Source organism: Heloderma suspectum, chromosome 9 (genome assembly GCF_057233095.1).
Source record: "Heloderma suspectum isolate Gila_16-S chromosome 9, 16-S_ref, whole genome shotgun sequence".
In the NCBI taxonomy this organism is placed as follows: domain Eukaryota; kingdom Metazoa; phylum Chordata; class Lepidosauria; order Squamata; family Helodermatidae; genus Heloderma; species Heloderma suspectum.
In genome coordinates, this window is record NC_139466.1 from 1033031 (window position 1) to 1171095 (window position 138065).

General features: G+C 54.9%; 6 protein-coding genes across 9 annotated transcripts; 5 read left to right on the forward strand and 1 right to left on the reverse strand.

Moving 5' to 3' along the window:
• The first annotated feature begins 8090 nt into the window (after window positions 1–8090).
• FRMPD3 (FERM and PDZ domain containing 3) lies at window positions 8091–57737 on the forward strand. 2 transcript variants are annotated; one of them, XM_084813294.1, is made up of 15 exons: window positions 8091–8238; window positions 8578–8680; window positions 9121–9166; window positions 11567–11671; window positions 13935–14042; window positions 14735–14866; window positions 16000–16119; window positions 16597–16733; window positions 17944–18070; window positions 19546–19635; window positions 21297–21476; window positions 50053–50191; window positions 52127–52957; window positions 54852–55611; window positions 55675–57737. In XM_084813294.1, the coding sequence occupies exons 1-15, from the start codon at window positions 8091–8093 to the stop codon at window positions 57659–57661; spliced, it is 5013 nt and encodes a 1670-aa protein (XP_084669420.1). In that variant the 3' UTR covers window positions 57662–57737. The 2 variants fall into 2 exon arrangements, with proteins under 2 accessions (XP_084669420.1, XP_084669419.1); XM_084813293.1 differs by having other exon boundaries at window positions 54852–57737.
• Window positions 57738–60638: 2901 nt separating this feature from the next.
• Window positions 60639–66759, forward strand: PRPS1 (phosphoribosyl pyrophosphate synthetase 1). Its single transcript, XM_084813384.1, has 7 exons — window positions 60639–61140; window positions 61280–61463; window positions 62596–62694; window positions 63399–63523; window positions 64517–64690; window positions 65071–65230; window positions 65350–66759. Exons 1-7 carry the CDS (start codon window positions 61019–61021, stop codon window positions 65440–65442), a joined length of 957 nt encoding a protein of 318 aa, XP_084669510.1. The 5' UTR covers window positions 60639–61018; the 3' UTR covers window positions 65443–66759.
• A 1745-nt stretch (window positions 66760–68504) lies between these two features.
• SLC25A53 (solute carrier family 25 member 53) lies at window positions 68505–71088 on the forward strand. The gene is made up of 2 exons (XM_084813385.1): window positions 68505–68575; window positions 69366–71088. Exon 2 carries the CDS (start codon window positions 69419–69421, stop codon window positions 70280–70282), a length of 864 nt encoding a protein of 287 aa, XP_084669511.1. The 5' UTR covers window positions 68505–68575; window positions 69366–69418; the 3' UTR covers window positions 70283–71088.
• Window positions 71089–72366: 1278 nt separating this feature from the next.
• On the forward strand, window positions 72367–74984 carry LOC146338289 (thymosin beta-15A homolog). Its single transcript, XM_084813386.1, has 3 exons — window positions 72367–72408; window positions 72900–73033; window positions 74471–74984. The coding sequence occupies exons 2-3, from the start codon at window positions 72934–72936 to the stop codon at window positions 74506–74508; spliced, it is 138 nt and encodes a 45-aa protein (XP_084669512.1). The 5' UTR covers window positions 72367–72408; window positions 72900–72933; the 3' UTR covers window positions 74509–74984.
• Window positions 74985–88984: 14000 nt separating this feature from the next.
• Window positions 88985–95447, forward strand: RAB9B (RAB9B, member RAS oncogene family). The gene is made up of 2 exons (XM_084813387.1): window positions 88985–89084; window positions 90435–95447. The coding sequence occupies exon 2, from the start codon at window positions 90455–90457 to the stop codon at window positions 91061–91063; it is 609 nt and encodes a 202-aa protein (XP_084669513.1). The 5' UTR covers window positions 88985–89084; window positions 90435–90454; the 3' UTR covers window positions 91064–95447.
• Window positions 95448–98786: 3339 nt separating this feature from the next.
• PLP1 (proteolipid protein 1) lies at window positions 98787–119478 on the reverse strand. Of its 3 annotated transcripts, XM_084813388.1 has the most exons (8): window positions 118890–119478; window positions 109662–109769; window positions 107211–107397; window positions 106565–106721; window positions 103574–103742; window positions 102554–102627; window positions 101476–101541; window positions 98787–100800 (listed from the first exon to the last, which is right to left on the reverse strand). In XM_084813388.1, exons 1-8 carry the CDS (start codon window positions 118981–118983, stop codon window positions 100729–100731), a joined length of 927 nt encoding a protein of 308 aa, XP_084669514.1. In that variant the 5' UTR covers window positions 118984–119478; the 3' UTR covers window positions 98787–100728. The 3 variants fall into 3 exon arrangements, with proteins under 3 accessions (XP_084669514.1, XP_084669517.1, XP_084669516.1); XM_084813391.1 differs by lacking the exons at window positions 109662–109769; window positions 118890–119478 and adding an exon at window positions 118418–118548; XM_084813390.1 differs by lacking the exons at window positions 109662–109769; window positions 118890–119478 and adding an exon at window positions 118418–118548 and having other exon boundaries at window positions 106460–106721.
• Between the last annotated feature and the right edge of the window lie 18587 nt (window positions 119479–138065).

The following is a 138065-nucleotide window of genomic DNA, read 5'->3' on the forward strand; positions in this document are numbered from 1 at the left end:
TCTGCACAGACGCCGCCACCATCGCCCATGCCGGGCAAAAGGAGCGGAGGGGACAGGGCCGGAGGGCATCTCTCCCACCAGCCGTGGGGCACAGACAGTGAGTATCTTGCTCCCCAAGGAGCTGCCCAGCACGTGACACCCCCTCTTTCTGTGGCCATGCGTTCATTGGGGGTGGGGTCCCGATCTCGGGCAGCTTGTCCCTTTGGGGGGGGATGGTGGCAGCTGCCTTGGAGGCCTCCCTGCTCCTGGACCCGAGCGGTGAGGGTTGGGTTGGCGCGCTGCACAGGTAGCGGGGGCACCCTTCAGCCCTGGGGATCACAGTCAGATTTGTTAGGAAGGGACAGAATATGGGATTCAACCAATGGATTTGTCAGCTACTTCATCCTGCAGCAAAAGCATTACACGGGGTGGGGTGGGCTGGGGGAGGAGATGAAATATTTTTCCCATGGCTTTTTCTTGCAGTGATGCTTTGGGAGGGTCAGGGAGGAAGAAGCGTTCTCTTCACTTTGACGTCTGGTTATTGGGCAATCTGTAAGTGTAATCAGTCGGCCACTCAGTTTCTGGAGCCCAGCACTTACACGTGCTGGCATTCCCAGATTCCCCTAAAGCAAAGGAAACCACCTTCCTGCATCTTGCAAGGAAGAAGATCCGGTTCACCGAGCCACCACATCTCCTGGTTTTTATCACACACCGCCTTGTGGTCTTGCAAGTGCTGATAATCTCTGGGGCGCTGTTTGGCGGAAACAAATCTGGATAATGAGGCCCCAGAATGACTCTCCTGCCTGCATCGCTCAGTCAGACAAAGGGAAGTCCCCGATACCAGTGCAGAGGTGCTTGTGATGTTTAAGGCAGCCATGTCCCTTGTTGCTTCGTGCTTGGTTTTTCCTGCTCTTTCCATACAGCACCCTCAAAACTGTTTTCATTGTCATCTTCAGCCACGTTCCGTCCTCTGGGATTGTCCCTCGTGAACATTCTAGGCTCTGGGGGCTTAACGTTGGGGTCGGTCTGACCTAGATGGACCCTTGGTCTGATCCCACAAGGCTCTTCTTATACGTTCTTATGAACGACTTTTGGGGTGTCCCAGTCATCGCAGTTTGCTGATCCAGGGATGATCTCTCCCTGCTTTGCATCCTCAACAAGAAGAGTTGAGGCTGGACCCTTCCAGGGGGAGGGTCATGTGGGCTTCAGGCACAGAGCTTGCAGTGGCTGCCACAGCTACCGAATGTCTGCCTATGGCACTTGTGGACCCAGCTTGGGAGTTGCAGTCTAGGGGAGGATTTCTGTGGGATTCTTGTGCACAGCTCCACATACCTCTGTTTCTCTCTTGTGGGTGTTACTTCTTGTGCCTCCGCTTTAGCACTAAGTCGTCCCATCAGCAATTGCAATTGGGTTTGAGAGGAGGTTCAAGCCTTTCAGGCAGAGCGGGATCTCTGAATGATTTCACTCCGATCCCTGAGCTCAGCACGAGCCTCGTGAACACCTAGGAGTAGAGCAGAGTGAACAAAAGTGTTAAGCAAGCCGCAATGACAGCTGAATCCAAGAAGCAATGCAGATGGCCTCAAGGGAAAAGAGGGCTTGCATTTATGGGAAAAGGCTTGGCTGGGAGGAAAGGCAAACACAGGCCAGTCAGCTAGACCCTGCTTCTTCCTGGGGAGGGAGGGATTTGTGCAGATGGCAACTGGATGTGCGCTGGTGTCCTGGCCCTGAGCAAGTCCTCATCCAAGGAGCCTGGAGCCCAGCCTGTGCACCTGTGGAGGGCCACGGTGTGCTGTTGGCACTGTCAGTACCGGCTACCTGGGCTTGGCTTCAGACCAGCCCTGGTCAGCCACAGTGGGTGTCTTTGCAACCAGCCTGCCAGGCTGCTGTGCTCTTGCTGCCCCGGCCCCTTCCCAGTAGGGCTGAGGCTGCCCCGGTGGCAGGGGGCGGCAGGCTGGAGCAGAGGGTTTACTACGGAGGCAGGAATCCCCACTGGACAGGCCTTCCCAGCACAGCAGAGGATGCTTGCAGCTGGCCAGTTGGCCACTGGTGCCAGCAGAGGGCAAGGAGCAGCTGCTGCCATGCAGAGTGAGCATCTTGGCAAGGCAGGCCTGGGACGGGGTCTGGGCTGTGGCCATCCCTGGGTGGTCGCCCAGCGCTGCTGGGGCTTACAGGGGGCACTGATGTGGGTGTGAGGCTAGGGCACCGCATGCAGCTTGCCGCTGGTGCTGGTGCAGGACAGGGGCTTGATCTGAGGCTCTCCAGCATCCAGGGGATGTGGCCTTCCGCCAGAGGCCTCTGGGCAGGACGAGACTGACGTGGCACATGCCTGTCCCGAGCTCCTGCAGGCAGCGAAGCATTGCAGGCTGGATGCTGCCGCAAGACGTAGTGGCGGGCACCAATCCGGATGGCGTTAGAAGGGGGTTGGACAAATCCCTGGAGAAGGAGGAGGAGCAGGAGGAGGCGGCTGCGAAGGGCTACTAGTCCTGATGGCTCCTTGCCAGCTCCAGCAACAGAGGCAGTGAGCCCACGTGTACCAGTTGCTGGGGAAAGTGGGCGGGCAGGTGCTGTCGAGCTCATGTTCCGCTTGTGGGTTTCCTGTGGGCAGCTAGTAGCCACTCTGTGAGCAGACTGCTGGACTGGATGGGCCCTGGGTCTGATCCAGCTTCAGGGCTCTTCTGATGCATGTCAGAGCCCATCTGGAATGGTGCTGATCTCCAGGGAAGCCCTCGTATAGCTGTGGTGCTGCCCACCTGGGTGCTTTGCTGCCTGGGAACTGGCCGGGTTGGGGGAGCTCAGTTTGTCTTCTCCTTCCTCTGGCCACTCCTGCCTTCTAGCCGGGTGCCACTTGGAACCTGGCTTGGCAGAGCACTTTGAGGCTGGTGGTAGCCATCCCCCACAGTCAGTGGCATTCAATTTCCTCCCGAGAAGGCACCCAGGGCAATGTCAAGGTGCAGTAGCTCGCCTAAGGCCTAGCACGATCAGCACATGCAGAGAGCCGCAGGGGAGGGCCCTGTAGGGCTTCCTTTTCCATTCCAGAGTGTTTCTGTGCCTTCCTTACCAGCGCCTGGACCCTCTCTTGACACCCAGGTCAGTAGAGCTATAGAGGAGCTGTGGGGCAGATCCAGCTTCAGGGCTCAGACACAGGCCCTCAATGGCCCTGGGACTGTCATGACCCCTTTGGCCTGAAAGAAACTGTCCCCACCGCAGCAGCAGTTTCATAGACGGCAAATAGAATGCCTGTCTCCCAGGATGCTGTCTCCAGGCAGATGTGCACGGCACAGGGATAAAGGAGGTGGATGGAGACATCTGCTAAAAAGCAACCTTTCAATTGTGAGGGTGCAACCAGTGGCCCCTGCCCATCCCTCACCAGGCCTAACAAGGACCAAGCCCTAGAAGGAAGAGGGCAGGGGTCACACTGACAGGCGGCCCACCACCCGCAAATGTTACCCACACCCTGGTCCTTAACAGGGTCAGGAAATCTGGCAGGAAGAATGGGAGGGCCTCAGACCTGGGGTCACCGACGTGCCCAGAGTCTTGGCTGGCTGTGGGGCTGTTGCTGCTCCAAGCGGCTGTTTCCAGGGCGCACCGGTGAGCTCTCTCCCACTATGAATGTGATATCCGTTGGGGGGTTGGGTTGGGGGGTTGTTCTTCGAAGCAAATGAGTACAGAGGTTGGAACTCACCTCTGCTTGTGTGCTGTGCTTGTCTGGCTGTTGCTGCAAAGGTAGTGGCAGGAAGTGCTGCCCATCGGAGCAGCCAGGCACTCTGCTGCTGCTGCTGCTGCTGGTCAGATGCCCCTTGCTTCCCCCAGCCCACCTCTCTGCTCAGCCTTTCCCCAGCAACAGCTCCCATCATTCCACTCACACAGCCCTTGGCCACGCTGACCAAGTTGTAGTCCAGTGCAGCTGCAGGTTGGGAAGGCTGATTTAGCTAGTTGGGTTTTAAATTTGTATTTATTTAAAACATTTCAATGCTGCCCTTCAGTGCAACATTCTCAGGTGTTTCACAATAGGTAACAAAAACACAACAAAAGGCAGGTGTTTCTTCTTCTGCCAGAGCAGCTGCAGAAAGTGCTTTTTGCCCCTGTTGAGGCCACAGTAGCAGCTGCCTCTTGGAGCTTTGGAGCAGCCTCTGTTTCCCACCCCTGCCCTTGAGGCGTGCTCTTGCGTTGCCATTCTACTCCGTTCTCACCTTGCCAGCGTGGCTTGTCCTTCGTTCTGCCTCAGCCCGTGTGTATAAATCAATACCCAGCATCTTCTCTGCCTCTGAAGAGGTAGGACTCTGCTTATCAGAGCTGGGGCCACTGAAAACAGATTTAGCTTTCTTGGTGCCTGGGGACCCTCTGGCTAGTTGCGTGAAGGGATGCTGTTCTCAGGGCCACTGCCAGCCGGGTCTGCTGCAGCCTTTGGGTGCGAGCCGTGGCTCCGTGGTGGAGCCCTGCTTTGCTTGCAGAAAGTGCCACGTTCCATCCCTAGCAGCATCTCCAGGCAGGGCTGAAGAAAGGCCCAGAGGGACAGCGTAGCTATAGCCCTGTGCTAGCAGGAGCAGTGCTGTGGCCCAGTATAAGGCAGCTTTGTACACATGCCCCTGTGGATGTCCAGGACTCCCCCCGCCCCCCTGGAAAGGGGATCTTGGCCTGCTTCCACATGGAAAGCCAAGGGGGTTGCCCTGGAAGGAGCTACACTGTGGCTCCTCCCAGTGAGGGGTGGCTTGAGCAAGGGAGGGGCGGGGAGGCATCTAGCCTCATTCCTCCTAACCCAGCAGGTACGGGAGAATGGCTTGCATCAGGCCACAGCTGTGCAAATCTTGGTGGTGCTGCCAAAGCAAAATAGGCAGCAGGATTTGCTCATCGTTTCTTGCCAGACATAGGGACGTAAACTGACTCCCCCTGCCCCCCGTTTAGCACCAATGGTTGCACATTTCCATGGGGTGAATGCCGAAATGCAGCGCTGGGCCTGGCATCAGAGTGCCATGATGTGGATTGGAAACTCTTGGGAGCCTCTCCTGCCGCTTTGCTCCCACTGATATTGTTCTCTGGTGCTTCTTGACTCTGATATTCTTCTAGTGTATTTAACATAATAACCCAGGGTGCTTCCAGATGAAGCTTTTATTGTGCAATTGCACTGCCTCATTCACAGAGTTTTATAGGGGGCCCAGACAGCGTCATCTTCCACTAGTTGCCGTGTTTTCCTGACAGTTCTTCCATCTTCTTTTCTTACCACACACAAAAAATCTGTCCAGGAAGAAAAGAGGGAATAGCTGCCCCAGGCCTTTTGACTGTTAGTGCCTGGGGCCTCTCTGTCTGGAAGCATCCAAAGACTCCATGAAGAGGAGGAAATCAAGGCCTTTGGCTGGCATTTGTTCCCCAGCTACGGAGACGTTTGATTTGCAGAGAACGCTAATGAGATGCACTAATTATGAAAGCCAAGCACAATAAACTCACCTGTGTCACTTGCATAGTTTATGTCTGGTGCTCTGTCCCCAGTAGGGAGAGGCAAAGGAAGGTTTCGCCTGCCTGGGTCTGCCTGCACGATTGGGGGTGCCCAGCCCAGCTGTCCCACACCGAGGGGTAGGCAGAGGGGTGAGCACAGCTTCCTCTGCCCAGTGAAAGGCCCAAACACTGCGCTTATCTCCCCACGCCAGCTTCTCCAGAAGGGGAACAGAGGGATGTGGAAGAAGGGCATGGGGTATTTTACAGTATTTATATCATACAGATAGGCACTGTAGGCTCGTGTGAAGATGAAGCAGACCTTTCAAGCCCTGAGGCAAAGGATCAGAAAGGAACATGCACTGCTCCAGGACATGGGGCCAAGCGGAATCTCCTGCGGCCGGTCCTCTTGTGGCAGAGAGACTGGGGCAGGGTGGGGGCAATGCCCTAATATTTAGTATGCTTGTCTCGCCCAGCATGATCTCCCCCCACCCACCCCCCTGGCTGCCGTGGCTCTCCAGACACCAAGGCAGAGCCATGACGACGAGCTTGAGACGGGTCTAGAAGAAGGTGGTAGCTTCCTCCCGCCCCAAAGCGTGGCTGTGATAAGGCGGCTGCAGCTCTTCTGTCGGTTGTGACGCCCTTCGGAGCGAGGGCCACCGCTCCCTCCTCCCTGCCCCTGCTTCCCGAACTGCCCCTTCCTTAAATGCTGGCATCTTAAAGGTTGTTGCCCAGGTAGCGGTGCACTCTGCCTCTACTTGAGCTGGTTGTTGTTTTTAAATTCCCGTTATTCTCCGGAAGCTGTCCGGGGTGGACATCTGTCTACATTATTAAAAAGGGAGAGCATGAGGAGGAGGAGTGGGGGGAGGGCCTAGGGTGCCCCCTCCCCCGCAGCAGGGGTGGGTGGGCCCTTTCCCCCCCCAGTTTCCCTTCCCCTCCACCTCTTACGTGGTGCTGCTGGGCCGTTGCATTGCTGGGGCTGGGGCAGGTCCTCCAGGAGCAATTGCTGTTCATCCCACAGAGACCTGAATGCATCCAGACTGAGGGTGTTTGTCATGTAGCTGTTAAAGTCACCGGAGCCCTACCAGGAAGAAAAATTGGCCACCCCGGTTTGTACATGTAATATTACTTTGGTTCTGGATGACATCCTTATCTAAAGGTGGTGTGCGGGGGTGGGTGATAAATGAGTGGGGCAGGCCTAGCGGGGCGAGCGGGCCTGTTCATGTGCAGCGGAGGCAGCAACGGAGCTTGCTGTGAGCCAGGACAAGGGGCCCAGGGCTGGCAGGTGGGCTCCCAGCATCCCGATCGGGCTGAGGGGCTCTGGATGGAAGCAGGCGGAGCTGGACACCTGGCTGCCCCCTGCCCCGTTGCACTCCAGTCTGCTGAGAGGGAGGGACATTAAATTGGGCAGTCCACAGAACCTGCTCAAGCAACATGGGGAGAGCAGGATGCAGCCGCCCCCAGGATGTCATCAGCCAGCTTGCCAGCGAAGATCTAATGGCAGAATATTAAATTGCTCTGGAGGTGCACGAGGCGGGCAGAGCGCAGACAACTGCGCAGCCCCCGCAACACAAAGCCTAGAAATACAGCATCTCCCTCGGGGAGGGTCAGCTCTGCAGAGGGGGGGCGATCTTCCAGTCTGAGCCCAGCCCCTCTCCTCAGGCCAAGGGCTCCTGTGCTGCCTCCCAGTCACTCAAAAGGAAGTTCAAGGGGACTTTCCCCCTATTTGGGCACATTCCTAGGAAGACCGATCCTCTGTGATCAGTGGGCATCGCTCCTAAGTGAAGATCTTTGGAGTGGGAACGTAAAGTTCCTTCTGGCAGGAGGTGGTTTCGCTGTCTGCGCAAAGAGGACCAAAAGCACAGGAAGTGTTTGCCCCCAGTGGTGTGAGGTACTGAGGATACATCACACTGCAGCTGCGGGCCATGGAAAATGCTCCTCTTTGGATCTCTTCCCCTGCGGCGTTGGGCCCCTCGTCCCCGCTCCCTTCCTTCCAGGCTCCGGCCTGTGCTTGCTGGCTGACAGCACTTGGGCAGTCAAGGCCCATTTGGGCCCGCTCCTGTCATCAGTGGAGCAGCCAGCCTGCGTCCTTGATCCTGCAGTGACTCGGAGCAGGGCTTGCCCTTACGCACACAAGAAGATGCATTTCTTCCTAATCCCATGACCCACTCTTTGCAGGGGCAAATTCCTGGGCACAAACAGCCTTGTTGCAAGTCCAGTGCCAAAATGTCTGTGGGAAACAGGCAGGCTTTTGCTTTGGAATCAAATGTCTCCCGTTACCCGTGGTTATTTTACATTTATTTGTTGGGGTGGGGTGGGGGACTGGATCAAGCTGCTGAGGCCAACCACTGCCACCCCAGCACCGGGACGAAACCCCCTCCCCCAGTCCATGCCACGAGGGAGAATGGGGGTGATGCTATGGCAGGAAGCATCCAGGCCTGGGAGGCCAGGGGTGGGATGGCCTGTTCCTCTCTGGGGTGCCATACACGGCAAAATGGGGAGCAGACGAGATGGTGCCAGAAGCCCGGTCTGGGGCGGGGGGGGCAGTGGCTGATCCACTCCCCAGCTCCAAGAAGGAAATGAATCTGATTCTGGGAGGGGCAGAGGAGATCGGGCAGCAGGGCCTTTGCTCCCAGAGCTGACCCAGGTCTGTTTTCTGCCTCTCCGGCTTGCCCAGACATGTGATGCAGGAGGGGCTCTGGGATGATATGGAATGTGGCCAGCTGCCTTCAGATGCCCTCCGACAGGTGAAGGTCCAGCGTGACCCCGTCTACGGATTTGGCTTTGTGGCTGGCAGTGAGAGGCCTGTGGTGGTTCGCTCCGTGACACCAGGTAGGCCGGGGGATGTGCTGGGCAGGGAGAGGCAGCCAGGTATCGCCGCAAGGCTGGACTGGGGGAGGTTGTATGTGGGGTCTTACCCAGGGGATACTGCTCGTGTCAGGATTAGGGCCCCACACAGGCACCAGAGAGGGCAGGAGCAAAGCTGTGGGTAGCATGAGGCAGGCAGTGCAAGTGCTCACGGAGCAGGCAGCCGGGCGGCATGCGCAGGGGAGGCGGGACCACCGGTGCCAGACACGTGAGGAACAGATCAAGAGCCACAAGCAAGGCTGTAGCCCCCCCCCCCCCCCGGCATCGGCAACGACTCACTGTCGACGGCCCTTTCTTCGACAGGTGGACCTTCTGAGGATAAGCTTTTGGCAGGAGACCAGATTTTGGCCATTAACGATGAAGATGTGAGTGACGCCCCCAGAGAGAGATTCATAGAGCTTGTGAGGTAAGGAAGGGGGGAGGTAAAATGAAAGGGAGAGGACTGCGTCACCCCACCACCCCTAGCTCAGGCCAGGTTCGTCCCTCTGCTGCCCCCAGATCCCTTCCAGTGTTGCAGAAAGTGCAATGCTACACTCATGCAAAGCCAAGCTCCAGGGGTTAGTCTCCAAGTGACTCTGGGGGGTCTCCTCACACCCCTGCAGGTAAGGGAGGTGCAAGGCCACCCCGAGAGAGAGGGGGAGGGCGGGAGAGAAGCTCTGAGCTGGTCTTCAGCAGGCACAGTAACAGGGGAATGGAAAGCCAGGCTTGGCAGAGACGGTTGGTGCTGTGTGGCCCCCAGACTTTGGGGCCCTTTGGGGGCTGAACCTGTTTCCCATGGTGCCGAGCTCCTTTAGCCATGATGGAGGCAGGAGCCGTGTAGATCGGTCTTGTCTCTTCCTCCTGCAGAGGTGCCAAGCAGGCTGTCATCCTGACTGTGCTGCAGACCCACCAGGTGAGAGCCAAGACTTTGTGGGGGATGCCGGGGGGGGGGGGTGGCTCCATGGCTGTCAAGCGCCATGCCAGTTTCAAGGTTCCAGACGCTAGGGTTGCAGCTACTCGTCTCTTTGTCCCTTATGCTGCCGTTTCTCTTCTCCCCCGATTCCCTTCTTGCTTATTTGCTTACGTCACTGACGGCCACCGCTTTTCCAGGCCTGGAACAGGCAAGCCACTTCCAAAAAGCCCAAGGAAGAGTACAAACAATAAACCAAATGTTTACAGCAGGGGTGGAGCCACTTCTTGCTGTCCAGGGCCATGTTCCGTTGGGGATATTCTGTTGGAGCCCTGATGCCAGTTGCTGCCCGGGCCAGCCCTCCCCCCCTCTCTTTCAGACACATTCACATTCCTTCTACTCCCCCCCCACACACACAGTTTCTCTCTCGCTCACCCTCCTTCTCCCTGCCCAGCATGTTCGTATGTTCTTTTGCTGCCAAGGGAGGGACAGATCACTCTTGCCAGAGGTTTGAACTGATTGCTTCCAGGGGGCTTTTGAAACGAGGCCAGAGTCCACAGGTCGCCCACCCGTTTTGCAGCGAGCCAAAGAATGGACTGGGCCCCAGCGTGGGCATTGCGCCTCTTGTCTCACTGAGGGGGCACAGGCACTGTCCAGCAGATGCCCATGAGGACATGGCACTGCCGAAAGGGCTAGGGGCTTGTGTTCTCCAGGGCCAGAGTGCCCCGAGGCTCTGTTCCATGCCGAGGGCACAGGGAGGGAGTAGCCTGCGCACGGAGGACTGGCTGCCCTTCAGCAGTCTGGACATGCTGCTTGTTCTCTGTTCTACCAATTAATTACCAATTAATTGCGGGGGGGGGGAGGTCCCCCCACCCTGCTGCAGTTAAGCCTTTACTTGATTGATCCACCCTTTAAACATTGCCACATTTGCAGAACTCATTCGAGCTGTTCCGGAGGTTGTGAGGAGCTCTCCCTGCCTCTTTGCCCTCACCTAGGAAATAAAGAGGTCCAAGGGATAATAAAAGGGACCCCAGGGTAAGAGGCTTGTTTATGGGGCCACCAGCAGAGCGGCTGGGAAGGTGCCTTAGTTTCTGGCCCTTAGGAGGAAATTGCAGCGTTGGCCAGAGCCCAGAGGATGGTGCTGGGGCCTTGGCCTGAGTCAGTGGGGAACACGCACAGGGGCATTGGGGAAAGACGAGGGGAGATGCTGCCTGCCTACTTGCAGGGCGGGGAGGCACCGTGCCCTGGAGGAGCGGGCCTGGGACCCACTTGCAGCATCTGCATTCCATGCCACACCAACACGGTGCCTTTGCCCGGCCTGGCGGATGCCGGAGGAGAGCAGGGCGGGCAGGTCAGTGCTCCAGAGCCCAGAGTGGTGGAACAGATTGGACACTCCCGCCACCGGCAACCAAGGCGGCTGTCATTTCTGCTTTGCTGAACTGATCCTGGTGAAAGGGATCTGCGTGAGAATCCCCTGGGCTCCCTCTACGTTTCTTCCTCTCTTGGAAGAGGAGGAGGAGTTGCTGCTGGATTCCCTTCCGTGAAGAAGAGTGAGTGGCTAGCTGGCCGGCCCAAGCAGGCAGATGGATCCCCTCTGCCCTGCTCCCATTGGAGGGCAGCAAGATGAGGCCCCTTGCAGGCATCTGCAGGAAGGGGGCCCATCAGCATGGGAGGAGCAGGGGCACTGGGGGCTGTGGCAGCTGCCCCCTCTCGCCCTTTAGCTCGTTAAAGCTCTAGTGGGGGGGAGCGCTCACTCCAAAACATTTTCTGCTGGACTATGCGCTGAGAAAGCCAGTTTGGGATCCAGAGTGGGTCTTGCAAGTGTTCCTACTTGTGGCTGAGGCTACATTGTGGAATTCTAGCCAGCTGTAGGAGTGACCCCCGCTGTTTGCCAAAGATCTCGCTTGCCCCCCCCCTCCCTCCCAAGAGCCGGGGTTTGAGCTGGTTTTTCCACATCTCCAGCCAGGGGCCAGGCTGGCTCTTCTTGATCCTGTGACCTTCCACGCACGGAGTGCCTGCTCTATCCTGAGCGGTGGCTTCTGCCCTTCTGCTGTCTTGGGCTGTTTCCCCAAAAGGTCTGTGTGGATGGGAGGAAGCTGGCGCTGCATGAGAGCAGGGGGAGCCCCTGCGATGGTGGGGGCTCCTCCAGCTGTTCTTTTCTGGCTGGGGGGCTCAAGGGGCAGGAGGCCCTTGCACTCTGGTGAGAGGCATAGGCAGCCCTTCAGAGCTCTCACCCACGCTTCTGCCTGGCCAGCTGGCCTCCCTCCCTGGCTGCCCACGCTGCTGCCAGATGCTGCCCCCTCAGCCCCCCCCCATGCCCCTTGGATGCTGCCCTTGGCCCTTTTGTGGCATTCAGCCTGGCTCAGGCGCTGCTCTGGACCTGACTCTGTGCTCTCTTTCCAGTCCCCGAAATCCGCCTTCATCAGTGCAGCCAAAAAGGCAAAGCTGCGGTCCAATCCTGTGAAGGTGCGCTTTTCTGAACAGGTCACCATTGGCGAGACCGATCCAGTGAGTTCCCCTTCTGGGGCTTCCTTGCTGTTCCCAAAGGCCCCTCATCCTCCAGCTGTCCTGCTCACCCTGCAGTAGCCCCTCCGTGCCCCCGCCTGCGCAAGACCTTCAGAAGGGAGGGCTGCCCTTTCAGGGTGGGTGGAGGCTGGGGACTGGGTTGGGCCCAGAAAGCACAGCCTAGACTGGTTGGTGGATTGGAGGCAGGGAATCAGTTTTGTTTCTTCTAGTGAGCTCAGAAGGAAGTTGGTGTATAGGAAGGGGAGAGGATCACAAGGTCTGGTCAACAGTTAGGGAGACACATAGTCAGTCCACATATGAGAGTGGAAGAAGAAGGCTTGATTGGGCTCGGCAGGGGATCCAGCCACAGCAACAGACCACCCCGGCAGAGTCAGCCTGGGCAGAGAAGGAGCAGGGCTCCCCGCCAACGGGAGCAGGGCTGGGGCACAGGCTGCCTGCTGTTGGATGCTGGAGGTGGGTCAGAAGGGCCCTGAGGAAACCGGGCGAGGAGCGATCACGCTGTGCCTAGGAGCGTCTTCAGAGGCACTGTGCATCGAGGGAGCTTTGGCTTGCGCCTGTCCCCTGGCTGGTCCGAGGTGTGGGGGGGGGAGGACGTCTCTGAGCAACCAGGTTCGCCGCAGGTCTGTATTCTTCTGGGGTGGCTCCACCACTGGGGGCTGAAGAGATGGAGGGTTCTGGGAGGGGCCCTTGCCTGCCTCATGGATTTGCACCCAGTGCCTGGCTTGTTGCTGTCCTGCGAGAGAGGCGGGCTTCCAGGCGGCATAGACATCAAGGTTTGCATGGCGCAGCTCAGGCTCTGTGACGAGAGGTGCGAATCCGGGGCCAAGACGCCCCACATGTGAGGCCCACAAGGCACTTGCTGCAGATTGCTAAGAGGCTGCCCTCGTTTACAGGCTGGGTTGGAGGTTTTGGCACAATGTGGCATTGTAGCAACCAGTGGGAGATGTGTGGGCAAGTGAAGAGCAGGAAGGGCAAACAGGACTGGCGCTGGGCAGGAAGAATGGGGGAGGCATGCAAGGCCCCATCTTTCCCTTTCTAGCTTTATTTCTGTGTTAGTCTTCTTCCAAAAGACACCAAAAGGAAAAGAAGACCAAGGACAGGTTAGCTGCCTGCCAGAGGTCAGCTGCCAAAGTTCATAGAGGTGTGGAGGCAGCTGCTTTCCTGCAGGGTCACATCCCTTGGAAAGGCAGGCTGTGGCCCGCTGTGGCCATTCACAAGAGAGCAGGCAGGGCAAGATGCCTGGCCAAGCCCCCCCACCCGCTGGAAGGCAGTTGCTCTGCAGGGTCTCCCTCCCCCTCTTGTAACAGCCGAGAGGGGGTGGGGTGGCCATCGGAAGCAGCCCCCCCCGCGTTCTTGCTGTGTCTGGGCAGCCAGTCTCCCTGCAAACCCCTCGCAGGGCTTGTGGCTCAGAGGCGCCCGCGGGCAGGGGGAGTCCTGACACAGCAGCTGCACAGGGTGCTTCTGCCCTCGAGAGGCTTTTGCGGGGAATGGCAGCTGTAATCGTGCAACAGCGCTGTCCCGGTAGCGTTACTTCTCATTGGCTGCGCAAAGCCCTTGTTAAGCAGCAGTGCCAAAGTGAGCCGCGTGGTGCTTTACGCAGGGCCTGTTTTTAAGCGACGTCAGTTGAAGTGATTCTGACTGAAAGCCTGCATGCTGCCTAGAGCATCTCCTTTTCAAAGCCGTCGCTCGCAGGCAGAGGGTCAGGAGATGAGCGAGGAACCGCGGGCGGAGGCTGGAACGGGGCTGGAGCAGCACGGTGGGATGTCCGGTTCCCAGCCCTGGGAGTGGGTGCCCAGAGGGGGGCTGCGCAGTTGTCCCCGTGCACCGCCAGCCTCTGCCAGGGCTGGGCGTGCTCTCTGGCCGATCGGTGTGGACCAGGAGCTCTGAGGCTGCCCTTGTGGGGCCACAGCGTGCTGGGCTGTGAGGAGGAAGGGGGCCGGCTAGGCCCTGTTCCCCCCGAATACGTGGCCAGGTACGCCTGCTGGCACACTGCTGGCCAGCCAGATCAGGGCCCCTCCCTCTGCTGCACAGCTGCTGGCGGTTGGCCGAAGCCTCGAACCCTCGCGGCCCTCTCCTGGGCATCCCGCTTCCAGGGGCAGAACCAGCACAAGGCGACTGACCGGCCCTCTCTCTTTCCCCTCTCCTGCCTCCCCCGCGCCCCCGACCACGCCCCTCTTGGCCGCGCTGGTGCTTCCACTGCCCCTGGACCGGCGGGGCGGCCGTCCCTGCGCGGCGCGTTTCCCAGGACATGCTGAAGAAGGAGGCGCTGCTCCTCATTCCGAACGTGCTGAAGGTTTTCCTCGAGAACGGGCAGATCAAGTCCTTCACCTTTGATGGCCGGACCACTGTCAAGGTAGGGGGCTGCTGAGGAGGGAGGGGCGCGTCCTGGTCTCCCCCTGACCAGCGAGTGCCCTCCCTGCCCCTCTCAGAGCCCTGGAGGTTCCAGCTGGGCAATCATGGGGCTCCCCCGGGGGGGCCCTTTCTTGGGCCAAGCCTGTGCCTGCTTCCCCCAGCGTTGAGAGCTGGCCATGTTTTTCTGACCACGTGGCTGTGCGGCCATTAAATTAAACAGGAGCAGGCTGTCCCCTCTGAGCGGTCCATTTCTGTTTCCACATTGCTTATTAAAACGCGTGGGCCGCCTCTCTCCCACGGGCGGCATGTGCAGTGGCGAACAGCAGATCTGTAAGGCAAAATGGGCACGCCAGCAAGGCAACTGCTTGCTCTCGCAGCACGCTGCGACGGTGCCATCCGCTCCAGCCCGGAGAGGTGCGGTGTGGTTCTCGAGCCTGCAGGTCTGAATAACCGTCCCAGGGAAATATTATTCCCAAGCCCCACCCCCCACCCCCGCTTTGAGTGTGCTCCCGAGGGCATGCCTCTCTCCTCAGTCCCCAGGCCCAGAAGGAGAGGGGGCTGTGATCCCCGGACCATCCTGCACCATGGGGCGTCCTGGGCTTTGGGCCCCAGCCAGCTTCTCGCCCCCCACGAGTGCCTCTGTCCACCTTCCCCCACTCTCTCTCTCTCTCGCTCTCTCTTCCCCCCTGCCAGGACGTGATGATGACACTGCAGGACCGGCTCTCCCTCAGGCACATTGAGCACTTTTCCCTGGTCTTGGAGTACTCGAGCCCTGAGCAGAGCCACAAGTTCCTCCTCCTGCAGGACAAGCAGCCCCTGGCCCACGTAAGCTGATGCCTGGGCGGCCATCCTCTCTCTCTTTGCAGCGGGACTAAGCCTGCAGCAGGTCTGCCGGATTGAACTGGTCTACAGCTGGCTCGGGACTGACTCGACACCGACGGCCCCCTCCTCCTGCCCGGGACTCCGAGAAGGGTTGTGCCGCTCCAGGGCTCCACCCCTCCAGAGGACAGCAGGGCCCCGGGGCCCTTGCGGAGCGGGAGCCAGGGCAGTGCACAGGCTCATAGCAGGCTGGGCAGACTGCGCCAGTCCTGGCTTTAGTTGCTGGGCGAGGTAGAAGGGCAGTGACTGAAGGCCATTTGGTGGCGCAACCCTCGGCCTTTTGCTCCTTGGCAGAAGTCCAGCCAGACACTAGCCCGAGAGTTAGGCAGCAACGTCGGCAGGCCAGGCCGACCCAGGAAGAGGCGGGTGGCTGGGCGGGAGGGGGCTGTTTACCATGAAGGATCTCCCTGTGGTAGACCCAGGGACACAGGGGAGCCTCGGGGTGCAGCCTGGGCATCCGTCTGAAGCTTCCAGGATGGCATGAGCCAGGCAGTTCATTCCCCATCCCACGCCCCAAAACGCACATTGAGTTTGGCCTTGATGATCCAGTGCAACGGGTGGATTCCACGCATGACAGGGGTCATGGTGCACGCTTGGGCGAGCATGGAAAGGCAGTGTGCCTGAAGAGCCCTGCCATGCGCTGGCTGCCTTCTGGTGGATGAGTCCCTCCTGGTTGCAAGAATCACAAGCCCAGTGGGGGTGGGGGGCTGGCTCTGCCCTTGGGGCCTTGAGCAGGGGGAGGGGGCAGAGCTGAGCCAAGCAAAGGAGCTGGAAAAGGCCCCTCCAGAGTGCATCAGGTGTGAAGAGCAGAGCGCGCCTCCTCCTAGGGAGCCCTGTACGGGAGGTCCCCACCCAGGCAGGCACCTTCCAGGTCCTGGGAGGAAGATAGGAATGTGAGGAGCAAGCGCAAACCCCGCCTTCTGAGCTGCTGGCGCTGTGACTGCCCAGCTCCCCAGCAGCCCCCACGTCGGCCCCATCAGAGGGGTGCCTGCCCCGATGGGCCTGACATGGCGCTGGAAAAAGCGGCTCCTGCACCTGCCTCACCCAGCCTCGCCTCACCCAGGCCTGCTTCTCCCCAGGTGGTGCAGAGGACCCACTACCAGGGCATGCGCTGCCTGTTCCGCGTCAGCTTCTTCCCCAAAGACCCTGTGGAGCTGTTGCGGCGGGACCCAGCAGCCTTTGAGTACCTGTACATCCAGGTGAGGGGTGCCGGGCTCCGCAGGAGGACGACAGGCCGGGCCGGCCCAGGCGCCCCGCTGGCGCTGCTCCTGCTGCTGGGCTGGCCCCGTTTCCGCTCGCCTCCCCTCGTGAGGGGAGGCGCTTTGTTGCCGTGGCCGAAGCTGGAGCAGAGCGGCAGCTGTGTCAGGCGGATCTCCGCCAGCGCACGCTTCCCTGCCGTGCAGCATCTGGCCGCGGCAGGGCTGGCCTCACTCAGCGCGCCTGCCCCCTCGGCCCACGACGGCCGAGGTGTCTGGGCTGCAGGGAAGGTGCCACGCAGAGGGCGGCTGGCGGCAGCTCCCACAGCAGCGGGGGCGGCAGCTGCCTGCAGAGCCTTGGCCTGGGCGGGTCTCCCCACAGCAACTCGGCCTGGAAGGGGGGCTCAGCTGAGGCGCTCCTGAGCACAGCCAGCCAGGGGGGTCCTGTCCTATCCTGAGCGCCTTCCCCCCTCCCCCCAGAGCCGCAACGACGTGATCAGAGAGCGATTCGGGATGGAGCCCAAGCCAGAGATGCTGCTGGGCCTGACGGCCCTCCACATTTACATCACTGTCTCTGCCACGCGGCCCAGCCAGAAGGTCTCCCTCAAAAACGTGGAGTGAGTCCCGCCTTTGCTGCCATCTCCAGCTGGGCCGCCCTTGCCTCTGGGCCCTGGGGAGCAGCGGGTGGGGGGGCGGCAGCGCTGCAGCGTTCTCCTTGCAGCGGTGTGCTGGCGGGGCGGATGGTCGGAGGCTCAGCTCCAGGCCCAAGGCTGGCTCAGGAGGGGCCCGGCGAGAGGCATGTGGGTCGCTTAGAGGCAGCCGCTCACCCAGGCAGCCACTGGAGAAGCCCAGTTCAGCTGTGCTGGAGGGCAAGCAGAGCGTGCCGGGCAAACGTTGCACTTGGAGAGGAATCGCTCCATTGGTTCCACTGCAGCAGAGGAGAGAGCTGAGGGGCAGAGACCCTTTGAAAGGCGGCCAAGGAGTCCTCCGGACTGGGAGTGCAAAGTGCATGGCCAGCTGAGCGAATCCGTGCCTTCCCAGTCCAGCCCTGGGGCTCCTTCGCCACAGAGGCAGAGGGTGGGTCTGAGGGCTGCAGCAGCTGCTTCACATCTCTGGGTATGTGTGAACCCCAGATCTGCCACATCCCACCTGCTGACAAGGCATTTCTGTGGACCCAAAGGTCACTCTTTCTCCTCGCTAAGCCCGCTCGCCTGGCTCCTCCTGGCTGTGTTTCTAGGGATATTTTGGCAATGCTTCTCGCTCCCTCTGGTAAGTGGATCTGGGCCGCACCCTGGCCAGGGCCCTGCCTGGAGAGCCCCTCCCTCTGCCTAACTCTCTCCCTTCCTCTCTCTCCCCTCCAACCTTCTGCTTGGGCTTCATCAGCCCATAAATCCTGCCCCACCCACCCCGTTCCTAACCCTCACCTTAACCGCACTTTTTTGGCATTTTTAAAAATAGCATTAGCGGCAAAGAAAATACTCTTAAAAATGAAAATATGCTATCCTGGCATGGATGGCAATGCAGGCCTGAGGGACTTCCCACAGGTGTGCATCACTTCCAGCCTCCCTTGACTGCTGGCTTTTGCTCCTGGAGCATTTCCCAGGTCCTCTTTTCCCCTCTCCAAGTGCTCCGTGCTGCCCTCCCCACTGTCCCAAAGCAGTGGTTCCCCTCTTGTGCCTGCTTTCCTCCTCTGGAGCCCCAGGTGTCCTCTCCATCCCTTGTCAGAGACCGTCTCACTCATCCAGGATGCACGCCGGGGGGGGGGCGGGGGGGCGGCGTTCCGCCTGCTCTACCTTCACTGGCTGTCTTGTCCCTTCTCACGCGCAGGAAGGAGTGGGGGCTGGAGCCCTTTCTGCCTCCCTCACTGCTGCAGGGCATCAAAGATAAGAGCCTGCGGAAGTCTCTCTCCCAGCAGCTGAAGGCCCACCAGAACCAACCTCCGTGCGGCACCAAGGCAAGGGGATGGGATGGGGCGGGGCGGCTGCAGGGCTCAGTCAGAGTGTGAGGCGCAGCAGTAGGCGTCCTCTGCTCAGGAACAGACGTTTAGCCACGAGAGGCATGAATCCCTGCCCAGGGGTGGCTGCCAGAGCAGGGGGATCTGGAGACGTGGGCATTTCAGGCACAGCTGCATGGGCTCAGGAGACCTTTGACCCCAGATTTTGCCAGGATGTCTCATCCAGCTGACCCAGGGGTTTGCCTCCCACAAATTGTGAGGAAATACTTCCCTCCTCTGGAATGCTCTCAAAGGAAGCTGTCCTGAATTGCACACTGGGGTGCTTCCCCCACCTGCCTGTCTGCGGCAGCAGCCTTGTCTGCTTACCTTCTTCTGTGGACAACTTAGTGTCCCTGGAAAGACTGAAGACAGAGGAAGGGATCCAAAGGCACCTGAAAGAGCCTGGGTTTAATCTGTCACAGCTTAAATTTAGAGGCACAACCTAAGATGTCTTGTAACCAGAATATGTTGTAAGAATAAATATTACAACATCAAAGAATGGGAGCTCATATTTTTTCCCTGAGTAGTTTTGTACAGGATATGTTGAGGTAATTTTAGAGTATATTGTGTGAATATTTTTCTTGCCATTTATTTAATGGTAAGCAGAATTTGGACCCCTATTCTGCCATCTCTACATCTAACATTTAGGGACCTTTGTGTATTGGTCATCGGGCCACTCTGGTGGCCTGGAAGTGTCTGTGCCTGCACAATCCACCTGGCTAGCACTTGGTGGAATGGGCCACTTCTTGATGAGAAGTGCCAGACCGCTGCCCCACTGCAGGCCACCTCCTAAAGGCAGCAGAAACCAGCAAAGAGGCTGGAGGTACATCAAAGACGAGTGGATTTATTATGGCAGAAGCTTTTCGGCACCGTGCACCTCATCGAATGTGTCGCGTGTTCCCCTCGTTTGGCAGCTGTAGATACATGTGGCAGAGAGCGGCTTCCCCTTGACCGCAACAGAAGCCGGTGATAACACCATCGTCCCCGCTGCCCCTAGTGGGACAGGAAAGCACGGTGTCCATTCCAGCCCAAATGAATGGAATCTAACTTTTTGAACTGTCCTAGTCCTGCGCTTCCACATGGAGCCTCCCTTTGCAATTCCTCGACTGGAAAAGGGTGACTTTGAGGTCAGCAGCAGAGGGCCCCGGGAGGCTGAAAGGCTGGGGCTGGCCTTCCACGGGCCACCCGTGGTCACAGCCCTCCGCCAGCCCAGCAGCTGCCGCCCCACGCGGGCGAGGGAGCCGGCCCCAGCTGCGCTTGCTGCACTGCAGAGCAGGGGCACCGCTCCTGTCGGGGCGCCTCTTGCCTTGGAACTCCCCAGAAAGCCGAAGGAGGAAGCATGCTGTTGAGGCCACCCCCCTCCTTGCCACACAGGGATGCTTCTGTGTGCCTTGGCACCTCGGGCTCCTGGTGAGAGGAGTGCTGTGTCTCCACAGGTCTCCACAACCCAAGCGAAGCTGCAGTACTTGCGCGTTCTGAACGAGCTGCCGACGTTCGCAGGCGTCCTCTTCAGCACCGTGGGACTGGTACGTGATTCCAGGGAAGGAGACAGGGAGGGGGCAGTATCCTGCTCCTCAGCACAGGGGTTCCAGGCACAAGGTCCCAGCAACCCACAGTAAACATTTCCTGGGGAGACGAGTTGGGCTGTCCCTAGAGGCTGGATTGGGCAGCGGGCAGCCCCCCGCCCCCCTCTCACTTTCACCACTCTGACATGGTTGTGTTCTCCTTCCTCCTCTCACACAGGGTGCCAGTGAGGCCTTCGAGCCCAGCCCTGCCCCCTCCTGCATTTCTGCAGCTGCTCCCTGGGTTCAACCCCCTCCCTCCCTCTCACAAACACACCTGGACATGCCGCGTCATCCCTGCTTCCTCCCCCTCCGCATCTCCAAGATGCTGCTGCTGTTGGCCCTGGGAGGCTCCTGGCCTCAGGGCCCATCCCCCCATCTCCCATCTCCGGCTCTGCCATTCCGCAGCTGTAAGGGTTGGCCACCTGGTTCCCCTCTTCTCACTCCCATCGCCGTCCATGTGAACTCCAGAGAGATTCTTCCTTTTATTGGATTCTTCAGGGTGCACGGCTGGACCGTCTTCAGGCACACTTTTGCAGAGCATATCCAGAGCTGGGCCTGACTAGCATAAGCAGCCCCCACCCCACCCCCTGTCCTGGATTCACAGGGGGGTTTCCGCTGGGCCCCCTCTTGCTTGCCCTCATCTCCATTTGCTCACCCATTCCTCTTCCAAAACCTCTTCCTGTCTGGTCTGGTCAGCAGAGTGCTCCAAACACGAGTGGCCTTGGCTCTTGAGCAGAGGTCTTCGGGCTAGTTTCCTGCTCTGCCCCTCATTTTGTGGCCCCTCCTGCCCTGCCCCGGATGCCAGCTCCGTTTCCCCTCCTCTGAGCGCCTGGGGTGGCATCGCATCCTTGCTTTGCCCACAGCCACTTGCCTGAGTGTTCTCCATGTGCTTTCCCAACAAGTCTTGGCATCTGAGGTGCCATGGCTCAGGGGTGGAGCCCCTGCTTAGCAAGCAGAAGGTCCCGGGTTCGATCCCCAGCAGCATCTCCAGGCTGGTAAAACCCCTGCCTGAAACTCTGGAGAGCCCTTGCTGCCAGTCTGTGTGAACAGTGCTGGCCTAGATGGGCCCGGGGTCTGGCTCGGCGTGCGGCAGCTTCCTGTGCTCCTGCTCTTTGGAACTCGCTGCACGGAGGCCAGGCAGCCTCCAGCACTGTGTTCCTTCTGGTGCCTCCTGAAAGCAGTTCTGTTCCAGGAATCACTCTTTAAATGACCAGCCATGGTTTTCAATGGCATTCTGTTGTTCATATTTTTAATATGGTGTCTTAATCCTTTATCATTTTTACTATTATACCTTTCACATATTCAATGTGAAAGGAGCCGCCGCAAATGCTACAGAGCCGGGATCAAAGCTGCTTGTGAGTGGAGTTTTCGACATGTTCTCCGAGCCACGCGCAAGCGACCTCTCTCCTGTGCAGAAGCATCTCTAGGGCAGCAGCCTTCTGCCCAGTGCATGCCCAGGGCGAAACCCAGCCCGTGGAGCAATGGCGCTGGGCTCCAGGCCAGGCTTAGTGGCAGAGCGGGGAGAGGGGCATGTGAGCCACTGGCCGGCTTCCAGACAGCTTCTGACAAGCCCTCCCCTCTCCATCCCGCCCTCTCTCTGGCTGGCATCCACCCCTGTGCAGGATGAGAAGCAGCCAGCCACCATGCTTCTGGTGGGGCCCCGCCACGGCATCAGCCATGTAATCGACCTGAAGACGAACCTCACCACCGTGCTGTCGGAGTTCAGCAAGGTCAGCAAGATCCAGCTCTTCAGGGAAAATCAGGGCGTGGCGCGGGTGGAAACAAGCATCTTGGATGCCAAGGTAAGTCTGGCTCCTTCCCCTTTTGCTTGCCTCAGGGCAGGGCTGGAGAAGGAGCCATGTGTGTGCTGGGGGAGGGAAAGTCCCTTGGACAGGGGGTGAAAATGTTTTCGATTGCCCAAATGTAGAAATAGGCCAGGAGTACATGGTAGAACATAGCCATCAAATGGGCCAACGTCCCACAGCTAAAGATGCACACACCAGAGGCATCTGGGGAGGGATACCAGGTACAGGTGCTTTTATGCAAATGCTGGAAGCCTCCACACCAAAATGGGAGAGTTGGAGTGCTTGATTTTAAAGGAAAACCTGGGTATAGTGGGCTCTAGAGAAACCTGGTGGAGTCGGGAGAACCAGGGGGATACGGTCATCTCTGGATATAAACTCTACAGGAAGGACAGGGAAGGGCGTACTGGGGGAGGTGTTGCCCTGCACGTCACAGAGGGCATAGTGTCGTGCGGACTAGAGCACCTCAAAGGGGCAGGCTCTTCCACAGAAGCGCTGTGGGTGAGAATACCAGGCTCAAGAACTAATTTAGTGCTACGAACATGCTATCGTCCCCCAGACCAGGATGCTCAGAGTGACCTTGAGATGGAAAACGAACTCAGGGAAGCCTCCAAACAAGGACGTGTTGTAATAATGGGCCACTTCAATCGCCCCCACATTGACTAGATCAATGCGTGTTCCAGCCAGGACAAAGAGGTTACACTTCTCAATGCCCTAAACGATTGTGCCCTAGAACAGCTGGTCATGGAACCGACCAGAGGGGAGGCGACCTTGGATTTACTCCTAAGTGGTGTCACCCAGGACCTAGGATGAGATGTAAATGTTGTTGAACCAACTGGAAACAGTGATCACAGTGCTATTGGATTTAATCATAGAATCATAGAATAGTGCGGTTGGAAGGGGCCTTCAAGGCCATCAAGTCCGCCCAGCTCAATGCAGGAATCCAAGTCAGAGCATCCCTGACAGATGGCTGTCCAGCCTCGCCTTGAATGCCTCCAGTGTGGGAGAGCCCACCACCTCCCCAGGGAATTGGTTCCATTGTCGTATTGCTCTAACAGTCAGGAAGTTTTTCCTGATGTTCAGCCAGAATCTGGCTTCCTGTCACTTGAGCCCATGATTCCGTGTCCTTTACTCTGGGATGGTCGAGAAGAGATCCTGGCCTTCCTGTCTGTGACAATCTTTCAAGTACTTGAAGAGCGCTATCATATCTCCCCTCAGTCTTCTCTTCTCAAGGCTAAACAGGCCCAGTTCTTTGAGTCTCTCTTCATAGGGCTTTGTTTCCAGTCCTCTGATCATCTTTGTTGCCCTCCTCTGAACCCTCTCCAGTTTGTCTGCCTCCTTCTTAAAGTGTGGTGCCCAGAACTGGACACAGTAGTCCAGATGAGGCCTAACCAGTGTTGAGTAGAGGGGAACTAGTACTTCCCGGGATTTGGAAGCGATGCTTCTATTAATGCAGCCCAAAAGAGCATTGGCCTTTTTTGCAGCCACATCACATGGTTGGCTTATATTCAGCTTGTGATTGACAAAAATTCCAAGATCCTTCTCGCTTGTAGTGTTGTTGAACAACGTATAGCCCATCTTGTAACTGTGCATTTGGTTTCTTTTTCCTAGGTGCAGAACTTGGCATTTATCCCTATGAAATGTCATTCTGTTGTTTTCTGCCCAGCGCTTAAATGTCATTCTGTTGTTTTCTGCCCTGCCCAGCTATCAAGATGACTTTGAATTTTGTTTCTGTCTTCCAAAGTATTAGCTATCCCACCCAATTTTGTGTCAACTGCAAATTTTGTCAGCATTCCCTGCACCTCCTCCTCCAAGTCATTAATACAAATGTTGAAGAGCACTGGGCCCAGGATTGAGCCCTGCGGTACCCCACTCATTACCTCTCCCCAGTTTGAGAAGGTCCCATTGATAAGCAGTCTTGGAGTCTCGTTCTGTAGCCAACTGTGGATGCACCGGATCATTGTTTCATCTAGCCCACTTTGAACTAGTTTGCTCATCAGGATATCATGGGGCACTTCGTCGAAAGCTTTGCTGAAGTCAAGGTATATGATGTCTACAGCATTTCCACAGTCCACAAGGGAGGTGACTTGATCAAAAAATGAGATCAGGTTCGTCTGGCAGGACTTGTTCCTGACAAATCCATGTTGGCTTCGAGTAATTACTGCATTGTTTTCAAGGTGCTTCCAGATTACTGCATTGTTTTCAAGGTGCTTTATCATCTGCTCCAGAATTTTCCCAGGGATTGATGTCAGACTGACTGGTCTGTAGTTCCCAGGTTCCTCCTTTTTACCCTTTTTGAAGATAGGGACAACGTTAGCCCTCCTCCAGTCATCTGGCACTTCCCCCGTCCTCCATGATTTCTCAAAGAGAATAGACAGCAGTTCTGAGAGTTCTTCTGCCAGCTCCTTTATTACTCTAGGATGCAGTTCATCTGGCCCTGGAGATTTGAACTCATTCAAAGTAATTAGGTGTTCCTTGACCATATGCCTGTCGATCTCAAGCTGCAATCGTGCCCCTTCAGCCTGTACTTCGCCTTTGCCAGGGGGCTCATAGACCCTCTTTTGGGAGAAGACTGAGCCAAAGTAGGAATTGAGCACCTCTGCCTTTTCTTTGTCCTCTGTTATCGTTTTGCCATCCTTATTTAATAGCTGAACAACCATTTCTTTCCTCTGCCTTTTACTATGCACGTAGCTGAAGAAAGCCTTTTTGTTGTTTTTAGCATCCCTTGCTAGCCTCAAGTCATTCTCAGCTTTAGCCTTCCTGACGCCATCCGTGCAATTCTGTGCTACCTGCCTGTACTCTTCCTTTGTTACTTGGCCTTCTTTCCACTTCCTATATGTATCTTTTGTTTTCAGGTCATCTCGTAGCTTTTTGTGAAGCCACATTGGCTTCTTCTATTGTCTTCCACCTTTTCTTCTTGTTGGAATTGCTTGTGATTGTGCCTTGAGAATGTCCTTTTTTAAAAGCTCCCACCCATCTTGGACTCCTTTTCTCGCTAGCATCGTTTGCCATGGGACCTTACTGTTCATTGTTCTGAGTTTATGAAAATCAGCTTTCCTAAAATCCAGGGTACGCGTTTGACTACACTCAGCTTTTGCTTTCCTTAGAACCAAGAACTCAAGTACAACATGGTCGCTTTCCCCCAGAGTTCCTGTAACTGCTACTTGATCCACTAAGTCATCTCTGTTGGTTAGGATCAAGTGAAGGATAGCCGATCTTCCAGTTCCTTCCTCTACTTTCTGTAGGACGAAGTTATCCACCACACAAGTCAGGAATTTCCTGGAGGGCCTTTTGCAGAATTTGTCTCCCAACAAATATCGGGGAAATTGAGGTCCCCCATTACTACTACATCATGCTTCCTTGAAACATTGGCTATTTGCTTTTCAAAATTTTCATCCTTGTCTTCTCCTGGATTAGGTGGCTGGTAGTAGACTCCAACCATCAGGTTCCTTCTATTCTTTGCTCCATTTATTTTGATCCAGATGCTCTTGATGGGGCTACCAAGCTCATCCTCCTGTAAATTTAATATATATTTAAGTGGAAAATTGCCCAGGAAGTCGAACACAGAGTCACATTTGACTTCAAAAGAGGGCACTTCTCCAAAATGAGGGAACTAGTGAAAAGGAAGTTAAGGGGGGGGGGGGCAAGAGGATTAAATCCCTTCAGAATGCTTGGAGATTACTCAAAACCACAATGATAGAAGCCCAGCTAAAGTGTATACCACAGATTAGGAAAGGTAGCACCAAGTCCAAGAGGTCACTGGCATGGTTAACGAGCAGCGTTAAGGGAGCTATTAGAGGAAAGAGAGCTTCCTTCAGAAAATGGAAGTCTTGCCCAAGTGAGGAAAGCAAGCTTGCACAAAGGTGATGCAAGCAGACAATAAAAAGGTAAAGGTGTCCCCAACCAGTCGTGTCCGACTCTAGGGTGTGGTGCTCATCTCCATTTCTAAGCCGAAGAGCCAGCATTGTCCGAAGACACTTCCGTGGTCATGTGGCTGGCATGACTGAACACCGAGGTGCACGGAGCGCTGTTACCTTTCCCGCCAAAGCAGTATCTATTTATCTACTTGCAATTTCTTGCTTTCGAACTGCTAGGTTGGCAGGAGCTGGGACTGAAGACGGGAGCTCACTCTGTCACGCGGCACTCAGGTCTCGAACTGCTGTCCTGCCGACCTTCCGGTCTGCAGTTCAGCATCTTAACCACTAAGCCACCGCGGCCCCTTAAGCAGACAAAAGGAGATGCAAAAAAGCATTTTGAAGAACAATATCGCTAACAATATTAAGGCCAACAATAAAGAATTCTTTAAATATATCAGAAGCAGAAAACCAGCTAGGGAGGCAGTTGGACCATTGGATGATAATGGAGTTAAAGGACTACTGAGGGAGGACAAGGAGACTGCAGAGAAGCTGAATGAATTTCTTTCATCTGTCTTCACTGCAGAAGATATAGGACAGATACCTGTGCCTGAACTGATGTTTTCAGGAAGGAGTCTGAGGAAGTGAGGCAAATAGTGGCAACAAAAGTTGAAGTTCTCAACCTTACTGATGAATTGAAAGCAAATAAATCACCGAGCCCAGATGGTATCCATCCTAGAGTTCTCAAAGGACTCAAACATGAAATTGCTGATCTAACCAAAATATGCAACATGTCCCAACGATCAATGTCTATACCAGAGGACTGGAAGATGGCCAATGTAAGACCAATTTTCAAAAAGGGATCCAGGGGACATCCAGGAAATTACAGGCCTGTTAGCTTAACGTCTGTTTCGGGTAAATTGGTTGAAGGCATTATTAAAGATAAAATTAGTAAGCATATAGAAGGGCAAGTCAGGCTGAAAAAGGATCAACACGGCTTCTGCCAAGATAAGTCCTGTCTCACTAACCTTTTAGAGTTCTTTGAGAGTGTCAATAAACATATAGACAGGAGTGATCCGGTAGACATTGTTTACTTGGACTTCCAAAAGGCTTTTGACAAAGTCCCTCACCAAAGGCTCCTGAGCAAACTTAGCAGTCATGGAATCAGAGGACAAGCCCTCTTATGACTCAATAACCTGTTAAAGAACAGAAAGCAGAGAGTAGGAATGAGTAGTAAATTCTCCCAATGGAGGGATGTAAATCGTGGGGTCCCACAAGGAACTGTATTGGCACAGGTGCTTTTCAACCTGTTCATAAATCGTCTGGAAATAGGAACAAGCAGCGAAGTGGCCAAGTTTGCAATTGACACCAAATTATTTAGGGAGGTTAAAACAAACAGGGCTTGTGAAGAGCTCCAAAAGGATCTCTCCAAACTGTGAGAATGGGCATCTAAATGGTGAATGAGGTTCAATGTAAGCAAGTGTGAAGTGATGCACATTGGGGCAAAAAATCCCAACTTCAAGTATAGCCCGATGGGATCTGAGCTAGCGGTGATCAACCAGGAAAGAGATCTTGGGGTTGTGGTGGACAGCTCAGTGAAGATGTCAACCCAGTGTGCGGCTGCTGTAAAAAAGGCAAACTCCATGTTAGGCATAGTTAGAAAAGGAATTGAGAATAAAACTTCCAAGATCATACTGCCCCTACACAAATCTATGGTGTAACCACGCTTGGAATTCAGTTCTGGTCACCACACCTAAAAAAAGACACTGTAGAGCTGGAAAAGGTGCAGAAAATTACAGGGGGACCTGCATGAGAGTGAGCAAGAGGCTGAAGGTCAGTCAAGCAGAGGCGATGAAACCCAGGCCTACAACAAGAAGAGAAGAGTAGTAGTAGTGGGAGACACCTTGCTGCATGGGACCGAAACCCAAGTATGTCGTGAAGACCCATGGACTCGCCAGGTATGTTGTCTCCTGGGAGGATGGATTAGAGACGTGACTGAAAGGTTGCCTGCACTCATAAAGCCCACTGACAGGTATCCCTTTCTTCTCATCCATGTGGGAACAAATGATACCATCAAGCAGAGCTACAAAGAGATCACGTCAGACTTTGAAGCTTTGGGAAGGAAAGTCCAGAACTTTGGGGCCCAGATAGTTTTCTCATCCATCCTTCTAGTGGTCAGAAGAGGGATAGAAAGGGAACGAAAAATATTCCGGGTGAATGACTGGCTACGAAGGTGGTGCCGGCACGAGAGATTTGGATTCTGGGACCATGGGCTATACTTCCTGGAAGATGGGCTGTTGGCTAGGGATGGGTTGCACCTCACAAAGGATGGGAAGAATGTGTTTGGCCACAGCATGAAGAACTTCATCAGGAGGGCTTTAAACTGAATCCTACGGGGAAGGGAGATGTAAAGTTGGGGGTAACAATGGACGAAGGCTCATGCACTGCAACGGAGAGAACAGCTCTGATAGCGCCCAATAATAGTCTTCAGACACATGTAGGAAGAAAGCCAGACTATGAAGCACATGGTCTTCGATGTCTCTGTACTAATGCCCAGAGTATGGGAAACAAACAGAACGAACTTGAACTCTTAATACAAGAGGGAAATTATGACTTGATAGGTGTAGCTGATACTTGGTGGGATGAATCTCATGACTGGAATACAGCAATGGAAGGATATAACTTGTTCCAAAAGAACAGGAGGAACAGAAAGGGAGGTGGGGTTGTACTATATGTGAAAAATACATATCTCAGCACAGAAATACAGGAGGATGAGCTCGGTAGCCCCATTGAGAGCATCTGGATCAAAATAAATGGGAGCAAAGAATAAAAGGAACCTGGTGGTTGGAGTCTACTACCGGCCACCCAACCAAGGAGAAGATGAGGATGAAACTTTTGAAAAGCAAATAGCCAATGTTTCAAGGAAGCATGATGTAGTAGTAATGGGGGACTTCAGTTTCCCCGATATTTGTTTGGAGACAAATTCTGCAAAACATGGACCCTCCAGAAAATTCCTGACTTGTGTGACGGATAACCTCCTCCTACAGAAAGTGGAGGAAGGAACTAGAGGATCAGCAATCCTTGACTTGATTTTAATAAACTCAGAACAATTATCAGTGAGGTCCCATGGCAAGTGACTCTAACGAGAAAATAAGTCCAAGATGGGTGGGAGCTTTTAAAAAAGGAAATTCTCAAGGCACAATGACAAACCATTCCAACAAGAAGAAAAGGTGGAAGACAGAAGAAGCCAATGTGGCTTCACAAAAAGCTTAGGGATGACCTGAAAACAAAAAAGGACACATATAGGAAGTGGAAAGAAGGCCAAGTAACAAAGGAAGAGTACAGGCAGGTAGCACAGAATTGCAGGGATGGTGTCAGGAAGGCTAAAGCTGAGAACGAGCTGAGGTTAGCGAGGGATGCTACAAACAACAAAAAGCCTTTCTTCAGCTATGTGCATAGTAAAAGGCAGAGGAAAGAAATGGTGGTTCAGCTATTAAATAAGGATGGCAAAACGATAACAGATGACAAAGAAAAGGCAGAGGTGCTCAATTCTTACTTTGCCTCAGTCTTCTCCCAAAAGAGGGTCTATGAGCCCCCTGGCAAAGGCCAAGTACAGGCTGAAGGGGCAGGATTGCAGCTTGAGATCGATAGGCATATGGTCAAGGAACACCTAATTTGAACTTTGAATGAGTTCAAATCTCCAGGGCCAGATTAACTGCATCCTAAAGTATTAAAGGAACTGGCAGAAGAACTCTCAGAACCGCTGTCTATTCTCTTTGAGAAATCATGGAGGACGGGGGAAGTGCCAGACGACTGGAGGAGGGCTAATGTTGTCCCCGTCTTCAAAAAGGATAAAAAAGAGGAACCTGGGAGCTACAGACCAGTCAGTCTGACATCAATCCCTGGGAAAATTCTGGAGCAGGTGATAAAGCAATCCATCTGTAAGCACTTTGAAAACAAGGCTAGGATCTCTTCTTGATCATCCCAGAGTGCAGGACACGGAATCATGGGCTCAAGTTACAGGAAGCCAGATTCCGGCTGAACATCAGGAGAAACTTCCTGACTGTTAGAGCAATACAACAATGGAACGAATTCAATAGGGAGGTGGTGGGCTCTCCCATACTGGAGGCATTCAAGACGAGGCTGGACAGCCATCTGTCAGGGATGCTCTGACTTGGATTCCTGCATTGAGCAGGGGGTTGGACTCAGTGGCCTTGTAGGCCCCTTCCAACCCTACTCTTCTCTGATTCTATGAAAAGGGCAACTAAACTGATCAAGGGGCTGGAGCATCTCCCCTATGAGAGAAGGTTACAGCAGGAAAAAAGGAGGATAAGGGGAGACATGACTATGAAATTTGCTATCACAGGAGGTAGTGATGGCCACCAATTTGGATGGCTTTAAAAGGGGGTTGGACAGATTGCTAGAGGAAAAGGCTATCGATGGCTACTAGCCTTGATGGCTATGTGCTACTTCCAGTACCAGAGGCAGTGAGCCTATGTACAGCAGTTGTTGTGGAACGGGCGGGAGGGTGCTGTTGCACACATGCCCTGTTTGAGTATTCCCAGCCGACATCTGGTCAGCCACTGTGTGAACAGAACGCTGGACCAGAAGGACCCTTGGTCTGATCCAGCAGGGCTCTTCTGATGTTCTTATGAATGTGGGCATATGTGTTGGTCCCAACCTGCCTCTTTCTTCCATAATGGTGGATGTTAGAGAAGGAGCAGCGGCCGGCCGCTGTCAAAATTGAGTTTGCTGGAAAGGGAAGCAGCTGCATGGGAGCCTTTGCATCTGGGATATGGCTGGAAGCCCAGAACCTCGGCCGAGCAGAGGGAGCAGTGGCCCTCACGGTCCTTGCGCCAAAGAGACAGCAGAGCTGGAATTGCAGGAGAAAGCTGGAACTGGGGGGGGGGGGTGTCAGGTTGCTGGGTTCGCACTCAGATGCTGAAGACAACTGCTGGAGCTCATAAATAGGCTCCAGCCCCGGGAGCACTGGAAGCTTCTCACTCAGGAGCCAGCAGCGAGATCTGGAGGAGCAAGAAGAAATGGGAGGCCAGAGGAAGCCAAGAAGCTCTGTGAACTCTGAGAACCACCCAGGCCTCTCCTGTTTGCAGGCAGCACAGATGCTGCCCCTGCAAGTAAGGGCACAATGTGGTGCCTTAGTCTGGTTGCAAGGCTTTTGGCTGGGAGGGAGGCCCAGGGAGACCGCCGGCCCTGGGGAGGGCCTGCGGACAGGACCATGGAGATGGCTCCCAGCCTCTCTGGTCAGCAGCCTTTAAACATCAACTGGTCCAGGTTCCCCTTCCTTCCCCCCCAGCCCACAAACCTGCCACATTGGCTCCTTTCATCCCCAGAGTGCAAATGAGAGCGAGAATGGAGGGAACAGTCGCTCCATACTTCCAGATTTTAATCTGTGTACTACAATTACTCCATTGTGCTGGGTGCTGCTGTGGCTCTGACTGAACCTGTGGGATGCAACTTCAGTGCTTTTCCTTTCTAAGTTTCAGCCCTTAGGGACTTGTCTTCTGCAACCATCTTTTTTGTTGTTCAGTCGTTCAGTCGTGTCCGACTCTTTGTGACCCCATGGACCATAGCAGGCCAGGCCTTCCTGTCCTGCGCTCTCTCCCGGAGCATGCTCAAGTCCATATTCATTGCATCGGTGATGCTATCTAGCCATCTCATTCTCTGCCATCCCCTTCTCCTTTTGCCTTTAATCTTTCCCAGCATCAGCGTCTTTTCCAGGGAGTTTTCGCATTAGGTGGCCAAAATATTTGAGCTTCAGCTTCAGTATCTGCCCTTCCAATGAGCACTCAGGGTTGATTTCCTTTGGAATTGACTGATTGGACCTCCTTGCAGTCCAGGGGACTCGTAAGAGTCTTCTCCAGCACCACAGTTTGAAAGCGTCCATTCTTCGGCACTCAGCCTTCCTTATAGTCCAGCTCTCACAGCCATACGTTACTACTAGGAAAACCATAGCTTTGATTATACGAACCTTTGTCAGCAAGGTGATGTCTCTGCTTCTTACTATGCTGTCTAGGTTTGCCATAGCTTTCCTCCCAAGGAGCAAGCATCTTTTAATTTCATGGCTACAGTCACCATCTGTGGTGATCTTGGAGCCCAAGAAAATAAAATCTGTCACTGCTTCCATTTCTTCCCCTTCTATATGCCAGGGAGTGATGGGGCCAGATGCCATGATCTTAGTTTTTTTTTATGTTGAGTTTCAAACGAGCTTTTGCACTCTCCTTTTTCACCCTCAACAAAAGGCTCTTGAGATCCTCTTCGCTTTCTGCCATTAGGGTGGTATCGTCTGCGTATCTGAGGTTGTTGATAATTCTCCCGGCAATCTTAATTCCGACCTGTGATTCATCCAACCCAGAGTTTCTCATGATGTACTCTGCATATAAATTAAATAAGCAGGGCGACAATATGCAGCCTTGTCATACTCCTTTCCCAATTTTGAACCAATTGGTTGTTCCATGTCCAGTTCTTACTGTTGCTTCTTGACCCTCGTACAGGTTTCTCAGGAGACAGGTAAGGTGGTCTGGTACTCCCATCTCTTTCAGAATTTCCCACAGTTTGTTGTGATCCACACAATCAAAGGCTTTAGCGTAGTCAATGAAGCAGAAATAGAGGCTTTTCTGGAATTCTCTTGCTTTCTCCGTGATCCAGCAAATGTTGGCGATTTGATCTCTAGTTCCTCTGCCTCTTCGAAACCCAGCTTGTACTTCCGGTAGTTCTCAGTTCACATATTGCTGAAGCCTAGCTTGTAGGATTTTGAGCATCACCTTGCTAGCATGTGAAATGAGCGTGATCGTATGGTAGTTTGAACACTCTTTGGCACTGCCCTTCTTTGGAATTGGAATGTAAACTGACCTTTTCCAGTCTTGTGACCACTGTTGAGTGTTCCAAATTTGTTGGCATATTGATTGCAGCACTTTAACAGCATCATCTTTCAGGATTTTAAATAGCTCAGCTGGAATACTGTCATCTCCGCTAGCTTTGTTGTTAGTAATGCTTCCTAAGGCCCACTTGACTTCACTCTCTAGGATGTCCGGCTCAAGTTCAGTGACCGCACTATCATGGCTATCAGGGACATTCAGATCTTTCCTGTATAGTTCTTCTGTGTATTCTTTCCACCTCTTCCTAATCTCATCTGCTTCTGTGAGGTCCCTGCCTTCTTTGTCCTTTATCATGCCCGTCTTTGCACAAAACGTTCCCTTGAGATCTCCGATTTTCTTGAAAAGATCTCTAGTCTTTCCCATTCTATTGTTTTCCTCGATTTCTTTGCATTGTTCATTTAAGAAGGCCTTCTTGTCTCTCCTTGCTATTCTCTGGAACTCTGCATTCAGTTGGGTATATCTTCCCCTTTCTCCCTTGCTTTTTGCTTCCCTTCTTTCCTCAGCTACTTGTAAAGCCTCATCAGACAGCCACTTTGCTTTCTTGCATTTCTTTTTCTTTGGGATGAATTGAGTTTCTGCCTCCTGAACAACGTTACAGACGTCCGTCCATAGTTCCTCAGGCACTCTGTCTGTCAGGTCTAATCCCTTAAATCTGTTAATCATCTCCACTGTATATTCATAAGGGATATGATTTAGGTCATACCTGAATGGTTTAGTGGTTTTCCCTACGTTCTTCAATTTCAGCTGAAATTTTGCAAGAAGCAGCTCATGATCTGAGCCACAGTCAGCTCCAGGTCTTGTTTTTACTGGCTGTATAGAGCTTCTCCATCTTTGGCTGCAAAGGACATAATCAATCTGATTTCGATATTGACCATCTGGTGATGTCCATGTGTAGAGTCGCCTCCTGTGCTGTTGTTTGCTATGATCAGCGTGTTCTCTTGGCAAAACTCGATTAGCCTTTGTCCTGCTTCATTTTGTACACCAAGGCCATGCTTGCCTGTTAATCCCAGTTATTTCTTGACTTCCTACTTTAGCATTCCAATCCCCTATGATGAAAAAGGACATCTTTTTTTGGTGTTAGTTCTAGAAGGTGTTGTAGGTCTTCATAGAACCGATCAGCCTCAGCTTCTTCGGCCTCAGTGGTTGGGGCATAGACTTGAATTATTGTGATGTTGAATGGTTTGCCTTGGATTCGTACTGAGATCATTGTATCGTTTTTGAGATTGTACCCCAGTACTGCTTTTCCCACCCTTCTATTGACTATGAGTGCTGCTCCATTTGTTCTAAGGGATTCTTGCCCATAGTAGTAGTTATAATGGTAACCTGAATTGAATTCGCCCATGCTTGTCCATTTTAGTTCGCTGATTCCCAAGATGTCGATGTTCAATCTTGCCATCTCATGTTTGACCACCTCCAGCTTACCTTGATTCAGTGATCTGACATTCCAGGTTCCTAAACAATATTGTTCTTTACAGCATCGGACTTCCTTTTCACCACCAGACACATCCACAGCTGAGTGTCCTTTCGGCTTTGGCCCAGCCGCTTCACTCTTTCTGGCGCTACTTGGAAATTCCAAGTCATTCCAAAATTCCCTCAGCTCTTCCATTCCATTCTGCTCATTCCATTCTTAAACCATTCTTTTAGCCCCTGGCTAAAATACCTGTCACCCTACAGGGCTGGCAGGAATTTGACAGATTAGGAACCATGGGGTGGGTGTGTCAAGACAAGAACATCAGAAGAGCTCTGAGGCTGGATCAGACCAAAGGCCTGTCCAGTCCAGCTTTCTGTGCACACAGTGGCCAGCCAGATGCCAACATGGGAAACCCACAGTTACAGCATCCTCCTGCTAAGGTTCCCCAGCAACTGATATATAGCCATCAGGACTAGGAGTGATTGATGGTCTTCTCCTCCATGAATTTGTCGAATTCCCGTTTAAAGCTGTCCAAGTTGGTGGCCATCACTACATCTTGTGGTAGTGAATTCCATAGTTTAACTATGTGCTGCATGAAGAAGGACTTCGTTTGGTCTTTCCTGAATCTCCAACTGAACAACAACCCACTTTCTCCACACCATGCATCATTTTATACACCTGTGTGATTCTGTTAAAGTGTTGCACTCAATATGCCAACAAATTTGGAACGCTCAACAGTGGCCACAAGACTGGAAAAGGTCAGTTTACATTCCAATTCCAAAGAAGGGCAATGCCAAAGAGTGTTCAAACTACCGTACAATTGCGCTCATTTCACATGCCAGCAAGGTGATGCTCAAAATCCTACAAGCTAGGCTTCAGCAGCATGTGAACTGAGAACTACCGGAAGTACAAGCTGGGTTTCGAAGAGGCAGAGGAACTAGAGATCAAATCGCCAACATTCACTGGATCATGGAGAAAGCAAGAGAATTCCAGAAAAGCCTCTATTTCTGCTTCATTGACTACGCTAAAGCCTTTGATTGTGTGGATCACAACAAACTGTGGGAAATTCTTAAAGAGATGGGAGTGCCAGACCACCTTACCTGTCTCCTGAGAAACCTGTACGAGGGTCAAGAAGCAACAGTAAGAACCGGACATGGAACAACCAATTGGTTCAAAATTGGGAAAGGAGTACAACAAGGCTGTATATTGTTGCCCTGTTTAACTTATATGCAGAATACATCATGAGAAACGCCAGGTTGGATGAATCACAGGTCGGAATTAAGATTGCCGGGAGAATTATCAACAACCTCAGATACGCAGATGATACCACCCTAATGGCAGAAAGCGAAGAGGATCTCAAGAGCCTCTTGTTGAGGGTGAAAGTGGAGAGTGCAAAAGCTGGTTTGAAACTCAGCATAAAAAAACTAAGATCATGGGGTCTGGCCCCATCACTTGCTGGCATATGGAAGGGGAAGAAATGGAAGCAGTGACGGATTTTACTTTCTTGGGCTCCAAGATCACCGCAGACGGTGACTGTAGCCATGAAATTGAAAGACGCTTGCTCCTTGGGAGGAAAGCTGTGGCAAACCTAGACAGCATAGTAAGAAGCAGAGACATCACCTTGCTGACAAAGGTCCGTCTAATCAAAGCTATGTTTTTCCCAGTAGTAATGTATGGCTGTGAGAGCTGGACTATAAGGAAGGCTGAGCGCCGAAGAATTGATGCTTTCGAACTGTGGTGCTGGAGAAGACTCTTACGAGTCCCCTGGACTGCAAGGAGGTCCAATCAGTCAATCCTATAGGAAATCAACCCTGAGTGCTCATTGGTAGGACAGATACTGAAGCTGAAGCTCAAATATTTTGGCCACCTGATGCGAAAAGAAAACTCCCTGGAAAAGACGCTGATGCTGGGAAAGATTGAAGGCAAAAGGAGAAGGGGACGGCAGAGGATGAGATGGCTAGATAGCATCACCGATGCAATGAATATGGACTTGAGCACGCTCCAGGAGAGAGCGGAGGACAGGAAGGCCTGGTGTACTATGGTCCAAGGGGCCACGAAGAGTCGGACACGACTGAATGACTGAACAACAAGAAGTGCTTCTATATGGCCTCAAACCAAAAGGCATCCAGATTCTCTGCCTTCTAGGAGCTCTCTGAGAATTGTCAGTTTATTGTCAGCAATTAGGGGAACATCTTGGTCTGTTCTCTGGAACATGGTGGTCCCCTTGCTTTTCTGCATTGCTCTGGAGGTCTGCTTCCTGCAGCAGTCATGCCGGCAACGGAGGAGCATTCCAGTTGCCGCCAGATGCACACAAAGACCCCAATGACTCCCATCAGCCAAAGCACCAGCATTGTTCACTGCAGGGCCACCTCAGAAGCCCCTCAAGCCCAGGCAGTGCTTCCTACGAGGATGAGCCCCTCTTGGCCAGTCCCCTCATGGGCACCTGTGCTCCACTGCACAGGAGATGTGGGGCAGCCTTGAATGGTTGGGCCAGGTGGGCTCTGGGATTTCTCCAGCCCAGGCAACACAACCCTGTGAATGGCTCCATGGGCAGTTTAGGGACCAAACACATTGATGCAGTGCAATCGGCTACTCTTGAGAGTTCGTGCTGCGAACTACAATTACCTTGCTGGAAGCGTCCCAGAGTCCAAACCTGGATGCATTGGGGGAATCATGGCCAGCTTTGCCATCAGGAGCTCTCGCGATGCTCAGTTGTGCTGGGCTGCATGGATCCTGGTGGCTCTCCAGGGCTTGCCTTTCCCAGCCCTGCTGCTGGAGACCCCTTGGACTAGGCAGTGCCTTGGAGATTCAACCTGGCAAAACAGCCACTTGGCTACTGAGCCACAAAGACAAGAGGCCCCCCTTGTGAGCCAGGAACCAAAGTGGCCAGGTGCCTGGCAAAGCAGCAAGTGCAAAGTCGTCCAGAACATCACGACTCTTGAGTCCCCCCAGCAGCCCCAGTATTTAGCCAGCTTTGAGACTTGGCAGAGGGGAAACACATTCCGAAGGCTGCTTCTGTGGAGAGAACGTAGCAGGCTGGGAGGCTGGATCGAGCAGGCATGCAGTGGCAATCTACCGGCTGAGGAGCTGGCAAAGGCCCCAGCTACCTCCTGCTTCGTCCCACCCTGTTCCACAGCTCATCAGGGGAAGGGGCTGTGGGTCAGTGGGGGAGCCCCCGCGTTGCAGGCAGAAGGCCCCCTGTTCAGTCCGTGACAGCATCTCCAGGTGGGGCTGGAAAAAACCCTGCCTGAAGCCCAAAGGGAGAGCCGCTGCTGCTAGTCAGTGTTGACAATACTGGGCTAGATGGACCCAGGGTCTGGCTCAATATGCGGCAGCTTCTCATGTTCCCAATGTTCTGGGCTGGGGGACCAGCCCAGTTTTGTAAGCTCCCCATGCCATGGGGCTTAAGCAGGACTGTTGGATCTGAGAGTCTGCAGCATTGCAGAGCATCTTGCCGCTCCCAGCCCAGCCCTCTTGGGTGACGGAATCGCTTTGGGCAGGCCAGTGTGGGCGGGAGAAAGGAGAGCTGCCCCTTGCAGCTGAAGGCACCAGCCCCGTCATGAACATCTCATTCATCCGCACGTGTGCCAGATGGTCTGGGCCAGCACATGGCTCCTCTGGTGGAGAGGCTCCTGCCGTCCACCTTCCCCACCCTGAGCGTGTGCCGTGAGCGATACGGCTTGCCAGGAGTTTCTGTTCAGTTGCCATGGTTTTACACTCCTTTTAATTACATAATTTACAGAGGGGCTCACAACACTAATAAAAGAAAGTACAGCTTGTTAAAGCAATCAAACCAATGGAATCTGAAACAGTTTCAGCAATCAACAGATCAACGGAGCAGCAGGATTAATCCTCTGTACCTCATTTTCAAGGATCTGGCAGAACAAAGAAGAGCAGAGCTGACACAGCAGGGCATCCACCCCTGCAGACCCACAGGCCCCGAGAGTGTGTTACATGGGTGGTGACAGCTGGGACTGTCTTGCTTAGAGAAAAGGCGAGCGAGGGGAAACATGAGAGACACTGCATGGTGTGGAAAGGAAGTTTTCTCCCTCTCCCATAATACTAGAACCCAAAGGGGTCCTCCCATGAAACTGATTGGTGGGAAATCTAGGACAGACGGAAGGAAGGATTTCTTCACTCAGTGCCCAGTTAAACTATGGAATTCACTTCCACAAGATGTAGTGATGGCCACCAGTTTGGATGGCTACTAGTCTTGATGGCTATATGCTTGAGAATGGCTACTAGTCTTGATGACTATATGCTGCTTCCAGTATCAGAGGCAGTATGCCTATGTACACCTGTTGCTGGGGAACATAGGTGGGAGGGCGCTGTTGCACTCGTGTCCTGCTTGTGGGTTTTCCACAGGCATCTGGTTGGCCAGTGTGTGAACTTAATGCTGGACTAAATGGACCTTGGTCTGATCCAGCATGGCTCTTTTTATTTTCTTGACTGTGCTAGGTGGCAATATGGCTGCTTCTCAGAGGTAAGACCCCACTGCAAACCCACCATACTGTTACTTACACACACACACACAGAATGTTCAGCATGAAAGACCCTGAAAGCTCTTCCTGCAGGGCAGCCTGGCTACCCTCCAGCACTAGAGGCAAATGGACAGGTGCAAATGTACATTCCTCTCAGTGCCTCGAGGACATGGTGTTCTTTCTGCAAGAGGCCAGAGGGGGGAAATGGGGGGAGGCAGGTGCTCATCAGTTATTCGCAAACTGACTGCAATATCAGCACCTCCCTTTGAACAGTGGCCACTTGATTTATGGAGATGAGGTCGTGTCAAGCAGACCAAGGCTGAAGTGTGGTTCAGTTCGTGTTTCTGGTGGTGACAGCTGGATCACCTTCTTTGGCTCTTAACTGCTGGAATCTCATTAGCCTGGTTTGCTCCCCGCCCCCGATACTCACTTCTGCAAAGAGATACTGATTGGGCCCTCTTTGGCTCGTGCTTTGAGCAAGGCTGCCTTTCTGGACTGATTAAAGCAGAGCCTGATCATCTTGCACAGCACAGGTCGTGTTGGAGGGCAGCATACGCCTGCCGCCTGCAGATCTCTGCCCGTACTGCTTGCTTCCCTGCAAGCTGACCTGACTGGGAAGGCAGGGACCATCCTGTAAAGATTCATGCAAACTCAGGCATGTAGGCTTTCCTGGGCAATGCAGAGGCCAGGTCTGAATGAGAAGAGCATGCCGCTCTCCCGACTGTGGCGTGAAGGGGCAGGAAGCAAAGGCTACAGAGACATGAGCTACTCTGGGAGAGACAAAGGACCAAGAGCTGTGTCTTTTAATGATGATGGTGAAGCAGAAAGTGGAGCTTCAGTTTTGACAGACACCAAGGATGCTGTGTGAGAAGCAAATAAAACAGTTCAGGAAGCCTTTGAAGTCAGGAGAGAGGCAGTAGGTGGATGGATCTGGAAGATGCAGGCGGAAATGTGGATAACCCATAATAGAGGAAATCTGTGTTCTGCAGTGTGGCATTCACCCTTTGTAGATTGGGGCATAATCACACTCTTCAATTAAACTTGTGTGTGTGGCCAGCTCTGTTCTCCTTCTAGAGGAGAATGAGCTACTTCTCCATTTTTCCCAGTCAAGGGTATGGTGTGACCATCTTGCAAACTCCCTCCCCCCCGCCCAGTGGGCTAAGGGTTTTTGCTTGAAGCAGTGACATTAGTTAGCATTACAATCTCCAGCTGTAATCACTATTCAGCCTTGTTCCCAAGACACAGGGTCTCTTGGCTAAAGTTGGCTAATTAATTGAGCCAGAACCTATTAGCTGTCCTCCCGCAGAGACACAGCAACACAACCAGTCGTAATCCATTTGGCCTTTCATTCCCAGTTAAAGGCAAAGTATGCCTAATTCCATTATTCCCTTATCATCCAATTGCATCTTGCCTCAAGTTGATCCTGTAGCTGTTTTGCTGTCCCTTCAGCTTTCTCTCCCTATTTTTTAAAAGGTTTTTAATGGTTGCACACATCTAGCAGAGTTGTGCACACCGCTGCGTGTGCGTGTACCTGAGACCATGAACAACCTGCAGTGCTAAGAGCAGGAAGTGATGGAGGGAACATGTGGAAAAGAAACCCCAGGACACTGAAGGATGAATTATACAACCAAGGACTGCGAGGCGGGGTGTGAGCGCAGTCCAAGCCTTGCAATGGCAACACGTTGGTCCCCAAGGATTCGGAACATGTTGGATTGTGCCTCCTTTTGAGCCAGTCCTTTTATCCTGCGATTGAGATGGCTCCTTCATGGAAGTTAGTGGGCTCTCTTTACATGATGCTGTGACGCCCCAGGGCATCTCCTGCACTAAATGCCCTTTGTTCCGTTTTTAAATAGATCGCAGATAACGAGCGATCAAATTACCGCGTTGTGTTCTGCTTGAGTTCCCTCCGTGAAAAGTGAAAAAGCGGCAAGAAGAGGAGCGAGATCAATGAAAGATAATGGAAGATTCAGCTACGGGGAGAAGCGGGGAGGGGGGAAAGGAAGCACATGAGAAAGGGAGTCGTCATGATCCTGCATTTAAAACGGAAGCAGAAAGCCCTGTTTTAAATGCAGGGCTTTCAGCTGGTGTAGAGATGCCCTCAGTGCACCAAAGGCAGCATTGCTGCCCCTCTGGGTTGTCAACGGCCACCATTCTGGCCACTCACCAAGCTAAAGTTGGGAGTGTGCGAAGTCTTGCTTGGCGTCCTGTCCAGAACTGCTTTTCTTCATTTAGGGCATCTCCACACCAGCCTAAAATCCTGCATTTAAAATGGGGCTCTCTGCTTCCGTTTTAAATACATGATCACAACGACTTCCATACCTTTCATTGATCTCGTTCCTCTTCTTGCCACTTTTCCTCTTTTCACAGAGGAAACTCAAGCAGAACACATGGGGGTAATTTGATAGCTTATCTGTGATCTATTTAAAAACGGAACAAAGGGTATTTAGTGCAGGAGATGCCTTGGGTCATCATGTAGAGAGTTCAAAAACATCTGAGAGAGAGAGCCATCTCATTCATAGGATAAAAGCTCCCTGTGAAGAAGCCCTTAATCTGCAAAACTCTGGCTCTCAGTTGCATTGTAGTTGCGTTTTTGTTTGGCCACTACTGCTCTTTTTTGCAGCTCAGTTTTTAATTGTGCGTCAGCTATGTTAGTCTAGGTTGGGTGGCCCTGCAAAGGCACTGGGCACTGCAATCAGTGTTGTGCGTGGGAGGCATAGACGTGGCGATGGAAGAGTGACTGACCGTTCCCGGGGAAGAGGGCCCAGGCAGCAGTGAGCATTGTTATTCCCAGTCGTAAACTCCTGAGGAGCCACATCTGCCAACCACTGGAAAGGAGCATTTGCTCCTTTCCATCTAACCCCAGTGTGATGGTTTCATCTGTGAATGATAGTCTGAGGCTGCTAAGAGAGTGTACAAGGCTCAGCAAGCTGAAGCGCAATCCAGACAAGACTGATGGCTCGTGGTGGCCAAGGCCTGTGCTGAGGATGCCGTGGAAATGCCAGTGGTGGATAGGAGCATGGTCCACTAGAAGGCACAAGCTGCCCTTTACGCTGCCCCTGCGTCTTCAGAGGGCAGCAGTGGTGAGGTGTGCGTGAACAATCACGCGTGATGTGCCAGCTGCGGCCCTTCCTGAGCCAGTCTGACTTGGCAACAGTTATCCATTCCTTGGTTACTTCACGTTTAGACTACCGTAATGTGTTCTACATGGGGTTACTCTTGGAGAGTGCCTGGAAGCTTCAGTTGATGCTAACCACGGTATCCTTCTGGATAGGTTGCCTGGGCTGGGAGTTGGAGGCGCTGTGCTGCAGTGGTTTTGCTGCTACTTGGATGGCCAATTCCAGAAGGTGGTGCTGGGGATTATTGTGCTGTGCCTTGGCAACTATGCCATGGGGTTCTGCAGGGCTCTATTTTATCCCCCATGCTATTTAGCATCTACATGAAACCACTGGGGGAGGTCATTCGGAGATATGGACTGAGGTGTCATCAATATGCAGATGATATTTCATCAAATCCAGGTGAGGCAGTGGCTGTTCTGGATCAGTGCCTGGGCACAGTAATGGACTGGATGTGGGCCAATAAACTGAGACTCAGTCCAGATAAGACAGGGGTAGTGTTAGTGGGTAGTTCGTCTGCCCGGCTAGGTGATGTTCAACCTGTGCCGGAGGGGGTTGCACTCCCCCTAAAGGATCTGCTGCATAGTTTAGGAGTGGTCTTGGACCCAGAACTGCCACTTGAGGCACAAGTGAACTCAGTGGCATGAAGCACTTTTTACCAGCTTAGGCTAATATATCAACTACACCCTTATCTGGACAGAGATAGCCTAGCTACAGTTATCCATGCTCTAATCTCTCATCTGGATTACTGCAATGCATTATACGTGGGGCTGCCTTTGAAAATGGTCCAGAAACTTCAGCTGCTCCAGAACAGGGCAGTGAGATTGTTAACAGGGACTGGCCAACATATTATGCCAGTACTTTCCCAGCCCGATTCAACATGCTGGTATTAACATTCAAAGCCCTAAACGGCTTGGGGCCAGGTTATCTGAAGGATCGCCTCCTCCCGCATGTACCTGCCCGGACCCTATGATCATCTTCAGGGGTCCTTGTCCAGGAGCTGCTGCCAAAAGAGCTAAAGCAGGTGGCTACCAGGAAAAGGGCACTTTCTGCTGTGACACCCCGATAGTGGAACGAGCTACCTAGAGAGGTTTGCCTCGCGCCTACATTGCACGGTTTCTGGCGCTAGGTGAAGACCTTTTTATTTTCCCAGGCATTTTTAGCATTTCAGCATTCCAGGTTTTTTTAGCTCTGCTGTCTTAAATCTGCTATTGCGTTTTAAATATCTGCACTGCTGCTAGGTTTTACTCTGGTTGTATTTTTATTCTGCAGCTTTAATCTATTATATTTTATATTTTATTTTCTGTTGTATTTTTGTAGTTTTAATTTTGTGAACCACCCAGAGAGCCTCAGCTATTGGGCAGTATACAAATGAAATAGATAATAACTGGCGCACCATATCAAAACCATACTACACCTGTCCCGAAAGGCCTGCACTGACTGCCAATTGCTTTCCAGGCCAAATTCAAGGTGTTGGTCTTAACCTTATAGAATCATAGAATAGTAGGGTTGGAAGGGGCCTACAAGGCCATCGACTCCAACCCCCTGCTCAATGCAGGAATCCAAGTCAGAGCATCCCTGACAGATGGCTGTCCAGCCTCGTCTTGAACGCCTCCAGTGTGGGAGAGCCCACCACCTCCCCAGGGAATTGGTTCCATTGTCGTATTGCTCTAACAGTCAGGACATTTTTCCTGATGTTCAGCCGGAATCTGGCTTCCTGTAACTTGAGCCCATGATTCCATGTACTGCACTCTGGGATGATAGAGAAGAGATCCTGGCCTTCTTCTCTGTGACAACCTTTCAACTACTTGAAGAGCACTACCCTATCTCCCCTCAGTCTTCTCTTCTCAAGGCTCAACATGCCCAGTTCTTTCAGTCTCTCTTCATAGGGCTTTGTTTCCAGTGGGTATCGTGGAGAATTCCACCACGGATTTCAGTGAGGCCGATGCACTGGCATTCGGCCCCCCGAAACCCGTGGCGGGACGCCCTCCCACCCCCCGCCATCCCGCAGAATCCCCCCCGGGACAGAGCTTACCTGGGGTGGATGTTCCAGCAGTGGCGGCAGCTGGTCTCTCAGCCAGCTGCTGCAGCCGCCATTTGCGTCCTGCCAGGCTGCCGCAGCCATCCATGGCCGGAACTCCGGCTGCGGATGGCCTTGGCTGGCGGCTCTGCAGAGCTGCTGTGGAGCACAGACAGCCAGGGAGGATTCCGAGGGGAGGGACGCTGCTAAAAAAAAGCTTTTTGCAGCTTTTTTTTAGCTGCAAAAAGGTAAGTGACTTTCGTACATCCCTAGTTTCTAGTCCCCTGATCATCTTTGTTGCCCTCCTCTGAACCCTCTCCAGTTTGTCTGCATCCTTCTTAAAGTGTGGTGCCCAGAACTGGACACAGTACTCCAGATGAGGCCTAAGCAGTGCTGAGTAGAGGGGAACTAGTACATCCCAGGATTTGGAAGCGATGCTTCTATGAATGCAGCCCAAAAGAGCATTGGCCTTTTTTGCAGCCACATCACATGGTTGGCTCATATTCAGCTTATGATAGACAACAATTCCAAGATCCTTCTCGCTTGTAGTGTTGTTGAGCCACACATCGCCCATCTTGTAACTGTGCATTTGGTTTCTTTTTCCTAGGTGCAGAACTTGGCATTTACCCCTATTAAATGTCATTCCGTTGTTTTCTGCCCAGCGCTCCAGTCTATCCAGATCACTTTGAATTTTGTTTCTGCCTTCCAAAGTATAGGCTATCCCACCCAATTTTGTGTCATCTGCAAATCTGATTGGCATTCCCTGCATCTCCTCCTCCAAGTCATTAATACAAATGTTGAAGAGCACTGGGCTCAGGGCTGAGCCCTGCAGTACCCCGCTTGTTACCTCTCCCCAGTTTGAGAAGGTCCCATTGATAAGCAGTCTTGGAGTCCGGTTCTGTAGCCAACTGTGGATCCACCAGATCCTTGTTTCATCTAGCCCACTTTGAACTAGTTTGCTCATCAGGATATCATGGGGCACTTCATCAAAAGCTTTGCTGAAGTTGAGGTATATGATGTGTACAGCATTCCCACGGTCCACAAGGGAGGTGACTTGATCAAAAAATGAGATCAGGTTCATCTGGCAGGACTTGTTCTTGACAAATCCATGTTGGCTTCGAGTCATGACTGCATTGTTTGCAAGGTGCTTACAGATGGATTGCTTTATCATCTGCTCCAGAATTTTCCCAGGGATTGATGTCAGACTGACTGGTCTGTCCTTCCCAGGTTCCTCCTTTTTACCCTTTTTGAAGATAGGGACAACATTAGCCCTCCTCCAATCATCTGGCACTTCCCCCGTCCTCCGTGATTTCTCAAATAGAATAGACAGCGGTTCTGAGAGTTCTTCTGCCAGTTCCTTTATTACTCTAGGATGCAGTTAATCTGGCCCTGGAGATTTGAACTCATTCAAAGTTCATATTAGGTGTTCTTTGACCATATGCCTATCAATCTCAAGCGGCAATCCTTCCCCTTCGGCCTGTACTTCGCCTTTGCGAAGGGGGCGGGTCATAGACCCTCTTTTGGGAGAAGACTGAGCCAAAGTAGGAATTGAGAACCTCTGCCTTTTCTTTGTCCTCTGTTATCATTTTGCCAACCTTATTTAAAAGTTGAACCACCATTTCTTTCCTCTGTCTTTTACTATGCACGTAGCTGAAGAAAGCCTTTTTGTTGTTTTTAGCATCCCTCGCTAGCCTCAACTCGTTCTCAGCTTTAGCCTTCCTGACACCATCCCTGCAATTCTGTGCTACCTGCCTGTACTCTTCCTTTGTTACTTGGCCTTCTTTCCACCTCCTATATGTATCCTTTTTTGTTTTCAGGTCATCTTGTAGCTTTTTGTGAAGCCACATTGGCTTGTTCTGTTGTCTTCCACCTTCTTGTTGGAATTGTTTGTGATTGTGCCTTGAGAATGTCCTTTTTTAAAAGCTCCCACCCATCTTGGACTCCTTTTCTCGTTAGAGTCGCTTGCCATGGGACCTTGCTGATCATTGTTCTGAGTTTATTAAAATCAGCTTTCCTAAAATCCAGGGTACGCGTTTGACTACATGCAGCTTTTCCTTCCCTTAGAACCAAGAACTCAAGTACAACATGGTCGCTTTCCTCCAGAGTTTCTGTAACTGCTACTTCATTCACTAAGTCATCTCTGTTGGTTGAGATCAAGTCAAGGATAGCCAATCCTCTAGTTCCTTCCTCTACTTTCTGCAGGAGGAAGTTATCCGCCACACAGGTCAGGACTTTCCTGGAGGGTCCATGTTTTGCAGAATTTGTCTCCCAACAAATATCAGGGAAATTGAGGTCCCCCATTACCACTACATCATGCTTCCTTGAAACATTGGCTATTTGCTTTTCAAAAGTTTCATCCTCATCTTCTCCTGGATTGGGTGGCCGGTAGTAGACTCCGACCACCAGGTTCCTTTTATTCTTTGCTCCATTTATTTTGATCCAGATGCTCTCGATGGGGCTACCAAGCTCCTCCTCCTGTATTTCTGTGCAGAGATATGTATTTTTCACATACAGTGCAACCCCACCTCCCTTTCTGTTCCTCCTGTTCTTTTGGAACAAGTTATATCCTTCCATTGCTGTATTCCAGTCATGAGAGTCATCCCACCAAGTCTCAGTTACACCTATCAAGTCATAATTTCCCTCTTGTATTAAGAGTTCAAGTTCGGTCTGTTTGTTTCTCATACTCTGGGCATTAGTATAGGGACATCGAAGACCATGTGCTTCATAGTCTGGCTTTCTTCTTACATGTCTGAAGACTATTATTGGGTGCTATCAGAGCTGTTCTCTCCGTTACAGAGCATGCGCCTACGTCCACTGTTACCCCCAACTTTACATCTCCCTTCCCTGTAGGATTCAGTTTAAAACCCTCCTGATGAAGTTCTTCATGGTGTGGCCAAACACATTCTTCCCATCTTTTGTGAGGTGCAACAAGGCGCTTGCCAACAGCCCATCTTCCAGGAAGTATAGCCCCTGGTCCCAGAATCCAAATCTCTAGTGCCACCACCACCTCCGTAGCCAGTCATTCACCCGGAGTGTTTTTTGTTCCCTTTCTATCCCTCTTCTGACTACCGGAAGGATGGATGAGAAAATATCTGGGCCCCAACGTTCTTGAGTTTCCTTCCCAAAGCTTCAAAGTCTGACGTGATTTCTTCATAGCTCCGCTTGGCTGTATCATTTGTTCCCACATGGATGAGAAGAAGGGGATACCTGTCAGTGGGCTTTATCACAGTCATGTCTCTAATCCGTCCTCCCGGGAGACAAGATACCTGGCGAGTCCACGGGTCTTCGTAACATACTTGGGTCTCGATCCCAGGCAGCAAGGAGCCTCCCACTACTACCACTCTTCTCTTCTTCTTGTAGGCCTGGGTTTCATCGCCTCTGTTTGACTGACCTTCAGCCTCTTGCTCACTCTCATGCAGGTTCCCCTGTGATTCTTCCTCTGCAGACTGTCCTCCAGTCTCATCTGCTAGTACCTGGAATCGGTTCCACTGCTTCCACTGGTGCAGAGTGGCATCTAGTTCTTCTCCTGTCATCCTTTTCCAAGGAATATCCTCTACTCCATTTTTCCTCACCTTCGCATTTCCCACTGCCTCATCTTGCTGTTGCTCTTCAAGCTTCTGGTCTTCACTTTGCTGCTGTAGTTCCACCATTATGTCCAAGAACTCTTCGTGTTCTCTTATTCCCCGGAGGGTGGACAGTCGCCACTGCAGTCCGCTTACTTTTTCTTCCAACAGCGTGATCAACTTGCACTTGTTGCAGGTGTAGGCCACGTTGTTCTCAGGCAAGAAAAAAAACATGGCACACACCTTGCAGGTCACCACAACTGGAGAATCTTGTCCTTCAATAGCCTCTTTTCCCTTTTTGTGTCTAGCTTTGTGATTGTTCTAGACTAGCCTGTGCCTGCTCCTCTACTCACTAGAGGTTAAAAGTAGAGTCCCACTGGGGTGGAAGTGTGTTACAAGACAAATAAATGAAAAAATAAAGTTTGTTAAAAAAAGGAAAAAAGGCGAAAAAATGTTAGGGGCCTCCCCCTTGACCTCCCCTGCTGAACTCCCCTGGCCAACTCCTGTTTGCTCCCCCCGTTTGCTCCCCCTGTTCGCTCGCTCTCTGGGAGCTTGCCTGCTTCTGTAGTCCCTGGACCAGCTGGAGCAGCTTGCTCTGCTCTGCTCTGCGCAGCTGGGAGGCGGGAAACAGACTGAAGCTTCCCGCCCAGTCAGCTGCTGGGAGTACTCAGGCCACACCCCTCCAATTCAGTTGGAGCTCTCAGAAGCACCTGGTGAGCTCACAGCCACTCCGAAGGATAAAGGGCAGCCCCCTGGGCTTCCTGCAGCCCACTTACCTCTTAGCCGCTGTCTCCTTTAAGGCCCTGAGCAGTTTAGGACCTCAGGCCCATCTGTCTCGCTATGAACCTGCCCAAGTACTCAGATCTGCAGGAGAGGCACTTCTGAGGGCACCATTACCTACAGAGGCCCATCTGTTGGGCCCGAGAGAAAGGGGTTTCTCCTATCTTGCCTCCAAACTATGGAATGTGCTCCCTCAAGGACTTTCCTTGAGTGGGGGCCAAAGGCACGTCTTTTCTATCTAGCCTTTTAAAATATGAAGCTTTTAATGTTTTCACTGTTTTGTTGTTGCAAGGTTTTATTGTTTAAAATTGTTGTACGCTGTCCTGGGCCCCATCTACACGAACCATTTACGCCGGGGCCACAGCAATTCGAGGTCCTTCACAGTTGCCACTTCGCAGCCTAACCGTGGTTTTCACCCGGAAAATGCAGATTTCAAAGACGTGTTTTGCTGCGATGTTTTCGGTTTGCTGCGGGTTTCCGGTGGTTGTGAGCTGTCTGTCTCTTCCCTGAAACGACTTTGCATTTTGTGGTGGGTGTGTGGTAGGCATGCCTAGTGCTTGTATCACTTTGTGACACCCCTTCTCTCCTCCCCGTCCCTTTGCAGCTACACAGTTGCAGAGGCACGGGGCAGCATGCTCCTTTCTTCAACCACACCTTTGCACACCTTCGCAGCTTCACAGTGGCTGCTTTGGACTCAGTGGCCAAGGGCTGGGGGGGATGTCAGGGGGAGCAGAAGGTCCAGGACCAGCTTCGCTCCAGCCACCATTTTGGAATGATGGGTAGGCACATGCCTCACATGGCCACATGAGAACCATCACGGGAATCTCGGGCTGGAGAACTGCCAAACAGTTGGCATGGTAACAAAGGTGCAGACCACCTACAGTTTACCTAACGAGGAACGGACATACACAAAATAACCCCCCAAAGAAAAAACAGCCACTAAAGCCCAAAGTGTCATGCTCCCACCCTCACGTGACTGTGCAGCTGCACATTTAAATGTAATGGTTATAAAAAGGGCAGCACAGCTGCTGCAGCTTACTTCACTTCAACGGCCGTGAGTCAGAGCACGGTGGATTTCCCATTAGAGAAGTCAATCGTGCGTGTACTGCAGCAGAAGCTAATTCACAGCTGCAATGCTGTGCAGGTATGACAGAGTGAAGGTTGAAAGCGGTGCTGTGTAGATGGCCCCTGATGGGCTTTTAGCAGATAAGTTGGTATAACAATGTTAATAAATTGCAAGTGCTTCTGGATCCAGGCCTCTCCTAGATTTGCAGGTCAAGGCAGTGATCAGAAGCCACCACTAGCTTCATTTTCACAGGCAGCCTCAGGTTCAGTGCGTTCCAGTTATCTCCTGGATATACTACTGTATGCATTCTACCTGGGGCTGCCCTTGAAAATGATTTGAAAACTTCAGTTAGTATAAAATGCGGCAGACAGGCTGATAATTGGTGCCAATTGCAGAGAACACATTGGCTGAAAGTTTTGGGGCTGAATTCAGGGTGGTCATGTTCTTTTATGACCTTTGTCTAGGATACTTGAAGGAGCACATACCCGTATGTACCCTTCTCCTGCATGTTGAGGACTAGTAGCACAAACTTGTTGCAGGTCCTATTGCTATAAAATTAGTGGTGATGGCTGACAGAGCTTTTCCTGTTGTAACCCCAAGACTGTGGAAGCATCTCGTGCAAGGAGATCTCAATTCATTCAAGCTCCCTTGAAATCATTTTATTCAGATTAGCTTTCAACTGCTGAATGTGCCAGTCACAAGCCCAGGATGGATGACGCAACCACCCCTGGTCAAACAACAGGGTTCAAGTCTGAGTTTTTCCTCCCCCAACAACCCACAATCCTGGGTTCCCACAGAACGCTAAACAAGCGGGGCATCCCTGGGTTGTTCAGTGTGGCAGGAGCGGTTGGGGCCAGCCCACTCGCCTGCTCCTGCTCCGCAGCCCGAACAAACACAGCTGTTGTGCCATCCGAACCAGGTTGGCGTTTCAGCTTGCAGCTGCTCTTTGAAATTGTTGCCTTGTCTCAATCGTTTCTTGAATTCTTTTATTAATTATATTGTTGTTCCCCACTTTGGGCAAATTTTATTGGAAGGCAAGTCGCACATGTTGTAAACAACACAATAGCCCCTTCCAGGGAGGCAGGAGAGGGGTGGCCCCGCCGGCGCTCCCCGCTTCTGCGAACGGCGAGAGGACGCCGCCCGCCCGCCCGCCCGGGGCTCCGTGGCAGGTGCCTGCACTGCCTTAGCCAGCGTTGGCCTGGGAGGGGAGAGCTCCTGCTTGTCGACAGGGCTTCCCAGCAGCTGGCCCCCACCGAGGGTAATGCATCACAGGCCGCTTCTCCCCCACAGCAAAGAGATGGGCTGCATGGCTCCATCTCGCTCTCGCCAGCGGCTCTGCCGCCAAACCAGCCCCCGCCCTGCCCCAGTCATGGCGTCTCCTTCCTTTTCCAGCCACTGGTGCTGCTGATGGAGTGGCCAGAAGCCACCAACTTTGCCTGCCTCACTGCGGGCTACTGCCAGCTTCTGGTGGACTCCAAGAGGATGGTCTTTGCCCGGCCTGTCAGCCAGCCTCCTCCAATGATCAAGGCAGGTACGTTTCAAGCTCTGCTATTTGTGCCCTCCTCCGGCCCACAGCTGCGCAGGGCTGGCCCTCCGTCTGGGGGCTCTCTGGAGGGCCCCGTCCGCTGGCCTCCTCCTGCCGCTACAGCAACTGTGGCCACACCCCTCCCCCTCAGCCCTTTGCATGTTGCCTCACAGGTTTGAGGGCTCAGTGGGCCATCGGCCAAGGGGATCTCCTCTTGCTCCAGCGCCGTGGCTGGGTTGCGGGTGAGCCGGAGGGAGGATGGTGACTGGGCCATCACTGGTTCATCCCATGGGACAGGCAGACACTGCAGCTGCTTCTAGCAGGGGCCGGGGCGCGTGGCCCACAGAAGGGCAGGGCAGAGAGGGAGGAGCCGGTAAGATGCTGGATTAAGCATCCCTGAGTAGTTCCACATCTTCACAAATCCAATGGCCCTCAGGGATACAAGCAAGATGTATCGAGGATGTGGTGCTGAGATAATGCATGTAAAGCGCAACATAAACACTTCATATCCTTAGGGGTGTGTTCAAACGGCATTTCACATGTTCTCCCCATCACCACAATCACGTGTTTTTCTCTTCCAAATCCTAAAAATCGCAACTAGGCACAGTAAAATGCGCCGGCTCCCCCCTTTGCAAGACCGCGAGCTCGCTTCTGTGTTGCAGTGGCCCACCACCTTTTGCCCTTCTCCACCCACCTGGTCTGGGCCACACACGGGCTGCTGTGGTGAGATGCCTCTCCAGCTCGCTTGCTTCTGGGGATCAGTTCCTGGACTCGCTTTTGGTCTGTGGATTGAGAGGTCAAGTCACCCACAGGCAACTGGGGTCTAGAATTAATTTCCTGTGTGAATTAACGGATTGAGTCTGATTTCAGAAGAGCAGCCAGGTTAGTCCTGCAGCGGCTCCTCGCTGACTACCTGGCTGACTGTGCCCTGAGCATTTGTAGGTGTGAATCACGCCATCAGGTGCATGGAGTGGACAGAGAAGGTGGTAGGTATGTGCAGACCTCTAGGCTCCTGTGCATGAACAGAGGCACGCTGGTGCAGGCAAGCCAAAGCGACTGCCGAGTGCGAGAGGCCGCAGAGCCCACGCTGACAGCGGGAGATGCAAACCCAGCATGGGTGTAGTTCACGATGCCCACTGTAATTCTGCACCGTGTCACAGCTGACCAACATCTGCTGTTGCACAGAGAGGGGAGTGCTGGGTTGGGTCAGGAAAGTCCCTTGGTTCTGTTGTACAGCTCAAGTCACTTCACCAGTTTCTTCAGAGCCTCTGACCCCCGTAGGGAAACCCATGGGCTTGTCTGGTGGGCATGTTGCAGAAGAAAGAGCAAGGGGCTCTCCTGTACTGTGGCAGAGGGGGCTGCTTGTGTGGGGGCCACAAGACCTCTGCTCATGCTCCGAGAAGGGCGGACGTCAGAGCTCTGAGGTTCCTTGTGCCCCACCCCCACCCAGCAGTCTGAAGTGGAACAGGCCAGACACCGCATGGCGGCTTTGGTGGCGACCCCAAATGGGGACACTTATGCCAGCAATGGCACCTGTCCAACTCCAGGGGTGGCTTAGGCAAAGCATGGGTAACACGCAGCCCATCAGGGCCATTTTTATGCCCCCTGCTGCAGGGAATTTGCTACAGCAAAAATCAGAGTTTTTTCAAGGAAACAAGGCATGCTGGAGCGCATACCTTGATTGCAAGCAGAATCATGTGCAGCTTGTTTCCTTGAAAAATCACTTTGATTTCTGTCGCTACCAGTGGCCCCTGGTGGGCTGCAGGGGGAGGGGGGCAGCACCCCAAACATTGCCTGGGTTAGGCAGTGTCCTGGAAGAACAGCACATCTGGCACGGGGGGGAATTCCTTTGCCTCCCCTGCCCCACGTACCATGCCAGAACCACTGGTGAGCCTTCCTGCCAGACAGCGTTCCAACGACCCTCTTGCTGATTTGCTCTAGATTACGCCAACGCGTCCACCAGCCTCCGGCCTGCCGCAGCAGCAGGGCACCTGGGAAAGGAAGAGAGCGGGTTCCTGGGTGGCACTGCCTCCAGCACCGGGGAGTGCACCTCCAGAGGTCCCGTGGCCTCGGACTCGGAGCTCGTCAGCGTTTGCTACCTGCACATGCGGGAGCAGAGGAAGGAGTGCAAGAGCCGGACGGACATCAATGAAAACCTGATCTTCTTTGAGGAGTCCCGGCCCCGGACCAAATCGGATCCCACGCCCAAGAGCTCCGGGCCAGACTGCAGCAGAGCTGCCCATGACTATGACCCAGATGGCCTGGAGCGGGAGCGCTGGGCCAGCCGGGCCAGGGCATACACCACGGGCAGCGACGGGCACAGCCGCTCCGTGCAGTTCTACTGTGACTCTTGCAAGGCCAAAGTGAAGGGCAGGCAGCCGGCCTCTCGAAGAGGCGGCCACCCTGGCACTGCTCACGACAACATGGTGGATCTGATGTCCCTTCCCCCTCCAGGGAGCGATGAGGAAGAGGACGAGACCACCTCTCTGCTCCCCGCCATTGCGGCACCCCCTCCCGGCTTCCGGGACAACAGTTCTGACGAGGATGATTCTAAGCGCCGGGCGGCGGCGGCACAGGGCCAGGAGCAAGGGCGCCACCTCTGTAGCATCCCCTATGACGAGATCCCTGTGACACTCATAGACAGCGTTCAGACCAGGACGGTCAGAGACCACGCCCAGGATCTGGACGATGCCCTGGTCTCGACCCTGCAGGCCCTGGAAGCTTTGGCTGCCTCAGAAGACGGCCCGCACCCTCCACCTCAGCAGGCTGCAGGTACGCCCCTCCGCCGTCTCCTCCTCAGGGGACCTGCCCAGGGGCCACTTGCAGGGCACAGCGCAAGGCTGCTGAGGTAGTGCTGCAGGGCCAGGGAGGCAGCAGCACAGAGGAAGAGGGAGGGTGGCCGGCCCTGGCCATGCAGGAACAGCAGCCACGAATAGGGCGGTGGCTTGGGAACATTGGTGGTGAAGTGATCCCACCTCTGCCTCCTGTCCCTGAGCCACACAAGCCCTGCAGGAGTCATCCTTCTAGAAGAAGGGTCAGCCCGACCTTGAAAGGGTTCGCTGCCTTGAAAGACAAGGGATGGATGAGCTGCCTAGACAAAATGGTTCCAAAGGGACAGATTAGGATCGTGGTCATGACGACAGACTGGCTTCCCTTTGCAGCACAGCACTGGTACTTCACGTACATCAAACTGTGCTGCACTGTTCTGTGAACTTCTGAACTTGCATCCCTGATGATCTTCGAACAATACAGAGAAACTGGTGGCCTCCCGTATATTTGCATGCATCAGATATTTTCTGTTTCAAAATGTCAAAGAGTTGTATAGGACAATGACCCTCCATGCCTCCTTTCTCTTGATCTCTTGGACAGGGCCTATGAAATCCTCAGAGACACAACTACCGCCCCGCCCATTTCCCAGCCTTTAAAACATCATCACTATTTGTGACATTTCTTAGCACTTGAGGACCTCCTAAAAAGAGAGCCCCTTGCATGGAAAGCACCACACGCCTTCTGCTTTGCTTCGCAATAAACAGGGGGTCTGAAGGGGTCTGAAAGAGATCTTGGGGTTGTGATAGACAGCTCAATGAAGAGGTCAACCCAGTGTGCAGCCATTGTAAAAAAGTCCATGTTAGGCGTAATTAGAAAAGGGATTGAGAATAAAACTGCCAACATCATACTGCCCCTATACAAATCTACAGTGCAACCACAGTTGGAATACTGTGTCCAGTTCTGGTCACCACACCTAAAGAAAAAGATACTGTATTGCTGGAAAAGGTGCAGAAAGAGGCAACTAAAATGATGAAGGGGCTGAAGCATCTCCCCTATGAGGGCAGGTTACAACAGCTGGGATTGTTTAGCTGGGAAAAAAGGAGGGTCAGGGGAGACATGATAGAGGTGTACAAAATTATGCATGTGTGCAGAATGTGAATAGGGAGACATTTTTCTCCCTCTCTCAAAATACTAGAGATCAATGGGGTCATCCTATGAAGCTGATGGGTGGGAGATTCAGGACAGATCAAAGGAAGGTCTTCTTCACACAGCACAAAGTTAAACTATGGAATTCGCTCCCACACAATGTAGCAATGGCCACCAATTTGGATGGCTTTAAAAAGGGGTTGGACAAATTCATGGAGGAGAAGGCTATCGATGGCTACTAGTTCTGATGGCTATGTGCTACCTCCTGTACCAGAGGCAGTGAGCTGCTTGTGGGTTCCTGCTCGACAGCTGGTTGGCCACTGTGTGAATAGAATGCTGGACTAGATGGACCCTTGGCCTGATCCAGCAGGGCTCTTCTTATGTTCTTAAGGCTGGCATGCACACCCCTCACACCCTCCTTGGTTCTTTAAAAACAAGTTGTAAATGTGAATATTTACACCCATGCCCTTTTCTATTATGCAGAGCAGTATATTGCTGTACAGATGCAGGGCAGGCCCAGTACAAAGAGCAGGGGGGCTCATAATGTATGCTTGTGCTCCTCTTAAGCCCCCACAGCATGTGGGGTACACTTTAAATGGTGGCACATTTTGGACAGTCTTCCAGAGCTGCACACGCACTCTGTTGCCCTGCCCCCACCCCATCCACCGTTGGGGCAAGAGTTTTACCTGCCCCTCACAAGCCTCTGCTGGAGTGCCGCTTCCCATCTAATGCTGTGCATCTCTTTCTGCAGGCCTGATCATTCTGGCTGCCATCACCCCTGAGTCATCACTGGACTCCGGCCACGAAACCAACTCTTCGGAGATCACCGATGTCTCGGAGATGGTCTCAGCCATGAAGCAGCACCAGAACGCAGCCTTCTTCCTGGCCCAGCATATCAACAAGGAAAGCCTCCTGACCAGGAAGGATCTTCCTTTCCGCATTCAGGGTTGTACTGCGCAAGCTGTCCTCACTTCACCTTACGCTCTCCGGCCCCAGGAGCCCAGCTCTTCCCCAGAGCCGGCCATCCCGCCCTGCAGCAGGAGCAAGCAAGATCCCCCACACCTGCGCAGAAGCTATGCCTTGGCTGTCCAGCCAGTGCTCTCCCAGCAGCTCAGTGAGCCCAAGAGTAAAGGTGTGCCAACACCAGCCCCTGAGCGCAAGGGCTCCAATCCTCACACGGCAGCCATTGAGGTGGCCTTGCAAGCCACTGAGCAGCTGGAGGGGCGGCTGGACAAGTTGCCCACCGAGCTCCGGTTGAGCCCCAAGCTAGTCCTAGGAGCCCCGAGCGGGGCCACTCCTGCCATCATTTCGGCTGCTCTGCAGCAAGTGGTCAGCCACAAAGCCTCCCCTTCCTCAGCAGATCCTCTGCCTGAAAGAACAAATCTCAGCTGCAGGCGACAGGGATGTGGTGGCAGCAAGCCTTGCCATCGCCCAGGGATGCCCTCGGTGAGCCAGCCCAGCCCAGATCCTTCCAAGTGCCCCCAGAAGCAGCAAGGGGAGGCCTCTCCATGGTGCAGAGCCACCCAAGGCAGCCCAGTGGATGCTCTCCCGCCCTCCCCAGCAGGTGGGGACAGGCCGGCCTCAAAAAGCAGCCAGCCAGGAGGTGGCCAGGATCCTGCAGAGTTGCCTGGCCGGGCAGCACTCAGCCAGCAGGGTGGGGGTGAGGCAGCCAGCACAGCCTGCCAGAAACAGACTGTCCTCCCAGGCCAAGGAGAAACAGGACAGCACGATGCATGTGCCAGAAGCCTCCCAGCCGAGGTGAGCAGCCTAAGGTCCCCGGCAGCCAAGAGCGGAAGCGTTTTCAGGAGCCCCGGAGGCGAGCAGCCGAAAGGGCCAGTCCAGTTGGGGCCCTGGGCCGAGGGGCTGGCTGCAAGCGTTGCTGTGCCTTTGAAAAAACCCGAGAAGGTCCTGGAGGTCACACCACAGGATGCCGACATCCCAGCTAAGCCCAAAGTGCCCAAGGCCTCACTCCGGCTGAGGAAGTTGTTTTCTGCCACTTTCCCAACGCGGCTCAAGAAAGAAACTGACGAACGGCAAGCCCAGCTGCAGAAGGTGAAGCAGTACGAGCTGGAGTTCCTGGAAGAGCTGCTCAGGCCAAAGACGAAGGGGGACCCCGTCCCGCCTGACCACCTCCTCCCCTTGGCCCCAGGGCGCTGTGCCTGCCAGCTGAAGACCAGCCCTGTGCAGAAAGTGCCTGGGGTGTCCAGGGAGCAGAGGCGCAGCTGTGACTGCAAGCGCCTCAGCCGGGGAGCAAGGCCCCAGCCCAACCAGCTAATGGCACCAGAACCGGAAGGGCGAGGGCGGGAGAGAACCCAGAAGCAGCCGGCTGAGGCACTGAGAGGCACCAGCCTCAGAAGCCCTTTGAAGGGCAGCCGGATCAGGTCCACCAGTCTGGAGTCCAGGGACTGCCGGTCGGGCCCCGAGAACAGCTTGTCATGCCTGACCACGTGTGCATCTCGTGGGGAGTGCCTGGGAGCACCACACTACAAGAAGCTGATGCGCCGCTACAGCATCAGTGAACTAGACAAGGCCTCCGACATCTACCAGAGCACTTACCCAGCCCGGCAGAAATCCTGGCAGGACAGCGACGCTGCGGCCCCAGCGCTTCTGCTGAAGGGCCCAGGCCCCACGCCGCCACCCCCCACAATGGGGGCAGAGCCCCCCTCCTATGTCCAAGTCACGGCACAGGAGAAGAAGAGCCCGAAGGATCCCCCCACCTTCTCCTTCCAAGCGGACGTGTACCCGAGCCACGCTGAGCTGCCGGAGGAGGACACCGAGGACGACGAGAAGTGCTGCTCCATCCGGTACTGCTTCTACTATCGGAAGTGTGACATGGCTGACAACGGGAGCGAGAAGGACGAGCTCTCCTATTCCATCCCCATGCAGATCCTCCCGGGCATGGAACTCAGCTGCCAGGCAGTGCCGGTGGTGAGCAGGACCCTCCAGGTCCTGGATGCCACAGCCTGCAGCAGTCCGGATGACAACCAGACCCAGGAGATCGACCTGCGGACCTCCACCTTTGAGGGCAGCCTGGCTAAGATCCACACCCTGAGAGGCCGCACCTACGCGCTGCCCGATGGGTTCCTGGCCGTGCAGCTGGACACCAGCGAGCTCTTGACCGTCCTGCGGCAGTGCGTGGCGAGCCCCGAGGCGTGGGAGGGCAAGCCCCACCTCCCGCAGCTGATCGAGTACAAGCAAGAGCTGGCCCTCAAGTTCAAGGAGTTCCGGGCCTCCTGCCGGCGAGTGGCCGCTGTCGACAAGAGCCCGACCCGCATGCTCTCGGCCATCACCGGCAGCTTCCAAGTGCTGGGCAGCTTGATTGAGACCTTTGTGCGGCTGGTGTTCGTGGTGCGCTCGGAGCCTCAGCGCCAGGCACTGCTGGCCAAAGTGGAAGAGGTGGTGAGGAACTATACCTTCTTACTGAGGGCAGCCGAGGAGTCCACGGCCAGAACAGCCAGTCACCGGGCTGGGGACCAGGTGCCTGAGCTGCTCAGGCGGCAGTCGGTGGCCTCGGTCATGAGCACGCTCACACGCTCCTTCAAGACGCTGATCAAGAAGTAAGGCGCAAGCCGGCACTGTTCCCCTCATGCTGGCGTGCCAAGAGCGAGGGCCCGAGCTCCCGGGGGCTGTGGGCAGACAGTGGGACTAAAGAAGGAACTCTGGAGCCGTATCCACTCGCCTGCAGCCTCCCGCGCTGTGCTGCATGCTTCAGATGCTGCCTGCCATGGGAGGAGAGGCCCCACTGCCCACATGAGCCCGATCTGGAATCTTCCTAGGGCAAAGGTAGCTGCCTGCCAGCCCTCTGGCATCACGGCAGTTCTGCAGGGCCTGTGGAGCCTGGCCCCTGCTTTTCCCCCTGTGCCTCTGAGTAGCCGAGCAAGCCGATCCCTGCAGTTGTGCATGGGCCAGACTCCAAGCTCCCAGCCTGCTGGCAAATCCTGGGCATAGCTGGGGAGCCAGCGGGATGGGGTCTCCAGCCTCCAAAGGGCCACCCGAAGTGTGTGAACAGGAGAGGAACCTTTCCCGCTCTCTAGGCTGAGCAACCAGGCCAGTGCCGCAGTGCTTGTCGCAGGCCAGGTCCACAGCCACTAGCCCCCCATTGCCTTTTCCAAAGGCTGCAGCACAGCTCTGTTCCAGACCTCCCTTTCCACTGCACCCACAGCTCTGTATGACATGTGTGGCTGTTTGTTAGGCAGGGAGTGGGGACCACTTTCGCTGCTGGGCTGGGTCGGATCAGGCCCAGAATTGCAAGGGCATTCTGGAGGAGGGAGTTGCCCCCGAGGCTCAGGACACCGCCCCGAGTGAAAGTTAGGGGAGCATGTTTCTGCAAACTGTTTTCTATCTCCACTGGGCTGTTTGTGGTTCTAGAGAATTGTGATTTCGTACTGGGGTCTCTTTGTTTGAATGTCTGGTGAAATGGTGCCTCATCGGTCTGTCTTTCCGTTAATGGCCCCCCTCCGATCCAACCTCCAGATGTAACCAAGCAGAGCACCTCAAGCAGGGCACCCTCTCCCCCAGAACCAGTGGAGGGGAGATTCCAAATGCTCTGTGGCTGCCTTGAAGCTGCTGCAGACCCCACTTTGCTGTGAGCGTCAGGGCTGAGTGCCCATTTGGGGGGGGACCTCGGAATCTTTTTCTGGCGCGTGGACATCAAAGCGAAGCGATGGTCCCGTGCGCTCAGGCAAGCAGGCAGTCCCACAGGGAGCGGCCCTAGGTTTTGTGGGGGATCAAGAACCAATTGTGGCTCCCGTGACAATGGATCCACTCCCATCTCTAGTATTTCAAACGAGGTATGTTTGCAATAGTTCCTTTTTTCCATGAGACTAATGGAGATGCACACTGCGCTTTGAACGGCACATCCTCTGATGAGTGCAATATGCTCTTTGGCCCATGGCTCTCCTGGGTCCGGTCCACAAGGAAAGGGGGGGCTCCTACGCCACGGCCAGCGGGGCCAGGGCTTCCTCCCCAGTGCGCTGTCTGCCAAGCAGCCAGGGTGCCTCTCTCTAGCCCATGGCCTCCTCCCCAAAGCTCCTCTCTCTGCTGAACACAGAGAAAAGTTTTTTAAATGCCTGTACATACTATACATAATAAAAACTATATATGTATAGATATATGAAAGTTATATATATATAAATATATAAATTTATGTCTTGTTTTACAAGCAAGGAAGAGTAAATATATTAATCTTAATAATATCAAACTTGCTGTTTGTGAGGTTTGTTTTAAGGTAATGTGACATTTCTAAAACAAGAAGGGGATTAGCTAAGAGGAAGGTGGAAGTCAGAGCCTTTTAGGAAGCTTGAGGAGAGGGCTGGGAATGTTCACGTAACCCTAACAGAAGGACTGAGCATCGTTCTGGTTGCCCTATCCCCAAAAGAGCATCAAAGGACTTGATGCAGTACAGAAAAGGGCAACTTACAGCGCTGCGCCCTGTACACCTCCGCACGCCATGGGGCATACTCCCAGGCAAGGGCGCAAACGAAGGCAGCCTTGCAGTTCAAGCATCCGCGAGTGCCTCTTGTCCCCTGCAAAGAATAGCCAGCATCTCTGGGCAGCCTTTCCTGGCCTGGGACCCCCTGGATGTCTTGGATGAATTCCCACCAGCCTCAGCCAGTGTGGTCGGGATCCAGAGGAGATCCCATGGCAGCGATTCATGGAACTATGGGTGGTGTGGGTGGGGAGACACATCTCGCTCCCCTCCAAGAGTAGTGTCCTGGGCGGGTTTCGCAGGAGGCTGCAAACAAAGGGGAAGCCCCCTCCTCAGAGAATGCGTGGGAGGTGGCATCCCTGCTTGGCATGCAAAAGATCCTGGGTTCAATTTCTGACAGCATCTCCCAGACGGCCAGGCAAAGACTCCGAGACCAGAGAGAGCCAGCAGAGCCTGTGCTGGGGGATGATGGGAGTTGTAGGCCAGCGCAGCTGGAGGGCCACAAGCTGCCCAACCCTGGCTGCAGAGCCAAGCAAGATGGAACCAGTCACCGAGGGAGGTGGGGCTCCCCCGCACTGGAGGCATTCAGACGAGGCCGGACAGCCGCCTGCCGGGGTGCTGTGACTGGGGTCCCCGCGCCGAGCAGGGGGCTGCGCGCGGCGGGCCCGCCACCCCTCCTGTCCTGTGCTGCTGCGGCCGTGGCGGGAGGCGCCGCCGGGCGTGGCGTGGCCCGCCGGCCTGCGGCGCGGCTCCCTCCGCGGGGCTCCGGCCAGAGCGGCCTCCCTGTGGGACGCGGCTCCGCGCCCTGCTCGGGAGCGCCTGGGCCTCGGCCGGCCGGGGCGGGGCCTTCCCTGCCGCGGAGCCCGTTCCCGGCCCGGGCAGCGAGCAGGGCCGCGGGAGACGCCGCCCCAGCCGCCCGGCGCTGCCACCAGCGGGGCGCTGCCGGGCAGGCGGCCGCGCGGGCCAGGAGGCCGCCGCCGCCTTCGGCGCCCCGCGCCAGAGCCGGCGCCGGCGGGCCGCGGCGAGAGGGCCGGACGCGGCGCGGGCGAGGGCCTCCCTCTCGCGGCCGCGCGCCGCGGCTCCTCCCCCGGGCGGGCCCCGCGGCGCCGGCCGAGCCGCCGCCCGGCGCGCGCCCTCGCCGGCCCGGCCCGGCCCGGCCCGCGGCGCCCTCTGCGGCTGTGCGCGGCGCCCCCGCCCGCGCCCGCGCGTTGCCATGTGACCGCGGCGGCGCGGCGCGGCGCGAAGATGGCGGCGCGGCGCGGCCCTCGCCGTCTGCTGTGAGCGGGCCGCCGGCGGGCGGGCGGGCGCGGCCGCTGGATCGCGCCGGGGGCGCCGCGGCGTCCGGCCCCGGGGAGCGGCGCAGGGAGGCGGCGGAGCTGGTGCGGCCGGGCGCGGCGGCGCGGGAGGCGCGGCGCTCGTGGGCGGGCGGCCCGCCCGGCGCGGCCTCGGCCTCGGCCTGCTTCGCGCCGTCGCCGTCGCTGGCCAGCAGGATGCCCAACATCAAGATCTTCAGCGGCAGCTCGCACCAGGACCTCTCGCAGAAGATCGCCGACCGCCTCGGCCTCGAGCTGGGCAAGGTCGTCACCAAGAAGTTCTCCAACCAGGAGACCTGGTGAGCGCGGCCGGCGCGGCGCGGCGCGGCGCGGCGCGGCGGGAGGCCTGGGCGAGCGCGGCGGCCGGGCGGGGCGCGGGGCCCTCCCCGCCGCGCCGCGCCGGCCAGCTGGACTGGGCTAACGGCGGCCCTCCCCCAGCGTGGAGATCGGCGAGAGCGTCCGTGGCGAGGACGTCTACATCGTGCAGAGCGGCTGCGGGGAGATCAACGACAACCTGATGGAGCTCCTGATCATGATCAACGCCTGCAAAATTGCCTCGGCCAGCCGCGTGACGGCCGTCATCCCCTGCTTCCCGTACGCGCGCCAGGACAAGAAGGACAAGGTGCGGGGCGGGGGGCTGCAGCGGATGGCCTCGCCGACTCCCTCGGAGTGGCCGAGCGTTAGAGTTTTCTGGGAGAGGCTGGGGCCCTCCCGCACTCTTGTCCGCGGAAAGGCGTGGAAAGAGCGAGCGAGCGGGCCTGCCTTTCCTTCCGTGCCAGGGAAGCGGAACGTCTTTCTGCAGGCTCACTGCCCGCGCTTGCTTAACGGGCTGGCCTGCATCCTCCACTCGCCTGCGCTCTCTTGGCTTCTGGCCCTAGCCGGTGCCATCTGCACCTTGGGGCAGGTGTCGAACTTGGGAGTCAGTGGCATGCCGCTGGTTAGGAAGGTGGGAGCGGGGCCCTCCCCTCCTGAGACGCGCAGATCTCCCTCCTGCCATTGCAAGCCCCATCCCAAAGGAGAGATGCCTGGGCAGGTGGCAGAGGGGGCTGGAGGCGACAGGGGCACGGAGGGAGCTTAGCAGCTATCCTGGGCTTTCTGGCCTCCCAGGAACTTGGAGGGCAAAGATCTTCAGCTTCCATGGGGAAATCTGCTGCTGTTCTAAGCAAGATGTCTCCAGAGGGCCGTGGCTGAAGAGCACCCGGGCACTTGATCTTCTGTCTTTGGAGGATGGGGTGATTTGAACGGGGCCTGCCAGGGAGGGGCAGGGGTCAGGCTGATGGGGGTGCCAGGAAGTTGGGAGATACACAGAGGGCTCCCTGAGAGAGGGCCTGTGGGGCATCCTCTTCAAACTGGGGCCTGTAGCAGGTGGAGGCTCTGGCGCTCTCCCCTTGTTGAAGCATCAGGCACCTTAAAACGGCTCATTCAGCAGACTGCTTCCCTGGCCACCAGGCCTGCTGACTGAGAGTGGCGCTTCAGCTGCAGAGGTGCGAGTGCAGGATCCCTTTCCAGAGCCCTGTGGGGCTGCCTCAGGTCTCCCTTCAATTGGGAAGGCTGTATATGAGGACTGGGCAATCTCTAGCCATCCAGATGTTTTGGCCCACAAGTCTCATCATCCTGCCCATTAGCTGTGCTGGCTGGGGTTGGTGGGAGTTGTAGGACAAAGCATCTGGAGGGCCACAAGTTGCCCAGCCTGGCTGTATATAGCAGCCAGACAGAAGCAGGTTCCAGCTTAACATGGCTGCTTTCTCTTTTAGAGCCGGGCCCCGATCTCTGCCAAGCTGGTGGCGAATATGCTCTCGGTCGCTGGTGCAGACCACATCATCACCATGGACCTCCATGCCTCTCAGATCCAGGTTTGCGCCGTGTGACACTGGCGGGCCTTGGGCAGCTTTCCCAGCAGGCGTTCTGCAGCCCCACCTGGAGTTAGGACGGGGGGGGGGGGTGCCCGTTTACCTTTTCCCAGTGTCGTAACCTGAGAGGTGAGAGGTTGCTTTCATGCATGGGGTCCCTTATTGACACCGTCTGGCAGAGCCGGCAGCAGCTATACAGCATGACTTGGATTCCTGCATTGAGCAGGGGGTTGGACTCGATGGCCTTGTAGGCCCCTCCAACCCTACTATTCTATGATTCTATGCATAGCCTCTGGGGGAGGGGACTTGATCTGCTTGGGGGAGAGCCACAGCGTCCTGCCTCTCCATCCATCTGGGGCAGGGGGCCGAGCATCCCGGAGGGCGTGGTGATGACTCCAGGAGAGGCAAGAGGAGCGGAGGTGCCTTTGACAAGGAGGCACCTGGTCTTGCTTCTCATTTTGGAGATAGGTGGAGGGCCCAAGAGGCGTGGTGGGGCAGCTCATCTCTTCAGCTCCTCCCCGAGGAAGTCTCCTGCCTTGTGTAAGCCTGCTGTGCCGCCCACTCCCTGCTGCTTCAGCCTTTGAGCTGCTGCCTCCTTCCTTCCATTGGAGTGACTGAAAAGGCCAAGCTGGAGAATGGGCAGGGCCAGGCTTGGGCTCTGCCGGGGCTGTGTTGAGAATTCCCCCCACCCCACCTTTTCTTCCAAGGGCTTCTTTGATATCCCTGTGGACAACCTGTACGCTGAGCCTGCTGTCCTGAAGTGGATCAAAGAGAACATTGTTGAGTGGAAGAACTGTACAATCGTCTCGCCAGATGCTGGGGGAGCCAAAAGGTGATGGATTAGCACTGCGGGGCATGAGGGTGGCCATCAGACATGGACTCCGTTGATTTCGCTCGCTTTAAAATGTGCCCCTCCGGAGTTGGCCTTAAGTCTGCTTGCAGCCCGTTGCATTGTGCTCTCCTTAGGGATGCCAAGCGAAGAAGCTGCATTTGCCCTGGCTCTGCACACAGTCCATGAGTTTAGAAAGTGCAGCGGCTGGATACTTACTTTTTCAAAGCATTGTATAAATACAGCCTAAAATCCTAGGCCCACAGTCAGTAGGCCCCTTGATTTCCTCTTAGGTTGTTATTGCTTCAGATACTTCTCACAAATAGTCTGGATGAAGGCACACAGCTAGACTGCGGGTGCACAACCTTTTAAGCCCTGAGAGGCACATCCGATGTTGGCTGGGGTGGGGGCAGGAGCTGCACATACACGGACACACGTGGGGGGGGGGGGGCTTTAACTTTGTCCTCATCCCAGCCATTCTGTGCAAGATCACTGGGTGGGGAGGCTGTTTGGGGGTGACTGGGGGGAGGGGGAGGCCAAAGCCAGCAGCCCTGATGGACACCATTAGTGGCACAGAATCGGGTGCCAATCCTTGGGGGCGGGGGGGCGTTTCACAGGGCCACATACAGTCTGTGGGGTTATGCGCCCCAAGACCGAAGCTTTGTGGGTTGTGGGGAAGGACCCTTAACCCCTCTGCCCTGAGGAGGTGGAACTCATCCAGGCACCTGCTTTCCCCCTCCTGCCAGGATCAGAGTGTGGCAGGCCTTTGTGTCCAGGGACTGAGGTGTGGCTGGGCCAGGAAGGAGAGCTGCCAGGAAGTACTGGCTCCATGAATGGGTGTGTGGCTTTGTGCTGATGCGAGGGAACGCAGCCCCTGCCACCGTGCTGCATTGGGCCTGTCTGACGCTCACTTGCGCACCAGGCGCCACTCCTTGAGCCCATGCTGGCTCTCGTGCAAGCAGGCAGAGCCCCTGAAGCATCATCTTCTCTCCACAGAGTGACCTCCATTGCCGATCGGCTGAATGTGGACTTTGCCCTCATCCACAAGGAACGGAAGAAGGCGAATGAGGTGGACCGGATGGTACTGGTGGGCGATGTGAAGGACAGGGTGGCCATCCTTGTTGACGACATGGCGGACACCTGCGGCACCATCTGCCACGCAGCAGACAAGTGAGGGAGAGGTTTTCCCCTAGTAGCTGCGGCTACTTGGGTCTCCTTTGGGGAGGTTCTATCCCGGGTTCTGATGCAAGTCCTGAAAGTGGGTTGTCTTTGCCTGGGGGAGTTGTCGATTTCTTCCTTGCTGAGTTTGTCTCCTTCCTTCAACCTCTCGTCATTGTGCCCGAGATGATCCTTAGTCTGTTTCACTGCATTTATTCTGATTTTTGGAAATCAAGGCAGTTGCCACATACCACTTTCCTTGAGAGCAGGCTGGGTGAGGCCCGTGACCTCCTCATTGCACCTTGAGATGCTTTGCTCTCCTTCAGAAGACAAGAAGCTCAGACTCCTTCCTGGTTAGCGCAAATCTTGCCTCCTCTCTTTGTTCCACATAGGCTGCTTTCAGCTGGAGCCACCAAAGTTTATGCCATTCTGACTCACGGGATCTTTTCTGGGCCAGCCATTTCCCGAATCAACAATGCCTGCTTTGAGGCAGTTGTTGTCACAAACACAATCCCCCAGGAGGACAAGATGAAGCAATGCCCTAAAATCCAGGTGGGTGTCCCATTGAGTTGCAGCAGAAAAGAGCTCCCGCGGGTGAGGTCTGCTCTTGGGTGCAGAGGGATTGTGACGACCGGCAGGCTTTTGACGGCTTGTCCTTCTTGCTTCCACAGGTGATTGACATCTCCATGATCCTGGCCGAGGCCATCAGGAGGACACACAATGGGGAATCTGTCTCTTACCTATTCAGCCATGTCCCTTTATAACAATTGCAGCTGCTGCTTGTGTGGCTTTTTGAAAAAACCCAAAATTTGTTTCAAGGTTCAGTAGAAGATGTTGCTTGTTTGACTGCCACTGTCCTCCATTCTGCCTCCCAGCTTCCCAGAGCTTGGGAGGGGGGGGTCACATTTCAAGTGCTCAGACTGCCATCCACAGGCTCTTAGTAATTTAGGCTTCTCATGAAATTGTTAAACTATTCCCAGTCAGAGGAGAATAAAACTGACACTGCAGATTGCCAGGTGGGGTGGGGTGGGGTGGGGGTAAGTTTTTTTTTTTTGCATGCCAAAGTTCTGGGTTCTGTTGCATAGGTAGGTCGGTAGCCACCACTTACCAGAAAGAAGTTTCTGTTTCCGGGTGTGGGATGTAGCTGGGGTGGGGGTCTGTAGGCTGATCCTGCCTAGCACAAGACACTTTGCCTTGCTTGGACCCTTCTTAGCCTCACCTGGCCTTCCCACCCCTTTCTTGGCCTTCATGTCCAGTCCATTTCGGAAGTGTTCAAGGGTGTCCTCCAGCTTTTCCCTACTACTTTTAAGATGTTTTCTATTTGGGGTTTTGATTATAGTAGCTTTTCTGCTCAGGCCAGCTTCTGTTCCCCTGCCCAGAGGTTTTTGTGATCCTTCAGATACCCTTGGGAGGACATGCATCATGCGCTGAACTTCTTTTCATCGTCGGATGGCAGCCATGGGTTTATTTGTTGGTGCTTTTGGGGTTCCCCCTCATTAACGCCCACTTGACACTCCCACAGCAGAGCTGGGGAGAGCTCTGGACCTGGTTGCCAGAGCGGACAGCAGCAGAGGGTTGGACCTGGAGCCGTTACTGCCTTCCTCTGCTTTGGGTGAGCACATGGTAGCCTGGCTTTCTGACAGTCTGTTCTGATTTTGGAGGGAGGTGGTTTAAGGAAGCCACTTGTCCCAGCCCACAGGTCTTAAGGGCATCAGAAGATAGAAGTAGAGGTACTCGGGAAGTGCAGCGGTGGAGTGTTCCTTCTGAAATGCTGGCTCTGGTGCCTTTCAGACAAACTGCCCCCTTCTGGGATTGGTCCCCTGGCAATTCAACTCCTCTCTGCAAGTGTTTGTGGCTTTTTGTTCTGTGTCTGTCTATCTGGCGCGTGCGTGTGCACGCGTGCGTTTGCTCTTTGCTTTGGGTCCTTCATGCTGCCTCCCTGGCTCCTGCCTCTGCGCCACCCTGGGCCAAATCAGGCAGGGGAGGATTTAGGAGCAACGGAAGGAGCCCCCAGCATTTGTGTTATTCAAGACCTCTACGAAGGAGGAATTAAACTGTTATTTAACAACCAAGAACTTCCCAGATGCTGTTCAGACATTTGTTGTTTCTATGACACTCTTGGGGGTGCAGCAGTTCTGTGAAAAGGGCAGGCTTAAATGGGGAGCAGGTCCCCAGAGCCTCTATATTTTATTTAAAATGTGTCTTGGCTGCCTTGGCAGCTTACAGCAATAGCACAGCCTTGCAGCATATGGGGTGGTGCAATCAGCTTATGTATTCGGTAGACTCGGGCAAAAAAACCACTGGTGGGGAAAAAAGCAGAAAGGGCAGCGGAGCTCACCATTTCACAGATGGGTGATTAAAACAAGCAACGTTGCAAGCAGGGGCAAAAATCAGGATCTTGCCTGACAGTGTAACACAGGCTGTGTCTCATGAGTGAACAAAGTTGGTTTAAGATTTATGTCACCTTGGGCTAGAGGGTGGGGGGAGAAATGACAGAGCACTGACTGCCAGGCCAAGGGACTGTGACACACACGGCGGACGGTGACATGCAACTGCGACATGGGGTTGGGTCTTGCCACTCTCACCAGGACAAGAATGCCCTACCTGCACACCTTGGGTTCTTGACCACACACTTGCCTGCATTTCTTTGGGAGGTGCAAGTAGCCATTTGGGCAGTGGTCAGTGCTATGTTGGAAATGGACCCCAATGAGCCTGCTGTGGTTGCTAGCCACAGTCCTCTTCCATCCCTTGCAGGTGGAAGATGCCACCCCTGAAGCCTTGCTGGAGGGATGCTCAAGCAGACTCGGCAATATAGGTCACCCCATGAAGTGGAGGGAGCTGAGCCCAGCCAGCACACAATACTTTGAGGGCAAGCCCTCCCTCCCTTTCATGCGTGGGGGTGGGGGAAGCTGTGTTGTCTTTGAAACACTTTGCTGGCATGAGGCGATGTTTTGCTGGCCTTGAGGCACACAAGCGTGCCCAGACTGGCTGAAGTCGGGGGGGGGGGGGTCATTTACTAGCTGGTTTAAACTCTCAGAAGCCCACCGCCATCACATCATTGGGGTTTGGAAAGTACAGCATGTACCCTGCTGTTTTACCTCACTTTCATCCCAGCCCAGCCCCCGAAGGAGTGGAGCCTGGCATGCCCAGTTCTCTTCCCCCTACCCATAAGGTGTGTTTGCCTGAGACTGGCTCCCTGAGAGCTTTGTGGCTGAATCATTTGAACTTTGCTATCTCTGCTCCTAGTCCAATGCATTTATTTCTTTATGGAATTATTTCTCCATAGCCTTTTGGGCCAGAACGGGCCCCTAAAAAGGGGCTTACAAGTTCAGACTCGAAAACAATGTTAAAATCTCAGTACATCATAACACAAATGGGGAGCCACGGAACAACAGCTTGGCGGCGGCTTCCCCCCAAACTAAACGCTTTGTGCCCGCGAGACTCCAAGTTCATTTTCCTCTAGCTGCGGTTGGGGGAGCGTGCGGGACCAGGGCAGCGACATCGTGGGTGGCTCCAGCCCGGCTCCTCTGAAGGCTCGGAGGACCCCCGGAGCCGCCCGGCGGCCTGCGGGAAGGCGGCCTCGCCCTGCGCGACCCAGCCGGGCTGGCGGCGGCGGAAGGGCGCCCGCGCGGGAGGCGCGCGATGGCCACCCGCGGCCCGTTTCGCCCAGGGCGCGACGAAGCCGCGGAGGCCGTGAGCCCGCGCTGCCGCAGCCCGGCCCTCCTCGCACCGAGCGCTGCGCGGGAGCGCCCGGCGGCGGGGGGCGGCCGCCCGGGGAGCTGCCGGAAGCTGTGCGGGGTGACGCCCGCGGGGCGGGGGATCCGGCTCTGTGCAGCCAGCGAGCCGGGCAGCGGCACGCGACGCCGGGACCGGCGGGCGCAGCAGCGCCTGGAGGAGGTAACGGGCCCCGCGGCCTGCCTTCCCTTCGGGCTGCCGGGACGGGAGCCTGCCCGCCGCAGCATCGCCGGGCCCGAGGGCGGAGGCTCGGGGCGGAGGCGTTCCCGGCTGCCTCACAGGGAGGGCGCCGGCGCGAAGCCTAGCGGCTGTTCTGCCCTCCGCCGAAGGCGGGCCTCCCGAGGCCGGCGCCGGGCGCGGAACCGCGGCGGCCTCGCGCAAGGAAGGAGGGCGCCTGCGAGGACGTGGCTGGTGCTGGAGGGGGCGCCGAGGGGGCTGCACGAGCAGGTCCAGGGGCCCCGGTTGCAAGGCTGCGTGTCACACACGCACCCCCGCCGCTCTAGGCGCAGTCAACCGCCAGCTGAGCTCCAGCGTTTAATTCACCGGTTTGTGTGAGGTCTGGTCTAGGCAGGCAGCAGGATGAGGTGGCAGAGGAGACTGGAGCCTTTTAAATAACGTTCCTCCGGGCAACATGTGCTGTGCTTGTGTTTTGTTTTAACCCTTGGTACATCTGGGGAGATGGTTCTAGCCTCCCTCCCTGCTGTGCCAGCTGGCTTCTTCCAGGGAGCCTTTCCTCCTCCTCAGGAGGAAAGGCTCCCCGTGCAGGAGGAAAGGTTCCTCCTACCTGCAGTATGAAGTGGTACAGCCCCACTGCCTCAGGACTCTACCACAATGCTACTGCTTTGAAGTCCAGGATGTAGCAATTTGCCAGCTTTCTCTCTGGTCACCCAAGAAGCCTGGCAAATGTACCTCTGTGCTCTCCGCAAACTGTTACAGCCTTTCTCTATTCCAGCTCTAGCAATGAAAAAGTAAAGGCCTTTGAGAGCAAGAAGTGGGTACGAGAAGATGGCGGAGGAGGAGAAGCCCCGCAAGAAGAACTGGAACTTGAGGAGCTATGCTGTGGGAGCTGCTTCCAGCTTCCTCTCCACGCTGGCCACCTTCCCCATCTACAAGGCCATCTTCCGGCAGCAGCTCCACGCCTTCTCCATCAGGGAGGCCGCTCACCAGCTCAGCAACGAGGGCCTCCTGCAATTCTACCGCGGTGTCTTCCCACCTCTCCTGGCCAGGACCCTGCAAGGCACTGTCATTTTTGGCACCCACGACAGCTTTCTTCGCTTCCTCTCAAGCCACGCCGCCAGCCCTTACTCGCTGGGAGACCGAGCCATGGCAGGGCTCCTCTCGGGCTTCTTGGAAGCCTTGGTTCTCACCCCCTTTGAGAGGGTGCAGAACGTGCTCCAGGATGGGCGGAAGGTCAAGCGGTTCCCCACGACAAGCAGCATCCTGAAGGAGTTCGGCTCCTATGCTGTGAGGGAAAGGCTGGCGCTGGGCTACTACCGGGGCCTCAGCCTCATCCTCATGCGCAACGGCCTAGGCAGCTCCCTGTACTTCTCCCTTAAGGACCCACTCCGTGACAGCCTATCTGAGAAGGGCTTGCCTAGCAGGCTGCCTGCCCTCGTGTCAGGCAGCATCAATGGCACTGTCATCTCCCTCCTGCTCTACCCTCTCAGCGTCCTCATCGCCAATGTGCAATCTGAGGTGGGCAAGCAGGAAACCCTCCGCCTCAAGGCTGCCATGGCTGCTATCTGGCAGACCCGAGGGAGGAAAGCCACGCTGCTCTACAGGGGGGGATCCCTCCTTGTTCTCCGGTCAGGCCTCACGTGGGGCCTCACCACCGCCCTGCACGACTTCCTGCTGGAGGCCATGGGCTAGGAGTCCCCCTCCCCTCTCACAGCCTGCCCAGAGTCGAGCAGTTGGACCTGGTGGGCCGCAGGGCAGGGGTGCTCCTTCTGGTGCAGGCTGGACAGGAACAGTCACCACACAACCCACATGCAAAACATAAAAACAGAAGAAGGGGAAGAGCAACTGCACGAAGAGCTTAATTTATTTGCGGGGGAGCAGCCTTGTCCTTAGGTACATCCGCCTGGGGGGCGGGGGGAGGCAGAGCAGAGCAAGAGCTGGAAGCGCTCCTCGCAAAATGCTTGATTGCTTGGTAGAAACGTGAAGATCCCGCAGAGCCCTCCTGTGACAGGCCCTTCTGGGCCTGGCCTTAATATGGAGAGAAGTGACTGCAGCTGCCTCCAGCGGCGCTTCCCCAAAGGGCCTGCTCAGAATGATCCCCGTCGACCCCGAGCCGGCCTCAGGGGACAGGTCGGCAGCCGGCTACAGTGGGGACCCTTCCCACTCCCCCACAGTTGACATCCAGGGAGGAGGGGGAGAGAATATAGGGCTATGAATGCAGCATCGCTGGCTGGACCAAAAAGCGGGGTGGGCACGTGGCGCTGGTGTCTGTTGTCCTATGAGCTGGTATTGGCTTATTTAAGCCACAGTCCTAACTCGAGTAAGCCCCATTGAACGCACTGGAATTTCCTTCAGAGAAAACGTGCATATGCTTGCAGTGTTAATGAGTTAATGAAATAAATAAATGACACCATGACCAAATGAATTTGTGTAATGATCAGATCAATCACTTAACTGAGCTTACCTTTGACCCTTTTGTGGGGTTGGGCTTTACTTACTGATCTCTGAGCCGCAAACAATGAATTGTAGCGTTGCTGCAGACTTTTGGGGGGGTAATGAATTGGGTCACTTTTGTTCATTAATGGCATGAATCAAACTAATGGATTAAACTGGAATGAACAGCTACAGATCCGGCTTTGTGAAAACGACCGAGCGCGGAGGCAGAGTGCTGACGCAGGGCCGGGGCCCGGCCAGCCCGGCAGGCTGCCCCCAGCGCGGCCAGCCCGGGGCTTCGCCGGCCCCGGGCATGCCCGCGCGCGCCGCCTGGGACGCTGCCGGCGGCGATGCGCAGCCTCCGCCGGGAGAGCCACCGGCGGCGTCGCCCGCCGCGAACAGCCGGGGAGGCGTGCCTCGCCTCGGCGTGGCGTGCTCGGAAGGACGGACCAATCGGATCGTGAGCGCGCTGCGCTTCTGGGGAGGAGCAGCCGAAGCTGTTCGCCGCCGCCGGGGGCGGCAAAGCGGCAGCGCTCGGCGCGAGCGGCGCCGTCGCCCCGTCGGCGAGGGGCGGGGCCGAATCGGGGCAACGCGGAGCCGAGGACGCGGGAGTGGGCCGGGAGACCCCGCCCACTAGCCTGCTGCCACAGAGTTGCGGGAAAAGCCCCCTGAACCTCCGGCTCCTCTTCGACGGCCGCCACTGAGCGCGCCGGCCAGGATCGGGCCCCGGCGACATTCCCCGCCCCGCGCCCCAGGCCAGGGGGATGTGCGGAGCCCCCGCCCCCGCCCGGAGGCGAGCACGGGCTGCAGTTTCTCTGCGGCTCAGGGCCCCCTCCCGGCACCGCAGAAGCCCCGCTGCGCCTGGCCCCGCTCCAACAGGCTCAGGCCGAGGCCTCCGCGGATGCCGCGCTGGGAGGGCATGGCGCGCCCTTCGGAAGCTGACAGGGGCCCACCGCACAGGGCTGCTGGGAGGCAGGACACGTGCAGCGCTCGCCACATCAGCCGCGCGGGCCGCTTTGCTCGGAAGTCCTCGCTCCGTGATCGACGCGGGACTGGCTCCCGGTCCCGGACTCGACGTCTGCGCGGAGGAGGACACGCGCGTCGGAACTCGCAGCGGGCGGGCGGGCCGGCCGGCCGACCCCGCGCTGCTGCCTGTGCCCGGACGGCGCGCCCAGGCCGGCCCGCCCTCGGGGGCAGGCGGCTGGCCGCGCCCCGCCTCCTGGGACGCGTAGTTCGCCCGGCGCGGCGGCCGCGGCCCGGCAAGGAAGCAGGAACTACACTTCCCGACGTGCCGCGCGGCGCGGCCGCGGGATATAAAGGGCCGCCCCAGACACGCTGGCTTCAGAGCGCGCGCAGCCAAGCGTCGGGAGCCGTCTGCGTTGCAGGTAGCGGCGGGCGCCCCGAGCGAGGCCTCCGCGTGCTGCGGAACGGGGCCGCCGCTGCGCGGCGTTCCGCCCGTTGTCTTTCCAGCACGGCGCTGCGCGCAGCTCCGGGGGAGGGCGGGGCCCGGGCGGCGGCGCGGCCGGCGGCGCGGCCGGCGGGCTTGCGCGCGGGGGCGGGGGGCGCCCGGGCCCTCTCGGCGGCGCGGGGCTTGTCGGGGCCGCCAGCCCAGGGCGCCGCTGGAGGGGCGAGGCGTCCCAGGGCGGCGGGCGCCCCTCGGCGGCGCTTGCGCCGGAGAGGGGCCGCGCCCCCGCCGCCGCGCTTCTCTCCGCGCCCGCCCAGGCCTCGGCGTGGGAGGGGCCCTGGGCTCCTGCCCGCACTCGCCGGGGCGGCCGGCCCGCCTCTCCTTTCTCGCGGCCGGGGCTCCTCCTCGCCTCCCGCGGGCGGCGCCCCGCCGCACGGCCCGGCTGACGCGCAGGTCTGTGGCTTCTTGCAGTCCTCGAAGTACCGCTTGTCTTCCTGCGGCCAAGATGTGCGACAAACCAGATCTCTCCGAAGTTGAGAAGTTCGACAAGAAGAAGCTGAAGAAAACCAACACGGAAGAGAAGAACACGCTTCCTTCCAAGGAGAGTGAGTAGTGTCTCGCGGGGGGCCTTTGGCAGAATGGCCCCCCGGCTCCTCCTGCAGTGACGCAGGAAAGGGATGCTCTTGCCGGCGCTCCGGACCAGGCGCAGCCGTTGGCAAGCGCAAGCAGATGTGGCGGTGCCACGTGGGATGGGAAGCAGCCCACCGGTTGGGGAGGCTGCAGCTTCTGGCTGCTCCTTCTCTGCCCAGACCCGGGTCCGTGACTTGACACCCCCCACCCCCCCGATTTGTGCACCACGGAGGAATCTAGGCAGGGCTTGGTCAAACCTGAACTATGTCGGGGAAGGACTGGCAGGGCTGCCTGAGCAGGTGGCTGCTTCGGCTGCCATGGGGGGGCCCCTCTGGGCTGAGGCAAGGAGCTTTGTCTGGCCTCGGACCCCACCCTTGCTCGCTCTCCCTTGTTTGGTTCCAGCTAAAGTGGGATTCTTTCCTGCACTGCCGGTTTTGATTAAGTGGGGTTACCAAGTGGCAGTCGAAGTGCCTTCTGCTGTTGACTTCATCTTGAAGGAATCTGGCAGTCAGGGAGAATTTGAGCGTGTTCTGGTTGCTGGAGCCTCACAGAAAGATGGCCTTGCCATCCGTTTGCTCACTGGCAGAGCAAGCCTATGCCTCAAAGAGCCAGGTTTGGTGATCTCTCCAGGCTGCGTGATGACCACAGTGTGACCCAGTAAGCAAACACGCTCAGGCTCCATCTCTCCAGAGTCCTGGCACTCCCTCCCTCGCGGGGGGCTCTTGCGCTTGGGCCCCTCCATGGTTTGTCTAGCTAGTCCAGCAATTGTGTGTCTGTCTTGAGTCCCAGGCAAGGCGTGTCTCCTTGCTGGAGCAGCTATGAAACAAGCACTTCCAGAGGAGGCAGGAACCAAACTCGCTGCCTGGAGCGGAAGCCCTTGCAGACCCCAACCCTCCAGCCAGTTGCACAGTGGAGCGGGGCACTTAGCTGGGCTCGGTAACTGTAATGTAGGGGCTCTGAAGCTCTTTCAGCCCAAGGACCAATTCTGTTTCTGAGGAGCTCTCGGGTGGGGGGGGGGCACTTTCTAGTGGTGGGTGGGTCCAAAGGCAAAGGAGGCCAAAATACTAAGAGCACCAGCATTTTGTCATTTACAGCTGTTTCTGCCAACCACTGAGCCCTAGGAGGGCATTTCAGCCCCTTAAGACTGGGAGGAAACAGCACAGAAGCCAGAAAGCCACAAATCTGGGGTTGGGGGAGGGACACAGCCTATGGAGGACCCCGGCCTGGCCTTCTGCAGCCCTTCTCCGGTGGACTCCGGCTGCCGGAATACACAGCCTCCTTGCGCCTGGGGAGGCTGAGCCCTCCTGAGACTGGCCTCCCACACATCAGAGGCCCCTGCAGCAGTCTGCACCGGCAGGCAGGCACCCTCTGAACCCCTGCAGCTGGCCTGATGGTTCCTTATTCTCTTTCAGCCATTGACCAGGAGAAGGAGTGTGCGAAGTCCTCGTAGAGATGGCTGCTCTGCATGAAGTTCCAGCACTCTTCCCTTTTTGTCTTTTTGTTTTTTGAATAACTGGGTTTTTTTAATACAGTGTATATTGTGTGTTGAGAAATGCTGCAGCCGTTTCTGCTGCAACCCTCTCCTCCACTGCTTTGGGTCCCTTCGAAGATTTGCAACAGCTGCCCTCCTTTGGCTTGGCTGCTGCCCTGATAACTAGTGCTGCCTGATACAATGAGGGAAGAGCAAATGATACAGAAAAAGGGTTCCGGGGCTCACGTGGATCACTTCACCCTCCCTCCCCTCTCCAAATCCCTTTTTTTCCTTCCCCTCTTTGCCAGATGGGGCAATTCCAGCTTTTGGGACCCCATCAGGTCTATTTGCTCATAATTGTTTCTGCAGCTGTACTTGATTTGTTTTCCTACAAATGAAATGGAGAAAAAAGATTATTAAAAGTTTAAAAAAAGAAAAGGAAGCGATCACTGGACTATTTCATGACTCTGTGCTGCGTCTCCGAAGCATCCAGGAGTGCCGCTTCTGTTGTTAAATCCACTTGAGCCGTCGTAATTGATAGGTTTGTGCTGTGCTAAAGGAGGGCTGGACCTTTTCAGCTGTAGGTAGTAAAGCAGGGTTGATGGTTCCGCTTCCTGCAGGGCCGAAGAGGTCCTGCTGTTAGGTCAGGGTTGTACAGCCTGTGGCCCTCAGCTACTCCCTGTGGCACCCTTAAAGCTGGCAGCAGGATCCCACCCACTTTTCCCAAGGAAAAATCCACTCTTCCTTGGCTGCTGAGATGGCTGCTTTCCTGCTGCTAGTAGTGGTGGAAGAACAATCTGGATGGTGATTGCTGGGGGAACGAGGCGGGGGGACAAGCTTCCGCTGCCCCCCCCCCAGTGTTCCCTAGATCTCAATAGGTTTACCTCCCCATTCCTGCATGCTGAGATGGAATGGGGAGGAAGTGTGTGTGTGTGTCCCAGCTCCCCAGTTAACACCAGATGGAGCAGCCCTTGGGGCTGAGAAAGTTGTGCCCCCCCATGTTGGGTTTGAGCAAAATGGTCGGTGGAACAAGCCAGGTGTGCTCCTCCTCCCTAATGTGGACCTCTTACAGCAGCACCTGGAAGGTGGGTGGTGCCCTTCTCCTGAGGTCACCAGCAGCAGCTAAACCGTAAGGTAGCTGTAGATCAGGGGCAGACTTGATTTCAAGTGCCTGTGTGCAGTTGGTTCACCCCTCCGGCAGTGGCACTCTCTCCATTCCCTGGCAGCCAAAGCAGGGGAGATGGGGTGGTGCCATCCACTTCTGCCTACCTCTGGCACATGGGCCCTGCAGATGGTTTTCCAGGGGATGTGCTCTTGACAGAAAAAGGGTCCCCTGCTTGCCTGCCTCAGGCCCAGCTGTCCTGTTTGGCTGCTGTGTCCTGGCTCCACCTGACGGGGGGGCGGGGGGCAAGCTGCAGCATCACAAGTGAAGACCTGGGCCCTGGAGCCGTGTGGAGTGAACTGTGGGAGGCTACAGTCTTGCCCGTGCGACCCCAGGGGGGAGCCTCGCTCAGAATTGAGTGCTGGCCTAGGTGTGGGCATCCGCCCTGCTAGCCAAGGGGAGGCAGCTGACCTGTGGCTTGGGTGGTGCATCCAGTGCTGAATGAACCTGAGTTTTGAGCAGCTTCCTGGGCTCCCCGCTGAGCTGCTGTCTCCTGCTTCCTGCCTGCCTTGGGGAAGCGGCTGCTCAGGTTGGCAGTAGCTGCTTGCTTGCGGTCAGCGGTGGCCTCTGCCTGTGAGCATCCTTCAGGTGCCTCGGGGCCTGCTGTGTTGCCAGGGCCATGTGGAGGGGAAGGCATTCCAGCTATGTGGCTTCCACAGGAGGAGACACATGGTCTGAGGCATTGCTCGGTGGAGCGGTTTTGAGGGCTTCTTCATCCCGACTGGGACTTGGAGGAACGGCAGCCCTTGAAGCTTTCACCGCATCAGCTGCGGTGCCACTGAGAATATGGCAAGATTAAGGTTCACTGCTGCAACAGGCAGCTGGGGTGGGTGGGGTGGAGGCCTTGATGCTGCCATGGTTCTAGCCATGATGGCTGTCTCAAGGCCCCTGTTCTGAATTGGTCCATGGCTGAATGGAGGAGGCAGGGAGAGGGCTATGTATTGCTTGCATTCCTTGCCCATTGCCTTCCTGGAGGCATCTGGTTGGACGCTGAAGGACACTGCGCCGGATAGATCAGGAGCCCCGCCAGCAGGCGGTGGCACATTTTGAATTTTGAAAGTGTGCCATGGGCATGCTCACAAAATGGTTGCTGTGGGGGGGGGGGCTTGCCCATTCACAAGGTGGCTACCATAGTGGGCCTGGCTGCTCAGAAAGTACTCATTTCCCAGAAGACAAACTGGTGAGACTAAAAGGAAAGTAGCTCTAAGTACAAGGTAGGGCCAGGGTCTGAGCTCCAAAACACAAAACCACTTGTTTGGACCCAAAATAAAATGACAATCAGGAGGGGCAGGGAGCCTGGTGGGTGCAGGAGAGGTGTCGGTGGGCAGATGGGTTCCCATTGGCAGCATGTCGGAGCCCCCAGAGCAACACCTTTAGTTGGATCCAGTAGAGCTCTTCAGGTAAGATCCGACTTGGGCATGAGCAGCTCCTAACAAGTGAGAAATGCAGTGTTACAGAAATACCCCAGGGCTGTTCGACAGACATGTCTGTATTCATGCAGCAGTTGCAGTAAACTTAACTCTTGCCAGAAGTGATGGTCTGCACCTTTCTTTGTGCTTCCTACATGTAGAGGGGGAACCCTGGAAAAGGACTAATGGTCCCGAAGCTCTCAGATCCTCCCGCCCCCACGTGTCCCCAGGGCTCTCTTGGCCTGTGTATCGCACTCTGTACAGTTGCCTGCGCTTTGGGAAGCCTTCTGTGTACAGCGCTTGCAAACAAGAGCCTTGCTGGGTCTGTCGTCTTGTCAGTGGTCCAGTGTCTTCCGTGCCTGGACTGGCTCCAAACTAACTGTGCTTGCTGCTGTGCAAACCTGTTTTGCTAACCGGGGCTTGCTGGAGATGCCAAAACCTGAAGAAAGAGGAAGTGAGTGGAGGAAGTGGGGGAGCAGAAACGGCTGCTTTTAGTAAAACTTCCCCTCGGCCTTCGTTATGCAAGCCAGGCTCCATTCTCACTTGCCTTCCTAGGACAGCCACAACCCCTCATCTCTGCTTGGCAGGAGGAAAAGCCCAAGCATCGCTCTTCTGCATTCAGAAAGCGAGGAGAACGCTGCCTCGCTCTGAGCCAAGCAAGGGCTGGCTGTGCTATCACAGAACAGATAGTTCTGTGCTATCTGCAGCAGGGTGCAGCACCTTTTTCAGCTCAAGGGCCACATTCCAAGTTGGAGACGCTCTTGGGGCAGCATCCCAGTGTTGGGCAGGGCCAAGATTTCAGCTTGAAGCTCTTACTGCCAGTAAGTCATTCTTAGGAGAGGCGTTTTGACCTTAGAAGGGGGGCGGGATTGCGCAGAAGCTGGGAAACCACCAGACAACCGGGGGCTGGGGAGAGGTGTGTGGCCAGCAGGAGGCCCCCAGGTGTCCAGAGAGGGCCTCTCCCAGCCCTGCTGGAGCTGCCTCCACTTGCACATGGAGCCCCTTGTACGCCAAGCAAGTGCTCTGCCGTGGAGTGATGGCCCTGATCCCTTTAAAGATCTGGGCATTTTAAAGAGTGGGCAAGGCTGCCAGAGAGCCCCCTCCTTGTGGCCACTCGCATGGGTGGGTCAGAGAGGCAGAGTCTCCCACTGTGGCGTTGGGGCACCTTATGGGGCATTTTGCATGTTCTGCAGTAGCGAAGGCTGTGGGCTACATGCTTGGGGGGTGGGGGACAGGCACTCTCTTTAACAGCTCGGGCTCTTCCAGATCCCTTGTGGTGCTCTCTTGGGTTTTGCATGCAAAATGGCGGCTCTCCAGCCAGGCGGCTTCCCTCCCTCTCCCTCCCTCGGGGCAGGGAAATGCAGTGGCATGTTCAAACCCATCTTGCTGTACACACTTTTGTCCTGCCTGCCCTGATCTGTGTGAACGTCAGGGGAAGCTCTAGGCAGTACTGAGGAATGGACCAAGCCTTCCAGCTGGAGCCTGCAGCCACCACCCTGCCACCACCCACAAGCTTGGGACAGGCAGCGGGGAGGAAGCCCCCATGCACGGTTCCTCCTGCCTCAAGAACACAAGCGCCACAAGCAATTTTAGCTTGCAACCGAGAGCTACCTGGCAGAGGGCAGGAGTGACACAGGCATGATGGAACAGGCTGCCTCCTGCCCCAAGCCACTGAGTCAGCCAAGGCCCAGGGCACACAAGGCAGAACCACACAGAGACTTCCCCATCAGAGGGAACAGCCCTGGAGGGCCCAGTCCTGGCACAGCTCCCTGGAGCAGCACTTGCAGGAAATGCAGCAGCCACATCATCCCTTGAGCGACAGAAGGGGTGCCAAGGAGCGCAGCAGGCGGGCAGTTTTCAGGGCCGAGGCTGCCACACCTACGCGGTGTGCAGCGATGACTGAGCATGGCCGAGGGAGTGGCGCTCCCTCAGCAGCAGCCCGTGGATGGAAAGCCACCATTCCCACCCCCGGCCTCCCCGGCCGAAGCACATTGCTGGTCTGGGAAGCTGCAGCTCAAGCTGCGAGAGTTGTCTGGAGACGCAAGGGGGAGCCACGGGGTGCCCATTCCTGGCCAGCAGCTGAGCTGGTTGAGGAACCTCGGAAGGTGCCCTATCCCCTACCCCGGCTCGGAGCACTAGTCCATCTAGCCCAGCACTGTCACCACTGAGTGACAGCGACTCTCGGGGGTTCAGGCAGGATCCCTTCCCAGCCCTACCGGGGGATGCTGCCAGGGATGGAACCTGGAGCTTCTGTGGGCCAAGCAGGGGCTGTGGTTGGCCAAAATCCTGAGGATCCTCATAAGGCCACATTTCCATTGGCCTTCTACGGTGGCCAGAGAAATCTCGCAAACCAATGTGCCCATTCTCAAAGATAGGTGTCCTGCTAGGCCCATGCCTGCTTCCTCGCCTGCTTCCTCGCCTGCTCCATGAGACTGCTGCCTTTGGACCCAAGATTCAACTTGGAAAGATGCGTTTTTAATATATATTTCTCCTGTATGGTGGCCTTGAGTTTGCACTGTCAGAAGCTCAGCGACAAACCAAAAGTGGAAACCAGCAGCTGTGGATCTTCTCTGCTTCAAAGCATTCTTCCCACAGAGACGCCACAGCAGTTGCCTTGCAACCCCCTCCCCCCACCGCCCCCCCCCAGGAGTACAGCCTAGGCTGGAGTTGGTGGCAGGATCCGCCCTGAGACAAGAGCGAAGGTGGAGTGGAGCCCTGCCATGCTGAGCTCCTTGCATGCGTTGGCCTGATGACAAGTCCCCACAGCACCCAGACAGCTGTTTCCTTCATGCAAATGCCTTGACCTTGGGGGCAGACCAATGGGCAGAATGCCCTTTCTGCTCCTCCAGCAAGTTGAACAATGTCACCACTTCTGAATAGGTAAAATCATGGGCACGCAAAATGCCAGCAAGGCTATGCCAGCCCAAGGAATGCAGCTGTTGCTTGGCACCCCTGCATGCTTCTGCCATCATATGTGGGTGCCCCAGACCTAGAGAGGAAGAGCCATGTGGCAGGACATGAAGAGCAGGGGAGAAGGGTAGTGTTGCAACCCAGTGGCTGAAAAACCTTGGTCTCTGGAAGGGGGTTGTTGGCCAACAAGGGCAAAGCCATTTTACAAGGCCATGGATTTCAGTGTCTTTGCCTTTCCCCTTTTGGAATGAGCAGCAGGCAGCGAGTGATGGGACAGGCGTGCCGAGAACCTTCCTGGGCCAAGGACGGGCCTCTGCAAAGCAGCTGCAGCACCTGGAGTTTGTTGCTCACCCAATACCTGTCTGGCCAGGTGGGGCTGGGGAGGAAAAACAGCAGGCAGCTGAGATCACACCTCAGCTGCATGCAGCATGGTCTCCTCCTGTATAAATCTCCAGAATTGCTCCAAACTCAGTCCCACATAGTTTGTTTACCTAAGTGGTTAAAGTTAAAATGCACCCCAGTAACCCAATGAGGAGGTTGAATCATACATAGATTCAGTCCCAAAACAAATGAAATGGAGCAGGATGCTTCATTTGCAGTGACTGTGCATATGGTGTGAACTGGGGGCAGGGTGTGTGCCATCCCTGGGGCTTCTCAGTTGACAGGCCCAGGATCACCTGTGATGCTGAGGCACAGCCAGTGCTGGGAGGGAGCAGTGTAGCAGCACAGGGCCTGCTCTGGCTCCAGGCAGGGCACCAGCCAGGTTTCCATTTAATTTCTAAAGTCTGAAAGCATTTTATACCCCCTTTTGGCCCTAATAAGCCCCCACCCCCGCCAGTTATTAGCAGAACAACATGCCATCACATAATAAAAATTAAAGCCATAAAATCAAAAGGAGCAGAGTTTAAAACTTTCAGTCATGTATTAGAAACTATTAAAAGCCAAGTGAATCAAGAGTGTTTTCACTCCCCACCTAGCCTTCATCAGGCAAGGGGCTCATCTCACCTCCTCTGGGAGGGAGCCCCTGCCTTATGTGCCGCTGCCGCCACTGCCTCCCGTTCCCACCGCCCAAGCCTCTCCTGGTGGTGGGACACCCAGCACGGCCTCAGAGGAGGATTTCAGATATGGGCACCTTCATGGGGGCCGGGGGAGGCAGTCTTTCGGAGATCCTGGCCCTAAGCCATTGAGGGCTTCATAAAGAAGAACCTGCACACTGAATAGGCCCTGGAGACGAATCGGAAGCCACTGCAGCTGGCCTGAGACTGGTGTAATGTGCAGAGAATCATAGAAGAGCAGGGTTGGAAGGGGCCTACAAGGCCATCGAGTCCAACCCCCTGCTCAGTGCAGGAATACAAGTCACAGCATCCCTGATAGATAGCTGTCCAGCCTCGTCTTGAATGCCTCCGGTGTGGGGGACCCCGCCACCTCCCTAGGTAATTGGTTCCATTGTTGTATTGCTCCAGCAGTCAGGAAGTTTTTCCTGATGTTCAGCCGAAATCTGGCTTCCTGTAACTTGAGCCCATTATTCCATGTCCGGCACTCTGGGATGATCGAGAAGAGATCCTGGCCTTCCTCTCTGAGACAACCTTTCAAGTACTTGAAGAGCGCTATCATATCTCCCCTCAGTCTTCTCTTCTCAAGGCTAAACATGCCCAGTTCTTTCAGTCTCTCTTCACAGGGCTTTGTTTCCAGTCCCCTGATCATCTTTGTTGCCCTCCTCTGAACCCTCTGCAGCTTGTCTGCATCCTTCTTAAAATGTGGTGCCCAGAACTGGACACAGTATTCCAGATGAGGCCTAACCAGTGCTGAGTAGAGGGGAGCTAGTACTTCCCGGGATTTGGAAGCTATACTTCTATTAATGCCGCCCAAAAGAGCATTGGGCTTTTCTGCAGAGCTGGTACAAGATGTTGCAGCACCTGAGGCAGGGAGACTGCCACTGTTTATTTGCTGCCATCAAGTCAGCAGTCTCACCCATCAGTACTTTGCTCTGAAAAAGGTCCCTTCAGCGGGAGGCTCTGGGCTCATTGGCCATTTGCTGCAGTAGGAAAGTGGCTGGCATGGCTGTCCAGAACATTTGTCCAATGTCTTAGACTGAGGGCTTTTGCAGGGGGCCTGGCAGGCACTCCATGGCCAGCTGGAGAAATGTGGCCAGTCACACTTGGGGGCCCGCTGGTCCGTGGAACGCACACCTCTGCCCCTCCCAATCCACCGCCTGACACAAGGGTCTCACCCTACTTCATGGGAGAGCCGGCTCTGGTAATGTGCTCTGCATTCTGCCCCAGCTCTAGTTTCTGAACTCTTTTCAAGTCCAGCCCCAAGCAGAGAGCTTTAGAGCTTTTTAATCAAAAGGCAACTAAAGCATGTATCCCTGTGGCCAGATCCATCTCTTCCAGGAAGAGCAGCAGCTGATGATTCATCAGCACCAGCCCAAAGCTGGGCAAAGGCATTTCTGGCCAGAGCAGCCACCCGAGCACCCAGGAGCTCTCCATGCACTGCCTCCCATCTGTCCTGGCTTGTGCAAAATGGGTCCCTCTTGTCCCCACTGGTTGTACTTCACTGCCAGCAGATAAGGAGGCCCACAAAACATGGAGCTGACCCTGGGCTGGTGAGAAACCAGAAGCTTTGGAGTGTCTTGGACATAGTAGGCAGATGGAAGGGGAGAAAAAGGGTGTGGCAAGGCGACCGTGTTCACAAGATGCTGTACAGTATCATCACATCTTCCTTGGAGATGTTTGGCTACTTATTGTCTGTAAGCTGAGGAAGAGACACCCTCCCCAGAGGGGTCTCAGCTTGCTTCTGGTGCACCCCCAAAGTCCCTGAGCTTATAAGTCCAGGAACACCCCACCATCACCACCTTTGGGAAACAGAATAATCAGCTCCTGGCTGCATCAGTCTCTCATCTCCTCTATGACACATCCATCCTGCTGCTTAGCTTGAACAGCCTCAGGCAAAGGGGGGGAGCACATGAGACAGGCAGTTCCAGCCCTCTTCCCAGCAGCTGAACAGTTGCCATTCTCCCACACCCCCACCCAGTGTCAGAAGCACGGCAAGCATGATACAATATTCAGTCAATACCTGAATATTCAGAGAAAACCCATTGGCCACTCAGCATCCACACGGGAGGACTTTGTGATGCAAAGTTCTGGTTGCTGGAGTGGTGGGGAAAGGGATAATGGGAGGTCTTCATCCTTGAGGTCAAAGCAAGGGAGCTGCTCCTACCCCCCACTGTTCTGGGAACTGGGAGAAACTCAGCCCTCACCTCACTTTTGGAAGGCCTCATAAGGGCAAAGTGGCCAGCCTTGGCACTGTCTGCAGAGTAGTACGGCTGGACACACCCAAAACGCACTGCTGGCATTGTTCATTTTTAAGTTTACAGATGACACCAAATTATTTAGGGTGGTTAAAACGAACAGGGATTGTGAAGAGCTCCAGAAGGATCTGTCCAAACAGGGAAAATGGGCATCTAAATGGCAACTATGGTTCAGTGTAAGCAAGTGTGAAGTGATGCACGTTGGGGCAAAAAATCCCAACTTCAAGTATAGCCCGATGGGATCTGAGCTAGCGGTGACTGACCAGGAAAGAGATCTTGGGGTTGTGGTGGACAGCTCAGTGAAGATGTCAACCCAGTGTGCGGCTGCTGTAAAAAGGCAAATTCTATCTTAGGCATAATTACAAATGGAATTGAGAATAAAACTGCCAACATCATACTGCCCCTATATAAATCTATGGTGCAACCACACTTGGAATACTGTGTACAGTTCTGGTCACACCTAAAAAAATATATTGTAGAGCTGGAAAAAGGGCAGAAGAGGGCAACTACAATGACCAAGGGGCTGGAGCATCTCCCCTGTGATGGAAGGTTACAAGAGCTGGGATTGTTTAGCTTGGAAAAAAAGGAGGGTAAGGGGAGACATTATAGAGGTGTACAAAATTATGCATGGTGTGCAAAATGTGAATAGACATTTTTCTCCCTCTCTCAAAATACTAGAACCCGGGGTCATCCCATGAAGCTGACTGGTGGGAGATTCCGGACAGATAAAAGGAAGTACTTCTTCACACAGTGCATAATGGAATTGGCTACCATAGGATGTGGTGATGGCCACCAATTTGGGTGGCTTTAAAAGGGGGTTGGACAAATTCATGGAGAAGGCTATCAATGGCTACTAGTCCTGATGGCTATGTGCTACTTCCAGTACCAAAGGCAGTGAGCCTATGTACACCAGTTGTTGGGGAACATGGGCGGGAGGGTGCTGTTGCACTCAAGTCCTGCTTGTGGGTTTCCCATGGGCAGCTGGGTGGCCACTGTGTGAATAGAATGCTGGACTAGACAGACCCTTGGTCTGATCCAGCACAGCTCTTCTTATGTTCTTAAGTCCATAAAATGTGAATAGGCCTTGGGGGTGGGGGAAGGAGAGAACCTATAGCTTCCTTCTATGTTGGCATGTAAGAGGGAGGGGGAGAGAGATTTAGGAAGAAGCCAGCTGACCAGGAATAACAGGAGGATGGCAGCCAGTCACAGCCATGGGACAACCACAACCTCCCTCAGTCTGTGGCCTGCTCCGTTCACCATGCATGCTGATGCTGGTGCCATTTCCACAGGCTTCAAAATCCTTTGTGCTTCACGAGCAAATGAGGAACTGAGACGGCTAGAATGTGAACTTCGTCAGGAGGGGATTTGTGAGATTCCTCAAGGCCTGTTGGAACTGGAGGTATTCTGAAATGCAGTTGGAGGAGGAGAGGCCAAGGGAATGTGGACCCCCTGGGCTTTGGGGTTGTGCGGGGAGCTGTACAATTGCAGATCTGATGGGCTGCGAGAGGCATGGCAGGATCACCTTCAGTCCCTTGGGCCAGTCCCCCCCCCCGCCTTTCGTCATCACGTGATGCTGGGTGCTTCTGAGCCCTCTGACTGCCCAAGGACCCATTTGCTCCGCGCAGGGAGGGCGGGCCAAGCACCACCATGGCTTTCACCCCAATCTCTTCTTCCATGGGGGAAGGGGGGAGTATGGAGGACAGGGAATACTCATGACAATCACATTCTAGGGACTGCAAAGTTCTTGTCATATATATTCTCCCAGTAACCCTACAAGGTAGGCCATTATTGGGTGGGGCTATGGCTCAGTGGTAGAGTACATCCTTTAGTCCCAGGTTCAACCCCAGCCATCTCCAGCTCAAGGATCTCAGGTAGCAGGTGATGGGGAACATTTCTGCTCTGAGATCCTGGAGAGACCCTGCCGGTTGCACTTACAGTCCTGGATTAGGCACACCCCTCACCTGAGCGACATCCATCTCCATATTGCAGACAAGAGGCTACAAGATGGTGAGTCGTTTGCTTGGCTCAAGGTAGCAGAGGTGGGATTTTCACCAGACTTCCCAGCTCATTTCTCATGGTCTTTACCACCAGCAGCCGTTCTTGTTTTCTAGACTGAGGACTGAGGCTGAAAAAGTGTGACTGCCCCGAGCCAATCTGGGCTCTCGGGGATAAAATGGGCACCCACCAGGCCCAAGAATGGCACCCAGTGCCGCTGCCCACTCCAAAGGAAGGGGAGAAAGAGAATGAGCGGCTGCCGCCGCCCCCCTGGATCAACTCATGGCACATACACTGCCGCTATCCACACGGCACTTATCGGGTGTTTCTCCTAAGCACTCAGCGCTGTTGGCAGGCTTATCACAGCAAAGCAGGGAGGCATCTTTGAGCAAATAATCACGGACTGAATTTGAGCAGGAGGAGATGCCCCCTTGGCCAGGCGTTATTAGGCCCAAACAATGTCAGCCCCCCGCCTCACCCCCCCAAGGCTGGCGACACGTGCACAGCCACAGCACATGGCTACAGCACATCCACCCAGCCCATGAGCATGTGCTTGGGCAATCCAGGAAACATGCCGCCCTCCTTGCCCTCCTTCGCGGGAGATCAGCCATGAGAAAAGGCCCCAGGCGGCTGGTACTTCCCAGAGCTTCTGGTCAAGGGTCTCTCAGACCCTGGATCTTTGAGTCAGAGGTTCTGGCCAGGGTGAAGGGGCAGAACCCGCTCTTTCGTGGGCGGAAGGGGGCCCCGTCTCCTCCAGGGGCCTCCAGGCTTTCTCTACCTCTTAGGTCTCTCCCTGCAGCCCAGCCCCCACCTCGTTCCCTTACTCAAAGGAGGGCTCACTTCTCCCCTCTGGTGCTGACAAACTGTGCCAACTCCACATTTCAGGCGGCTCCCAGGAGCCGTTGCTGCCATTTTGCACATTCTAGAGATGCCAAGATTCCCTCCCCTCGCCCGTGACAAATGCAAACCTGCCCCAAAATTGTGGGGCACATTCTTCATCCAGGGCCCCTCAAGGGAGTGTCCTTTGACTCTTCTCTTCTGAGGCAGGAAGGAAGGAGCAAAAGAACTGACTGTGTAGGGGCAGCTGGGGGTGAGGGGAGCCTCCCTGACTTTCTGCCCTGCATGACAAGCAGGCCCAGGGACCCCTAAGCCCACCTCTGATGCACGTGGCTGATGCCTTGCAGATTTGGACTAGCCCAGACAAGTCTCTGGAGCAGTTCCAGACAATCATGAAGCCTATAAAGTGACCTTAGCAGGGTGTTTGCAGTGGTCCCAATCCAGAAGCAACTGCACACACTTCCAGCTGTACCATGCCCTGGAGGTGCTGAGCCACGATTAAAAGCAGCAAAAAGGGGAGAGGGGAACGTTTCTTGGTGACCACCGCTATTTTGTTTTGTTCAAAGGGCTGGGTGAGCAGGCAGGGGGCTGCCAGACAGACACACACACATCTCTTAAATCTCTTTATGTTTAAAATGAGTGCCAATTCCTGGGGGTGGGGAAGAGACGTTCTGCCACTGGTCACAGCTGGTATCTCAGGCACTAGCCAACTGCTGCCCAGAGCACCTGGGCAACCACCATCCACACAGCGCCCACGAATGCAAACGTGCTTTAGGGGTGGGGACAACATGTTCCCAGCGTCTCATGCGAGTGAGTTCAGTCCTCTGCACTCCCCACTTGGCGTGAATTGGCGATATCAATCCATGGCCGGCAGGGACAAAAGGTGTTTGTTTTGCAGGCGTGTTTCAGCCAAGAAACATTTGCTGAATTCTTTATGCCTGGCATCTCTCCCTCCTCCCACCATAAGAGGTCAGGAGAACTGAGGGCACTCCCTGAGGCAGGAACAAACAGAACCAACAGGTCAGGGCTGGGCTGGCATTAAAGAGCAGGAAGTCTGGGAACCAAGAGCGGCAGGCAGGCAGGCCCTGCTGCAGCCGTGTGGCGTCCACTGCATCCCCATGCGTTGCCCTGCAAGGCATTCCCATGGGCAAATGAACACCGGGGACAGCAAGCCACCTCAAAGCCCCTTCTCTGCGCCCTCAGCAGCATCCACCTTCCTCCTTGCAGCCCCAGAACACGAACCCAGAGTGGAAACATGTGGACTCGACCAGCCTGGAAGCCCAGTTACACACAACCCCCGCCCAGCACGGGGGGCACCCTCTGTTCTCTTCCACGTGCTGTAGTGCACCTCTCCTGCCTTGCAGGCCCGAAGCGTCCCGCTGCCCATCTTCCAACATTTGCACGGTCAAAGTTTCCTGGCAAACTTGGCACAGCCTCACAGCATGTTTGCTTTTGCTCCCAAAGTCAAACCGCGGGAGTCAACACAAGAGCCGTGTGATGGGGCATCCCGCTCCGGCAAGCCCCTCCTGCCCCCCCCCCCGAGCACCAAGCAGCTGCTGGGAAGCGCCAGGTGACTTCCTCAGCCTGTTCCGAGGGCCCTGGCATCGACCCAGCTTCCACGTTCCTTTCCCTCCTTTCTGGCTTATGGGTTTCGCCACCAGTAGGGCCAGCCGGGCTTCTGACCCTGGGGGGCACGTTTATTTCCTGTAAAGCACTTGTCTGTTATATAGGGTTATATACTGTTTTCCTGTGAACAGTCAAAGCCGTTGACAATTATGGTAACATAACTATAAAAATGTAATAAAATAATCACTAGCCGGCAATAAAACTAGAGCTGCCCTGTCTGGGTCCGCCCCGCGCAAAGGCCGCGGGAGGCGGCGGCCGGGGACGAGCCGGCCTCTGCAGAGCCGCGCTGAAGGCGCCCGTCGAGGGCCAAGAGGAGGGGCTGCCGAGGGCGGCGCCGCTGCCACACTCGAGGCCCCGTGGCGGCTCCCTCGGCGGCGGCGCCCCGCCAGGCGGCCGCCGGGTCCCGGAGGGCCACGCAGCCCTGCGCGAGGCGCCCTCGCCCCCCAGGGCGCGGCTGCGCGGGCGCTGCGCCGCCGGCCGCGCCCTTCGGACGGCCGCAAGCGCCGGCCATCGACCAGGCTCTCCCGCCGGAAAGGCTCCCTGCGCCAAGAACGCCCAGCCAGGCCCTGCCGCAGGCTGCCGCCAGAGAAGGCCGGCAGGCCAGCCGGCGCCGACGCGCGGGCCTCCTCCCGGCGCCCTTCCGCGGAGGCGGCGAAGCGCCCTGTCGGAGCCAGAAGCGGACGCTGCAGGGCAGGAGGGGGCCACGCTTCCGTCCGCGCCTGCCACGGTGCGGGGCAGAAGGCGGAGCCCGGCGCCCGCCCTGGCCGCAAGCCCCTCCGGGCGCCGCGGGGCCCTCCCGAGCAGCGCGCCTCAGTCGGGCGCCGCCGGGCCTAACCTTCCGCCCACGTCCGGCGCTGGGCCGCGGGCGGGCCGCTCCCCTTGCCGGGCGCCCCGGAGGGCGCCCAGCGGGCCCGCCCGGACCCCCGCGCCTCGGCCCGCGCCCGGCGCCGCCCGGCCGGAGGGAGGGAGGGAGGGCCGCCGCTGCGCGCCGGGCCTCCGCAGCCCGCGCGGGGCCAGCATCGGCCGCCGGGCGCCCGCGCGCCCGCCGCGGGAGCGCAGCCCTCCGCCCCCCGCGCGCCGCCCCGGCCGGCCCGCGCGCGCCTCTGATTGGCGGCGGCCGGGAAACGCCGGCGAGGCGCGCCGGGGTGCCCGCGTGCTGCGGGCGCATGCGCGCTGCGGGCGCTCTGGCTCGCGGCCGCCCGGCCCCCGCCGCGCCGCGCCGCGCCGCCTTGCTCTCGGGAGACGGACGCGCCAGCGAGGGCCGGAGGGAGCCGCGCGTGCGGGCCGCCCGGGACCCGGCCGGCAGGTGCGCCGCGCGCGGCCGCTCATCGGGGGCGGGGCGCCGCGCCGGCTCCCGCCCCTCGGGCGCCGGGGCCTCCTGGCGAGCGGGCGGGCGGGGCCGCGGGCGGCGGCGCAGCGCCAGAGCAGCCGCGCCCGGGAGGGCGAGGGCGCCTCGCGCAGGGCCGCCCGGAGCCCAGCGGCCGCCCGCGCGTGGCGCCTCCCGCTGGGGCCGCCCGGAGCGAGGGCGGCCGTGGGGCCTCGCGCGGGAAGCCGGCTGCCGCTGCCTCGCCTCTCGGGGCCTGGGATGCTGGCGGCCCCTCCGCGGGACAGGGCGCTGGCTGCAGGCCCCGCGGCGGCCCCCCGCTCGGCCCCGAGGGCCCGCCGCCCTGGCCCTCCCCGGCGCGTGCCTCCAGCGCAGCGGCTGCGCCCCCGGGCCCGGACTCGCAGTCGCAAACGCGGCTTGTACGAGCCTGCCTTGGAAGGGGGTAGGCGCCGCCCCCGCTCGCCGCGCCTCCCGTGGCTGGGGAAGGGAGCGGGAGGGCGGGCTTGCGCCCATGCCTGGCTTGGGGCTTCCCGGGGCAGCCGCTTGGCCACGGTGGGCATGGAAGGCTGGGCTGCGGCAGCATGCCGGGACCCAAGGGGCCTCTCGGGCGCAGCCTTGTGCTCCCACGCAGGCCGCCCAGGGAGGCCAGCTGCAGCACTCCCGCTCAGTGGGCCCAGCACCCCGAGGCTGGAGGCGGCCACAGCCATCCCAGCTCTGGCGTCACCCTCCATGAGGAGCTGCTGGCTGAGGCCTTTGGTCTGGCCCAGCAGGGCCCTTCTCCTGGCGCGATATTCAATGGTGAGGTCATGGAACGGCCCCAGAAGGGTGCTGCAGCTGTTTCAGACCAAGGTGCCTCCGCTGCAGCACACTCTTTCCCTCAGTGGTCAGCCAGGTGCCCCGGGAAGCCCACAAGCAGAGGGCAGCAGGCAAAGAGCTGTCCCTAGCAGCTGGCCTTCAGGGGCACTTGTGGCCTCTGGATAGGGTGGGCTCCACTCGGCTCTCTCTGACAATCCTCACTGATGGGATTTTCTCCTCCTCCACCACAGCCTCCTCCTTGGGTTTGTCTAGTCCCCCTTCAGGGCCACCTGATCCAGTGGCCATCATTGCCACATCTTACGGCAGCCATAGGCCAATGTGTGTGTGAGGGGTGCAAAGAGGTGCTTAGCCGTACCAAAGGTAGCCTTGGCGATCGGTGCCGCAGACCGCCCTGCCCTGCCCGTCACAGCTGCCCGCCCTCATGTCTCCTCTACCAGAAGGGGGAGTGTGAGCCCGCCCAGGCGTGGCCTGTGGTCGGAGACGTCTTCCCGCTCACTCTGTGCTTGCCTGTTCTAGGCCGTGCCGCCACCGCCACCATGAGTGGGAAATCGCTGCTGCTGAAAGTCCTTCTCCTGGGCGATGGGGGCGTTGGGAAGAGCTCCCTCATGAATCGCTACGTCACCAACAAGTTTGACTCGCAGGCCTTCCACACCATTGGGGTGGAGTTCCTCAACCGGGACCTGGAGGTGGACGGGCGCTTCGTGACCCTCCAGATCTGGGACACGGCAGGGCAGGAGCGCTTCAAGAGCCTGCGGACCCCCTTCTACCGGGGCGCGGACTGCTGCCTGCTGACCTTCAGCGTAGACGACCGGCAGAGCTTTGAGAACCTGGCCCACTGGCAGAAGGAGTTTGTCTGCTACGCCAACGTGAAGGATCCCGACCGCTTCCCCTTCGTGGTGCTGGGCAACAAGGTGGACAAGCGGGAGAGGCAGGTGGCCGCCGAAGAGGCCCAGGCCTGGTGCGTGGAGCACGGCAACTGCCCGTACCTGGAGACGAGCGCCAAGGATGACACCAACGTGGCGGTGGCCTTCGAGGAGGCCGTGCGGCAAGTCCTGGCCGTGGAGGAGCAGCTTGAGCACTGCATGCTGGGCCACACCATCGACCTGCGCACCAGCACCAAGGCAGGGGGGGCGTCATGTTGCTGAGAGCAGCCCGGCGATGGAGGGGGAGGCAGCCAGAGCCGGCCATCCCGCTGGAGAGGCGCAGGGGGGCGAGCATGCCGCAAGAGGGACGGGAGCTGGAAGGAGCCCCCCCCCCCCGCAGCACTCCCAGCAGCCCGCTGAGTCATGCTCCAGGCCTCCTCGTGTTACAGGACCGCGGGAAGAAGCTGCCTCCTGCCGGGTCAGGCTCCTTGTCCTTCTGGCCCAGGTGGCCGCCTCCAACCAGCCGCAGCTCTCCGGGTTTTGAGGCAGAGAACAGCCCCTTTCCAGTCGCCTGCTGCCCAGCTGTTTGCTGTGGAGGTGCCGGGGACTGGAATGGGGGCCTTCGGCCTGCGAAGTGGGTGCCCTGAGCTGCAGCCCCTCCATCAGACGGGCAGCCAGTGCTGCCAGCGGGAGCCGAAGTCTGCAGCCAGCACCACACTGAGTGAGCGAAGTCAGGCACCATCTGCTGCAGCTGCCCTCCAGGATGTTCCCGTCAGAGCGGGGGGCTTTTAAGAGAGCAGCAGGGGAGCCAAGCATGATTCCCCCACCACGCCCTGCCTTGATGAGCTCTGGCAGAGCCACGCCGTGGAGTGACCGCTGCCCCATTGACCACCTGCCCCCCTCTTTGCTCCTCCTCCCCAGGGATCGCTGCTCTCGCTCGACGTCCCTCAGGCGCTTGGCTTTGTGGGAGTCGTGCCCAGAGGAGCTCCCTCTCTGATGGGAAGAGTGTGTGCAGGCTTGGGAGGCAGGGGGAGGAGGGGACTGGGGAGGGAAGACCCCTGGGCCAGGGAGGGGCCCGTATTGGCAGGGTCAGAAAGGGGGCTCAGGCCCTGCTTGCGTTGGGGGGGGGGGCAGAAGGCAGTGCAGGGGTGGGGGTGGCTCTGTGAGCACGGCTGCATGTGATCTGGCTGTTCACCAAGGGTTGGTGGTGGGATCTCTTGTAGATGGAGCAGGGAGAAGCAGAATCCCCGTTGAATTGGCTGCTTTTGCGCTCCGTCCTGTTGTGGGACGCAGCGACTGCAGCGAGCACACCCACGTGGCCCCACTCTGGTCCTTTGGAGAGGCAGAAGCTCCAGGGCTGGGGGAGGGGTACATGGGTGAACACTGCAGCCTGGCTTGGTTGCGCTTGCTGTCGTGGGCCTGAGGCTTCCTGGGCGCAGAGGAGCCCTTTCCTTCCTCTGCCCTTGGCTGTGCTGCCTGCCTCCTAGAGGGCCCTCCTGGCATCGAGGGCTGTCCAGTGGGGGCTTTTGCTGCGCTGTCACAGGCCCATGGCAAGAAAGGGGTGAGGCCCACATGGTGCTTCTCGAGCAGCTCTCTCGGGGCGCGTTCCCACGTTCCTCATCTTTGATGTGAATGGAACCAGTGGGATGCCTCGATGGCCCCATGGCAGCAGAGTTCCTTTGCACTGTGTGGTGTTAAGAACCAAATTTGGGTCTTCAGCTTCAGTTTGGCTGCTAAGGCTCAGGATGGGTGTTGTCCCCGCAAAGGCCCCCCAGCAGCAGGGAGGCCAAGCCGACTTCCCCAGGGAAACACGCGCGTGCATGTGTGTGTGTGGGCAGGGGGCTCTAATACATTCTCCAAGACCTGCTGGTCTGGCCAGGCTAGAGCAGGAAGAGAGCGTGCCAAGCATTTGCCGCTGCCGCCTTGATTCAGCTGGAATCCGAGGCTTCCGTGCAGGTAGGAGTTTTTCATGCATGGACGACCAAGTGGTACCCATAAACTGGCCATCTTGGGTCTTTGGTCCTGGTGTGCCAAGAGCACTCAGGTCACCGCCATTTCCTCCACTCTGTGGTAGTGGAGCAGACATGTCGAATGTTGTGTGTCCTCCAGTTGCACCTGTCCTGGGGGAGCGTGCTGCAGCAAGGCCTAGGGGCTGCAGCCCCTTGGGCCTTGCTAAGCAGCGGCTGCCCTTGCTCGGGAGCTGTGAACTGGATGCCCTCCTCCGCGGCTCTGCCTCTGTCACCAGGTGATGAACGGGCGCCCTCTGCAGGCTCCCCTGGAAATTGCAGCCCATCGTTGCATGGAAAGATGTGTCAGCGGGTGCAAAGCTGCTGCTTGGGGCTTTGGGTTGAATGGGCTCCGCCCCTGGAAGCCTTGAGGGAACCGGTGGGAGACGCATGTGTGGACTTTGAAGACCACAGCCCTGATAGAAGCCTGCCGCCCCACCCCCGGTGTTTCCTTTGTGCTTGGTCATGATGAGCCGCCTGCAAGCCGGTGCGTTGAGCCCCCTCTTTGTAGCTGGGAACCCAGCAAACCTGGCTTCTGAAACGGCCCAAGCATAGATGAGCAAAACCTTTGAACTCCTTGTTGCATAGGCCAAATGGGTGATGCCTTGAGATGCGCAGCAACTGGGCTCTCAGTCCTGTGGCGTTGCTGGCAAAAGGAGCCATTGCTGTGGTGCTGCCTTGGGTATCGGGGACTGTCCTGGAAAACATCCAGGACAGAGACCACATCCAGTCCTGTGAGCTGCACGGTGCATATCCATACCCTGTACAGCCTCAAGCGTCTCCTTCGGGATCTTTAGCAGCTAAAAGATGCTTAACATTTATGTTATGGCCCAATATTTTACTGGGCTGGTGTATTTTAAAATTCATTTTTAATAGGAAAAAAGGGATAAGTGTGGTAAGTGTGAAATCCTGCTGAATCACTTATTTCAAAGCCATTTCCAGATGAGTAGCCACGTTGATCTGTTGCAGCAAAAGTAACAGTCTTGTGGCACCGTAAAGACTAACACATTTGTGATACTGTACACTTTTGTGTCTGCTTCATCAGATGCATTCCCTATCCCCAAGTCCCTCACAACCTTTTGTATATGTGTCTGCCAACTTAAGATAACAGTGCATCTGAAGAATTCACTTCTAGTTCACATATTAAATGTGATAGTTTTTAGGGTGGCACAAGATGTCATTTTGCTGTTTTCATTCCAAAATGCATTGGATGCCCACTGACCGGCTCCAGGGTGTGGGGTGTGCCTTGCAGTGCCCCCTCATGTTCCCAACCCCCTGCGTTTCCTGTCTGCTCCCTCCCCCTCTCTCTGAGGCCCCATCTACATGGAGGCACTTTCTGAGGCGATTATGTTTAAATCCGGATTTTCATGCAATCGGGTTTGCTCTTCCTGGGGCAAATGTAGCCAGTGAAGCAGTGTATACATTTTTTTAAACCCGCTTTTGTGAGGCAAACAGCACCCGAAGCCACATTAATGGGTGGAGTTCCACGAGTAGAACTGGGCGTCACCAGCTGCGTGGGTGTGGGGCAGCAAATGAGCGGAGGCTGACTCCCTCCCCTCCCCTCCCCTCCCCTCCCCTTGCTCATGTGCTCAGTAAGGAGTAGTGGAGGAGAATGAGCCACTTCCGAGCAGACATGTTCAGCCAGCATCCCCCCTTGTGTCCACCCTTCCTCGGCAGGAAGAAGAAGGCTCCTTTGGGGTCAGTCAGCGTTTAAAATCATGACAGCCCTTCATGCCTTCGCTCTTCTGTAAGAGCGGAGATTTAAATCTGGGCTCAAGTGACAGGAAGCCAGATTCCGGCTGAACATCAGGAAAAACTTCCTGTCTGTAAGAGCAATACGACAATGGAACCAATTACCTGGGGAGGTGGTGGGCTCTCCCACACTGGAGGCCTTCAAGACGAGGCTGGACAGCCATCTGTCAGGGATGCTCTGCCTTGGACTCCTGCATTGAGCAGGGGGCTGGACTTGATGGCCTTGTAGGCCCCTTCCAACCCTGCTATTCTATTCTAAACCAAGAGGCTTGTGCCCAGCCCCACTCCTCGCTTGCGTGCTCCATGAAGTGCAATGGAAGAGAATGAGCTACTTCTGAGTAGACCTGTTTAGCCAGCATCCCCCCTTGTGTCCATCTTCTCTTGGCAGGAGTAGGGGTCACTTGGGGGCAATCGCCCTTTAAACTCATTAAACTTGTGTGCACGTATGCTTGTCCAGACATTTAAAAAAGAGCAGGCAGAGGGGTTCTCCTGACCCCTCTCTCCCTCCTACTGATGAAGTGCAATTGACTAGAGTGAGGAACTTCTGAGTGGCAGGACCTTCCCTCCCACCAATCAGCACTGCTCCCCCCAGCCTGCTCCAAAGGCAGCTGAGGTCTCACAGGTTCCCAAACAGCGTTGAAGCCTCCATGACAGGAAAAATCCATCAGAAGATGAGTGTGCAAAAAAAACAGATTTTGCAGCATGAAATCACACTTGCTACAGAGCGGGGCATATGGCATGTGCTACAATCGTCTGGGGGGTGCATTAGAGCCAGAGTCAATGCCCCGTGTAGATGGGGCCAGTGTTTCACAGTGGTCCTGAGCCTTTTGCACTCAAAAGGAGCTAGAAATGTAAAGAGGCAAAACTGACTTGTATTTAAGCCAATAAAGTGTGAACGTATTAAAGGGATGGCAAATTTCTCCTTGTCATTTTGTCCCTAACAAAAGCAAATGGTGCAGGTCCAGGTCAAGCTGCAGCTGGTTAGAACATAAGAGGAGCCCTGCTGGATCACACCAAGGGTCCATCTGGTCCAGCGTTCTGTTCATACAGTGGCCAACCAGCAGTCAACTAGGAACCCACAAGCAGGGCATGAGCACAACAGCACCCTCCCACCCATGTTCCCCAGCAGTGGTGCTCACTGTCTCTGGCACTGGAGATAGCACAGAGCCATCAGGACTAGTTGCCACAGATAGCCTTCTCCTCCAGGTATTTGACCCCCGTTTAAATCCATCCAACTTGGTGGCCATCACTACATTTTGTGGTGGCAAACTCCATAGTTTGACTCTGTGCTGTGTGACGAATTCCTTCTTTTGGTCTATCCTGAATCTCCCACCAATCAGTTTCATGGGAGGACCCCGCTGGGTTCCAGTATCATGGGAGAGGGGTTTCATCAGGTGTCTCTAAACTTGCCTGCAGGTGTATCTAATGGCTGCTCTGTGACAGCTGCAAAAGCTAACAGGAGGGTCTTTGGCTCACTGAGATTCTGCACTTGGGAAGTGGGCTAAGGAGTTGATGGAAGCAGTATGTGCATCACAGACAGTAGGAGTCACCACGTGGGCAGCCTTGCCTTATGGAACAGCCCCCCCCCCCCGGGCTAATGCAGAGCCTGCACATAGTAGGGGTCGGGCTAGATGATCTTCAAGAGCCCCTTCCAACTCTAATTCTAAAGAGGTTTCTGGTGCATGTGGCTTAATTTGAACCAAGGGAGTTAACTTCACATTTCAGCCATGAGGAGGAGACTGAAAAGCAGAGAAGGTGAACAACCTCCACCTCTGGCGAACCCTCTTGGCCAGTGTGGAATTGGGGCCCTTGGCTCCAGGGCGTAGAGCCCACCACGGATGCATTTCAAGGGCAAAAGCCTCTTGGGCATCCCGCTCTCCCTCTCTTTCTGGTCTGAGCTGCTCTGCTTTCTCTGTGCTCTGTCTGGGACGCAAAAGAGAAGTCCGTCTTGCTGTGACCCCTTCACTCCCCTGCTTTGCCCCTGGGTCGATCCGAGAGGGGATGGCTTCATGCCCAGGAAGAAGGTCTTTCTGCTGTCCATCTAAGCCCTCGGACCCCGAGTCTCTTCCCCCTGCCCCAGGCACAAATTCTGCCCAGTTTGGCTGGTGGCAGGATGTCCGGCGCATCCTGACATTCTTGGGGATTGCCACAGGAGTGGACTCCAAGCCGCAGCCTGCAGTCTGAGTAGCTTCTTGTATCGTGGGAAGTGGTCATCCAGAGGCCTGGGAGGGGCTGAGCCTGCACAATAACAGTGTGTTCAAGCCCAACACACCCTGTTCTGTAGAGATGGCCATTTGAGAAAGAGGAGAGGCCACCCCTGGACACATGGAGCTCTGCCTTCAACAGAGGCCAGACCAGTGGTCCGTCTAGTCCAGGATTGCCTCGCCTGGCTGGTAGTAGCCAGTCTCCAGGGCCTGGCTTAGTTCTGCTACCTGTTAGTGCTGGAACTGAACCTGGACCGTCTGAAGGCAAAGCAGGGGCTCTGCCACTGAGTCATCTTTGCCCCCACTGCCCTGGCCCTGCTCCTGCTTACACCAAGAACCCTCCCCCATGCATTCTGTGACAAGTGACCTAGGGCAGCCTCTGGATGGCAGGATGCTGCTCTCCCTCTGCTCTCATGCTGGCCTGTGTCCCCCAAGGAAGCCTGCTGGCCCTCTCAAGACCCTTTGCCTCCCGCGCACTCCTTGGGCACTGCTGCCGCAGCCCTGGCCCCCGGGGAAGCAGCCAGCTCCGGCAGCACGAGCGCATGCCTTGTTTATGCGGCTTGTTCCCAGCTCTTGGCGAGCTGAACACCCATGCGGCCCTTCCGGGGCTGAGAGCATGCCTGTGCTGTGTGGGAGAGCCCTTGGACAGTGCGCTCCATTGAGATGCTTGGGAGAGGGAGCCACAGGCCTCCATGCCTGTGGGTGCTTGGAATGGATATCAGGCTACGAAGGTGGGGAGGGGACGGAAGGGAGCAGCAGAATGCCTTTGCTTGGAGAGGGGTGCCGGATCACGCAGGCATGTGATGATGAGCTGGGAAATGGTTGTGCACCCGCCCATGGGCTGGGACGCCGTGCTCCTGATTTGTTTGTTCCTTCCTTTCTATATGGCCCAATAGCCGAAGCTCTCTGGGCAGTACACAAAAATTAAAACCAAAAAGCACACAGTAAAACAATATCAAAAATAAAGGCATTAAAGCCACACTATAACAATACATCCAGAATGCAGTGGAAATGCTGAGGACATGTTGGTGTGGCCATTTCACTCTCCTACAGAAGGTGGAGCTCATTCTCCCAACACTCGTGGCAATATTTTGTTGCCAGGAAACAGAGTCTTCCATTTATCTTTCCATGGTGCATTGTTGGTCTGAGGCTGCATGCACCTATTGGCTAGTGCTCATGCCCTGGCTGGTGAGGAGCCACACACCTCAACCCAGCCAGATGGGCAGTTAATAAATCTAATAAATAAATAATAATAAATAACCCTGCTGCAAGAAGTGGACTGGAAGCTTCTGCCATCATAAGTGTCTTGGTCTATAAGGAGCCACAAGGCTCCTTGTTCATGATTATCTCTGGCAGTGGAATGGCTGCAAACACAGGAAGCTTTCTTATATGGAGTCAGACCCCCCCCCCACCCACCCCCACACTTGGTCCATCTACCCCCGCATTGCCCGCACTGACTGGCAGCAATGGCCCTCTGCAGTTTCAGGCAGGCGTTTTTCCAGCCCGCCCTGGAGATGCTGCCAGGGATCGAACCAGGGACCTTCTGTGTGCAAAGTGGGGGCTCTGCCGCTGAGCTGCAGCTCTTCCCTGTGTTTCAGTATTGCTGATGTAGCCTTAAATGCACCAGCATGTCTACTCCGCAACACCAGCAATGTATCGATATCCTGCTATTTTGTAACTTATAAAAAATATTTTTATTTTATTCTTTGAAGGCTGTATTCTGGTTCTGCAGCATGCATCTCGTTTGGGGGCAGGGGTGGAGCTAATGTATTTCTTAATTTGTGAATGGGAATATAACTTTCCCAGGCAGCAAAATTAACTCTATCCATTATGAGCTGGGCGGGGGGTGTGTGTGCTGCCACTCTGCAGAGAGCTGGGGAGGGGTGGAGCTCCCCAGTTCATCTCCAAACGCAAGTTCCTGTCTCCACCTGACTCAGTCGGTGCAATAGAGGAGGGTTGCCAAGCCTTTCATCATTCTTAGCCAACTCCGCGACGTGTGGGGCATGAAAAATGGAGTCTGTGATAAAAAGTCACACCACGTATACTTGTTCAGAACATTCTTAACTTTTATTTTCTTTAATTTTATAAAATACACCTTGTAAGGTAAGTCTTTAAAAACATAATCCTTTATGCTTTGTTAAACAGTTGAAATTCAAGATCAGAAGTGAACACTTTCAGCTTATTAACTATTTTCTTTCATGTATTTATTTTTTGGGGGTGGGGAGGGGTCCCGGTTATGTGTTATTTACATCAACGTGAAACATAAGGTACGGATGTCAGGTGGCTTCTTGTTTTCCCCTTTCCCCAGCCCCGTGTGTGCTTACAGACGACCCTATTGATTTCCACCATCTGGGCCAGGCCAGGCCTGCTCAGCAGGATGCCTTGGCTTGTCCTCCCACCGAGACCAGCACTGATGTCCCTGCAGTTGACACGGCTCTGCCAGGAAATAAGCACCCAACCAAAGAATCTCTCTGCTGCTTGCGGTAACGAAGCAAAGGCCGAGGCTGGAGCCAAGAAGCTCCATAGGATGTTTGCTTCCTGATGTGGTGCTTGCCGGCCTGGAAGGCTGTGAGGCTTCTAGGGGTGGCTTCAACCATTTGGTCCTACGCCACATGGCAATACCAAAGTCCCAACCCTAAGTTGGCATCTCCGGTCAAAAGAGAAAAAAAGAAATCCAGTTGCCTTTTTAGCCTGTACATTTTTATTATTTGGAGTACTTGCAAGACACCTAGAGGGGGCTTGGTTTCCACCTGCACCAGTACATCTTTAAAAAATTCTGTAAATAAAATGGCCCAGAGTGTTCTATGCAATTCTGCTCTTTGACTTCTCTATTCTGGATAGTTTGGCCTGTAAATTAACCAAGACGGAGGCTCCAAATAACTGGGACACATTTGTGGCAAACAGTTATGGCTTGCAGGAGACAGCAAATAGTAATGAGAAGAAAAAAGCAAAGGTTATATTCTGCAAAAGTTCCTCAAGGTATTGCATATATGAAGGAGGCAAATGTCACTGGGAGAGGAAGAAGAGGAGGAGGAGGAGAGCACCATTAAGAAGGCCGGAGAAAGTGCAGTTCTGCAGCTCATTGCAAAGGGAAAGGCACATCATGGCCTGGGTGGGCAGTCCAAAAGGTTATCCCACATATAGCAAAGGCGCCCCTAGCATTACACACTCAAGCGGCAGGTTACGGATGCCCTTGGCATAAGACCGAGTCCTGCCCAACTGGTTAGAAATGTGCGATGGCGGCACAGAAGATGCAAGAAGAACAGCCTAGCTCTCCCCATCCATGCATGAAGACAAGAGCCCCGCTCACTCTCAGGGGCACCAAGCCCCTTAACTGGCTGGTTTACAGAAAAGGGGAGTTTGTCGGCATTGGGGATCAGTACTCTCTTCCCGTTTTGGGAAGATCCTTGCTCTAAACCCCCTTTGCCTGGGCAGTGGCGGGCAGGTTCACATAGATAACAGTTTTTGTTTCTCCTTCTTTGGTCCTGCATCTCTTGTATAATGACAGAAGGAAGTTTCATTTCCTGTTGTGTGGAGGAGAGTCTTGACTTGAACAAGGGTAGCAAGCCCCACATGTTTCTTTCTCCTTCCCTCTCTCTCAGTAGCAGGCACCGCCTTAACAAGTGTGATTTCACTATTCTTTCTTCTTTGGAGCAGGAGAGACGGAGTCAACCTGCCGCCTTCCTCACTGTGAATGCGAGGCAAGGAACCCCGTGTTTGGTGAGCTTGGCGGAGACCATACGCTGGCTACAGATGTACACAGAGAGACAAGGGCATGAAGAGCTGTCCGTTGCTGGAGGGGGGCTCTCCCCCTCCCTTGCCACACACCCTTCTTCAAACAGCATAGAGGAAAAGGAGGGGAAATAGGCAGGGAGGCAGAGTTAGAAGAGGAGAGCCTGGTGCAGAGTGGCTGCGTTGCTGGGTTAAAGCCTTGTAGTTAGAGGAGGAAAAGCGTCCTGTAGATGCAGCACGTCTCCCTCATCGTTTAGAACTTTGTGCCTCGGCCCATCAGTTTGAGGACCGCAAAGTTGTAGGTGGCTGCGATGATGAAAGTGAGCTGGAAGGATAAAAAGCAGGACGAAGGCAGTGAAACAAAACAGCATAATGCATTTTTTTTCCATGCTGAACAGCAACATCGATATGCTTTTTGTTTGAAACCCTGCTCCTCCCAGATGTCCTGCCAGGGCCCTCCAGCTCTGCTGGGAGCACTCTCTTGGAATCCCAGCCACCCACTGCCAAAGCCAAGGGCCCACGAGGGGGAGGGGGAGGATTTCTCAGCGAGAGGGAGGTCATACACCGCAATTCATTCCCAGAGGCAAAGCAAAACACCCTTGTTCACAGCAGACAATAAATGGTGCTGTTATTTTGCAGTCGATTAGATACTGATTTTAATGTTGCTGTTTTATCATTTGGTGCAACATTTTGAGCCTTTGGTAGTACAAAATGCAAACTTTAATGATAATCTTATGCCAAATGCATGTTTGCAGAAGCAAGGCCTGAGCATGTTTCCCTTCTGCACAGGTATGTGCAGCAACTCCTTCATGGTCTTCTCAAGCTGCACCCTTTGACTTCTGCGCACCCGTGCCTCCTCCCATGCCCACCCCCGCCCGACCTTGCACCTCCAGGCAAGTCTTCTTGGTTGCCACCTAGGGTGCATTTGCAAATCTAGAAGGCTATTTATTGTCGTCAGGCAGAGCAAAATTGCAGACAAGCCGTTAAAGACCATCCTTACCAGTGCCACCAGTGTGATAGCAGCTCCAACAAATGCAGCAATGAACAGGTGGAAGGTCATCTGGAACTGTAGGAAATGACACAAGTAGCCTGGGTCAGTCCTGGATCCTTCCAAGAAGGAAGACGTGGACTCTCCTCTGAGGCGGGGGCCCAGCCAGCAGCACTCATAAAGACTTAGGGTGACATTTGTACCACTTGCTCATAGCCTGGGTGAGGTTGCACCTTGGCTCATGGGGCCAAAGAGAAGTGTCTGCTGTGCAAGCGGGGTTGCTGCTGGTGCCCGACTCCCAGGCTGGGTTCTGATCTGGGAGCCTCAAGACAGCCAACCTAGTCTGTAGCTGCAGGAGTGGGATACTAATAAAGCAATGAGGGACCTCTGAAACTGCCAATGGCAGGCAGCCTCTTCAGCTGAGCCCCCCTTCCTCTCTCACACACACATGGAGGGAGGGGTGGCCCCTCCAAGATGGCGCCCCTGCTACCTCACCCCCATGTCTCCCCTAAAGACAGAGAGAAGATGCCCTGTGCTCCTCAACTGTTGTCTGTACCAATATGCCAATTTATGCAGGCTCTATTATTCAGCTAAACCACCTACGATGAATCAAGTAGGATTTCTGTAATCTGGTGACAGCCCTGAAAAACAGTGTAATCCTGCACTTCATATCACATCCCAAACCCAACAAATTGCAGGTTACTGAATGGTGAGTAAATTAAGAACGGTTGAATGGCCAAATGAATGCCCAGTGAAAGGGTATGTTGGGTGGGGGCTGGAGGGTGGGACTCTTCATAAGGAATTGGGTCTCCTCTCACAGAGGGATAATCAGTGAGCGCCTAAGGCAATGTGTGGGCTGATCATCTTCTCGTGCTACTTTCTTTAAGATCTGTGCAAAACCAAGTCCAGGCCCCCATCCGTTGTTAGTTTTCTGAAACCAGAAATCCCCAGAATTGCGCCTTCTTTCTCCATAAGATGCCCCCTCCCTTGCTGTATGTCTGCAATGGCTTTGAACGTCTGGGCTGGCCAGTGTGTTTCTGCCTCTGCTTCTCCTGTGTGAAGAGTCCAGGCACAATGGCTCGGAACTTGCCTCAGACGTCTTGCAGATGGAAAGGAGGCTTTGGCCGCACACTCTTCCTGGGGAGGCGTTCCACGGCAGGACACCTGTGTGGGGCACAAGACATCCTGGGTGAGCCGATGCTGAGGCAAGGTGGCCTCCCAGCACAGAGGGAATGCTCCAGGTCAGACTGCTGCGTGGCCAGGGGAAGGCAGGCCAGTGGCTCTGCAGGAAGCCGCGCCCGCTGGCTGACTCAGGCCTGGCTGTCAGCACGCTTTCTCTCCAGAGACGTTTTGCTCAGGGCGTGAGACATCATGCCCTGGCTCTGCAGGCTGGGGGGCTCTGGAGGCAGCCAGAGGGGATGTTTTAGAACAGGGGCACAGGTCCTCTTGCCCAGGGGCCACATTCATCCCTCCTGGGATCCCACTCTGGCTACGCCCCTTCTGCTGGCCCCCTTCCCCCAACTACCAAGACTTTGGAGGCTTTCCAGATGGCATGCAGCACCCTCCCACTTCTAAAAGGGTGCAGTGCCGCTCCTCCTATGGCTGAGTCGCTGGCAGGAAGAGCTCGAGGCAAGACAGGCTGGCACTTTAGGCCCTGCCCCCCTGGCCTTTGGCCATGCCTACCGCTGGGATGCGGTCCCCCAAAACATATCCACATCTGGCCCTCAGGCGGGAAGAGGTTCTGCCCCCCTGCTCTGGGAAATCCCACAGCCCCGTTCCTTGGGAGGGACACACTGAAAGGCCAGCACTGCTGGCTGTCCATCCGGGGAGGGTGGGGGAGACCCAATCCTCAGGCAGCTTCCCAGGGAACAAATGGAAAAGCCCCAGCAGGATGGCCGCCCGCCTGCCCCGTCCGTTCCACCCAAGGCTCATGCCTGCCTCCCTCTCTGGCAAGGAGCCCAGCCCGCCTCTACAGAGCAAGGGCGACTCCCACGTCGAGGACAAGCCCAGGTTCCACAGGACGCTGTGAGCTGGATTTTGACACTGTGTCCAGGAGTCTCCTGGAAAAGGCTTCCATTTGCTAACAAGAAGGCCTGTCTGAGCCACTCACCATACATCCTGGCATCGGTGCACAGGTTGCCGATGCTGGCAGAGGTCTTGGTGGGGTTGGCAATGGAGTTGCACGTTGTCCAGGTGTTGAAGTAGATGTAAACGGGAACTGCAGAGCAGGCCAAGACCAGAAGCCAGATGACAGCCAAGACATAAGTAATGCCCACGAACTGAAAGAAGGAAGAGAAGCGAGGGCTGTGAAGGTCAGCCAAGGCCTTTCAGGCACACGAGCATGAGACTGGAGATCTGCGACTGAAATGACTCCAGAAGGCCTCTTCCGAGTGGAGAGGGAAAGGGAGCACCTCCAGCCAATGGGGCTGCAGAAAGGCTGAGCCCCGGCGCCCATCTGTGCACTTGGGCGCTGCATACAGCTCTCACCAACGTACACAACCATGGCCTTTCCGCACAATCAACCCAGAGTGTGTGTGCAACACCCCGCTTATTGCGTACGCGCAGCACGTCTTCCCTCAAAGGGCTGCGTGTCTACTGTGGGATGCACATTTCCCCTCACTCATGGAGGAGAAAGCGATCGGTGGCTGCCAGCACTGCACGCTACCCCTGGATCAGAGGCAGTCTGCTTACGTACCCCAGTCTCTCAGGAAGAGGAGTGGGAGGGTGCTGTTGCAGCCATGCCCTACTGGTGGGTTTCCTGTTGGGGCATCTGTTCAGCCACTGGGTGAACAGAACACTGGGCTAGATAGGCCTTTCGTCTGATCCAGCATGGCTCTTCTTGCATTCCCCAGTACTCTGCCTCTGCTTCTCCTGCGTGGAAGTGTTTTGTACTTGGGGAAATTGTCAACGGCTGTACAACTGCAGTTTGCAAAAGAGGTTATTTTGTGACTGCTGTCTGGAAAGCCATTGCAGGAGCAGCGTGAGCACCTACAGGGGCCTGTGTGCTGCGGTGTGGGCATCGTGTGTGGTGTGATGTGAGAATGGTTGTGCGATCCACCCTGATACACACATGCCCTCCTCCCCCTGTTTTGTGAACCAGTCTCACTGACGTTATAGAGGCTGTGCATTCCCCCACTGTACATTTCTAATGCGGAGATGCTCTCCTAGCGATACATTTTAAAAGTGGAGAGCATCCGCAAAGGTAGCCCTGCCTTTTCCTCTCTGCTGCTGCAATGCCTCCCATTTCAGAAACATTATTATTAGACTATGTGCGTTTCTTCCTGGGGCAGAGGTCACAACTTTCCAGACATTTTTTAAAGGGGGGACCAAGGGTTATCATCCCATCCATGACAGATTACATCTGCCACATATGAACAGGATGTTGAGCCCTCACTGCTTGTAAGGGCACTGAACAAAGATGAATATGTGTCTGAGGAGCACGCTGTGATTGTGCAGAAAGGGCCCAAAGGTGCAAGCAATGGTTTCTGAATGGGCCAGATGGTCAAGAACAGGCACACTCAATTATGCATGTGCGTAACAGCTGTGGCTGCTTCAGTGCCTCTTCGGGGCTGGGCGTGTACCCCTGGCCCCCAGCAAGCATGTTTTCCAGTGCCTGATGTGCCCATCCCAGAGTATGAGTCAGTGTGTCATTTAGGTGCATGAGAGGAGGAACTGTGTGGGCCTGGTGTGGAGCATCTGGCCCGAGAGGTGCACAAATAAACTGATCTTGAAAGAAAACAGCACTTGCTCTGCTCAGTTCCCCTGGTTTGAGCCCATCTTGGTTTGGAAATTGCAGATTTGCATTCTGTTTAAAATGGGCGTTTCTGAGACAAGCAACTCCTCCCACTGAAGGGGAGACTTTTGTTCCCAGCAGCTCGAAGCATTGCCTGTTGCAATGTGGGTTGGCATCCTTACTTCTCTCCGCCTGATGCAGAGGAGCCAAGGGGCCTCTCTTTTGCACCCTTTGGCTGTGAAGGGTTTGTACTTAGTCTCCCCTCAGTCACGGAGGAACAACACACACCACGCCACTGCTCTGAGGTAAGCCATGGACTTCACCTCTGCTTCTCTCCAAGAGTCCAGGACATCTTTGTGGTGATGGACCGAAGCAGAAAGTTCAAGGATTTGTTACTTTAATAGCCCAGCAGCCTTCAGAGATTGCCACGCACCATTCATAGGGCACAAGCCAGGTGGGCTTCCAGGAAGAGTGGCTGCTGATCAGCAAGAGGCTCAGAAACACCCATTTGAATACCATAAAGAGAAGCCCCTTCCCCACGGCATAATCCATCCCTTGTCAATTGCACCCCTTTTCCCAGCTGTTTCCTTGTGGACTAGCAGCTTCACATGCCCAACAGTGCACAGGATGAAGCTGGCTTTGTAGGGCAGGCACACAACATCCTGCCTATCATTTAGATTAAAAGGATGGCTACATTTTTCCTCGTGAACCATTTAAAAAAATCTTTCTGCTGGACTGCTTAGTAGCCCAAGCCCCAGAATTCTTGGCCAGCGGGGGTGGGGGGTCCTGTTTCAAGGTGTGTCTGTTGCACAGCACTGGCAGGCACACTTGGCCACAGTCCTTTATATCTTCCTTTAAAAGTTGCCATTGTAAAGAAAGCAGAGGGACAACAAAGCGGGGTGGGAGGGGCAAAGGTGCCTGACCGGCAGGTGAGAAGGAAAATGAGCTGGGGGGTGGGCAGAGAAGGGAATGGGTTAGCGCTGGCAAAGGCAGACGTCAAGGGAGCCATTTGGGGAGGTGAGAGGAAGAGGCTGCATGGTGAGGGGAGGCATGTGGGGGACCTGCTGCTGGGGGTGGGGGAAGCAGCCGCGGTGCAGTTTTCTCTCCAAGATGCCATCAGTTCAGTGCAGCTGCTCCTGCCCGTGCCTGGTGGGACCACCTCGGCACCAGCCACGGCCATGAACAGGACTGCAGTCTCATGCCCATCAGTCAGTGGTGGAGCCAGCCAAGTTGCTCAAAGGAGAAGCAAACTGAGAAGATCACCTTGTCGGGATGTCCTAGCCATTTTCCCAAACAGTGGCACACCAGCTCCAAAGAGTGAGCCTGACGGTGTCCTCTGGAACCCCTCCCCTTGTGGGCCCCTGTTACCGTAGCGCTGAGGCCCTTGCCACAGATGGTGGTCTTGTAGTCGCCAAAGATCTGCCTGACAGCGCCGGTGGTGTAGAAGCCTTCGGCCAGCAGGAGGGCTCCAAAGAGGAAGAAGAATCCAGCAATCCCATAAATGGCGTACTGGAAGTCGTGGATCCTGCAGAAGAATGCAGAGAGCAGAGCAGGCAGTGTGGCGGCGGGGCGGCCCTGGATTCTGGCCGCGGCTCACTCCCCTAACTCAGCGTGTGCTGAGCCATGCGAAGAAGCCCTCTGGAGGGAGAGACCGCCAGACCCACCAAGCGGCATGTCTACCCATTTGCGGCACGGCTGTGGTGCTCATGAGCTGAATCTTGTCCAGGAGCTACAATATAATCCGTTAACTGTGGAACTTTATTGGGATTGCAAAGGCTTAGAGCTAAGTAGCAGAATACTGCAATAAAAGGCTGTACTGAGACTTGTGCCTCGGCTCCAGGAAGTCAAATTCTGACAAGGGCCTGGCCAAGGGGCCAAGGAGAGTGCCGAGGTCTTGGCCGGTGGAGGAGGGGGGTCAGCGAGTGACGCTTAGCCCTGTTTCTTCTGCAGAAGAAGGCTGAGCAGCAGAGGGGGCGGGGCTGGAGCGTCACCACTGGGAGCCGAGCATACTTACACGTCAACCAGATACTCGTAATCCTGGTAGTTTTTGGAGAAGTAGGTCTCGACCAGGTGCTCTGTGCCAGTGAGTGCTTCATGTCCGCAGCCACAAAAGAGCGCTACCCCCAAGAAACACAAACCAGTGGCCACCAGTGAGGCAAAGGGTGCCCCAACAAGACATCTTGCACAGCACTCTAACAAACCTGCCGGGAAAAGGGGGCGGGGGGAGAGAGAGAGATGTCCCATCAGCAGAGGCAAATATATGCCCTGCCATGTAGATAGAAAACAAAGGTTGGAGGAGCAAGGGAGTTAATAGGAAGTGCAATAATGAAAGGACAACGGGGGGAGGGGGGGCTCAGCCATATGGGGATGGGGGAAGACGAAGTTCCACAGCCTTAACGGATCCTCCTTATTATGACTCTGCATGGCTGAAGATTGAAACACAACTTTCTTTGGGGAAGAAAACAGTGCAAAGCCAAGCTGTTCAACAGAGGAAGCCCAGTTCCTACAAAAAAGGGGCCCTGGAGATGTGTCTGTTTATTTGCACCCAGCCTTCCCACCTAATGATGCTCAAGGCGGCCAATAGCAATAGTAAACATACAATAAAGACCAATAAAATAGAAAGTAAGAAACAACAAATATCACAGGTAAAACATTAATAAACCCAGTACAAAGAACCAGTTAAAACCAGTTTCAGTGTATTTACAACTCAGCTTATGGGCCGATGACCAGTCTAAATAAAAATGTCTTTGCCTGCTGGAGGAAGGTGGCCAGGTTTAGGGGCTGGCCAGCCCTCCCTTGGCAAGGAGTTCCAGAGCCATGGAGCAGCTACCGAGAAGGCCCAAGACGTGGCTGATCGCAGATCAGGACAGGATGAGGTGGTACCTCCTGGAGATTCATTATAGGAGGGGGGAACCCAAGAACACCTCAGCATCACAAAGCAAGACCTGGGTCGAGGGCATCGCCTGTTTATTGTTACTGTGTTGTTTTGATGGGCCAGTTTCAGTGGAGTGGCTGAGGGTGGGGTGGGGTTGTTCTTTCGCTCTTCTGTCTCTGCTCTTTTATTGTTGTGGGTTTGTTTGATGATATTGTTTTCTTACTGTTTTTTATCTAATATATTGTAAGCTGCCTTGAGTGGCCATTTTGCCTAGAAAGGTTGAATATAAATTCTAATATAAACATACAAGCAGAGGATAAATACATCTCTCTTGGTCATTTGATTACAATGAGGAGGAGAGAGGGAGATGCAATTTCATGCCTTTAAAGCCAATCTCACAATTTAGGGCTCTGGTTCAAGAGTATTGTGGCCATTTTGTGTTGATCCCAAAAGAAATGTAGAACTGGAATGTTCAGAGCTCTTCCATCTCCTCTGTGGCTTAGACTATCCCAGCCATGCCAGCCTTTCCTTTCTTAAGGATTTAGTGGAAGCTGAAGAAGTCTGTGTGAAATGACATGCAGCAGGTTGGGACTGAATCACCACAGGTGAGGGAAGATGCACCTTTAAAAGCGACAGAACAACCCCGGCTGCTGATACATGGTCTTGAGTAGGTTCCATGGTATCTTGGTTTACATCAATCCAAAACCAAAAAAGGGCAACTCTCTCGCACACACGTGCGCACACACAGGCAGAGCAATGCAACATCTCAACCCAGCAGAAGCTGCGCTGTGGGGTGGGCAGGATCCAGAAGACTTTAGAAATGTGGGTTTACTGCCAGCATAGACAAGTGGTGACTGATCCTCTTTGGAGCTTCCAAATGAAAAGTCCTGCACAAGGATTTCATTGCTACTTCAGAAGAGTTGCTTTGATTTTAGAGGTGCTGGATGTAACCTCCTGAGCATGATCCCACAGGCAGAGCTCAGTGCTACGAGCAGGCACATAAACCTGGGCACTTGCGCATGCTCTCTCTCGTCTCTGCCTGGCTGCATTAACGCACGCATGTGGACCATTTCTTGGATCCCGCTGGCTGGTGCTGTGTGCTCACCTCCCTTTGGGACCAGGCTGTGCCCGCCTTTGGGTATATTTGGGGAGGGGAGCAAAAACACCAACCAATCACTCTGTGATGGACAGTAGCAAGGGGCCAGGCACTCCCCATCCCAAACCAACAGCCCTCCACCCTGGCCCTCAGGATGCTCTGCCTTCCTGCCAGCATGGGCCCTCAGAGTGGTGGAGTCCTTTGAGGCGAGGCCTTCGCCAGCACTCATCTCCACAAGCTTGTATCAATTTACTGGGTTGCTTCAAATTTGGGGAAATGGGAGCTGAAGTCACCTGGGGGGGGGGAATCCTGTGCCCAGTTCTGCTGGACTGAGCTCCTCCCTCCACAGCAGTGGGGCACGTTTGGTTGCACTGGCAACTGCCATGGGGGAGACAAGGAGACTGAGCCCAGCTGGCTTGAGCAGACCACACCGAGGAGAAAACGGCTTTTGGCTGTTGGGTTTCAAAGGTTCAGATGGAGACAAGGGCAGCTACCTGGAGAACTCAGATGTGGAACTGGATCCCGGTTTGGATTCTGAGGACCCGAAGTTTGTGGAGGTGTTTGGCTCTGGGGTTTTGGTTCAGGCACATCACTAACATTATCTATATTATAAAAAATACAACAGTAAACCTGAGAATGCTCAACACAGTGCAGAAGACCCAAGCCCCTGCCCCACTCGCCTCCACGTGGTAAGTGCCGCTGCCACGCCCCGGCATGGACTTCTGCACAGATGGCTGCGGCCATGACGATCAGCCCTGGCTGGCTGGCTTTGGGCACGCGGGGAGGGCTGAGCCCTCTCACAGTTTGTCCCCCTCCTTGTCCCCAGAGTGCTTTCTCCCCCCTGAAGAATGAGCCCATCAGAAACTGGAGGGATCCAAGGGCCAAAGTGACAACCTGTGCTGATCTCTCAGTGGCACAGAGGACAACGGGGGGGGGGGTGTTCTTCCCCACCAAGCTCGGAGAAGTTCATTGGCATTCTCGCTGCTCTGGGGAGGGCTGGATGGACCAGAGGCAAGGGAACAATGGCAGGCCTCCTTCCCAAGCCTGTCTTTGCCCCCCCCCCCAAGCAGGGTGTGGAACTGGCTGCCTCCAGGCCTGGTGCTGGGCACTGCTCTCTCCCCCACTGTTCATCTGTGGCATCTGATGGGGCTTCAGGAGGCAATGAGGCAGGTGGTCAGTGGCCCAGGATGAGCTCCTGGGTCTTCCTTGTTCTAGTCTGGGAACCAGGACAGCCCCAAGGGACCTCCTCACAGCCCTGTCCTCCTCACAGCCCTGCGTGGACAGCAACATGGCGTAACATCATGGAGCTCCACTGCTGGCTGTGAGATCCGCCTTTGCAGGTGCATCTGAACAGAGAAGCCTGAGGCTGCATCGGGGCCGGCCAGCGGTCACTTGAGCGGCAGGATGGTCTCCTCCAACTGGCGGTGGGCCTGCGGTGTGTCAGGCAGAGAAAGGCATTTGCTAGCCCTGCTCCTGGGATCCTTTACACAGGAGAAGCCAGGCTGAACATGGGAGCGTGGCCTCCTCTGCCATGGAGATACGGGCCCTCCCAGGCAAGCAAGGGAGTGCTCCAATTTTGACCTGAACATCCCCCCCCCATCCCCACACACTGTGTGTAGATATACCTGCAACAGAGCATAACACTTCTATGATTCTATGATTCTGCTTCATGCACCCGATGAAGTGGACCATGCCAGCATCAACGTGTTCGTCTTCACAGTGCCATGAGAGTTTTTGCAGCACAGACTAACACAAGGAAATTACCTAGACCAACACTTTGGAAATTGACCAGAACAGTGTTTTGCTTCTTCCGCTCACCTGTACAGATCTGGGGAAAGTCAGCTAACATCCTCCTAAGGGTCTTCTTTTCCTTCCTAAGTCTACCATGTATTGCTCCTCCTGCATCCTCTCCTCCTCCACTTTGTCTCTCTGATCAACCTCGTAGCTCTCCTGTGAATCCCGCCCAACCCACCAAGTGCCTTCTCAGCTGCACTGGGGTCCACATGAAATCTTACCATGCTGCACAGTGCACTGAAACCACCATCATCACCACCTCACACACACCTGAACGTCCTGCTTGTGAGCACAGTGCCCCTTGCAGCAGCCAAGCAGCGGACCCTTGTCCAGGCTGAAGTGGAACGGGTCCTTTCAAAGAACGGGTTGCCAGGAAGAGCCCTTTGCAAAGGGGGCTCATAAAGCAGCACATGGGCATTGTGCCAGCTGAATACCACTGACGGTGAGTGACAGCGGGGCCTCTCATTGAAGCCTCTTTCATCATTGGATATATTCTCCCTTTTCGTGTATACAGCCAAAGCTCCCTAATCATCTTTTCTTTGGCTACAACATGACCTGCTTCCTTCACCTTTTTTCACCCTTGTAGCTCTCCTCAAAATACATTCTCTCTTGGTTCCTTTTCTAGTGCCCAAAACTGAACTCCATAATCCAATGAGTATTTTGTCAGTGGCAGACAGTTGGGCAGACCCAACTCTTGAGAACCACATCTTTGAGGTTCCTTCCTTCTGATCCTGCTCTCATAGAACTGTAGGGTTGGAAGGGGCCTGTAAGACCATCGAGTCCAACCCCTCTCAGAAGCTTCAACAGGCATGTGTGTTTGTGACATCCCCACAGATTTGACAGGTGTACCTGAGGAGAACACGTCACGCATTCTGTACTGTCCACTACTTCATCCAAGCCCTTAAGAACAATACCAGTCCTAGGGTATAGGCATGCGAAGCTGTCGCTCTGCCGAAGCCTGGCAGGCTCAGGTTTGGTCTGTGCCTGAATGGGTGACCCCTGGGAAACTCAGGTTACACAGGAACATCGGAAGCTGCCTTAGACAGAGTCAGGCCCTTGGTCCATCTAGCTCAGTATTCTCAGCACTGACTAGCAGCAGCAGCAGCTCTCTGGGGTTTCAGGCAGGAGTTTTTCCAGCCCCACCTGGAGATGCTGCTGGGGATTGAGCCTGGGGCCTTCCGCACGCAACGCGGGGGCTCTGCCGCTGAGCTACACTAAGGCTTGGATGCGGCAGGACTTTTTAGCTTGGAAAGAAAAGGAGAGTAAGGAGAGGACGTGATAGAGATGTATAAAATTATGCATGGTGTGGAGGAAGTGGCCAGGGAGAAGTGTTTCGCCCTCTCTCCTAATACTAGAACCCAAAGGGATAATCCCATGAAACTGAACGGCGGGAGATTCTGTTCAGATCAAAGGAAGGACTTCTTCACACAGTGCAGAGTTAAACTGTGGAATTCCCTTCCACAAGATGGCGTGAGGGCCATCAACATGAATGGATTTAAGGGGACTGAACACATTCACAGAGAATAAAGCTACCAACGGCTACTAGTCCTGATGGCTACATGTTAACATCCCCCCCATCCAGTATCAGAGGCAGTATGCCGGTTGCTGGGGAATATGAGCGGGAGGGGGGGCCGTGTCCACATGTCTTGTCTGTGGGCCTCCCAGAGGCATTTGGCCCCTGTGGGAAGCAGGAAGCTGGTCTAACTGGGCCCTTGGCCTAATCCAGCTGCAGGACTCTCCTTAAGTTCTAATGTTCTTAACCCTCCTCGAGATCTATTATGAAAGAAAAGTGGGATATAAATGTAATAAATAGACAAATATCATCCTGTCTCCAGCAAAACTCTGCAGAACCATGCACGGCCCGTTTCCAGACGGATGCTGGCCCATTTCTTTCTGTCACTTCCTGTGTCCTCCCCACATGGGACTGGGCCTGCAAGAAGAGGGAGGGCCACACCCTCAGCTTCCTTGCGCCTCCCCACTCAAGGGCGCTTTGTGGACCCTGCCGCAGACTTGCGCCCTGTTGCAGTTCCTAGCACCCCCAAAAAAATCCCCCCCGCCAGGGAGCAGGCTTTTCTCTGGGCACCTCCTCTCCTTGCTGGAGGCCAGGGCTCTGGGATGGAGCTCAAGGCGGCACACTCCAGAGCTGAGCAACGGGATCTGGAGTGCAGGAGGAGGAGGGGCATATTTAGAGACAGAGAGGGAAGAAAGACCCCCTTGTCTGAATACAGTGCACAGCCTTGTGCTGAGGTGGGGGCAGAACAATGGGCACAAGACAACTGGGATGGGCCTCCAAGCCGAGCCTGGCTCTCTGCCTCTCCTAGGCACAGTGCTCCCGTTGGTGAGGTCCAGGGAGTGAGCAGCTCTGGCTGGTACAGGACACAACGAGGGGGCACGGAAGTGGCAGAGTCTTCCAGGAGTTGCAGCGGGGGGGGGGGCTGTGGACCCAGAAAATGGCCCTTTCCTTGTGCCTGCGGGAGATCAATTTGGTGGCCCAGTTTCAGGCCTCCTCATCAGCAGCAGGGACAGAAGAGGCAGAAATAAATGCTTCCCTGCACACAGAGCCCCCTCAGTTGCTGGGAACTGTAGCAGGCCTCCGGACAGGGCAAAGCTCTTGCTATGAGAGGCACGGCTCTTCCTGAAGGGATGATCCCAGGTATCTGTGGGTCCCCCTTGCGCCAGCCTGGAGCCCTCAGAAGGACCAAGACACTGTGGGCAAGTGAGAGCATCCACCCCAGGGAGGGGAGGGGCCTGCTTGTGCTCACATGGGATCCATCTCCGAACAAGCAGGACAGCGCCAGAAAGGGCAGCATGACAGCGTGTCCGGGGAGTGCCTTGGGGGGGCTGCGGGAGAAGACGGGGCCTGTGGAAGAGCCCCAAGGAACTGGAGCCTCTCCTGACATCCACCTCAAGCTGGTTCAGCCTCCGTCTGCCACGGCTGCTAGTACTGCTCTCCCTGGGGGATCTGAGTGGGAAAGGAGGCAAGGACCCATTCCCTTTCCACCGGCTGTCAGAGGATTGCTGTATTCCCTAACAGCCAGGACATGCAGTTGGAGGGGAGGGGAAACACCCTGTGAGAAGCAGCTGCTCCAGGGTAGCTTTAAAGTGACCCCTGATCCGGAACACCCCGCCGGACTGGGGGCATCGACGACTGCGTGCCTCGGTATGCAGCCAGCCAGTTGTGAGCAGCCCCACACATTTCCTCCAGGGCGGAGACAGGCTCAGTATTTGGCCCAGGAGAGGAGGCAGAGCTCCCCAGGTGGAGGCGGCTCTGTGGAGTGCCGCCTGTCTGAAGGGCCGTCTTTCCTCCCTCAGGGATTCTGAGCAGTGAGTTCACTGGGGGCTTCCAGCCAACCACTGCAGAGCCTGCAGAGAAGTGGCTGCGGACTCTTGGGGCGGCCCCACACCTCAGCTAGCCCTGGTCTGTAGGTCTACCTCTCAGGCCACCTGGCTAACATTTAAAAGACCTATCTGCCCCCCCCCCCGTCCACCTGCGGTGTGGAGGGAAGCCAGAGTTCACTTGACACCGGCCCCCCTGCGCTCTGCCTGCCCAGGCTCTCTGAGGAGGCATGGAAAGGGCTGGGTGGCTCTCTCTGGCGCCCCTGCAGAGGGGGCGGCTGCTGCTGAGCGGAGCCTTCCCCCAGCCCCAGCCCTCACCCGCACAGTCCGGGCTTCACGCAGACAATACGTCTACATAGCTCTGAAGAGTATTTCTAAGAGCCAGCCAGGAGATGCCCACAGGCCTGGCGCCCGAAGGTCCCACCCCATCCCTGGGCAGTGGAGCTGTTCAGTTCAGGCAGGACTGGGTCATCTGTGCCAGGCACACCTTTGCACCTCCTGCACCCCCCACCTCTCATGCACATCCCAGCATTCAGCAGGTCCTCGAATACCCGAATGAATCTGAGCATCCTCTCTGAGGGAAGCGCCAGGAACTGGTTGCCAAGGAAACGGCAACTGTTCAGCTTTGGACTTCACTTTCACCAGTGGGGGGCGGGGGGAGAGGTGTGAGGGGAGAGGCTTGGAAATCTCACAGGCTCTCTTCACAGAGGCTGGGAGGGGAGGGGGATTAGGAAGGAAAATGAAAACACTCCCTTTCTCCCCCACCCCATCGGCCCCGTCCCTGCCCTGAGTGATCAGCATTGCTGCGAACTGTTTGCCTGCAGGCAGCTGAGCTGCTTCTCTGAGCCAGCTGCATTTCTGGGGCACAGAAAATCAAGGCCTCTTTCTCTCCTAGATTCTCTCCCCGTTCTTTTCTGTATTGTTGTATTTGTATTTATAGTAGAAGCTGCCATGTGAAAGTTCTTTGAAGAGCAGGGTGTAGATACTTAATGAATAAGTCAAAACATGCCCTTTTTTAGCTCTTGTAGTAACAGAGAAAAATATCAAGGAAAGAAAATGAATGAAACAGGGGGTAACCCCCCCTCCCCTCAGAGGCATGGCCAAGGGGCAGAATATCTGGATGACGCGCTTGCCCGCCCTGATATCCTGGTTGCACCACGTACGGGATGAAGCTTTTTGCCCAAGCCTGAGTTCAGTCCAGAGGGCTGTGCATTCAGCAGAGAGGAAGGGGAGCTCCTGGCTCTGGACCCCACAGCAGGGAGGGAATGAGGACAAGCCTGCTTTTTGTGACATCTGGCCTGATGAAGAGATCCAATGATCTCAAAAGCTTTTGGTCTGCCTTATAAAAGGTATTACACCAACATGGATTTTGGATTTTTTTTCTTCTTACAATCAGCATAGTGACTTTCGTTTGCTTTGTTTTGTTTTGAATTCTCTGATAAGTTCTCGAGCACTCAGGACCCACACACGGGTTGCGCCCCATGGGTCACACCAGCAGCAGCACCACCAGCTGCTTTCCTCTTCCTCTTAACTTCTATTTTTGAAGTGAAGGAAAAAACTGGGTGGGGGGGGAGAGAGAGAGAGCAGGAGGGGAAAAAGGTGGGGGGAGATGTATATACAATAAAATGGGTCCCATGTAGCAGGAAGGGGTTAAAGGTGGATCTGAGGTCTGAAACATTTGGAGGGAACAGTTGTAGAGTCTTACCAGACTCAAGGCCTTTTCCCAGACACACTGGGAAAGCCCAAAGACATTCCCGCCTTTCACTTGCCTGCAGCCAGGCACGGGTGGTGCAAGAGGGCACCTTTAACTAGCTCCTAGGAGCATCTGCAAGCCCCCAGGTCTCAACTGCTGCTTCTTGCCTCTGGGTCTCTGCCCATGCCAGAGCTCCTCACCCAGGATGCAGCAGCAGCCTTGCGAAAGGCAATGTTTGGGGTGGGGGTGGGAGCTTCGTGCTGCCTGTGGCTGTGGCAGGCACGTGTGCCTGGCTGACTGTGCGCAGCGAGATGGTGTCGGTGGGATTTCCAAGCGAGTTTTGGCTGCTGTGCACCAACGGGTGTGTGAACGATGAGCTCAGGGTCATGATTCCACTTATCGGAAGCCATGAAAGCTGCTCTCTGGCAGAAGAGGGACGAGGAACCGGAGCTCCCATCCTCTGCACCGACCATGAATGAAAGAACAAATGGCCTGCAATGAACCAGCCCGCTTGTTAAGATCAGCCTCTGAGGCCTGCTCTGGGTCCCTCCACTTTCTGAAGTGCAGTGGATCATGGTGGGAAACTGACTTTTCTGTGGGGACACCCTCCCTGTCTCTTGAATCTGCTCCCTGCTGAGGTGTGCCTGTTGCCATCATTGTTTTCTTTTTGGTGTCAGGTCAGAGCCTTTTCATCTGCCCAGGCAGATGTGATATTGTGACACCTTATTTTAATAACCACATTATTGTGATTTAATGTTTTATTGTTTTACTTGTGGTTTGCTGCTTTGTTGTAAGCCTCTCACAGCATTTGCTGAACAGCAGCCCACACACACACACACACACACAAACACAGCCCTGGGAGTGGCTGAGCTTCTCTGTGCCTGGTAAATAACATTTTCCATGATACACCTTGAGGTGCCAAACTGACTTACTGCCCCTCTGACAACTTAACACAGGAAGCAGCAACTGTTAACTCCTGACACAGGCATGGCTCCTTCTTCATGGAACAGTAGGGTTGGAAGGGGCCTATAAGACCATCAGGTCCAAGCCGTGGTGTTTCTGTGGCGGCATCACCAATGGGACCTCCCCCCGGGATGCAGAAGGTGTTTAGCACTCATGACTGCTCCTGATCTGAAGAATTCTGTGGCCTGGCGTCACCCCTTCTGGGAACAGACCCAAGAAGCCAATGAGGCTGGAACCCCAGACTTCCAGAGGAAAATGCAGTTGCTCCCGCTGGGATAGTCACACCACTGGGATATGTCCATGTCCAATGTACATGAACCTAGAGATCTCTCTGGATCTGGTTTAGCCTGACAGTTATTACTTCTGGAGATGGAGGTGCCCACCCCACCCCCACCTTTGTGTCAGTTCAGAAGTGCGGTCTGCTGCTGGGCCACCAACGACCAAAGTAGTGGAACTGCATTTGAGCTAAACTGGGTTTCAGAGAAAGGGCTTTTCTGAAACCCAGAATGAAAAGGTTTCCCAGAACAAAAAGTCTACTAAGAAAACCATGGATGGTGGAAAAGAGGACAGAGCTAGGTGTTGGCAAGGAGGTGAGTTCCTGGAAGGACAGTGGCAGCATGGAATGGTTGCCAAGTGGCTGGCTCATCTTGAATATCTAGTCCTAGGCTAGAGGGATAATGTGGCTCGTGTGGCCACTTTTTTGGCCCAAAAGCAGAGTTCCTGTTGCCCTCCAGCAGCCTCTGCAATACATTCTGCCTCCTGAAGGCATCTCTCAGGGCATCTTGTTCTACTCCTCAACGGCTCTTAGGATAAGGAAGTTTGACTACTGTTTAAACTAAATCAACTGTCCTGAATGTTAACTCTCAATGGATATGGTGAATAACTGACCAACAGGTACACACACACAAACACCCCATTTCCCCCCCTCGAACCATAAGCTAAAAATAATTTTTTTTTTTTAAATAGAAGAGTCAGAAGTTGCATGTCCCCTCTCCCCCCTTCAATGGCTACATCGATTGGGGCATGTGCATCCTAGGATGTCAGATTCAAAGCTGGAATGGAACTGCTGCAGCCACCCTGACAGCTGGGCCCTGCTGCCAACGCCAGGTTCCTCCCAGAACACCCGGCACTTGCATGGCCTTCCAGGGTGGGGTGACCTGTTCAAAAGCCACACGGCAGCTTTGGCAGCAGCTCAATACCGGGAACTTTTTGCCAGGAGGCAGGGCATGCGGGCAAGGCACCAGAGTCGTCCGCTGCCAGAAAGATACAAAACTACCCTGGATCCCCTCCGCAAACAACTCCAGCAGTTGACTCCAGCAGTTGAGAACAACTGGCAGAAACATCCTAAATGCCTCTTTCCACCAACATTAGGATGCTAAATGGGAGATTCACAGATTTCAAAGGCCTTTCGAATGGGTATGATGCCAAATAGGATTAAAGGTTCCCTTTGGGCTGTAAACTCACCCATTGCTTTGGGACGCAAGATAAGCTGTTGTTGGCGCTTTCCCAGCCTCTCTTCAGTTGGAACAACCCTGGGTCGGTCGTCGCTGCCTCTGCGTCCCTCTGGATCTATCTGCCCTGCCCTGTCCTCCAGCAAAGAAAAGGGCTCCCGGGTGGACAGCCAACCCCCTTAAAGGGGCAGCCCCCCCTTTCCCCTGCTCCTCCTCCTCACCCTGTCCCTCCCCTCTTAACCCTCCTCTGGACGGGGCGTGTGTCTCGTGCGCGTGTGCAAGCGCTGCTCTGCTTTGCTCTCTTTCTGTGGCTTGCAAACTTTTCTCTCTCAAGAGTTGCGTGTGGGAACGGGAAGGGTAGGCGACTTTGCTTCAAGTTTGTTACCCTTTGGAAATGCCTCCCAGGAAGAAAGGGGAAGAAAGGGAAGCGAACAGAATGTCTGGTGTGACTTGGAAGGGCCTGGCCGACAGATGTTTGGACACACCTTGGCTCCTTTGCTTGAGCGCTCCCTGGCAGTCCACAGCCTCCTCAGCACTCGGCCCCTGGTTTCTTCCTGCTCTCTCGTGGTGCAGTGTCATCCAGGCGGCCCCGCTGGATTCTCAGCAGGTGCAGGCCCCAGTTCAGGATAGGACTGCAGCAGGGGCAAAGAGTTCAGCCATCCCCATCCCCATCCCCATCCCCCCGATGTTGTGGTCCCAGTCTGGCTGTGGCTTGGCGGGGTGGGGCGAGGCTGTGCCAGTTTTGTTTTTTAAGAGGTTTTGTTTTTTTAAGAGCCACACAAGGGCTAAAGACATGAATTGTGCCACCTCTAGTTTGGCCCCGAGTCATACATTTAAAAACCACAAGGTATCGCGGATACAGAGGGCTCCTTTGCTCCCGCCACCGTTCTGGGCAGGCTGTGCCTCATCACTGACAGCTGAAATCAAGCCCTGCTGATTTTCCCTGTAAGCTTATTAATGGCCCCGGTTTTTAGTCTACACCCAGCCAAGCCTCCATGGCAGGTTTCATTCTAGTTGCGTGGAAGCCCAAGAGGCACACAGGTGCCATTCTACCTCCTGTCCACCCGCCCCCCCACATAACATCAGCGCTGCTCCCATTCCTCCCCTCCGGAGCCCAGTCCTTTCCAGCCCACGCAAGCCACTCTGAGGCCCCTTGAGCAGCCTGGAGAGGGCAGCGCGTCCCTTCCAGCCTGGAGAGGCACCAAGCAACAATGTGGGGATTGTCTCCCCCCCTCCTCCTCCTCCTCCTCCTGTGGTACGATAGCACAGCTTGCTGAGTGCCAGGCTGCTTCTGAAGGTCTTGTTTATTTGTTTGTGAGGTTAAGCTGGGAGTGATGCTAGAATAATTTGTTCAGGGCCCTGAAGACGATTTCTGGGGGAACAACAACATTGAGCCAGTGTGGCGTAGTGGCTGGAGTGCTGGACTGGGAGTCGGGAGATCCGGGTTCGAGTCCCCACTCGGCCATGGAAGCGCGCTGGGTGACTTTGGGCCAGCCACACACTCTCAGCCCAACCCACCTCACAGGGTTGTTGTTGTGAGGATAAAACAGAGAGGAGGAGGAGGAGAATGTAAGCCGCCTTGGGTTCCTTGCAAGAGGAAAAAAGGCAGGATATAAATGCAATAAATAATAAATAAATAAACATTGCTCTGCTTAGCAGACATTGCGAGCGATGTGGGGTGGGGTGGGGTGGGGTGGGGTGGAAACAGCCACAGGAACCCAGGGAGCTGCCTTATCCTGAGTCAGACCCCGCCTTGGTCCACCCAGCCCAGTACTGTCGACACAGGCTGGCAGCAGCGGCTCTCCAGGCTTTCAGGCAGGATCCTTTCCCAGCCCCGCCTGGGGCTCGGGCCTGGGGCCTTCTGCATGCACAGCAGCCAGGGGCGCCACCACTGAGCCATGGCCCTTCCCCTGGACAGCAACAAGTGCAAAATTTCCCAGGTGGGCTCTGCTGGTACTAAACAGGGCTGACTTGCATTATTTTATTTTAAGTTAGCTTTCGGACACCTTTCAGGGTAGAACCCTCTCATGACTCTCTCACTTCGATGCAAGGAGAAGAAGGTGCTGCGAGAGGAGGGGGATCTGGGGTGGCAGGGGAAGTGGGGGCTATGCAGAACTTGTATCCCAGGTGTAAGGGCAATGGGACGCTGGGGCGTTTCCACACATCATGGCAGTCAAGCGTGCCCTCGAACTACCCTACGAAGTGTTCTGTCAGTGCTCTTGATGAATAATGCAAGGTGGAAGAGAGCACTAACGGAAGTGGGCGTGTATTCTGGCCAGTGAACACCTCCCGTTCACGCTCCCGACTGCTTGGGGCAAGAGAAGATCTAAGCCCTGCGAGCGCCCGAGGCGTGCTCTGTGGGGAGCAGAGGCGTTTCCTCTGCGGGGTCCCACTTGTAGACCAGGCTCAGGGAATTGGGGCGATGCAGCCGCTGGATTCTAGAGAAAGGCTGTCTGCTGTGTGGGGCTCTGCACCACAGCCAGGGGCCACCGAGTCCGTGGGGTCCCTTCCTCAGCCAGGGGGAGTGGCGGGCCTCTCCGCCCAGCCGCAGCCTTCTTCGCAAGTGGCGTTTCGACGGGCGTTTGCATTCCCCACCTCTGCAGTGGCTCTCCTCTGCATCCGGCGTTGCACTGCAGCACTCCTACGCACGGTGTCTGATGCGTCTGAGGAAGAACAAGGCTCTGCTCCACAAAAGCATTTGCCGCCATCCATTTGTTAACCTTGAAGGTCCCATGAAAAGCCCTGTCTTCTCACTTCTAGGCCAGGTCGGCCTGCCTCGCCAGTGCCCTGGGTGCCTGCTTGTTCCACGGCCCTGGGTGTGGTGGGAGTTCCCAGGCACCAGCTTCTCTCCCCTGGTACGTGTCCCGAGGCGGGGCTAGGTCAGCCGCCTCCAGTTTCTGAGGCCGGAGTCAGCAGCGCTGCCGTCTCCCCCAGGACTGGCGGCACCCGTCCGCTCCACTGGGCACTGCGCTTGTGACTTTCCCTGGAGGCCCCTCGATAGCTGCTTGCCTCGTGGGCAGGCAGTCCTCGTGAGCCATTTCTCTAGCGCCCTTCACAAAACTAGGCCGTGGCCCCAGAAGAGCCGCCTCACCTCTCTCGGGCACCTCTGCCCATCCGCTGCTCACTGCAAGAGCCCAGGACCCGAGGCAGCACTCCGTGCCCTCCCAGACAACCCCCACAGCCAGAGCCTGGCCGAGGCAGGCCTGGAGAGTGAGGCTGGGCACTCCCGCACCCCTCGCCGTACTCCGAAAGGCCACCCGTGCCAAAGGAAATGGCCCCCGAGGAAAGGTATGCAAGGAGCCCGGGCCAAGGGTGGGGGCCAGCAGGGACAGATCTGCGGCCCCTCTCAGCACCAGGTGCAGCAATGCTGACTTCAGAGGCCCTGGCTGTATGGCCTCCTTTATGCCCAGGGTTTCCCAGCAGGCTTGGCACTGCAATGAGCAGGCTGGCGGAGCAGTGCCCGCCTGGCAAACACTGCCCCTTTGTGCACGCAACAATGGCCCCCACAGAAGCCGAGGACCGTGAGACGCGAACTGACCCGCAAGAGGAACAAAGGAGCAAAGGGGGGCTGCGGTGGGGGAGGGCAGCCCCACAGCAACGGTCTGAGAGTGGCCACACCTCTCCTCTCTTGTCCCTCCCCAACAAGCAGCCTAAGTGGGAGGCTGCCTCTCGCCACGGGCCCTGCCCCCCCATCAGTTGCCCCTCCACGCTGCTCCCATGCCCCTGCCCAGCGCCTGCCTGTGCCCAGTGCCGCTCTCCAACGGGGGTCCCGGGGGAGACAGACCAGCCCGAGGGAGGGACAGACGGACAGGGGTACTCCAGGTGTGGCTGTAGATGCACCACATGGACGTGCAAAGGGACTGTGGGGCCTCAGTGGAAGGGTGGCCCAGGGCTGTCCTCGCTGGAGACCAAGGCTGGGTGCCTTTGCAGCAGCCTCCGCAGGTCGACCAAGGTGGATGGGCTGTGCAGACGGGGGCGGGAGGGGCAGCAGGGCCAAGCCAGGAAGCGAGGCTGAGCCCCTCTCCCCCAATCCTGGCCTTTCCGGCCACCCCAGGCCCTCTGGATATCCAGGCCCTTCCTTCTCCAGCAGGAGAAGCCCAAGCTGGGCCACATCTGTTCCTGCCCCTGCCTGGGGCAATTCCTGAACCACCAACACCACCCCGAGAAGGAAGGCGTGGCACCAGCCTCCTAGATCCCCCCGGGAAGGGTTGGGTGGGTGGGAGCCCGCATGCATGCCCCCTGCGGACCCTGGACCCCTCCCCATGCTGCTCCTAGGTATTTCGAGGTCGTTGCATCATTTCTTTTTACAGCACAATTAGTCCAAAAGCAGAGGAGACAGCAAACGGGGAAGGGTCCCCTTGAAAGCCCCCCCAAAAGGGTTTCCTGCTCTTGGATTATCCTTGAAATCCTTCAAGGTTTCCAAAGCACAGCAATTATTTCCAACGGCTGAACCTCGTCTTTCTTGGAAGAAATTCAAAGGGAAGCTCTCCCCCCTCCTCATGCCCACCCCCTGCACATCCCTCACCCATACAGAGGCAGAGGCACAGCCCTTCACCGACTCTGAACAAGCAGTTCAAATGGGTTGGGGCAGAGGTGTGTGTGTGTGTGTGGGGGGGGGGACTGGGATTCTCTCCTCCACAGCCCACACCAGTCAAGAGAGTGGGGAGCTTTTTGGGGGGGAGGGTGTCTGGTCTTAGGGGTGTATTCTCACCTGCTTTCTTTCCCTTACCAAGAGAAAAAGCTGCCAAGGTGGCTGGTCACCACCACCTTTGCAAAGGTGCAGGCTAGCCGCTTCTGCTCATTCAGACGATTGGTTTGCTATGAGCACCATTTGCGGGGTGGGGGGGAGCAGCCAAGCACAAGCAGGGAACCCTCCCACCCCACCCCCTCTCCGGGAGAGCACCGGCTCCGTCCGGCACCTGCTCCTCAGTGGCAGCCGGCTTGGGGCTTGGCTGCAGTCCCACAGCCCCTGTTCCCTGCCTGTGCCAGAGCCGCCACTCATCCCTGGGCTGGAACCCCTGCTTTTCTCCCTATGCAAAGCACACTCGGAGCTGGTGGCTGGAAGTAAGAAACAGGCCCCAGATCTGTGGCCTGGACGAGTGACGGCCTCCTGTGGCTCCACCCTGCCAAAGTCCCACTGATCAGGCGCTGGGCCAGCAGATGGCAGCCTCCCTGCGCAAACGCCAGGCCCGGGTGCGGGTGCAGGCAGGAGCTGGCCAGTGCAGAGCAGGGAACTGTGCAAGGGTGGAGGAGCAGGTGTGGGGCAGAGGTGGTGCAGCTGGCGCTGGGCCTTGGCCAAAGCCCGGGGGGCAGCAGGGGATGGGACGGTGGCCTGCATGGGTGTGCCAGGACCCACTGAGCTGAGGCTGCTGTGCACAGCACCCTTCTGATTTCTAGCAGCAGTTAATAGTTGGGGGCCAGGCAGATGGGCATGAGCCTGGTTACAGATGACCATTCAAATCTTGCTAAAATATATTACACTTTTCTATATTAACATGGTGCATATTCCCCACACAAGGTGGTTAGCACCAGGGCAGCAGAAGCAAACTCCATATTAGTTCCATAGTCCTGATGGTGCTACAATTTAAGTGAGTTTGACATGCAAAGCTGCAGATGCTCAGAGTTTATTTAATCAGGGTTGGTAAACAGTTTTGTTGTTGTAACCTCAGGAATGCAGAAGCAGCTTGAAAGCATGGAAGGGTGGTTGGAAGGGGGCCTGGGAGAGGACTGTTCTCTGTGTGCTTCACGACCGAAGAAGTACCCATGGCCATCTAAAGGGCCCCCACATAAGACCCATCCATCCCTGGGTCTGAAACGGCCTTGCTGCACCACAGACCCAAGCCGCAGCATTTCCTGTGACAGAGGCGGTGGGGTTGCAGCAGCCCTGGAGAGGCAGCCCTGTGCTCTTGGCCATTCCAGGGCTGTTCGCATGGAGGCTGATGCAGACTTGGCCAAAGGCCCCCTGGGAGTCCCTGTGCCCAGAGCCTTTGGGCAGGGCTTTGTGGGTCACAGTCAGCACCCTCGTTCTCTTTGCTGGTTTAAAGGGATGTGATAAAGAGGGGAGCAGGAGAGAGAGAGGAATGAGGACGAGGCCATGCCTGCAGAGACCCACCTGGAGAGAAGCCTTGGGTGAGGAGCTCAGCAGAGCCTATGAAGGGCACTGAAGCTGGGTCAGAACAAAGGCCTCTCCTGTCCAGCATTCTGTCCCCACAGTGGCCAACCAGATGTCTCTGGGAACCTGCCTGGGAGATCTCTCTCTCTCTCCATACTAGGAGTGGGGAGATGCATCTTCCCCCTCCCACAGCTTCATGTTAATGTAATGGTCTGGTTTTGTGCTGGGTGTGACCTTTTCACACTAAGTGAGGATAGACCATAGTTTTCTGCTCCAACACCCATTTCACAGAAGGGTGACTGATGAGACTCTGAGACAGATAACTTCACTGAGAAACTGAGCACAAAGCAGAGGTGGGGGCTGAGCCCCCAAAGCCAAATCACATATTTGTCCCCCACAAACCAAAACAAAATGCCCATTGCAGAGAATGCAAACTGGTGATGCTCAGACACGCACACACACATGCAAAACACACACGACCGCACAGACACCCATGGCAGAGGCAAAGCACCATTCCTTGCTCCCCCGCCCTCTAGGCTCCAGGACACTCCTCATCACCCCAGCTTACCTTTTGTTCTGTGTTTCTGGGCATGCTGGGTGGCAGCCACCCCCTACCCATCTTTACTTCCTAAGAATGCCAGCCCCTCTCCATTAAAATTGTTTTTTAAAAGTATTAAGATACCTTTTAAAATAAAATAACACAGGAACGCAGGGAAGCCTTGTGGGCGCCGAGAGGTCCCACGGGCGCCACGTTGGAGACCCCAGAGACAGACAGAGGCATCTGTCTTGGGTCTGCTTTGCCTCACAGATCCAATGGACAAGGACATCCGACAGGCCCTCACAGAGTTTCCTTCATTAGCCTCACCTCAGCTCTACCCAGGGAGCGGGCCAGGGGAAGGTTGTGGCGGAGTCTCTCCCTCCCTGGTCATGCTTTTTGCTGATTGCCTGAGCAGTCCTTGGACTGAGATAATAAACGGCTCACATAATAAGCGCCGTTGCACTTTGGGGCTGGGCACAGCATGAGCCGGAGCAGCAGAGAAGGGACGCCTCACCGGCCATTCAGTGTGGACAGCTCTTCCCAGAGTCTCATGGGCGGATGCAGAAGCACTCTTTGTCCGGGGGCTGTGCCTGCTGGTCAGAAGGCCCACTCCCCTTCTTGGGGCGTAGAGGGACTCGGACACCTCCCAGATTGGTGGGCAGGGAGCTGCTGGTAAACCTGCCCATCCAGGCAGTGTTTGGCCTCCTTGTCCCATGGCAGCATTCAGGTGAGGCTCGCAGCCATTCCCTGGGCTGGAAACCCACCCTGGCAGGGCGGGGAAGCAGGCTGCAGGGAGGATGCGTGCTTGTGGCTTGGAAGAGAACAACGGCCCTGTGGCATAACTGGCAAGGAAGCTCACGGGCCAAGGCCCCCACCCTTCATGGATATCTGGCCTTTTCCGAGGCGAGCATACCGCTGGGCAGCCAGTGGCCTTCCAGGTGCTTTGGCCTACAACTCCCACCAGCCCTAGCCAACGTAGCCAACGGGGAGGGGGGAGGGGGGAGGGGGAGGGGAGTTGTAGGCCCAAACATAGGGCAGGCCGCAAGTTGCCCACCTCTGCAGAACACGTTTCTTCCAAAGAAAGTGGGATCGGAGCCCACAAATCCTGCATACATCCCGTTCCAGTGATGCCCCAGCTCTGTGGAGCTGGATTGCTCAATGGGGCTGGAACAGGCAGGACAACCTCGAGGCTGCAGCACGTGCCCAGTTCCTTGGGGCGAGCCCCCATGCAGTGAGCCGACAGCGGCCTGTCGTGGGGTGAAGGGGGCTCTCCCGCGCCCGTGAAGCTTCTGCCGTGGCAAATCTGTGGGGCTTCCAGGTGCGCCAGGACCCTCCGCTGCTTTTGCTGCCTCAGACTGTCTAGGAGAGCGTCAGCCACCTCACAGACAGCCCAACATGCCTGCAAACCAGCAGCAGGTGGAGGGGCGCGGAAGCACAGTGGAAAAACACCAGTGTGTAGGATTGCAGCCGTCACAAGGCTCTTGTTGTTTTAGCCCCCTTCAGCAACCCTCCACAGAGCCTACGAATCCCGCATCCTTCCCATGCTGCGACCAGCTCGGCCAGCGGGAGGCAGGCTCTGCTCCAGATTCCTGGGCCGGGGACAGCTCAGCTCTTGGTGCCCATCACAGCCAAGGTCTTCCGAGGCAGCAAAACCGGACAAGAGGAGCCTTAACTAGCCTGCAGAACAAGAGGATGAATTCCACGGGAGTGAGCAAGCCCCACTGCTATTCAGGCCACAGGACAAGGCATGCAGGCCTGGCTCAGAAGCTTTTACCTAAATATCACACGCTGCTCTGACCTGCCGCTATTCAAGAGGGACTTGAGCAGTGGCCTCCAGAGAGTTCCCTCCTTTGGCCAGAGCTTACTGCGGCTGCACTGGCTGGATTCAGGGCCTCTTGGGGGCTTCAGCCTGCACACCCGGAGATGATAAGGGTGAGCTTCAGTCAGCGCTCACCAAGGAACCTGCTTCTTGGAGGTGTCCATGCCCACTGTGCTGGGTGCATGATGAGTCGCTGCTTGGGGTTTTGCAGATGAGGAGAAGGGCTGGGATTTCCTGGCGTTATCTTGAGGATGGCTCCCTGGATGCTCGTCAGAGCCATCCGTCTTCTTAATCAGTGGCCCTGGATGGCCGCTGGCAGCCACTCAGAAGCAAATAACAAGGATCTTCCTGACCTAGATCCGGTGGGTTCTTGGCTCCCGGGTGAGATGGAGCGTGCATGCCTCCCTGCTGAATGCTAACCTCTTTTCCAGCAGCAAAGAAAGGCTCAGGGAGAATGTTGCAGAAAGGAGTCAGCCCATAAACAGGGAGCAGGGAGATGAAGGAACTCACCGCTTTGGACCGGCATCCTTTATAGAATTATCAGGGACAAAGGGGGGAGGGGCTCCACAGAATGGTCCAGGGCATCCTGGCCATACTTGCCTTACCTGGACTTGTGGCTGAGGGCACTGAAAAAGAAAAGGTAGCATCCAAGAGAGGAGGCCCTGCTCTAGCTGGGTCTTACTTCGTGTGCAAAAAGACAAATAATGTTTTGTTAGTTTTCAAACCTTGGAAAGCGCAGCCAATCTTCATGCAAGTCACGGATGCAAGCCGTGACTGAAAGGTTGCCTGCACTCATAAAGCCCACTGACAGGTATCCCTTTCTCCTCATCCATGTGGGAACAAATGATACAGCCAAGCGGAGCTACGAAGAAATCATGTCAGACTTTGAAGTTTTGGGAAGGAAACTCAAGAACTTTGGGGCCCAGATAGTTTTCACATTCATCCTTCCAGTAGTTAGAAGAGGGATAGAAAGGGAACAAAAAACACTCCGGGTGAATGACTAGCTACAGAGGTGGTGCTGGCATGAGAGATTTGGATTCTGGGACCACGGGCTATACTTCCTGGAAGATGGGCTGTTGGCAAGCGCCTTGTTGCACCTCACAAAGGCTGGGAAGAATGTGTTTGGCCACAGCATGAAGAACTTCATCAGGAGGGCTTTAAACTGAATCCTACGGGGAAGGGAGATGTAAAGTTGGGGGTAACAATGGACAAAGGCTCATGCACCACAACAGAGAGAACAGTTCTAACAGCACCCAATAATAGTCTTCAGACACATATAGGAAGAAAGCCAGACTATGAAGCACATGGTCTTCGATGTCTATATACTAATGGCCAGAGTATGGGAAACAAACAGACCGAACTTGAACTCTTAATACAAGAGGGAAATTATGACTTGACAGGTATAACTGAGACTTGGTGGGATGACTCCCATGACTGGAATATCGCAATTGAAGGATATAACTTGTTCAAAAAGAACAGGAGGAACAGAAATGGAGGTGGGGTTGCACTATATGTGAAAAATACATATCTCTGTACAGAAATACAGGAGGATGAGCTTGGTAGCCCCATCGAGAGCATCTGGATCAAAATAAATGGAGCAAAGAATAAAAGGAACCTGGTGGTCGGAGTCTACTACCGGCCACCCATCAAGGAGAGGATGAGGATGAAACTTTTGAAAAGCAAATAGCCAATGTTTTAAGGAAGCATGATGTAGTAGTAATGGGGGACTTCAATTTCCCCGATATTTGTTTGGGAGACAAATTCTGCAAAACATGGACCCTCCAGAAAATTCCTGACTTGTGTGGCAGATAACTTCCTCCTACAGAAGGTAGAGGAAGGAACTAGAGGATCGGCTATCCTTGACTTGATCTTTACCAACAGAGATGACTTAGTGGATAAAGTAGCATTTACAGGAACTCTGGGGGAAAGCGACCATGTTGCACTTGAGTTCTTGGTTCTAAGGGAAGCAAAAGCCGAGTGTAGTCAAACGCGTACCCTGGATTTTAGGAAAGCTGATTTTAATAAACTCAGACAAAGACCAGTAAGGTCCCATGGCAAGCGACTCTAACGAGAAAAGGAGTCCAAGATGGGTGGGAGCTTTTAAAAAAGGAAATTCTCAAGGTGCAATGACAAACCATTCCAACAAGAAGAAAAGGTGGAAGACAACAGAAGAAACCAGTGTGGCTTCAAAAAAAGCTTAGAGATGACCTGAAAACAAAAAAAGGACACATATAGGAAGTGGAAAGAAGGCCAAGTAACAAAGGAAGAGTACAGGCAGGTAGCACAGAAGTGCAGGGATGGCGTCAGGAAGGCTAAAGCTGAGAACGAGCTGAGGTTAGCGAGGGATGCTAAAAGCAACAAAAAGGCTTTCTTCAGTTACGTGCACAGTAAAAGACGGAGAAAATAAGTGGTTGTTCAGCTATTAAATAAGGATGGCAAAACGATAACAGATGACAAAGAAATGGCAGAGGTGCTCATTTCCTACTTTGGCTCATTCTTCTCCCAAAAGAGGGTCTATGACCCCCCTGGCAAAGGCAAAGTACAGGCTGAAGGGGCAGGATTGCAGCTTGAGATCAATAGGCATATGGTCAAGGAACACCTTGAATGAGTTCAAATCGCCAGGGCCAGATGAACTGCATCCTAGAGTAATAAAGGAACTGGCAGAAGAACTCTCAGAACCGCTGTCTATTCCCTTTGAGCAATCATGGAGGACAGGGGAAGTGCCAGATGACTGGAGGAGGGCTAATGTGGTCCCTATCTTCAAATAGGGTAAAAAGGAGGAACCTGAGAACTACAGACCAGTCAGTCTGACATCAATCCCTGGGAAAATTCTGGAGCAGATGATAAAGTAATCCACCTGGAAGCACCTTGAAAACAATGCAGTGATTACTCGAAGCCAACATGGATTTGTCAAGAACAAATCCTGCCAGACGAATCTGATCTCATTTTTTGATCAAGTCACCTCCCTTGTGGACCGTGGGAATGCTGTAGACATCATATAGCTCGACTTCAGCAAAGCTTTCAACAAAGTGCCCCATTATCTCCTGATGAGCAAACTAGCTCAAAGTGGGCTAGATGAAACAACGATCCGGTGGATCCACAGTTGGCTACAGAATCGGACTCAAAGAGTGCTTATCAATGGGACCTTCTCAAACTGGGGAGAGGGAACGAGTGGGGTACCGCAGGGCTCAGTCCAGGGCCCAGTGCTCTTCAACATTTTTATTAATGACTTGGAGGAGGAGGTGCAGGTAATACTGATCAAATTTGCAGATGACACAAAATTGGGCGGGATAGCTAATACTTTGGAAGACAGAAACGAAATTCAAAGCGATCTTGATAGACTGGAGCACTGGGCAGAAAACAACAGAATGACATTGAATAGGGATAAATGCCAAGTTCTGCACCTAGGAAAAAGAAACCAAATGCACAGTTACAAGATGGATACGTGGCTCAACAACACTACAAGCGGGAAAGATCTTGGAATTGTTACTATAAGCAGGAAGGATCTTGGAATTGAATAGTCATACTATTCTATGACTATTCTATGATTCTGTGTTGTCGATCACAAGCTGAATATGAGCCAACAATGTGATGTGGCTGCAAAAAAGCCCAATGCCATTTTGGGCTGTATTAATAGAAGCATCGCTTCCAAATCCCGGGAAGCACTAGTTCCCCTCTACTCAGCACTGGTTTGGCCTCATCTGGAGTACTGTGTCCAGTTCTGGGCACCACACTTTAAGAAGGTTGCAGACAGACGAGAGGGTTCAGAGGAGGGCAACAAAGATGATCAGGGGGCTGGAAACAAAGCCCTATGAAGAGAGACCGATAGAACTGGGCATGTTTAGCCTTGAGAAGAGAAGACTGAGGGGAGATATGATAGCGCTGTTCAAGGACTTGAAAGGTTGTCCCAGAGAGGAAGGCCAGGATCTCTTCTCGATCATCCCAGAGTGCAGGACACGGAATCATGGGCTCAAGTGACAGGAAGCCAGATTCCAGCTGAACATCAGGAAAAAGTTCCTGACTGTTAGAGCAATACGACAATGGAACCAATTACCTAAGGAGGTGGTGGGCTCTCCCACACTGGAGGCGTTCAAGACGAGGCTGGACAGCCATCTGTCAGGGATGCTCTGACTTGGATTCCTGCATTGAGCAGGGGGTTGGACTTGATGGCCTTGTAGGCCCCTTCCAACCCTACTATTCTATGATTCTAAGCCTGCGTGTCATTGATTGCTAGGTCTGGCCTGGGGGGAGGCTGGAGGGGGAGGTGTAGCCAGCCCCACCTCTGGCCTGAAATACAACAGTGGACTATATTGTAGGGCTGTTGTAATAGACTTTCTCTCACCACATAGCAGAGATGGCATGGGGCATAACAGTGAGTGTGGAAAAGCAGAAACTCTTCTCTTTGCTGCTTGCTACAGTGTGTGTGTGCAGGGGGCAGGGGGTAGAGGTAGCTGGAGGATGGACATATTGATGCCCAGTCACAGCTACATTAAAATCTCAGGTTTCTCCATTGATTTTTACAGGCAGCTCTTATGTCCATCCCTGGGAACATTTACAAACAGCTTCTCAGGGTGAACCGGGAAGTGACCTATTTAGGGGATGGTTCTTTACACACATATATAGACACACTCACAAAGTCATGTGTGTGTGTGTGTGTGTGTGTGTGTGTCCCTCCTGTTCCAGCCACTCCATTCTATGACCTCCGCCTCCTATCCAGTTGTCAGGGATTTTCCCTCCCGCTGGCCCAACTTTCCATGCCATTGAGTTATTATGAGCCTGCTTTGCTGGGTGCGTGTGTGTGTGCTCCCTTAAGATTTGTTTCTGCAGCCTTTTTTGGTATTCTGCAAACAGGGCTCACCCCAAGTCTGCTGATCCCTCTCTCTGATGTGGAGGGTGGTGTGGTTTTGGCTACGTAAGCATGAAAACAGGAAGATGTGAATCAGTGTTAAGGTATATTGGGGTGGGCAACTTGTAGCCCTCCAGATGTTTTGGCCTACAACTCCCATCAGCCCTAGCCAGCATAGCCAGTGGCGATACCCTAACCCTAAAAAAATCCTTATAAAGAGGACACAACACAATTTTTTGCTTATTGTTACAAACTAATTCTGGAAGTTATAACTGTATGTGGGAAGAACATGGAGATTCCCGAGCAGCATGATGGGCGACATGATGGCGACAGCTCCAACAACTATGGACCTAAAGTTACATATTAAGAAATTTTGGTATCTTTGCTTTCGGAGAAACTTGTCGAATGTGTTTCCTTTTTTTGGAGTCATGTTGAATCCACCAGACTTGATTAAAAAAGCACAACAATTATAATGAGCAGATTGAATAAAAAACACTACTAAAAATGCAAGAGGCTGAATCTGTAAGCACTACTACAGTATAATCCACACTGAATCTCATACCACTATTAAAATGTTCAACAGAGGCTTCCTTGCTGGATATTGCAGGAAGAGGGGAAAGAAACTAAATGCTCTGCAAAGTCAGAAAAGAAACCATGAGTAAAGGGGGGGGGGGACAAACGGCGGCCAGCCAATCCAAGGTGAAGGAAGTCAGAGTGAATGGGAGAATCATAGAATCATAGAACAGTAGGGTTGGAAGGGGCCTACAAGGCCATCGAGTCCAACCCCCTGCTCAATGCAGGAATCCAAGTCAGAGCATCCCTGACAAATGGCTGTCCAGCCTCGTCTTGAAGGCCTCCAGTGTGGGAGAGCCCACCACCTCCCCAGGTAATTGGTTCCATTGTCGTATTACTCTTACAGTCAGGAAGTTTTTCCTGATGTTCAGCCGGAATCTGGCTTCCTGTAACTTGAGCCCATTATTCCGTGTCCTGCACTCTGGGATGATCAAGAAGAGATCCTGGCCTTCTTCTCTGTGACAGCCTTTCAAATACTTGAAGAGTGCTATCATATCTCCCCTCAGTCTTCTCTTCTCAAGGCTAAACAGGCCCCGTTCTTTCAGTCTCTCTTCATAGGGTTTTGTGTCCAGTCCTCTGATCATCTTGGTTGCCCTCCTCTGAACCCTCTCCAGTTTGTCTGCATCCTTCTTAAAGTGTGGTGCCCAGAACTGGACACAGTACTCCAGATGAGGCCTAACCAGTGCTGAGTAGAGGGGAACTAGTACTTTCCGGGATTTGGAAGCGATGCTTCTATGAATGCAGCCCAAAAGAGCATTGGCCTTTTTTGCAGCCACATCACATTGTTGGCTCATATTCAGCTTGTGATCGACAACAATTCCAAGATCCTTCTCGCTTGTAGTGTGGTTGAGCCACGTATCCCCCATCTTGTAACTGTGCATTTGGTTTCTTTTTCCTAGGTGCAGAACTTGGCATTTGTCCCTATTCAATGTCATTCTGTTGTTTTCTGCCCAGCGCTCCAGTCTATCCAGATCACTTTGAATTTTGTTTCTGTCTTCCAAAGTATTAGCTATCCCTCTCAATTTTGTGTCATCTGCAAATTTGATCAGCATTCCCTGCACCTCCTCCTCCAAGTCATTCATAAACATGTTGAAGAGCACTGGGCCCAGGACTGAGCCCTGCGGTACCCCACTCGTTACCTCTCCCCAGTTTGAGGAGGTCCCATTGATAAGCACTCTTTATCCAATAGAGAGAGACCAATAGAATGAAAGATGGCCAATGGGGTGACTCTTAGCTGAAATCGGAAACCTGGCCTGCACCATGAGTGAGAGGGCGTGCTTGCTAGCAAGTAAGGGGAAGTATAGACAAAGTAGTAATGTAACCCCGTGACTCCTGTCATACACTCCTGCAAGCGAGAATGTGAAGTAAAAGGGGCAGCAGCTGCAGGGCCCAAATGGCAGGCTCAGTGGGCCCTGCAGTGTGATTACGCCCAGGGCAGCCCCCCTTATTCCCTGCGTTACTGACGGCCCTGCAGGCAGCCACAAACCCACAAACCCACACACAGTTTTTGACTTTTATATACATAGAAGATAATCTGTTTCTGTTACTGATTTATTCATAAATTAGTTTACAATTAATTTATGATTTTATTAACTTGTTACATTGATATAGCGTTGTTTGTTTTGTATTGTAAGCCACCTTGGGAACACTGTAGTCTTGAAAAATGGCAAAGAAATGCATAATACAAAATAAATTATGAACACCCCCCACCCACCCCCGCCCTGCTGTCCTCATGCTCAGAGGCAGCATGCTGCTGAATGCCAGAGGCGGGGGAGATACAGTGGCCTTCATGTCCTGATTCCTGGAGGCACCTGGGCGCCACTGCTGAGTAACCAGATGCAGGATTTGCTGGACCCACCTTTGTCTGAACCAGTCGCAGGGCTCTTCTTAGGCCCTTCTGTTCTGACAGACCCAGGTCCCACATCTTCTCTTCCAAGAGGTGAGTGACTGCGCTCCCCAATTCCTCCCCTCTCCTGACGTTCTTCTGTTCCCTTATTCATCACCTCTCTTTCACTTCTCTCTCTCTCTTGCTCTCCCTTCCTCCCTCTCTGTGTTTTGCTTGGTGTGTCTCCCTTCCTTTTGTCTGTTTCTTTTTGCTTTTCGTTTAAGTTGCTGCCACATCCACGATCTATGCATTGTTGACCAAGGATATAATTGCACCTTCATCTTCTAAACTGCTGGTATAGGATTATTACTATAGGATGAGGTTTTGACATTGTAAATTGATAAATATCTTGTGCTCTGCCTTAGCTAGAATATTATCTAGGATTCTACTTTTATCACATGCTGAGATATTAATAATTCCCTAGAGCTACAATTCCGTTCAATCCCTTTACATCAGGAGACCTTGGTATTCTCTTGTCATCTGTAAAGGAATGTGTGGTTTCAAACCAAATCATCTTCATATAGATTTATTTTGTATTCTGCATGCAGGGTTTCAGGATTTTTTTTACTTTTTATCCCACAAATCAGCATATTCATTAAGGTTCTTTGATGAAATTGTGCTGATAGATAACCATTAATGACATCAATTGTTGACCTGGTAAAATGGGGAAAGGAGCTCATCCCAGTGAATTTCATATGGCCTGTTTTTTCCTCTCCCTCTGCCACCCCCCTGCATTTGGTAAGATTTGTCATTTGCCACGTGGGGGGTATTCTTTGAATGTGAAATCCCCTCCCAGGACATTCTCTTGACAGGAAGACCCTCCTGGGTCCAATCAAGGGAAGCTACCTTCTGAAGATGTGGAGTTGTGTGGCCACCTGAGTTCCCCTTTCTGGTCTCCCCCCCCCCCACCCCACACACACACACACCACTTTGCCTGCTGCAGTTCTCTCTGTCCTCTCAGTCACGTTAATCACAGCCATGACATGGAGCCCAGATGGACCCACCCGGTCCGAGACTGCTTGCATGCATAACATCCAGCCGGGAAAGGAGAGCGGGAGGGAGTGTGGGTTGTGTTGGGGAAAGAGGGGCCTCAGCTGGGATGGTTCAAAACACTGTTTTTCCAGGCTTGGGCACCACAGGGGCAGCTCAGCAGCCTGCAGGGCACCAAAGGGTTGACTTGGGGCCTCCTTCTGCTCCAGGGTAGAACACAGGGTACCTGTGGGGGTGGGGGCGTCTATATCCAGCCCATTCTCTGAATATTCAGTTTTGGCAGTTTAGCAAAAGGGAAATCTCTAGGATTTGTGTGTGTGTATGTGTGTGTGGGGGGTCTTCTTAATTACAGAGGTGTTGGAAATGTGCAGGCAGGAGGGTCTTGCCCAAGGAGCCCCACCTGCTCCCATCTTCCAGTGTTCTGGCAATGAAGGCCAAGGCACTGGGATGCCTGACAAGCACCAGGGCCTTAAAATGTCATTAAAATATTTAATAGTAATACATTTCAGTATTTTTACTTTCACTGTTAGACTCCTTGTATTTAGATGTTGACATTTTTTGCTAAATTGGCCAGGTATATTCAAAAGCAGTGAGCACCGCAAGGAAAAAATATTTCACTGCCTCTATTCAACCGCCCATATGCTGCCCAGCGGAGCTTTTTAGCGTTGTCCAGGGCCATTTACATTCTGGCCCTAAGGACACTATGGAACCATCCGAGGCCCGCTGTAATCCACTGGCTAGGCACTTCCAGAAGAAAATCTCTTGCATCCACCGGGACTTAGACTTCAGTATTACTGCAGGTGAATCTGGTGAGGTATCCAGAGCACAGTCTTGTCCAGTTTTCTTGGATGAGTTTGTTGGTACAGCTCGAGGACATGGATAAGGTGCTTGGACAGGTTCGTGCAACCACTTCCATATTGGATCCTTGCCCTTCTTGGCTAATAAAAACTAGCAGGGAGGGAACAGCTGGCTGGGCTAGAGAGGTGATAAATGCCTCCCTGCGAGAGGGAGTGGTCCCAGGCTGCCTGAAAGAGGCAGTGGTGTGACCACTCCTGAAGAAATCCTCCCTAGACCTGGAAAACCTTAATAATTATAGGCTGGTTGCAAATGTTCCATTCCTGGGCAAGGTCCTTGAGCGAGTGGTTGCCAACCAGCTCCAGGCACTCTTGGATGAGACCGATTATCTGGATCCATTTCAATCGGGGTTCAGGCCAGGTTTTGGCACAGAAATAGCCTTGGTCGCCCTGTATGATGACATATGTCAGGAGAAAGACAAGGGGAGTGTGACCCTGTTGATTCTCCTTGATCACTCGGCGGCTTTCGATACCATCGACCATGGTATCCTTCTGGGATGGCTCTCTGAGCTGGGAGTAGGAGGCCCTGCATTGCAGTGGTTTCGCTCCTACTTGGAGGGTCGGCTCCAGAAGGTGATGCTTGGGGAACACTGCTCAGCCCTGTGGATTCTTCAATATGGGATTTCACAGGAGTCAGTTTTGTCCCCTATGCTGTTCAACATCTACACAAAACAGTTGAGTGTGGTCATCCTGAGTTTTGGAGTGTGCTGTCATCAGTACGCTGATGACACGCGGCTTTATTTCTCCTTTTCATCTTCTTCAAGTGAGGCTGTGGATGTGCTGAATTGGTACCTAGCTGCGATAATGGACTGGATGGGGGCTAATAAACTGAAACTCAATCCAGACAAGACTGAGATGCTGTTGGTGGGTGGTTCTGCTGACTGGATGGAGAGTGTTCAACCTGTTCTGGATGGGATTGCGCTCCCCCAGAAGGAGCAGGTCCGTGGCTTGGGGGTCCTCCTGGAACCGTCTTTGTCACTTGAGGCTCAAGTGGCCTCAGTGGCACAGAGTGCCTTCTACCAACTTCGGTTGGTGGCCCAGCTACACCCCTATCTGGACCGGGATAACTTGGCTTCAGTCATCTACGCTGTGGTAACCTCCAAGTTAGATTACTGCAATGCACTCTGCAAGGGGCTGCCTTTGAAGACAGTTCGGAAGCTGCAGCTTGTGCAAAATGCAGCAGCCAGATTGCTAACAGGGACCAGAAGGGACCACATATAAGACAGGGACTACATATAAGACTGACTCTGGCCTGCTTGCACAGGCTGCCTATATGCTTCCGACCTCAATTCAAGGTGCTAGTTTTAACCTGTAAAGCCCTACATGGCTTAGGACTGCAATACCTGACAGCACGCCTCTCCCAAAATGAACCTACCTGTACACTACATTCAGCATCTAAGGTCCTCCTCCGAGTGCCTCCTCCAAGGGAAGCTCAGAAGGCAGCAACGAGGGAGAGGGTCTTCTCAGTGGTGACCTCCCATCTGTGGAACAAGTTCCCTGATGAGGTCTGCCTGGCACCAACATTATTATCTTTTTGGTGCCAGGTTAAGACCTCTCCCTTTTCCCAGGCATTTGGCAGCACTTGATGATTTTTAATCGGTCCTGGATGTGTCTTTAGTTATGTCTGATAGTTTTGTGTATATTGTTTGGCTGCTTTTATGTGCTTTTTTGTAGATGGCTTTTAAACTTTTTATATTGTAGTTAATGTTTTAACTTTTGTAAACCAGCCAGAGAGCTTCGGCTATGGGGCAGTATAGAAATGCGATAGAACAACAACAACAACAACAATAAATGCTCACCCCACCCCCGTTAGCCTCTACTCACTCACTTACTCACTGGCATGCATACACACACACAACTGTTTAGCCACTGCGCCTCTGTGACCATCCCCCCCCCATTTTCTTGGCCTTGCAGCTCGGACCCCGCAGGCAGACTGCCAGTCAGTAAAGGCTTCTTTGCAGGAGAATGTGCAACGCATGTGCATTGCTAGGGTGGGCTTAATGCCACACCAAGGGAAGCACTTGGAACCAGGGCTAAACACGCA

Bases quoted from the DNA above. Each gene is read 5' to 3' on its own strand.
- FRMPD3 (XM_084813293.1), top strand. From the start codon at position 8,091: ATGCAGGAGGGGCTCTGGGATGATATGGAATGTGGCCAGCTGCCTTCA. The intron at 14,043-14,734 runs GTAGGGGGCTGC...CCCCCCTGCCAG, and splicing joins ATGGCCGGACCACTGTCAAG to GACGTGATGATGACACTGCA. The intron at 21,477-50,052 runs GTAAGTCTGGCT...TTCCTTTTCCAG, and splicing joins CAAGCATCTTGGATGCCAAG to CCACTGGTGCTGCTGATGGA.
- PRPS1 (XM_084813384.1), top strand. From the start codon at position 61,019: ATGCCCAACATCAAGATCTTCAGCGGCAGCTCGCACCAGGACCTCTCG. The intron at 61,464-62,595 runs GTGCGGGGCGGG...TTTCTCTTTTAG, and splicing joins GCCAGGACAAGAAGGACAAG to AGCCGGGCCCCGATCTCTGC. The intron at 62,695-63,398 runs GTTTGCGCCGTG...TTTTCTTCCAAG, and splicing joins TCCATGCCTCTCAGATCCAG to GGCTTCTTTGATATCCCTGT.
- SLC25A53 (XM_084813385.1), top strand. From the start codon at position 69,419: ATGGCGGAGGAGGAGAAGCCCCGCAAGAAGAACTGGAACTTGAGGAGC.
- LOC146338289 (XM_084813386.1), top strand. From the start codon at position 72,934: ATGTGCGACAAACCAGATCTCTCCGAAGTTGAGAAGTTCGACAAGAAG. The intron at 73,034-74,470 runs GTGAGTAGTGTC...ATTCTCTTTCAG, and splicing joins CACGCTTCCTTCCAAGGAGA to CCATTGACCAGGAGAAGGAG.
- RAB9B (XM_084813387.1), top strand. From the start codon at position 90,455: ATGAGTGGGAAATCGCTGCTGCTGAAAGTCCTTCTCCTGGGCGATGGG.
- PLP1 (XM_084813388.1), bottom strand. From the start codon at position 118,983: ATGACACTGCACCACGAGAGAGCAGGAAGAAACCAGGGGCCGAGTGCT. The intron at 106,722-107,210 runs GTAAGTATGCTC...ATTCTTCTGCAG, and splicing joins TACGAGTATCTGGTTGACGT to GATCCACGACTTCCAGTACG. The intron at 102,628-103,573 runs GTGAGTGGCTCA...TGCCCCACACAG, and splicing joins CACCGATGCCAGGATGTATG to GTGTCCTGCCGTGGAACGCC.